General features: G+C 47.6%; 5 protein-coding genes across 8 annotated transcripts; 3 read left to right on the forward strand and 2 right to left on the reverse strand.

The window, feature by feature from the left end:
* The first annotated feature begins 51,601 nt into the window (after window positions 1–51,601).
* On the forward strand, window positions 51,602–61,166 carry PRELID3B (PRELI domain containing 3B). The gene is made up of 6 exons (XM_026503826.4): window positions 51,602–51,734; window positions 55,561–55,729; window positions 56,942–57,031; window positions 57,459–57,529; window positions 57,645–57,747; window positions 59,392–61,166. The coding sequence occupies exons 1-6, from the start codon at window positions 51,703–51,705 to the stop codon at window positions 59,509–59,511; spliced, it is 585 nt and encodes a 194-aa protein (XP_026359611.1). The 5' UTR covers window positions 51,602–51,702; the 3' UTR covers window positions 59,512–61,166.
* A 777-nt stretch (window positions 61,167–61,943) lies between these two features.
* On the forward strand, window positions 61,944–65,458 carry ATP5F1E (ATP synthase F1 subunit epsilon). The gene is made up of 3 exons (XM_026503828.4): window positions 61,944–62,083; window positions 63,705–63,831; window positions 65,309–65,458. The coding sequence occupies exons 1-2, from the start codon at window positions 62,052–62,054 to the stop codon at window positions 63,826–63,828; spliced, it is 156 nt and encodes a 51-aa protein (XP_026359613.1). The 5' UTR covers window positions 61,944–62,051; the 3' UTR covers window positions 63,829–63,831; window positions 65,309–65,458.
* Window positions 65,459–67,637: 2,179 nt separating this feature from the next.
* On the reverse strand, window positions 67,638–75,349 carry TUBB1 (tubulin beta 1 class VI). The gene is given in 6 exon segments (XM_057312454.1): window positions 67,638–69,643; window positions 69,645–70,210; window positions 70,322–70,432; window positions 70,880–70,988; window positions 73,988–74,121; window positions 74,606–75,349. Coding segments are annotated over 5 exon segments (1,374 nt in total). The 5' UTR covers window positions 74,045–74,121; window positions 74,606–75,349; the 3' UTR covers window positions 67,638–69,112.
* Window positions 75,350–84,989: 9,640 nt separating this feature from the next.
* On the forward strand, window positions 84,990–93,711 carry CTSZ (cathepsin Z). The gene is made up of 6 exons (XM_026503824.4): window positions 84,990–85,150; window positions 85,518–85,681; window positions 89,956–90,135; window positions 91,843–91,993; window positions 92,086–92,248; window positions 93,087–93,711. Exons 1-6 carry the CDS (start codon window positions 85,020–85,022, stop codon window positions 93,195–93,197), a joined length of 900 nt encoding a protein of 299 aa, XP_026359609.1. The 5' UTR covers window positions 84,990–85,019; the 3' UTR covers window positions 93,198–93,711.
* Window positions 93,712–93,773: 62 nt separating this feature from the next.
* NELFCD (negative elongation factor complex member C/D) lies at window positions 93,774–105,921 on the reverse strand. 4 transcript variants are annotated; one of them, XM_026503820.4, is made up of 15 exons: window positions 105,779–105,921; window positions 101,720–101,835; window positions 101,379–101,488; window positions 100,459–100,568; window positions 99,306–99,413; window positions 98,397–98,549; window positions 98,044–98,174; window positions 97,234–97,399; window positions 96,850–96,984; window positions 96,288–96,427; window positions 95,408–95,522; window positions 94,945–95,040; window positions 94,726–94,866; window positions 94,239–94,368; window positions 93,774–94,141 (listed from the first exon to the last, which is right to left on the reverse strand). In XM_026503820.4, exons 1-15 carry the CDS (start codon window positions 105,902–105,904, stop codon window positions 94,107–94,109), a joined length of 1,812 nt encoding a protein of 603 aa, XP_026359605.2. In that variant the 5' UTR covers window positions 105,905–105,921; the 3' UTR covers window positions 93,774–94,106. The 4 variants fall into 4 exon arrangements, with proteins under 4 accessions (XP_026359605.2, XP_026359606.1, XP_048078239.2 ...); XM_026503821.4 differs by having other exon boundaries at window positions 101,720–101,832; window positions 105,779–105,895; XM_048222282.2 differs by lacking the exon at window positions 93,774–94,141 and having other exon boundaries at window positions 94,245–94,368; window positions 94,815–94,866; window positions 105,779–105,899.
* Between the last annotated feature and the right edge of the window lie 35,957 nt (window positions 105,922–141,878).

A 141,878-nucleotide genomic window follows, 5' to 3' on the forward strand; every position in this document is an offset into this window, starting at 1 on the left:
CATTCCTGATTTCATCCAAGGACGTCAAACACTGAGAATGTAAATGACGTCTGGATCGAATTCAGAGAGGAGAAGTCACTGGACTGAGGATGACAAACAAGCAAAAACAACAACAAGAGTATAATCTGTCCCCAAGCACAGCATCCAAAATCAGACGGGAAAGGATTACGTTTTACAGTTGACTTACCTGCCCAGAAATTCAGCCCCTAGCGGAATAGAAAGAAGAGCCCAGGCTATTTACTCCTAAATATTTTTTAAAGACCAGATTTTCATCCTATAAAATATGGCAAGAAAAGATAACAAGTTGATTTTCCACTCCGGTAACGGAATTTGGAAGGAGGGAAACATTTATTTTTATCGGGTTCTCATTTGCTCATCACGGCGCCTCCGAAGGCGACGGCGGCAGCTGGGAGGAGCGCACGAGGCCCGGCCGACCCGGCCGCCGTGGAACGCCACGTGAAAGCTGCAGCTTCTCGGCCCGGCAGAATTCACATCACCTTGCCTCTAGAGAGCCCCAGGCAGTACTCAAGTTACATTTAAACACCAAATTAAACTTTTAACTATAAAAAATAAGGGGACAAACAAGAGAGGATCATATTATGATATTATATTGGTAAGAGTATGTCTGGAAGAAGGAAGTGGGTTGTCCACGTTGCCGTGATGCTCAATGCCAGGTCCTTCCCATGAAGCCACGGGAAGCACAGGGCCCGGGCCGTCCATGTTCATCGATGCCCTCGTCTCTCACTAACGCTGATTAAGGACCCACGGATACCGGCCACTGTCCAAGTCAGGTCACTGGAGAGTAAATTCCTGTGCAAGTTTTTCTCATGGTGACTAATGCAGGCCTACAATTTCCTATTTTCCAGAGGACATCTTACATGAGACTAGAAAAAGGCATCTGGCCAAGTTGAGAATAAGCCAGCCGCTGACTTCGCTTTTCAGCCAGATGTTCCGGCTCGTGAGGCCGGTGCCTTGCTGGGCAGTTGTACCGGAGAGGGGTTCCCTCTTCGGTCTCAAGACCTTCCCCATCTCTCCTTCCCAAAAGGAAGAGGCCACAGAGCTATTTCAAGCTATTGAGGCTTTTTAAGCAGCATTGGAAAAGACTAAAGGACACATTTAAAAGAGAATTTAGTCTCTGGACTGATTTATGTAAAATAATAAATGGTGCCACTTGGCTGTTTATAGAGTTAGAGATAAAATTAGATTCTAGATAATTCTTTCTCGTGCACATGGGGTAACTGATGGATTACTGCCTTCATAGGACTTAGAATAACAGTGGCTCATGGAAATGTACAAGGGGCTCCTTGAGAACACACTTCACAGCCACATCCGATAATTCAGAAGGGTATCTTGGGTCCCCAAAGTGACTGAAATTTAACTTGGGAACCGTACTTGAAAAGAGCAAGTTGATGAAAAGTATTAAGTAGTTAACAATTTAAAAAAGTTACTTCACTCTCCACAGCTAAGCAGAAAGCATTTCTATCCAACTTTTCCCCAGTCTCACCCTCACTGACACATTCGTAGCCTGGCCACTCAGAAAAACAAGCAAGAGGCGAGCGAGGAATGATTCGGGGGATTGGACAGATGAACATTCATCAGTTGGTCAAGAAAAAAGGAGTTGGGACTTTAGAGAGTTAGCGCCCTTGCCAGTTTTACTTTTTTTTATGAGAGGCTGGAAATCAGGCGGACCTGAGAGTCAATGTTTACATAGGCCTGAAAGCCCTCTTGACACGGGCATTCGTTGCCCTCTGGCCATAGCCTGCTGGGTTGAATCCATTCAGGTCTGTAACAAATACTCATTCCCAACAAGGCTCCGAACACCAGTAACAAACACTACTATTGCCACGGCACTTTCTTAGTGCTGGAGGTATAAGTGGGGATCAACCCCAGTCCATGCTCAAAATCAGCCCATAAAGGAGGCTGCGATATGTTCTTATGGGGGAAAAGTAGGGGGGAGGGGTAAGTTTATAGCTAAGCTGAGACCTGAAGAGAGAGTAAGCTTGTCAGACAAAAGTCTTGGGGGGGGGGTGCAGAGGCAGTACTAATGGAGGGCGAATTTCAGGCAGAAACGCAGTGAGAGGTAGATGGCTGAGCTGTAAAGTGGGAAAGGGAGACGCATCATCAGTGAGGCTGAAGAGGCAAGGAGCTGCCAGTTGATAGAAGTCCTGCCGGCCAGCCACGTGAGGGAGGCTGAGTCCTGGGGAAAAACGTCAGGTGACTCTCTCAGACGTACACTTTAGAAAGGGCACCGTCTGGAATGCAGAGTTTGGATGCTGTCATGCAGCTCAGACTGAAAACCTGAAGACCTTTCCGGTCTCTTCCAATTATCCAGGTAGCCTGTACCCAGATAGGAGACAAGCGGCGATGCTCCAGAGACGTCTAAAAGGCCCAGTCTACAGTACTGCTGATTGACTAGACAAACAGATGGAAGGGGACGGAGAGCGAAGATGATGCCGGGGGTTTGGCCCCGACGAGGGCAGGAGGGATTTTCTGAGGCCGGCACACAAGAGAGGAGGGTGTCGGGGACAGGTCCTGAGGCCAGTTTTGAAGAGATGGGCTTGGAGGTGTTCACAGGGCAGAGCCAGGAAGATGTTCCAAGAGGAGCCTACTGCAAGTGATGGGAGACCCCTGCCCCCCTCTAGCCCTGGGAGAGGAGCCTGCACTATTAGACAAACAGCTAAGTTCTGATGCAACTTTCCTCTGAAAACTACAAGTCTTCTGGAACCAACGAGGCTTCCAGAAAAATCCACCTAAGGCTGCAGCTGCCCCAGTGTGGTGAGAGTGAGGAGGAGGGGCCTTGCTTAGGGGGCGGGACTTCCGCTGAGACCGGAAGAAGCCTTCCTCTAACGAGAGAAGATGGGCAACATGGCGCTAGCTTGCTGCGTCTCTGTTGGGGGTGGTACAGAGCCATGTATGCTCACCCAGAATTTGGAGCAATTACAGTGAACGTCGAGGGGCTCTACACAGCCTCCTTCCTCTGGGTCCTCACTCTCCAGTGAGAGGAGGCAGCGTGTGAACGTGTTGGCCGTTGTGCAAGTCCCTGGAGTCTCTCACCCCAAAGCCACCCCCAACTCTTCTGCTCACCCCGGAGCTGAGCAGCCTTCAAGGACCTAAGCTCCCGGTTTCATGCTTGCTTTCCAGTCTCTGGGCCAACACTGAACAACAGAAACTCAATGCAACCCACATATGTAGTTTTAGATTTTCTAATAAATACATTTTTAAAGTGAAATTTGAAATGTGGAATTAGCGTTACTAATATATTTTATTTATGCCACTGGATCCAAAAGTTTTTTAACTAACAAGATAGGTAGTTGGTGCTCGTTATTATCTGCCGTCGTAGGCTCCATGTAAAATTTTTGCTATGACTTATCCTGGAGTATTTATTTATGTTTTACTTATTTTGTGTGTGTGTTAAATCTTCAACATCTGACGGGTATATTACACCTTAAACACATCTCAGTCTGCACTAATCACATTTCAAGTGCTGGAAAGCCACGTGGGGCTAGAGGATGCTATGACGGACAGCCCATCCCTAGACCATCCTAGACTTTCGAGTCCAGAGAGCTAGTAATAGCAATGACAGCCGCCACGTACAGGACGGGGGTGAGCACGTCCTGCGCAGTATAACATGGTTGGCAAGTGCTCAGATTCCTAGGCTTCATTCCTGGCACCAGCACCTACTACATGAGGCCAGTTACTTGCCATCTCTTGCCTCGGTTTCTTGCTGTGAAATGGAAATCTTAATGCTACGCTCCAAATGTTTGTGTCCCCCGGAAATTCATACGTTGAAACCTAACCCCCAAGGGAATGGTATTAGGAGGTGGGGCCTTGGAGAGTGACTGGATCTTGAAGGTGGAGTCCTCAGCAGGGGATTTGTGCCCTTACGGACAAGGCTCCAGAGAGTTCCCTTGTCCCTTTCCAGCCTGTGAGGACACAGGGAGAAGCGCAGAAGAGGTCTTTCATCAGAACACAACCATGCTGGCACCTTGAACTTGAACTTCCCAGTCTCTAGAACTGGCAAGTAAATTTCTGTTGTTTACAAGCCATCGGTTGGTGGTGTTACATTATAGCAGCCCAAATGGACTGAGACAGATGCTAACAGCCACGCTAGGGCTGTTGGGAGAAATAGATTAGGAATTACACAGAAAGTGCTTGGAACAGAGTCTACCACGGTATGATCCATGTAAATTTTTGCTAGTACTCTTATCCCAAATCACACAGCTTCCTAAGAGGTTGATGTGTCAAAGTCGGAAAACTGTCCATTGGATTTCCAATGGGAAGTTCCTGGTGACCACCAAGGGCAACTGATTTGAATGGGAATAAAAACCAAAACCAGTCTGCTCAGTGGGAGTGTGGGCACAGGGAGGAAGTGAGGATCCCCAATTTCATTGAACGTGCATGGTTCCTTTAAAACCCAGATCAGAAGAAGCCTCTGGGCTTTATATGCATGGCCATGAATTGAGCACCTGCACCTCACCCAAGCCCCCATCGCAATATTAGTCAACAGGAACTGGTGAATGTCACCAGAGAAGCCACGAGCGGACTCGAGAGCACCAGGAAAGTGTAGAGAAAGAGCAAACAAAGGGGTCTTCAAGCATGTCCACATTTAGATAACAAGAGGAGGAAGTTAGAAGAGGAGGGAAATGAAAGAGAAGGAGGAAGGAGAGGAATGACTGAATAAAGACATATTGCCCCAACTGCTGAGTCCTGGCTCTCGGTTCTCGGAGGCCTAGGCCTTCTGTGCACAGTGCATCTAAGAAAAGATTTAATAAGCTTAGAAATGACTACCTTTGTATCGTACGTAATTTTCACATTTACACGTAAGTGCAAGAATAGTCCAGAGAGTTCCCAAGAGCCTTCACCCAAACCCGCAGGTGGCTGACATTCTGCTGCGTGCATCTCATCGTTCTGCCTCTGTCCAAGCCATTCGCGATTCAAGTGCATACCTCGTATCCCTCGATCCCCGAACACTGCAGTGCACATTTCCCAAGAAAAGGGACATTCTCCAGTATAACGACAATACGGTTATTATATTTAGGAAATTCCACATTGATGAAATGCTCTTATCTAATCCACTGTTAGAAGAAGGAGTGAAAGACTCGGTGGAAATCAGGGGTGAATGAGGAACGCAGTATTACTCCATCTGCCAGTTTCACCAACCATCTCAACAACGTCTTTACGAGCAACTTTTCCCTGGCCTGGTATCCAATCCAATATCACGCCTTGCAGCTAGTTGTCCAGAAATAGCAAACCTTGTCCTGATTAACCTGAACATGGACTTCTGCACGAAATACCCCCTGGCCAGGTTCAAAGATGCTGGGAATGTAATGTAAATTTAGGAATCTTAAGGGGTAGCAGGGATGACAGTGAGCAGCACCTTCCATCTGTGAGAATGGCTAGAATCAACAGCACAAGAAACAACAAATGTGGACGAGGATGTGGAGAAAAAAGGACTGCCCACTGTTGGTGGGAATGCAAACTGGTGCAGCCACTCTGAAAAACAGTACGGAGGTCCTCAAAAAATTAAAACTAAAAATACCATATGATCCAACATTTCAGGTACTGGGTATTTACCCAAAGAAAACAAAAGCACTAATTTGGAAAGATATATGCACCCCTGTGTTTATCACAGCACTATTTACAATAGCCAAATTATGGAAGCAGCCCCACTATCTATCGATAGATGAATGGATAAAGAAGATGTGGTGTATATATACAAGGGAACATTATTCGGCCATAAAAAAAGAATGAAATCTTGCCATTTGCAACAATGTGGATGGATCTAGAGGGTACAATGCTAAGTGAAGTAAGTCAGACAGAAAAAGACAAATACCATATGATTTCACTCATACGTGGAATTTAAGAAACAAAGAAAAAACAGACAAACAACAACAACAAAAACCAGACTCTTAAACAGAGAATGCCACTGGGTGATTGCAGAGGGGAGGGGGCGAACCATTGTAAGCACGGAAGGTGGTGCACCTGAGTCCTGGGGAATGGTCCTTCGGCAACCCCTCTCTTCAGGTAGGTGATACTCCCTGCTGTCGTCAGGGCGACCTCGGTGCAGGTACCACAGAGACATTAGGGAAACAAAGCCGAGGTGCGGTCTAAGGGAGATGACAAACACGCAAACAGACGTTTCAACACCGAGTGGTGAGCGACGTGGACGCCGAGACCTCCGCACTCACCTGCAGAGTGTGGCGTGTCGCTGATTTATTTTGTTCTGGACACTCAGAAACTTGAAAGCTCTTTGCTTGCGTCTCAAGGGAATCAGTTCTATTAGCTGCTTTACCCTACGGAGCACTAACTTCTCGCTGTAGGGTTCCAAGAGCACTCTCTCCGTCATCTACCCAACTGTGCGTCCTGCTACCCTATAAGCAGCCCAAATGTCTTTTCTTCTTCAGGCCTTTTTGGTGAAATCTGTCTCTTTGTATCAATTCTATTTGGATCAGACTCTCTGAGTTCCAAAAATCTAGATCTAGTCCACCTAGCTCCCAGAGAGGGTCAAATAATGGCTGCGGCCCTGTCAGCAGGGGTGGAACGCCAGAGAACATCTCTAGGACGGTTGCAGCATGGAACTGGATAGCTCCAAAGAGGAATATGAAATGGAAGAGTTGAGGGGAGGTGTCCAAATCACAGACAGGCGGCAAGAGCAAGGTCGTACTAGTGTGCAAATTGCAGTTTCATTGTTTAAATAATTTTCCTGTGTCTCTTGAGAAACCAGAAAATCACCAGTACTTCTTTGCTTTTAGAGAGAACATTATCAAAAAACTACATCAGCCCGTGTCCTACATCTTTTTAGACTGCACACAAGTAACTGGATACGTCGGAACGTATCTCATGGTGGACTTTACCTCCGCCTTCCTCCCAGGGTGTGTCTTCTTGGCGAATCATCAGGACAAAGGAACCTGGCTCCTTATACACCTGCTGGCACTCCAGGTCCACTCACCTGAAGCCAGTGTTACCTGCAGCAAGGAGCTGGGGAAGTAGAAATTAAAGATACAAAATGTCAATACTCCGCAAGTTAAATAGTGTCCATACAAATAATATAATCGGACATCATTTACCCCAGCATTATTTGTTCGATGTTTCGTGGTAATTTGTCAGAAAACTGAAGTTTATAGTATAGTTAAAGTTTATAGTTAATGACAAAACTTAACAAATAATTAGCATTAGGAGGGGATTAACCTTGAAAGGGCACGAGAAAATCTTGTTGTGGGAAAGAAAATGTTACATCTTGATTGTGATGCTGGCTATATGACTATATACATTCGTCCAAAGTCATAGCACTAAATACTTTTACAGAGTGAGTCTTATTGTATTAAGTTCAACCTCAATAAACCTGACTCTTAAAAGGGGAAAAAAAATGGGACTGTATGAAATTGTGAAGAAGGTGAAAAGACAAACTACACAATGAAGGGAAATACTTGGAAATCTTGTATCTGATAAGAGTCAAGTATCCAGAATATGTAAAGAATCTTCACAACTCAACAGAAAAAGACAACTAAGTTTAAAAATGGGGGGAAAATAGGTGGTCTCTCAAAAAAATTAAACATAGCATCACCATATGACCCAGAAATTCCACTCCTAGGTATACACACTAAAGAATTGAAAACAGGTGTTTAAACCAAACATTATACACGAAGAGGAGTGGCAGATATGAACTTCTAGTTATGGAATGAGTACGTCACGTGAATAACAGGTACGGGAGGGCGATATGGTCAGTGGTATTGTAATAGCATCGCGTGGTGACACTGGTGAGCGCGGTGAACGTATAGAATTGTCAAATCGCTCTGTCTTACACCTGATGCACGGACATCGTCAACTCTACCCAAATAAGTAAATAAACAAAATACTTTTAAAATAAAGTAGATAATTCTCACATGAATGTTTATATCAGCACTACTCACAGTAGCTAAAAGGTGGAAACAGCCCAAATGCCCATCAGTAGGTGAACAGATAAAGCGTGGTGTAGCCAACAACGGAACAGTGTTCACCCATAAAAAGGAACAACGTCCTGACACAAGTTCCAACATGAATGAACCTCAAAAACACGTTGAGTAAAAAAAATCCAGGCACAAAAGGTCATATATTATTTGATTCCATTTATATAAAATATCCAGAATTTTATTTTTTTTTTAAGATTTATTTATCTATTGTAGACAGAGAGAGACAGAGCGCCAGCAGGAAGGGCAGAGGCAGAGGGAGCGAAAATCTCAAGCAGACTCCACGCTGACCCTGGAGCCCGACGTGGGGCTCAATCTCACGACCCTGAGATCATGACCTGAGCCGAAACCAAGAGTCGGACCGTGAACCAACTCTGCCAGCCAGGTGCGCCTCCAGAATTTTAAACAAGCACAGAGACCGAATGCAATGGTGGCTGCCGAGCCCGGAGGGAATGAGGAGTGAGGAGGGACTCTTTAATGGCTATGGGGTTTCCTCTGGGGGTGATGACAATGTTTGGAACTAGATGGTGTGGCGGTCACACGACACTGTGAATGTACTAAGTGTCACTGAATTATTCACTATAACATGGTTAATTTTGTTATGTGAATTTCACCTCCAAAGTGAAAAAAAAAAATTAAGGGAGATGATTAGCATTACTGATAGAAAGTCTTTCCAAAATGTATTATGCTGTTCCCGGCTCCCTTTCTTGTAGCTGAAAGGCAACATACATTGGGAGGCATAGTGTGGGTATCTATCGAAGACCATTCCAGAATTCTGAGCTGCCAAAGCAAGTCATCAGCCGCTGGTTTGCCTAAGAATCTGCGAGGCCTGTTGGGAGAAATAGTAAAAGGAATCCTGAGCACTCACTGCCGCTGGTTGTGGAGGTAACATCTCTTCAAGAAAGGGGACCAGATGCCCAACAGACACATGAAAAGATGCTCAATTTCCCTGGTCATCAGGGAAATACAAGTCAAAACTACAGTGAGATCCCACTTCACCACTTTCAGAATGGATAAAATCAAAAATACAGGAAACAAGAGGTGTTGGTGAGGACGCGGAGAAAGGGGAACCCTCGTGCACTGTTGGGGGGAATGCACGCTGGTGCAGCCACTCTGGAACACAGTGTGGAGGTGCCTCAGAAAGTTAGAAATAGAGCTACCCTATGATCCAGTAATTGCATTACTGGATATTTGTCCCCCAAAAAATACAAAAATACGAATTCAAAGGGATATATACACCCCTATGTTTATCACAGCATTATTTACAATAGCCAAATTAGGGAATCAGCCCAACCATCCACTGATAGATGAACAGATAAAGAAGATGTGGTATATATACAATGGAATATTACTCAGCCAAAAAAAAGGATGAATTCTTGCCATCTGCAATGACATGGATGGAGCTAGAGGGTATAATGTTAAGTGAAATAAGTCAGAGAAAGACAAATACCATATGGAATTTAATAAACAAAATAAATGAACAAAGACAAAAAGAGACAAAATATATAGACTCTATAAAGCACACGCTCATGGTTCCCAAGGGAGGTGGGGGGTGGGGAACAGGTGATGGGGATGAAGGCACGCACTGGTCGTGATGAGCACCTGGTGATGGATGGAAGTGCTGACTCCCTATATTGTACACCTGAAACTAATATAACTCTGTATGTTAATCTTACTGGAATTAAGATTTAAAACTTAAAAAAGAAAAAAGAAAAGGGACCAGATACCCTAACTCCTTACCATGCCTGCGACACTCACAAGCAAGGGATTCTCCCTGAGCTTGGAAGGCTTTAAATTCCTCGGCACTGACCCAACCTCCAGATTGTGATTTAAACTGCAATGCTTGGGGTGCCTGGGTGGCTCAGTCGGTTAAGCATCTGCCTTCAGCTCAGGTCATGATCTCAGGGTCCTGGGATCGAGCCCCCATCAGGCTCCCTGCTCAGAGGGGAGCCTGCTTCTCCCTCTCCAGCTCCCCCTGCTCGCGCTGTCTCTCTGTATGTATCAAATAACAAAATCTTAACAATAAATAAGTAAACTGCAATGCTTGTAACATAATTGATTTACTTATTTATTTTATTTTTTTAAAGATTTTATTTATTATTTATTCGACAGAGATAGAGACAGCCAGCGAGAGAGGGAACACAAGCAGGGGGAGTGGGAGAGGAAGAAGCAGGCTCATAGCGGAGGAGCCTGATGTGGGGCTCGATCCCACAACGCCAGGATCACGCCCTGAGCTGAAGGCAGGCGCTTAACCGCTGTGCCACCTAGGCACACCTAATTAATTAATTTTAAAGCTGCAGTGGTTGTGGTCCCAGACAACACTCCTCAACTGCCCTCTGAGCTGACCTTGGGATTTGTTGCAAGTAACATGGTAAAAGGAATGAAAGATCTTTAAAAATTAAAACTGCATCCCCTGTCGGGGGGGAGAGGGGAGGGGGTCAACAAAAGTCTAGGAGTGCTCCAAAGCCGACCATCCAAGGAGGATAGAGAGAAATGCATTTACTGCTAGGGACAGAGCCAATCCCCAACGCTGGACGTGGAGCCTCCAGAGAGACAGTGAGACAGAAGGAGACAAGAGGTGAATGACGCTGGTCCCCACTCTGCACTCTCTGAAGCAGGGAGGACACTGCAAGAATGTCCCAGAACCGAGCCACCAAAAGCCTAATAAAGTGAGAAGACAAAAGGGGCCACCGAAAGGCACATGGTCAAACTGACATCCAGCAGGAAAGCAAGAAGACCTGGAAAGGGTGGGCTCCAGCAGTAGGGGCCAAGTGGCAATATCTGTCTTTGCCCATGACCCAAGGCTCTGGGGGATCCAGTGAAGTTAGACTCACTCAAGACAAATTTCTCCCCCAAGTGTCCAACAATAGATTGTCATCAGCCTGGAAAGAGGTCAGAGTGCTGGTATGCTGCAGAGCTAATCTTGGTCCCCAGAACTCCAAACCATACTCTCCCCTTTTTCCACAAACACGTCCTCATGGAGTAAACCTGAACCAAAGCACAATTCGTGTCAGAAAGATTTGGGGCTCCACTTGTCTGTAGGCTTTTAAAGCCTGTGTAGATTGAAGCCTACATCAATTAAAACAGAGGGTCCCAAATTGAGGGGACATAACCATCCCGCTGTATTTCAAGGGTCCATTGGATCATCTGAGGGTCCAGCCTGAGAAGGAACCCAGAGCCTCAGAGTTGATTAATCAGTTTCAGGGTGTCTCTTAAAGTTTCTGAGTTGAATCCTAAATCCTGGGATCTTAACCGACTAGAACAGCCCCTCGGGAAATCTTAGAAACGAGGCGCCCCCTGGTGGTCCTCTTGACCAGGGACAGTGGTCCATTCCAGAGCTTTCTACCCACCTCTTGAGGTGCCCCCAAGCAATTCATTTCCTCTCTTTTTTTGAATTATGTTTTGATCATTGAAATTATTTTCATCTTAACCCTGATGACCAATGTCTTATATTTCAGAGGATTTTGTGATATACTTACTACAATTGCATCCCAAGTTCAGAAACTAAGAGGATGGCGTGTGGAATGAAAATTTCAGCTCTTTACCATGAGTTTCTCATAAGAAAAATTTTTTGAAAGCAAGAGAATGCAAGCCTATCTCCCACACAATACAGGCCTTTTCTAGCTTTATTTCGACCGACATTGTCACGATGCTTTTGACAGGAACATTGACTTCAGAGAGAAGGATATATTCCAAGTGGGGTTAATCACTTCCTGTAGTATCCAGTGTTAGCTTAGCAGTCTTAAGTAGTCCTCAGCTCCAAGTACTGTCTTATTATTTATATTACCCATTGTCCGTCCTATTTATTCTCTGCCTCATTTATTTTTATGAAAATAACTTGCAGGGTATTTAGTTCTGATGAATGATTTTGCTTATTTGCTTTTGAGCATTGATCAGCCACAAGTTCTAAAATAAACATGTAATTTATTTTGAATGTAGAAAAGTAAAGAGAAGCAAAATTAATTAATTTGCAAATTCACTACCATTGCTGAATCTTAAAGTACATATAAATCATTACGATTCTGAATGATTCCATAAGCTAGGTCTTCTATACAAAGGTAGGCAAACCTTTGCATGAAGGGCCGGAGAGGAAATATTTGAGATTTCACAGGCCAGACGATCTCGGCCAAAACTACTAAACTCTGCTGTTGCAGCACAAAAGCTTCCCAAGACAATGTGTAAACAAACGCATATGGCTGTATTCCAATAAAACTTTATTTACAAAACCAAGCGGTGGGCCAGATTTGGCTTGCGGGCCCTAATCTGCTAACCCCTACTATAGTGAACAGTTGGGTTTTTTTTTCTGTTGCTGCCTTCCATTTCAGGAAATACTTGTACAATATACGTACTAAGAATGTCTAGAAATAATATGGAGTTCACAATTCTATTCCTACCACATTAGTATTTACTTGGTGCTTTCTTGATTATTTATTAAAAATATTTATAAAGAAATGAATTAAATCTTAAAACTATGATTGCATCTGAATAAGTCACATTAGTCACATACCTTGTCATATGGTACATAAGTCACCTCTATGATTTATTAGCAAAATTTACCCTTTTTGGGGGGTTATTATCTGGCTAGCCTCTGAGCAGACATTAAAATGATGAAAATATCATTCTCTTTTACTCATGGGGATTCTTGCTCTCCCAGGCATACTCTGGTCATCATTTCAAAGTTTTAGACAGTACATGTTTTTTTATATTTTCATCCTAATGTCTGTTTTGTTCTATATAAAACCTCCTAAAGATTTGTACAAGTTTTATTAGAAGCCTTATAGGCTTTCTGGTTGATAAATGCTTACAATATTCACATTTAATTTAATTAGCGTTTTGAAGGAAGTGCTGTAAAATCAGATTTAGTGTTTTAATGCCATTTGAAATTTGTTTCCTATCCATTTCATGACACCAGGACAAGGGTCTTATTTTTGAAAGCAGTGCATGTGGCCGATTTTGATGTTTTAAAAATTGTCTAGAGGATAAGAGCCCCCAAAAAGTCAAGATTCGTGTCGTTTGATTTCCGTTTTTTACTGTTAGGTTAATGGATTTTTTTTTAAAGATTTTATTTATTTATTTATTTATTTATTTATTTATTTATTTGACAGAGATAGAGACAGCCAGCGAGAGAGGGAACACAAGCAGGGGGAGTGGGAGAGGAAGAAGCAGGCTCCCAGCGGAGGAGCCTGATGTGGGGCTCGATCCCATAACGCCGGGATCACGCCCTGAGCCGAAGGCAGACGCTTAACCGCTGTGCCACCCAGGCGCCCCAGGTTAATGGATTTTTAGCTGAGTCTTCACTTATATGGAAGATTTTCATTTTGAATGACACTTTTCCCTCATAATACAGCGGAATGCCTGTACTTTGGACTTACAAACTACAGAGTGACCCAATTTCTTTATGAATCTTGCAGGTGGAGTAGGGAAGTAATTTGTGTATCTAGCAGATTCATTTCTGACACAACGATGCATTCACTCTGCCCCCGGGAACATTCCATCTCACTACTCTTGGACCAGTGAGCTGTCAACTGTGGTACAATGATCCCACTAGGGATCTAGAAGACACCAGCGCAGAATATCTTGTTCCAAGGGTTCTCTTTTTCAACATCAATGACACTTCACAGGGAGAAATTTGAAAGTGAAGTGAATAGGAGAAAAAGGTAATTCGCCCCATCTGTGGCTAAACCTCATGTTACAAGGCCGGCCCGTACCCCCGCGGTAGGTTAGAACTTTATTTTCATCGTATGTCCGTAACTAAAGGAGTTCTGGAACTTACCGTCTCTGCCTCTCTACATGGCAACCATGCTTTGGTTTTCTAGAGGTAAATGAGGGGGATCAGTGAGCCAACTCAGTATCCCCAGGGAAGCCTACGTGGGAGGTTAAAGTCTAGTAAGAAACTGGCATTTGTCGTAGGTCCCATTAGGTCTCAGTATCCAGCATTAATTTCATAACCAGAGGGTCATGGGTGCCACCAAGAGGCACAATCATGTCCACCATCAGAGACACAGGTGGAGCTCTGCCATGTGGTTTATTCTGCCTCTCGGCCATTAGAGCGAAGACTGTGCCGCTCCCTCTTGCCATGCCTTACAAATGTGGGGTGAGATGAAATGTTCCCTGCAAGGGAACATCACAAAATGTAGTCTTTCATTGGGTTGTTGTTTTTTTTTTTTTAATCGCATGGCACCTGTTGGGCGCACAGCTGCAAACGCACACGTCCAGGGGGGCTGGATGCTTCCGTGGGCTCAGTCCCCACCAGCGCTCATCTGCGAGCCCTGCCAGGGCCTCGGCCTCTCCTTTCAGGGCGGGCACTGGCTTTGGCTGGGACACGGTACCACCTTGCCAGATTCCAGCATTGCAGGTGAAGCAATTCATGACACGTTGTTGTTGGTTTTTTTAAAACACTGAATTTTAAATGATTTTAATGAAGAAATATGCTCCCTGTGCTTCGGTACTGTTCCAGCTCTCCTCATCGAGGCCCCATCTTCACGATGGTGGCCATGGCCCTACGAGATTTTCTCTCCCAGGATTTACTTTACATTCTCCCCACAGCGGACTTATTTATTTTACCTAAATTTATTTTAAAAGGAAACGACCATGAATGGAAACGCCAGGACCACTCACCTGGAACAGAAAGTTGCCGTGTGAGTTGCCTGAGTCACTGTGGGGCGCAAGTGCCCACAGAATCCACTGTGAGCTTTGCCTGCCGTTGCCTCTCCCATCCTGCCCCAGATCCCATTGCCTGAGGTTTGACGAAGATGAAAGCATCCTGCTGTGATGATTACAAGCCCCCGTTTGAGCGCTCTCTGGGGTGGGAACGGTCTGATGGTGAGACCAGTGCCGTCACGGTGGGTCCGGGCCGCCTGCGGCATAAGGGCCCCCAAAGTCCCTGCTTTCCAACCAGCATTCTGGGAAGCCTGATTCGTTTACCCCTATGGGGGAGGTGGGGGAGGGGGGCATGTCCTCCCTTCCCCTCGACTGAGCTCTGCCCTGTTGCCCCAGCTCTCCCTTGGCCTGCAGCCTTTCTCTGTGACTCTGCTCACCCAGCCTCTCTGTCCTGACCTTGTCCCCCCTGAATTCCCCTCCCAGCTTGGAAACAAGCTCATGCATGCCCGGCATCTCAAGCCTCCTGAGCCTGGTCACAGTCTTAGGCCCAGAGGCTCTGCTCAGTCCTCCCCACATGACTGAAGGTGCTCCCAGGAAGACCCCCATTCTTTTTTTTTTTTTTAAGATTTTATTTATTTATTTGACAGAGATAGAGACAGCCAGCGAGAGAGGGAACACAAGCAGGGGGAGTGGGAGAGGAAGAAGCAGGCTCATAGCGGAGGAGCCTGATGTGGGGCTCGATCCCATAACGCCGGGATCATGCCCTGAGCCGAAGGCAGACGCTTAACCGCTGTGCCACCCAGGCGCCCCGGAAGACGCCCATTCTTAAATACCAAGTGCTTCTGGCCCTCCTCTCCACCTCACCCCAAACCTCTTTTATTACTTGACCCCGTGAGCAGTGCCCCCCCGAAGCACTCTATGTTGACTGACTGTTCAGGAAGGAACTTAGGGAGGAAGTCCCTAAGAATCTGCCTTCTTCCTCATAGCTGTCCTCTCCCCTCTCACCCTTGGCAAGCAGATGTAACCGCCAGGTGTCACACCTATGCCCTCAGGCAAGTTATTGAAACCTCTTGGACTTCAACTTTCTCACCTGCAAAGTGGGGACAATAGTGGTCGATAACTCAGTGGGCCATCCCAAGGAGCCCCTTGGTGCATGTACAGAGCTCAGAACAACGCCCGGAATGTGGTCGATGTTCGACGTTAGCTCACATCCATCTGCCATTTCAGAACGGGCAAGTCTGCACGGCCAGCCCTTGACCCTGGGAAAGGCTGTAATGTGCGTTTCCAGATTCCCAGGCCCCTCCTCGGAAAGCGGGTGACGCCCGCTGTATACCATTGCTGTTCCAGGCACTGGACGTCTCACTTGTGACCCGAGGGTGAGACCAACGACTTCCAGTCCACCAGGCGCTGGGCACCTGGCCTGGACTATGGTAGATACTCCCCAAATCCCTGTTAAGGGGGCAGATATAAGCCTCTGCTAATAAAAAAGAAAACCAGATGGGATCAAAGGAGAGCCTTCATGATAACAATTAGTAACATCTACCCAAATAATCACAGACACAAACAGACGCTTGAAGAGTTGTAGTCACTCTGTACAAGTCGAAAAACTGAAATTTTCAAAATGCATTGAAAGAGCTCATTCTGTCATAGAATAATGCAGTCTTTCTCTTAGTAATGCAACTGCTAGTCACGTGATTTCCCTGTTTGATGTTTGCATTTTTATCGAGTTTTCTTAAAGCATGAAAATGTAGATATTTTCATTTGGGTAGCTTTCTTTAAACTGCAATGTGAAACGGAAGTAGAACAATGGTAAATAAAATGTCATATTTTATTCCATCCTGGTTAAATTGATCACATTTTTATATACTTATGAATAAGAGAACAAGCTCTCTTAATGATGCTAAGTAAATTATATTTTTATTAAAGGAATATTTAAATGCAGTATGTGGGTTTATTTTCTTGATGTGATATTTCTTGCAAGGATATTTCTTTTGAGTGCATTCCAAAGTCATGTAACGCAATTGTGTTACTGTAATTGCCTCAATATTATCTCAACTAAAATGTTTCCGTCTTTGAACAGAAGCACAGAGGAGCACTGGGGAGATCGAACTCACTTGTGCAGCACAATCCATCCAGCTCCCCACTGCACTGTGATGTTTCACGGGACGTGATTTGCTCAGGAAGACAAATGAGCTCGAGGAGAAATGGTTCTGGTCATTCCTGGGGTGTATGGTGGTGTGCGTGAATCCAGGACCTAATCCTAATGTTTGACTCCTGTTTTTATTATATTACCTGCACGTTTTCCTCTTTTTTTCTTAAACGTTTGTCTTTTTTTTTTTTTTAAATGAAGTAAGCTCTGAGTCCAATGTGGGGCTTGAATTCATGACCCCGAGACCTAAAGTCACATGTTCTGACTGAGCCAGCCAGGCGCCCCTAAACATTTTTTCCTTAATACAAAGTATTACGTGCTATTTATGAGATATTTGGTAATACAGATAAGAAAAGAGTTAAATCACCCATAATCCCACACATAATCCCCTAAACCCACCACCAAGAACCATCGCTATTAGTGGTTTCATGTATGATCAGAGGCATAACATAGAATATATATAGAGATATACTGTAGCAAGTACAATTAATTGCTATAGCTACTATTTTCTTACCGACTTTTACACCTTTTTCGCCACTAAATATATGATGAACATTTTCCCTTAGCACGAGATCTTTTTCTCCATCACCGTTCTTTTTAGGAAAAACTCCCCTAACATAAGGTTAACAGTTAACCACTTTGAAGTGAGCAGTCCAGTGGCATTTCGTACAATCACAGTGTGGGGTACAGCCATCCCCCCTGGTTCCAAACCATCTCGTTAGCCCAGCGGAAACACTGGACCTCTGACCCATCGCCGCCCATGCCCTCTTTCTGCCAGCCCCCGGTAACCCGCGGTCTGATTTCTGTCTCTATGGATTCACCTATTCCGGATATTTCGTGGAAATAGAATCATTCAATGTGCGACCTTTTGCGTGCAGCTGCTTGTGTCGCGTGTCCTGTTTTGACGTTCATCCACGTTGTGGCGTGTGTCATTCTTCTGACAGGTGAACAGTATCCTATCGTATGGCTAGACCACGCTTGGTGTGTCCATTCTTCTGTTGATGGACATGTGGGTTGTTTCCCCTTTCGGTGATTGGGAGTAATGACGCTATGAACCGGCGTGGAATAGTGTAGAATTATTGGGTTGTGCTGTAATGTTAACTTTTTAAAGAACCACCAAACTGTTTTCTACGGTGGCTGACCCATTTTACACTCCCACCAGCAATTGCTGAGGATTCCAGTCTCTCCAGCCCTTACCAAAACCTGTTATTTTCGGACTTTTTGATGATGGCCAGCCCCGTGGGTGTGAAGTGGTATCTCATGGTGACTCGGATCTCTCCCAGCCTCCCAGCCTCGCTGTGCAGGCCTGCCTGTCATGCCGTCGTGTACGATTCGCCCAGGGCTCTGATGGTGCATACTTAACGATTTTCTGCTTTTATAAACAATGCTGGAGCGGACATCTTTCTCACACACTCTCTACACAAATTCATTATTACGTCTTGAATATATATCCCTCAAAGTGGATTCGCTGGAGCAAGACCAGAGCTAAGGGTTTGGATGTGTATTGACAAATTGCCTTCAAGAAATTTTGACTCAAATTTACACTTCCTGTCATATCTGACCTTTTCTTTTCTAAGTCACTCATTCCTGCCAAAATATGTAACAGGCTGTAAAAAAAACAAAAACAAAAACAACTCCCTACCTTCATTAAAACCTGCCGGAACTGAGCTTACAGAAATCTTCATCATTTATTTGTACGTGTGGATTTTTCTCCACCATTTGGCTTAAAAGGACACCAACATTGTCATTTAAAAGTATTTGAGCAATATTACACCTTCTTAAATGTACATGAAAAGCCCTTGATCGAGGCTGCTCAATTTATAAACAGTCAAAGGTAACCACGGGGTTGTTCAATTTAATTATTTGACTCTTTGCTTTGATTAAATCCTAAAACTAGACATTTCGTTTGTACAGTCCGATGCCACTCCCTGAAAATTTATTGGTCCTCATCTTTGGAGACATCTGTTTTCCCCTCTGCTGTGTGACCAGCAAATGTCAGACTGCTCTAACCTTTTGTTAAGGTGATGACAGTTTATGTGTCTATCACCATCGGGGCCGTAAAAGTGCCTTTTTGGTGACGGTCTAATTTCCCTTCATGAAATGTAAAGTACAATCACTCACGGTATCGATGACTTGTGTCACTATTTACCAAAGAAATACCATCTCGCACACCTTGAAAGTCCCACATATAATTAGAATTTGAAGAAAAATATCCCCTATGAGCAAGATGAATAGCAATTTTAATTTTTTTCAGTATTTGCTTTTGCTGTTCCTGGGACATTAGGGAAAAAATCACACCACGGGAATTTGGATGGACCCACTTCCCAAAAAACTTAACCCTGAATTAGTGGTATTTTTTTACAGCATGTTATTTTATCAGAATAGTGTCCAATCTTTCTGGAACATGACTTAAAACTGATACGGCATAAATAAGGCACGGCCCTATTTTAAAGGAAAGGGTCACTGTAATTCTAGGAGTGTGCAGGGGCACGGAGTCAGGCGAACTCTTTAGAAACATGAAAAGAACTAATTCACAAAGACCGGGAGAAAGTGAAAGGTATGAAGGGGGAGTTTTTAGCCTAGATGCATGGCACAGACAATCGTTATGGTCATAATGAGCAAATCATTTCTGCCCTAGGGAGAGAATTTTTGATTTGGGGTGAGAAAACAAAATGATTTATAACTCATGCTCCCAATATATGAACACGCTTTGGGAGATATCTACTTACAAGTGTCACAGATGGTCTTTATCTCCGGATTGAACCAGGTAGAGACATCAAACACGAGAGTATTTATTACACAGCTCATCAGTTTCAACTACTGGGACCTAATTAATAACTCTCTAGTTAATAACTAATTTTCTGATTTCTATTCTAAAACAGTTCCCTCTTTATTAGTATTGAAATAAGGAACAACTTTTACTCTTTATATTTTGGTTATATTAAATGTTTCACGTTTCTAGTATATTGTATTGTTAATATAGACTTTGTCACTTACATTGAATAGTTATTTTTTAAAAGATTATTTATTTATTTATTTATTTATTTATTTATTTGAGAGACAGAGTACAAGCAGGGAGAGCGGCAGAGGGAGAGGGAGAAGCAGGCTTCCCACTCGGGGAGCCCGACACAGGGCTCCATCCCAGGACCCCGGGATCACAACCTGAGCCAAAGGCAGATGCTTAACCAACTGAGCCACCCAGGTGCCCATATTGAATTGTTACTTAAACTGTTTCTACTCACACAAACCATTTAGACTTTTTTTTTTTAGATAAATGTATTCAGAAAAAGCTCATATGTTTTTAAAGAGTTGGTTTAACTTGCCTTTAAAAAGCATGGCTGACAAAATTAAAATTTCCTCCATAACCTAGTGGACATTTCTGTCTCTTCCTCCCCCTTCTCCTCCTCTTCTTGCTCTTCTTCATTCTCCTCCTTCTTCTCCTTCTCCTCCTCTTTCTCCTCCTCCTCCTACTTCCTCCCTCTCTCCCTCCCTCCACTTCTCCACTCTGATAATACCCTTCATATCCTGGTGAAATTCTTCATCGTGAGGTCCCTGCCTCCCAGAAGGGAACTGAGGCAAGGACGCAGCTGCGCCCCCTCCCGGCAGCCAGGATAGCGGCGCACAGCTCGTCCCAACCGACTGCTCGTTCCTGTCTGTGGCTTTAAACGGCCAGGGAATGACCCTAAGTAACAGGTGAGTAGGCATGATGGAAGCAGTTAGGAGCCAAGGGGTGGCGATGGCAGGTGCGCAGACAGACAGGTGTCAGTGGGGGACGCCCAGCCGGAAGCTCCCTGTGGTGTCATCTCGGTGTTCTTAGCTTCCTGCTCCTGCCCTTCTCGCTCACTTTCCAAGATGATTTTGCCAGCTTTCTCCTTGGTTCTGTGAACTGTTGATGTCCTTCCCATAAATTCCTCTTCTTTTAGGTTAATCAGAACAGATTTCTGTAGTTGGTAATCGGAATTCTTGATTGATATCGTGTACGTCTCCGCTTAAACTTGAGATACAAATCTTGGGCTTATTGCTGATTGAATCTATTAAAAGAGAATAAATTTGAAATTCAAATTCCATAAATATTTGTTGAGGAACCGTTCTGGTTAAGGCATTATTCTGAGGAATGCAGAAAGGCTAAAGATATTGTCAATGTTTTTCTTTGAACCCGAAATCTAGTGAAGACACATACCTCTGTTCACACTACGGTCTCACAGTTGAGGCAGAACCAAAACCGATGGGCCTGTAGGAAAAAGAACATCGTTCTCACTTGACTGACCCAGACTCTGCAGAAGAGTTGAAGCCAGAGTCGGACCCCACCTCCGCAGGTCCACCAGAAGCCATCAGCACGTTTTCCTGTCTCGGACGGTGACACGCTGAGAGCTCACAGGGCATGTTAAAAAGAAATACTTTCTGAAATGCTAGCATGGTAAATCAGGAAACTCTGGAGCTGACTCCCAGTCTCACATGGAAGTCACTAGAAAGAACATAATCCCTGCCTCCTGGTAGACACCGTGGTCCTGTACTTCTCCTTTCTTGTCCCCTTGAGCTAAGACCGGAGGTGCTGAGACCAGCTGCCCAGTGTCCTTGTATGAAGAGTAAAACCTTCTTTTCAAGATAGGTTCTAGGGCTGAAGGTTGAGTAGACCATTCTTGTGCCATCGACTCTTCTTCCCGGTAGCACTGACATGATTTTGAAAGTTTTCAGAATTTCCCAAAACTCAAGTGCTCTTTGCCATGCTTTACTAGCTCTAAAAAATAAAATAAAATAAAGACAGAAATGAAACAATCAGAAAAACAAAACATGGAAGTTTGAGTTTAGTTATGACTGTCCTATACTCTGGGGCCATATACGTCTCATCCCAGCTGACCATATTGTATTTCAGCAATGTAAAAATGAAGCCATTTCTTTACTTAACTTCCTATAGCAAAGGACAGAAATATTCTGGAATAATTTGCAAATCGTTACCATATGTTACGTAGACCAAGAGGATATACTTGATATTCTCTATTCAAAATTTTGATATTCTGTATTTAAAATTTACTAGCTTGGAGAAAGGGATAAAGAAAGGGGGGGTAATCAGAAGGGGGAATGAAACATGAGAGACTATGGACTATGAGAAACAAACTGAGGACTTCAGAGGGGAGGGGGGTGGGGGAATGGGATAGACCGGTGATGGGTAGTAAGGAGGGCACGTATTGCATGGTGCACTGGGTGTTATACACAACTAATGAATCATCGAGCCTTACATCAGAAACCGGGGATGTACTGTATGGTGACTAACATAATATAATAAAAAATCATTAAAAAAAAAAATAAAAAAAAAAAAATAAAATTTACTAGCTTGGAAAAACAGATTCCCTTTGTATGAACAAAAAAGTAAAATTTAAATGTTTGCTTTAAAGAAGTCCCCCCCCCCCGCATGGGCATGCAAATCCAGACCCAGGGTAGAATGACAGAGAGCAAGCACCTGGGAGTCACAAAGACCTGGGTTCTAACCTGGGGGTCTCCACTTCCTAGCATGTGAACTCCCCACTTTTCAGATGGCAAAGCTGAGTCTCGGAAGGTTAAGGGACCTACTAGCTGGCAGGTGGAGAGGCCCAGCAGGGACCAAAGCAGTCTGACCCCAGATCCTGCAGTCTTCCCCCTGTGATAGTCACGACGGTGCTGAAGCTTGCTTCCATCTTGTGTCCCCTTATTGGGTTTTAAAGGATAAAGGGACAAGTTAAGACTGCCCATTGCCCCTGTGACGTTTTACACAGTGTAACTGGAAAAAAAAAATAGCCACATAATGGTTTGGGGGGGGGATATTCTTCCTCTTTTCTTCAACTTTGCCCCCCAGTTCCCCCTAGCCCAGTGATGGCACTGCCAGTAGCACAAGTCAGAGCCCTGCATCAGCCCTGATGCTTCCCTCACCCCCAGGGCAGCTGTGTACAGGTATTCAAGCTGGGCACTGTACCACATCTAAAGGGGTGCCATTCACATTGGGGGCTGAGTTACACGAGAACAAGCAGGGGGCACTGAGACGCCGTGGTACCTCAGAGGACAGTCCCCTCCTGGGAGGGCGCACACCTGCGCACACTAAGGGGCACATGTATGCACATACCCTCTCAGGGCTGCTGTCAGCCCTACTGCACTCGGCACCCCACGCCCTCCCCTGACTTGAGCCTGACTTGGCATCCTCCTGAGGAGCAGGGGGAGATGGGGGGATGAGAGGGAGAAGAAGAGAGAACACTGTTCCTGTTTCCTCTGACCCCCTACGTCCTCATCCAGCCCAGCCCCTTCCAACCTCAGGGCATCCAGCCTCCACTCCCTCTCCTGAACATGCTTCCTCCTGCTGGCAGGGGGCCAAAGCTGCTCTGTCCTTCCGACCTAGGGTAGGTGGCCCCTCCTCAGGGACCCAGGCCGATCCGTCTCAGGGAGCATCCATGTCGCCCTCCGCCCCCTGCTTCCCTCCCATGACCTATCAGTCTCTAGATCAATGAAGTGCTTGCTTGTTCTGAAACTCTCTCTCCTCCGAGAGGGTAAACTCTGCAAGGTCAGGTGCCATTTTGTTTTTTGCTCTACTATCTAGTTGGTACCTAGTCGGTTCTAGGTAATTACTGGCCAAATGCACAGACGATTATACTAGAATGCTAGAAAACTAGAAGAATCAGCTCTTAAGACATGCTTACTGCTCCTCAAAACTCTGTAATTCCTCCCTAGAAGTTTCGTCTGGGGAAAAAATGAATGGGTGCTCTCTCCTCACGGCCAAGGTGTTTGCAATGACAGTGAAGCTGAAAGATATGAATACAGGACTTGAATAAAAGCTAACCTCCTAACCTTCCTCGCATAAGTCCACGAGTCTCTCTCCTCTTCTAGAAATGAAGACAGAATGCGAAGAGTACTCGGTCTGTTTCTGAATTCTCCCCTTTGAAGTTCTGCTGCGAAAGTAACATCTCCATCTTCCATATTGGAAGAGGAAGCTGACACGGAGGAGGCCTGACTTTTCACAAAGGTGTTGTAAATTAGTAAGTAGAACATGGTTGCGAGCTGGTGTGAATCAGTCTCAATTATTTAGGGCTCTATTTTCCTGAGCTGAGACCCTCTCCTTGAAAAGACACCAAAGTGAACAATCTATTGTACGATCTCCTCGGGCTCTGTGGGAGCAGGAAGAGATGAAACAAATAACATCGACATTTCTCACACCTTGTTTTTGAGAAATACAGTATTCTTCAATTATCCAAAATGTCTCGAATGTACTTGGAGAATAAATGAGGCCATTTTCAAAATTATAGGTGAATAAAGAGCGCTCCTTTTTCATCAGAGCTTGACAATAGAGCCTGCATTTTAAAAGATTTTTAAATGTATCCCATAGCGTTCTGTTCGAGTTACAAAAGCCATCCCCATGGAGCTTCTAGATGGGGCTGGGTCATTGAGTGCATTATCCTGGGACAGTATGGCGTGTTCAGATGATTGATAGCTCGATCATTACTGATTTGTTATGGTCAAGATAACTCTCTGCAATGCATAGGTTGGGTCAATTTTTGTTATTGTGGAAACTCTATTTGAAATTCTAGTGTCAGCGTTATGATGAGTCAGCCAGGTTGGAGACTTTGTTTCAACAAGTGCTATGAGTCATTTGAAATTATGTATCATTCATAAGCAGAAAACTTTTTAAATTCTGTTGTATCCCACCTACCTGTGACATTTTGATTCTCTATAGAGTGGGAAAAAACAGTATACATTGTAATTTGGTGTCTATTTTTCAGGTAATTGACTTAATAAGTTGAAATGAAATCGTGCGCCTCCCAGTTTACATAAGAGATGTGGAACGAAGCACTAACTTTCTGAGAGTAGCATCAAAGTTCAGTGGTAATTCTGAAAGTTGTTTTTCTCCCCCTCAGTGTGTAGAAGCTGGGAAGAGATCTGGTAAGTTTTTCTATCTCAGAAGCACTACAGAGTTGGTCAGAATCAAGTACATGTCATAAACGTATACCGCATTTTAAGCATGAAAGTATGTATGTGGAGGACTCACATTCGGTATGGTAATGCTGGGTAGAGTCCTGCATGCGGACCAAAGCACCAGGCATTTCCTGCAGCCCTTCGTTTTAATGCACTTCAAGCTTCCCAACACGGGGCACTGACATACTGCTTCACCAAAACCGGCTTGATTTGTATTCTTATTCTTTAAGAATTCATGGGATCAAATCGCGATGCCTTCCAGGCATAAGAAAAAGAAGTCCACATTTTCAGTAGAGTATTTCTCAGCTGATCTGAGTTGTCCTTTGCTTGTTTCTGGGAGCTAGAAAGATGCATACATCACCTTCATGTAATCGACATTACCAAGTTTGTATTTAGAGTCCGTAGAGTTCATCACTGTTATTACAAACTTGGGAGAGCCTTCGCATGCCTCTTGCTCTTCATAACATAGCTCATTCACTCCTGGACCCTCATCTTTGCTCTTTGCAACCTGTGCTTGCTCCCTGACCAGAGAATTGTATTTTCTAAGCTCATCTTTCCCTGCCCTTACCTCTCCCACTCACCTCGTCAAGAAAGAGATTTATGAACTCCTAATAGCAATTCCACGTATGCAACAATTGCTATGAAATTCCATTTATGCCTTGTTTTTCTTAAAGATAGCCATATCAAGCAATGTAGAAGGTCAGACCCTCTGTGACCAAGTAACAAGAAATTCCTCTGAGCCTGAAATCATCCTGTTTGGAAGAAGCTACTAAGTGAAATCAAAGACAAAAGACATCACTCTACCAGTCTGGGTAACTGGGTAACAGTAGGATTTATTACCTGGCTAAAAACCTAGGGCAGAGTAAAGGGTAACTTTGAAGTTGCACATCTCATTAATTAATGCTCCCCTCCCACCTCACCCCCACCCACGCCCCCCACCGCCATCACCAGATCCCCATCCAGAGGTGCTGTGATATCTGCCATAGACTGTTAACGGCCTTGCAGTTTATTCTGATCCCCCCCCCCCCCCAGTCATTCTCGGTCGTTGGTACCCTTGGCTGCCAGTCCACAAGAGTGGTTCTTTTTCTTACACAATAGAAACGGGGTTGTCGGGAAACTGCACGGGAGACTTCGCAGAGGCATCGGAGCCGACATTTAAGCAGCAGACAAAGGGAGAGAAAATTATGAAGAGGCAGAGAAGCCAGTGTGTGCTTCTCGGGTCTGGGTCTCCGGAGTTAAGCCTGAAAGAAGGGCCAGGGGCATGGGGACTGTTCACCTCCTAGGGCTGCGGGTCACAGAGTAAGTACAGCAAAGGGGGTGGCTGAAAACCACAGAAATGTATTGATGGATTTATGATCTCACAGTTCTGGGGACCCCCGCAGCTCACGGCCTTCCTTGGCTTCGAGATGCATCCTCCAATGTCTGCCTCCAACCTCACTCGGCCTTCTTCTCCCTGCACATCTCGTTCACGTGGAGTCTTCCTCTTCACCCGAATGACCGCATCCTAACTCCATGGCATCTGCAAAGACCCTATTTCCAAATAAGGTCCCATTCCTCGGTATAGGGGGGCTAGACTTTGACATAGCTTTTGAGAAGACACAATTCAACCCATAACAAGTACTTTGGGGGAAAAGGGTGGAACTGAGGGTCTGGACCCCTGAGAAGTGAGAGTGATCTCCCAGGTCGAGCCAGGATTGGAACCAGGTTGAAACGAGCCAGGCACTCACGTGGGCACAACACGTGAAGAGGCCCCAAAGCCTCAGGAAACAAAGTAAAGAATAGTTTAAGTCAATATATTTCAAAATAAAAAATAATGCCAAAAATAATCCAGGATGAACAAAACACCACCCTTTGAAATGCAGGATGGGTGTTATGGGTTTTTCTTGGAGCCACAGGTGCAGGGTGGCTCCGTGTGGTTACCAGCTAGCTGAGGCCCCCCGAGCTGGCAGGATGAAGGCCGGACTTGCCCGGGGCCACTGTTGCCACCACGGGGAGAGCAGAGTTTGAGGAGGGGACTGAGGGAGACGAGAAGAGCCGCAGGTGAGGAGAAACAATGTCACGGCCATGGGGAGTTCCTGAATCCAGCCCTGCCTCCTCTACTCCCTCCTTTGGAGGGATAGATACAGATGCCCCATACAAGACAAGAGTCGGCACACAGCATGGGTGGGCTGTTGCAGGAAGAGACCACCGTTTATCTTATTTCCTGCGAGAAATTAAAAACCCTTAAAAATCACCTTTGGGGATTTAACCCATTTCCATTTGGGGGACTTTTGGCACACCCTCCAGCCACATCACTTATTTTTCCTTTGTCAGACTTCTCAGTAGCAGAAGAATCCTTTCTCCACCGTCTTTACGTGGACTGCCCCTTCGAGGAGCGGCTGGGCTAGCAGCCCCCCCCAGCCCTCCGCATGCTTTCATGACAGCTGCAAGGACCTTGTGTTTGCTCAGAGCATCGGCTGCACATATAAATCTTTCCACCCGTTTAGTCCTTAACTGCATAATTTTCTAATCTTTGCAAGCAGACTAAAAATGAATTCCATAAATTCACTGAGGTCAAAGTTTATGTCCCAGTGTATTTTTCCCCATAGCCCCAGAATGAGAACTGGACGTCTACAGGCTTCTCAGTAAATCTTCTGTTTTATTAGGAATTGGAGCTTTGATTTTTTTTTCTTTTGCCAGAGATGTGCCCTGAAACAACATACAACCAAACATTTATAATCATTTACACAAGAATCCCAAAGCCCTGTTGTTAAAGTGAATAATCAGCCCTTAGCTGATTCTTTATGCATATCTCAATGTTCGTACTGTTTCCTCAGCAGCTCATACGTGTAATGCAGTGACTTCGACAAACGACCTAGCCATTTTTAAAACTGTAAACAACTAATCATAGAACATAGGTCAAGAAAATGTATTGTTTATTCTCACAGTAGTTTACCTTCATCAAATAGCTTAACTGAAAACTTTTTTGAAAGCAGACTTGTTTCCTAAAATGTTTTTAAAAGGAGCCCAAAACACTGACTTCCTCATTTTCTTATCTGGGGTATTAAAATGAAAAGCCGAAAGTTTTTGGGAGTCTGATGGCCACTTCCACCGGTGAATGCTCTTGAAAATATCGGTAGGGAAAAAAAAAAAAATCACATGCAACCATTCTTGTTTTATCTTTTAGAAGAAAGCCTCTTTGGGAAAATTATAATTTTTTAATAGGAGGCTATGAGAAGTTGGTTCAGGTGGGAGTTTGACAGTTTCTGATTCATTTGTTATTTGGGAAAAATAAGCTGCATGTCACACGTGGGAGCTAGAGAGTGCGCAGAGGAGAGAAGCCGTCACCAAGGGGGCCCATTCCCAAGAGAGAGCCCGGGACCCTGCGGGGCCCCTTCCGCAGGCGCGCTGAAGGGAAAGGGCGTTTGCTGAACTCAGATGCTCTTCAGAACCCAAGGATCTGGAAAGGCCACGAGCACCTTTCAGAGGATAGCGTTCACATTACTGTACTTCGCACGGAGACGGGTGTTTCCGTCCCCTAGGACGGCCACCAGAAGGCACACACACGGGGCGGATCAGACGGCAGAAATGTATCGTCCCACGGTCCCGGGGGCTGGAAGGCCACGACAGAGACGTCGGCAGGGCCGCCCTCCCTCTGAAGGCACGAGGGAAGGATCCATGCCAGGCGTCTCCCCAGCTTCCCGAGTTTGGCTGGCACTCTTGGCATCCTTGGATGGTACAGGCATCGCCTGTATTCATTCATTCATTCATTCATCCTGCATTCATTTTCACGAGGCCGCCTCCCTCTGTGGGCGCCTGTGTCTGTACCCAAACTTGCCCCTCGTGGAAGGACAGGTTGGTTTAGGGCTGATCCTAATGACCTCATCTCAACTTGACCATCTACAAAAAAACCCATTTCCCAATCAGGTCATATGCACACAGCGGCGGGGCGGGGGGGGGGGGGGGGGGCAAGGCATAATTTACCCCATATCAGTGGGTAAACTTTTTTCTGTAAAGGGCCAAACAGTCAATGTGTGAGGGGTTGGCGGCTATAGGGTCTCTGCTAGAGTGACCCCACCCTGCAGTTAGAGCAGGAAGGTGGCAATGCGAAGGGGCAAGCAAAGGGGAGGCGCTCTGTGCCGATAATATTTTACTTATGGACCATGAGATTTGCATTTCATATAATTTTCACATGTCACAAAGTATCATTCCTTTGTTGATGTTTCCCAACCACTTAAAAATACAGCCACGCTCCTTAGTGCACGGGCTGCACTAAAAGGCAGCTGGCTGGACTTGGCCTTGGGACCACCGTCTGTCCGTCGGTACTTCGGATCATCGGCATGGCTTCTTCCCACAGGATTTATTCCACGGAGGTATACTGATTCCAAAATATGCCTGTGGCAAATCAGGAAGCAAGACTCTAATCCCTGTGTGTTGTGTGGCAGCCAAACAATTCTCAGAAACAGTGCTGGGCTGGCAGCAGCCTTGACAACCTTTTTAAGGGAGAAATCAGTAGAAGCCTCTGAATGCTCAGAAAATTGAAACGCTGGAGACAGCATTGAAAACCAAGGAAATAAACACCCCGCTCAGGTTAAAAGAATGGTTCATCATGTTTCCCGTCAGGTAGCTGCAAATGTTTGGGGGGAAACGCATGATATCTTCCATTGAAATGCTGTTCCCAGACAGCAGTGTCTGGGATGAACAGGAAATCGAAACAAGTCATTAAATGGCCATCAGAAATCTTTTATGTGAAAAGAATTTTTGCAAGTTTGATATCCGGTGTTTGAGCCTCTAATGAGAGCAATAAATGAACAGCTTCCTTGCTTCTTGGGTTCTAGGGGTGAGAGATGAAGACGCCCCCCTGTCTGGGTTTGAAGGCTTTTCTTTTTCTTTTCTTTTTGCCTCCTCTGGGTTCCAGTCTGGGCTGAGGGAGCATGGAGACTGAGTCAGACTGTCACCGCCTGACACCTGCCCCCCCTTCCTTCCTCCCCTCACTGCCGCCCCCGGCCGGCCCCTGCCCTCATTTCTATTCACCAAGATTACTAAACTCCTTGCTGACGTCTGTAACAGCCCGGACATGCAGGAGAGATTTTAACAAGTCTGTGTTCCTTGATCCACCTGGATAGCTCACTGAATACTTGACTTTTATCATTGTTGGCGTCATGGTGAGACCAGCCATCGACTGCCAAATTTTGAAACGATAACATTTCAATAAAAATATCTTGATCAGAATAATTTTCCGTCAGTCTTGAGGTTTCCAAGCAATTATTTCCCGTTGTATTTACAGCCGATGTCAGTAACCATTTAGGGAGACCATCGGGACCCTAAGGCTGCAGTTCTCAGTAACTGAAAAGAGGTTAGAACGAGCATTTTGCTGTTTTAAGGAAAACATAGAGAGGTTAGACTCTTTTGAAACAGTTTAACACCCAAATAAAAATATCTCCTAAGATAGCTAGCTTTTTTACTGAGATGGAACTTGCAGACAGTACAGTGCCCAGACCTTAAGGGCTTGGCGACAAAAACCCTTTGGCTCATTCCCATCATTGCCCAGGTGAGGGGCAAGATTTGGTGACCACTCCGACCCCTGCTAGTCCACACTCTTGGGACCGTAGCCAGTCCTATCAGCTTTTTGATACATTCTAAATCATTTTTAAATACCTCATCTTCTCACCTATTTGCTCCACAATTGGCTCTTTTCTTTAACATATTAAGGTTAGTTATTTTGAAGTAGTTTTTGCTCCCTCCGATGCCTGGGTCCCCTCCGGCCACTCGTATCGTGTCTTTGATCTCCTTGCTTATCACAGGTCACGTTTCTTGTTTTGTCTATCATCAGGTTATTTTTTCGTATATGCCAGATATTTTGGGCAAGCCATTGCAGAGTCTCTGGATTATGTTATTTTCTTCTAAAACATGGCTCTTAAGATATTTCTTTTTTTTTTTTTAAGATTTTATTTATTTATTCGACAGAGACAGAGACAGCCAGCGAGAGAGGGAACACAAGCAGGGGGAGTGGGAGAGGAAGAAGCAGGCTCATAGCAGAGGAGCCCGATGTAGGGCTCGATCCCACAACGCCAGGATCACACCCTGAGCCGAAGGCAGACGCTTAACCGCTGTGCCACCCAGGCGCCCCTCTTAAGATATTTCTAATTCATATTTTATACTTATGAAAGTAAAACCATTCCTGTCATGGAGATAGAATATGTGACTTGTTATTTATTCTGAGCCAGTTTCTTTGTTGTTTACCCTTTAGCTATATTAAAGGCTGAATTTTTCATTTAATAGATGGAATCAATTGTTCAAAATAGCTTGGAAAGGATGCAAGCCTGCTTTTGTTGTTGTTGTTGCTGCTGTTGTTGTTGTTGTTGTTGTTTGATACTTCCTTTTTAAATCATTCTAACTCATTGCAGACTCCAACTTGTTTCAATATAATAACTGTCTATTTATCATAAATACGTTTTATGCTTCTGAATCCCTTTAGAAGAAAAGGGCAAAGACTCCTCTCTCGGTGGGATGCCGAATGTGGCTTCCCTCTGAGAAGTCATGAGCCTTCATTTGAAGAAACAATTATCTTTTCCGTCCCCCTAGACCATTACAAATCAGCTTGGTGGTAATTAGAGAATTAGAGTCATAACGTCCAGTCAGAGATAGTCAGATTCTTTACCTTCCTAGATATCCAGAGAATGGTCTTTTAAAAATGTAATGCAACCTAAAGTCTTTTTATGTTTCATACTCATCGTTTTGTAATCCCAGCCGAGGTGTCCGATGTAGCTATGCTTCCGGCTGTACAGATGGAGTTGGGTTTTCCTGCAACCATTTGTTTGCAGCCTTTATTGATATAAATTATTCCAACTGTACCCAACAGCACAAATTAATACTTGGAGCTGTCCCTCATTTGCGACTCACGGATAGTACTAAGTGCAGTGGGAGAGAAGAAAAGGTGAAATAAAACGTTCTTATTTTCTGTATCCCTTGCCTGGTGTACTCTTTAATGCTACATTGATGTTTTGTCATATGGATAAAATGTACCTGAAATGAACCCGGAATGGGCCTCATTAAAACAACGTTTCCACCTTCATCTTACAATTTATGGCAACATCTTGATAATATGTAAAGACTAACAACAGAAACTGAAATTAACTTGTTTGTTTTTGTTATCGAGTTGCTTCAGGTTATTTTTTTTTTAATAAGCCCTCTAGCCTTTCCTGCACTATTTATCATTTTAAAAATTAGAGCTAGCTAATTTTATCAAGAGACTAAAATTTAAAACTACGCTTTAAAGCAATACAGTGTTTAATTATTGGCCTTGCTTGCTTTTTATAAATAGAACATTTTTTATTCAGCAGGTAAACCCTATTTTTGCACCTGTTACCACAAGCTTGTGAATCACTAAAAGAAAGCAAGAAACCTCATTCCCACAGGTGATTGTTATTATTAATGTTACAGAATTGATTTTTGAATTTAGAGCTACTGATGTGGTCTGACTAGTTATTTGGGATTTATTAAATGCCAGCTGCGTGTCCAGCTTTGGTGCTGTTTAAAGATTATTTTTGTGCTTATACGCTTGTACAGGGACATCCACTGGAGAACTTAGCCACCTCATCAGGTAGCACTCACAAAGACTTTCCTGGGGGGAGTGGGGTTCTTTGGACTAGTTACCTAATAACATTTCTAGTTTCCATCAAAAGAAGAAAACCAATTAAATTAATTAAAGCTGATACTGCTCAAGGCGGGTTGAATACCTGGCATGCGAGCCGGATACGAATCAACCACTTGGGCGTTCAAGTCTGGGCACGTTATGTAATCACAAAACATGCTTGGCACCTTTTGTCTTTGGGGTTAACTGGGACAGCTTGAGCAATGAAGGCTCTGTCGTCCATAGCCACTGATACCCTGACCCCACATGATTTCCAGTAAGGATCCACCAGCTAGGTTACCTGTCCTAAAGCAGGAACAGGTCACCCCACCTGCTCAGGTTACTGCGATGGGGAAAGGAGCCAGGCGTCGTCGCTATCCGCCCCCCCCCCCCCATCCTTGGGTTGTCACTAGGTTCACTCTGGCTGCTTCTGACGAGTTTCTGGATACCTAAGGCACTCGGGTCTATTTCGATCTGTAACTTCTGCCAGGCTTGAGGTCGAGGATAAATTACTTGTAGGAAGCAGTATGACCTTCCATCGCCCGCTTGTTTTCTCCCCATCGGATCATTTTGATTCACAGAGCATTTCACTATTTTTAAAGACTGGCTCCGGGCCTGACGTCAGGGTCCCTGACCCGCGCCCCTCCCGCGGCGGTGACTCAGCCGCAGCGCCCGCCCCCGCCTGCGGAGGGGGCTCTGCGGAAGCGCTCGCAGAGGCCTGCCCAGAAAGACTCGAGGCCCCCCCGGCCCCCCGCCAATCACCCACCGGAAGCGGGGGGGGGGCGCTGCGGTGCTCAGGGCTGGAAGTTGCGGGGGGGGGGGGGAGCGGGCAGGGAGAGGGGTGCTGCGGGGCCTCCGAGCCTGGGGGAAACCGAGGCAAGGACGGGCAGAGCCCCCACCCCCACCCGTCCCCCTGCCGCTTCCCTGCCATTCCCATCTTTTCCCACCCAGACCGGGGAGGGCGGGGGTGCGGGGAGGAGATGGGGGAGCATTCCAGAGTCCTATTTCCAGTAGGATTTTTCTGTGTCGCTTTGTTTATCCTGCTGCACGAAAAGGGAGGTTATGCCTATTAGCTTGGTGGTGTCAGATTTGCAGTTATGCATATTATATGTAATCATTCTAAAGTGATTTTCTTCCATTTGGGCCTTTTAGTGTAAAAGGGGGAAAAAAGTCTGTTCACATTGTTTGCCTTGGTTTGCCTTGGGAAATCTGTCAACTTCCCGAACCCTCCATCGAAAAATGTGAGCTAGATTCTCTGCTGATTTTACACATTGTAATATTGTATCTTCCCTATTAGTAACACAGTGCTGACTTTCTGCAAGATAATACTGTTAGTTTTCCCTCCACCACTCCCTGTATACACCAAAACTCTTTCCTGTTTAAAATTACCCAGTTTTAATGTTCTACGGGTTGACCTGGGTGGAGGTTAAGCAGATGTACAGGTGTGTAAAGATTCATTGAGAGTACACTCAAGTGCACTTTACTCTTTGTAAGTTATACTTAAGCCAAAAAAAAAAAAAAAGAATAAAATAACTTATTTTTTTTCTGTACAACAACCATTTTCTTTCTCATTGTTATTCTCTTGCATACCTAATATTTCAAATCATTAAAGGAATTTTTAAAATTCACCCAGAAGCCCCCTTCTGTAACAAAAATGTTTGTTTTCAATATCTGCTTTCACTTTGGACATGTAGTTGTAATTGGGAAGTATATGCTGTTTTGTATTCTGCTTTTGTTCCCCGTGTAATATTATATCAAATATTTTTCCGTCTTTCGTGATCCTCATAATTTTCCATTTTAAAGGCTACAGACTCTTCCTCTGAGTGATTACAACACTGTTTGCTCAGCCACTCCTCTCGTATTGGGCATTTAGGGGACTTTAGATTATTCATTAAAACAATTGCCCTCCTCCTGTAAACATGTATGCATGCATTCGGCCATCCATCCAAGGGGTGGAATATTAATTTGAGCCCCTGTTCTATGCAGAGGGCACAGAAGAGGAATGCAAATGTGAAATCCCCTTGGAGGAGCACTGAGAGCAGTCTGCAGCACACCATCAGAACTGCTAAGTAGAGCGTGTTTGTGTTTGTTGAGACCTGCAGCAGGATCACCACAGGACAAGCTCATCCCTGGACACAGGTCCAGCTGGACATGGGATGACTAACTGGGCTTGCCTTATTCACCCTATGACTACTGGACTGGACCCTGGTGGTTGAGTGCAAGAATGCATACGTTATCTGATTTCATTATCCCAAGGAACTTATGAGATAGGTATTATTGTTCCCATGTTACAGATAAGGAAACTGAGGCTCACACACAAAGGTACAAAGTGCCATGAAAATGCAGGACTTTTCAGTTTGCATACACACCATTGCTTTTAACCCTCACCACAACCTTGTGAAGTACATATGATAATCTCATCTTTGCAAATGAAGAAACTGAGGGACAGAAAGTGAACAACATTCCCGGGATCACTCGGCTTGAAAACATTAGAATCCAGATTCAAACCTAGAATTTCCGACTCAACATTCCATATCCTCTTCGTGAACTGTGGTTTTTCTTAGATGTAAGATTTTAAAGAGGCAGAAACATTTTTATTATTCTATTTTTCATATTGCTGGTATATTCCTTTTATTTCTGTTTGAAAGAAAATTACTACATGTAGCATACACAGTTACACTGTAACTACAGCTGTACCAGCAATAGGCATTATCTTTTTTTTAAGATTATATTTTATTTTTATTTTTTAAGATTTTTTTTTTTTTAAAGTAATCCTTACACCCAGTCTGGGGCTCGAACTCATAACTCCAGGATCGAGAATAGCAGGCTCCACCTACCGATCCAGCCAGGCGCCCCAAAGATTTTATTTTTAATTAATCTCTATACCCAACCCGGGGCTGGAACTCACAACCCCAAGATCAAGAGTCACACACTCTACTGACTAAGCCAGCCAGGCACCCCAATCTTCTTAAACATTTTTGCTCATGTGAACTGTTTTAACAGCACCTAAAGCTATCTTACTTAGCATTTCTTTAATTCACATGGAAGCCCAACACTTTTTCCTATGTTTGTTTACTCTCCAGACTTGTGTATATTGTCCACTTATGAACGTTCTCGCTTTATTGGACTCTTCATCTTATTGGTATATTGAACTGGCTTCTTTAAATATTAACCCTTTGTCATATTCGACTCCCACATTTTTCCCCAGATAATTGTTTCCTTTTGGATTTTGTTAATTTGCATTTTATGAAAGTGGTACACAGTCAAATAGTCAAATGTTCAGTTTCCTGTATTGCTTCAGCCCTTAGAAAGTTGTGTCCCTCTTTTAAATATCTGGTTAGAATCAAATACCTTTTGGGTAATGTGCTAATTCATCCAGAGTTCAATATAGTGTAGAATATGGATCTAGGGGCGCCTGGGTGGCTCAGTGGGTTAAGTGTCTGCCTTCAGCTCAGGTCATGATCCGAGTGTCCTGGGATTGAGCCCTGCATCAGGCTCCCTGCTCAGTGGGGAGTCTGCTTGTCCCTTTCTTTCTGCCCCTCCCCCTGCTTGTGCTCTCTCTCTCTCTCTCTCCAAATAAATAAATAAAATCTTTTTAAAAATAGAATATGGATCTAAAATGTATTTCCCAATTTCCTAATTTAAGCCAAAGCTAGATTAAGTTCACACCCACCTGTACAGGCACCTGGTGGGAATGGCCAGCATCTGTTTTCATGCCTGTTTTATACTGTTGCTAATATTTTGGACCTCACCTAGAATGTTACCCAATACCATATATTAAATTATTTATGCGTTCATCACATTTTTGTGACACTTTCTCATATAGCTAAAATTCACATTTCAGTGGGTTTATTTCTTTTTTTTTTTTTAAGATTTTATTTATTTATTCGACAGAGATAGAGACAGCCAGTGAGAGAGGGAACACAAGCAGGGGAGTGGGAGAGGAAGAAGCAGGCTCCCAGCGGAGGAGCCTGATATGGGGCCCGAACCCAGAACGCCGGGATCACGCCCCGAGCCGAAGGCAGATGCTCAACCACTGTGCCACCCAGGTGCCCCTCAGTGGGTTTATTTCTAACTTCTTTTCCCCCTGTTCTATTGATTTATTTTTCTACACCACTCGGATAATATTTTTTTTGTAGATTTATAACATAATTTTATATCTGGCATGGTAGAATAAAATGTTGTGACATCTTATACAATTTGGGGGACAGAGAAATATTTGGGGGAATATGTGTACTTTTGTAAAATTTACAAAAAATATGAGAACTTAACTTTCGTTAGCCTCATGGTAAATCCACCTCTGCCATCTGGGCTAGTTCCCACCTATTTAAGTTGTTTCTATTTTTATGGTCTCTTTATCCTAATGAATTTTATAATTATTTTCTTCAGTTGCTTTCATTTGTTCATTCTATTTAACATTACCTAGGGATTTTAATTCAATTTGGGAAGAACTATCATCCTTGGAAATTTTATTCTCTTCTAGAACATAGTGTAGCTCTGCATTCCGTTGTCTTCTTTTGTACTTCCCAGGAAATTTTGCATTATTTTTCATAGTCTATTTCTTATTAATTCTTAGTAATAAATGTATAATTAATTTTCTTGTTGTAATTTCTTTCTCATTATAATTAATGAGATCTAATGTTGGTACATTAGAATGCTATTGATTGTAGACATTTCTTATATCTGACAACATTTTGCAAGTTTATTTACACTTTCTCTCACCTGAAATTGGATATTTTGTCTCTATGGGCCCAACACGCATTCTTCTTATGTCTTAATTTTGGTTCTCAATTTATTGAACAGACATTCCAAAACAATATTAAATTAAGGCAACACCTAATTTTATTCTGCCGTTAAAGAAATGTCTCTAGGTTTGTCCATTGACTAAAACATTGTCTCTTGATTTTAAAAAAATAACTTCATAATATTTGAAGAAAATATACTTTTAATCCTTTCTTTAAAAAATATGTACTTGGAATATGAGTTGAATTTTTGTAAATTACTTTTTAGCATGTAAGGAAATGACTATATGTATGGATTTTTATTGAATTCATTGATGTCTTATAACACTTTGTAATTGAACCATCCTTGCATTTCAGGGATACATTTAACTTTATAATGCAATGCTCTTTTGATAAGGTTTTATTTAGGATTTTCCCATCTATATTCATGATATTTACTGCTTGTATGGACTGCTTATCCTTATCAGAAGTGTAGTAGGTGTTTCTCTGTCAGGAATACTCTTTATAACATAGTATTATCTATTTCTTAAATTACTTTTTTTTAAGATTTTATTTATTTGACAGAGAGAGAGACAGGCAGCGAGAGAGGGAACACAAGCAGGGGGAGTGGGAGAGGAAGAAGCAGGCTCCCAGCGGAGGAGCCTGATGCGGGGCTCAATCCCAGAATGCCGGGATCATCCCCTGAGCTGGAGGCAGACGCTTAATGACTGAGCCACCCACGTGCCCCTCTTAAATTATTTTTAAAAATTCACTGAGATTCAGAGATTTTTGTCTAGAAATTGTAACTTTTTTATGACATTCTGATTTTTCCCTGCTGTTATCAATCTATAAAGATTTTCTTTGTCTTGCATCAACTTTAGGAATTTTTATTTTGAATGGAATTACCCATTTCTTTGAGAATTACAAGTACAGTAGCATACTTATAGATAGTTATCTCTTACAGTTACTTCAATACAGTTCTATTTCCATTCTAATTTCTATTTTTATGTGTTTTTTTAGTTTTTCTCTATTAGACTTATCAGAATTTGTCTATATTAATAAAGTTTAAAGAATCAACTCTTGCTTTTGTTGACTTTATTTTTTACTTTCCAATTTATGACTTTATATTTTTATTTGTGTTTTTTATTCTCTGAGATACAAAGTTGAATTATTTATTGACTTTCTCTTTTTAATTTTAACAATAAAACATTTAAAATTTTATTAACATTTCTCTAGTCATTGATTTTTATATGTAGTATATTATTATTATTTTCTAAATGTCTATGATTGAGTTCTTGGTTTTCCCATCATCCCAGTTGCTCTTTAAGAGATTATTTCAAAATATCAGAATAATATTTTGTTTGTTGGTTCTTAAGACTTTTATTTTCAATTTTTACTTGTATTTTAGTTATAATAGCCTAAAAAACCTCTGGTGAAGTTTATTCTTTCAATTTTATGTAAACTAGGAAGTGATAAGTTTGGTAAGTGTTCTTCAAGTAATTCTAAAGACATTATACCTCATGTATAAACTACAGAATTCTGTTTACTTTACTTGTCATGATTTGATTATAAGGAACTTAATGCTCCCCTATAACTGAATTTTTGCTAGTTTCTACAGGAAGTTCTTATGGTCTTTGCTTTGTGTGTTTTGTTGCTATGTTATTAGGTGCATATAAATTGACAGTTACTATATCTTAAGTATGTACACTGTTTATCTTTGTATAACCACCCATTTATTTCACTTCATATGTTTTATCTTGAATTATTTGATATCATTACTGCAACCTTTGCTTTCCTGTATTTGTTGTTATTGCTATATCTTTATGGAAACTTTTAATTTTAGGTTGCCTGTGTGACTTTTTATAAGTACGTTATTCATGAGCAACACCATGTTGAAATATCTTGTAATATCCCTTTTGAGCATCTTTGCCTTTCAGAGGAATTTCCACATGGTGTTTTTCTTCTTGTTTAAGTTTCATTCTTTTTCCTTCTATAAAAGTTTTTAAACTTTTGGCTGAATTTGATTCACCTGAGTGATCATTTTCATAGCTGATATTTTCCTTTCTGTTAAGCTGCTTTATAAGCATTTTAAAAGAATTAAAGGGGAGAAGATCCCTGGTCCTCCCTATATCATCATTCCAAAAGAGCACAGCATTATCTAATGAAATTTAAGCATTTCAAGTTTCCAAACTCCACCCCCCCCCCAACACCACCACAAATAGTTCTCTTTTTCTATTTGGGCTGTGTTTTCTTGAGTTTTATAGCTGTTCATTTGTCTTCCATTAAATGCTGACTCCTATTTCTTATGCTTTGGTCTCAAGACTTATTATTCTGGTACAATATTTTTGGCTATAATCATCATAGATTAAATTTACCATTCAAGTTCTTTTTTCCCCCAAAAAAATGCCATGTATAAAATCATCTTACTTTCCCCTCAGTTCTTCTACACAACTCCACAGTTTTCTGTCCTTTTCTTGAAATTTCAATAAACCATAGAATTTTGTTAATTCTGTTTCATGAAGAACTTTGAGAAAAAAATGTTCCAAAGCCAAATCCTTGTTGTTAATGAATCTTCTGTAAAATATCCTTTCTCTAAACGTCACTATTATTCTTGCTCCAATTATAGTATTAGTGTTCACATACTTTATCGAATTATCGCCTTCTTTTTTTCTAGTACTTTCTCACCTATTCTGATGGAAAATTTGTCCTGAGTAAATGATAAGCATAATTTAAACCCTTCTCCATTTAGCACCAATTTCTCAAAAATGTCACACTTACTTTTAACAACTATAATAAATAGCAATATTAGATTAACTCTCTTTTTAAAACAAGTTTTGTGACTGATAGTTTTGAGGCATTACTTATCCACTAGTAGTGTGTGTAGTAGTAAGACATACAAATTGTGGAAGATGGATAGCAAGGAGGGGGCACAGAAGAGAGAAATAGTAACCAGGATGAAGAACCGTAAGAGTAATAAACAAGCATTATTCTTTATTAATACTGGAATTTTCAGCATCGGTGCACCCCCTACTGACTGAAGTCCAAATGAGTCTGTTTTAAAATATCATTTAATGCATGTCATAAATCAAACAAATTACTCAGGAAGAGTCTTTATTTTCTTCCTAAGAAACTTTGCTGAATCTTTGCTGGCTGTAGAGTAACAGCACCACTCAGTAACATGTAAACTCAAAGACACTCTACATCTGAAAGAAATCAATTTATTAAGTAACAGACATTTATTAAGCACCTAATAGAAACTCTGGAAGAGGGGCGCTTGGGTGGCTCAGTCGGTTAAGCGTCTGCTTTCGGCTCAGGTCATGATCTCAGGATCCTGGAATCCAGCCCTGCCTCTTACCTCCCTACTCAGCAGGGAGTCTGCGCCTCCCTCTCCCTCTGCTCCTCCCACTCCCTCTGCTCCTCCTTCTCCTGCTCCTCTCCCTTCTCATGCTCTTTCTCTCAAATAAATAAATAAAATCATTAAAAAAAGAAAAGAAAAAAAAAACTTGGGAAGATATATAAATGACCAATACAGAATCCCTACCTCTTAAATTCTCACAGGGGAGAGAGACAGCTACATAGGAGCTTCTAAGCCTCACCTTCTCCTACTTCCCCTACATGCCCCACCAGACGTAACAAAGCACACTGCAGTCTCCAAATTGGCCATGCAGTGAACTTTCACACACCCCTAACATCACCCGCACTCTTCTTTCTCCCTAGAATTTCCTCTTACCTCTTCCCTCCACTTGAAAGACTACTTTTCTTCCTTCATGATGCAACCAATAAATCATTCTTTGAACATTTGAGTTTTTCCAATTTTACATTATTACAAATAATTCTTTATTTTTAAAGATTTTATTTATTTATTTGACAGAGCTAGAGACAGCCAGCGAGAGAGGGAACACAAGCAGGGCGAGTGGGAGAGGAAGAAGCAGGCTCCCAGCGGAGGAGCCTGACATGGGGATCGATCCCAGAACACCGGGATCACGCCCTGAGCCGAAGGCAGACGCTTCACGACTGAGCCACCCAGGCGCCCCTATTACGAATAGTTCTGAGATCTAGATCTTTGTCCAAATTCCTGGATATTTTGTTACAGTAGCTTCCTTCACTGGGAATCACAAAGACAAGGAGGAATGTTGAAGGTTCTGAGTAGTATTGCTAAAATGCTCTCCAGAAAGATTGTACCAATTTACACTTTCAACAGAGGTGTATGTGAGCGCCTATTTCACTTCCCACTTACCCACTCTAAATGAGAGCTTTATCTTAATTGTTGTTAATTTAATAGGCCGAACACGGTGCACTGTTTTAACTTATGTTTGTTGGACCCCCGGCACAGCTGAGCATTTTTCACATCATTAAGCATTTGCACTTTTTCTACCAACTGTCTGTTCATGATATTTTTATTTTCCAAAGGGTTTTTAGTGACTTTTTAGTAGTTTGTATGAGTTTTTTAAATCTATTAAGAAAACTAACTCTTCACCGTTTTTTGGCAAATATTTTCCTACTTTTTCTTTTTAATTTTGTTCCTGATGTTTCCACTTTTGTGAATCAGTCCTATTTATTCTGTTGAATCTGTATGAATAATTAGATTTTTAACATTTATCTCTTTAGTTAATCTAGAATTGATTTAGGTATACAGCCTGAGATAATACAACTTTCTGAATTTCTTTTCCAAGTATTTAATGGACTGTCCCAGTACCATTTATTTGCTAATCTATCTTCTCCCCTTGGATTTGAAATGCCAATTTAAATCAAATGATAAAGTATCATATATCCTGAGATGAATTTTAAAACTATCCATTTCTTTCTACCCATTTTTGTCCGGTACCTATTTTTTAGACATTTTATTTTATTTTTTTATATTCAATTTGTCCAGTACACTGTTCTAGCTACTGTTAATTGGATAATATGTTGTAATATTTGGTAAATCAAATTTCCCTCTTCGCCCTTTTTCTTTCAGTGTGGGGCCTGATCCTACGACCCTGAGATCATGACCTGAGCCAAAATCAAGAGTCAGAGGCTGAACCAACTGAGCCACCCAGGCATCCCCCTCTTTGCTTTTTCAAAATTTCTTGGCTCTTCTCACTCATCTATTGTTCCAAATGAACATTGGAATCACTCTACCAGATGTGATTGTGACAAAAAAGTATCCCATTGGGATTTTGATTGGAATTTCATTAAACTAATTTGGGGGAAATTGACAACATCAAAACATTCAGTGTTCCTGCCCAGGAGCATGGTACGTCTTCCTTTATTCAAGTTTCCCATTACATTTCTCTGAAATTTTTATGATTCTCCTCCTACAGATCCTACATATCTCGTGTTAAGATTTCTTCCTAGGTACCTCATATTTTGGGTTATTTTGAATGAAAATTTGCCATCATTGCCTATAAATTATCTTTGCTGTTATGAAAGAAAGCTATTAACTTCTTTATTTTTCAATTAATTTTAAATAAAACTTTAAAGCTTCTAGATCAGCTTTTCAAATAAATCACAATCACCCAAAGCAAAATTTTAGTGGATTCACAACCAATGCTCTGTGCTGATAAATTCTGTTAAAAATAGACATATCTGAATGTATCCATGCTGAGACACCAGTTGGCCGATGTAAAATAACTGAAATTATTTGAGGATTTCATCTTATTCAGAGTTAGAGTCAATGCCATTTGAAGAAATGAGAAACCTCGGAAATGACTTCTTACAGAAGGCATTTTCAACACTATTACTCTTAGTGATGCGACAACTCAGAAAAGGGAAAAGCCTGGATATGCAGATACAGTTTTACTTCACCGCATTCTAAAAATTGTCAACACATGGCTCTGGTACCTCTGTTTCCCCATCTGCTAGGTGTCTGAAGTGTTTGGAAGAAAGGCTTACGTGACTGTAAGATTTCATCATGATATATCAGCCTGCAAGTCCTCGTAAACACTTTCCTTGTTGTTCAAAGTAACAGACAGGCCATAAAAGGGGATGTTTTCTGTGGGAGCTAATGCTTCACTTTGCAGTCTTAGCCTCCAAGAAAATTTCTTACTTTCCTCTCTTCCACAATGGTTAGAGTGCATGCGTTTGTCAAATATCTCTCCGATGAAAAATGGGAACGGCAGGAGCAGGGTGGATGGCGGGACATTTCGGCAGTAACAAACTTGCAGCACACGAGTAGAGCGGTACGCAGGGCTGCCTGGTTATTTTCCCATCAGTCACTCAGGCACGTCTTCTATAGGGCCGCGCACTGATTCACTAAGGACAGACGGCTCAGCATTTTCTTCCCGGCCGTAGGCCCAGGCAAACAGCTGTTCTTTCCAATGAAGGCGGCTTGGGCTGTGGGCACATCCCTGCCTCCAGGCCTGCTCTGAGCCACCAGCTGGGCTCCTGCCCCTGCTTCTCTCTGCTCTGGCCTCTCAGACCAGTTCCCGAGACCGACCCGCAGAGCTGCTGGGGGCATGGCACACACTGGGGCACTTGCTGGCGCTCCCCCAGGACCCCTGTGCTCTTTCCAGCTCGTATAGGGACCTTCACGGTGTGCCTTGCGAGTTCCCAGTGCTGAGAATCAACCAGTTTCATAAGTCTACACTCTTGTTGGCCCCATTGATAAGTAAGACATGGCTTCACCTACTGGTGGGGCTTGACTTTCTATCATTCCTTTACTCGCTCAACAATCGCTCAGTTAGCAGCTCCTGGACGTCTGGCACTGTGCTCGGTCATGGCTGAGCACGGGACATACAGCTGTGAAGGAGACAGACCTTCTCTCCAGAGCGCTCCCTCTGTCCGGCGCTCTCCCCAGAACAAAGATCAAACCCCTGGGGCGCCTGGGTAGCGCAGTCGTTAAAGCGTCTGCCTTCGGCTCAGGGCGTGATCCCGGCGTACCGGGATCGAGTCCCACATCAGGCTCCTCCGTTGTGAGCCTGCTTCTTCCTCTCCCACTCCCCCTGCTGTGTTCCCTCTCTCGCTGGCTGTCTCTGTCAAATAAATAAATAAAATCTTTAAAAAAAAAAAAAAAAAAAAAAAAAAAAAGATCAAACCCCTGGGTTTTTGCAGGCCTCTGTACCCCTCCAATCCTAAATGCTGGGGTTCCGTTTGTAGCCTAGAATGGTATGAGTTCAGTTTACACGTCATGGAAAACTCACTTGGCAAATTTCCAACCTGATGCTGGATACGAACAGAACTTCTGTTCTCTCAGTCAGTCAAGGAGCACCCATAAAGATAGGAAGGTCACACTCTTTTGTTTTGTTCGGGAGGAGGTAGGAGAAGATACGATGGGGATGGGAGGGGATATCTCCACAGCAACTCTTCCTACAGAATTCCCAACAGGATGCTCGGGTGCATTAAGGCTGCGCTTCCACACAGCCAGCAAGATCGGCCTCCCAGTGTTCCGGTGTCCATCTTGGATGCCGATAACCCAGCTTAGTCTTCCTGTCATTAACTGCCTGAATCAGCCAGTCTGGGTGTATCATGGCAACACAAAGGCAACGGACTCCCAGGTGAGTAGAGGGGAGCCACCTGCGGGGCTCCCAGGCACCTGCTGTCTGGTATTGCTGACCCCCAGAGCTTTGGAAAAACACCATCCGAATATTCCGTTGGACCCATCTTCAAGAACCTTCTACCCACAGGCTCATAAGCTCCTCAGCGTCCTCCACACCAAGATGCTGTCTGTCTGTACTGGGAACTGAGTCTTGACCATGAACGAATGCATTTTTTTTTTTTGAAAGGGCCAGATCAGCTCTTCCAAGGTGGTTCATGGCAAACAACTGACTTTTCTTCCACCTTTCCATCCTTTTGTGCTCGATTTAATACAATTTTGACGATATACACAGAATGTCACACTCCTGCAGAATGGACCTCTTAAGAAGACGATAATAAAGGGAAAGTTGGTTCTACCCCGAATTCTCTGAATAGAATCCAGCAGGCATTCATCGCACTTCCGGTCAGGTGGCGAACATTCTGGCGCATCCCCCTCTCACAGAAGGAATCGGGGTGGCCTGGCAGGTCAGACTCTGGGGCTGTAAACCTTGGTGCACTCCTGCGGCCTGGCCCCTACCACTGGCAACCAGGAAGGGCATCACACAAGTAATCGAGTGATGAGAGAGTCGGGCTGGGAAGCGGAAGGCACCTGTGACGGGAAAGGCACTGCTGTGTCTCAACCTTCGTTTACGAGCCCGAATAATAGCCCCGACCTCCTTCCTGCACAAGGTGTCACACTGACCAATGAGCGGATCTGTGTGATGTGCTCTAGGCTGCCTCGGAGAAAGACCAGATATTTATTAATCTTGCGGTACTGCCCGGCACTCATTATCGAATGGGACCGACCCCGGGGGTTTGATCTTTTGAAACCGTAGTCAGCTGAACAGCTTTCAGGAAGTGGATTGTGGCTGTAATTGTTCACTCCCTCGGTGTTCACGCTGTCGGCCACTGAAATGTTCTATCTGAAAGGTCATCAAGATAAAGTCAAGCAAGAACAGGCCACACAAAAAGGAGCTGTCTGAATCCGACCCAGGCCAACAAGCAGCTGCTTTTGTAATTCCCTGTTTCCAAGGTCCCCTGTGGATGGGGGTACTTGGGAGGGGAGCCCCCTACAAGGCCTCATCTGTTTCTGAATTGGTCTATTTGCCTCCAGCAAAGATAGAGAACTAATTTGCCTCCAGTGAAATGCAGGAGATTGCCAAACTCCACAGCCAGCCGAAAGCCCGGCTCCGTCTCCTCTCACAAACCTTAATTACGCCTCTCAGAAAGGGGGTGAATCTCGGCGCAGATTATACCCCCTCTCGCTTTTTGAGGCAAGAGGCAAGGAGTTAATTTGCTATTTTGGCCATGGTCACCCAACAACAGGCCACTGTCGGGGTGACTTCAAAGAAGAAATGTCCTTTACGAGGGTTTAAAGAAAAAGGAAAAAGGAAAAAGCTCCTATGTATGTCCACGCAAATGTAGGGCTGAGGCTTCCATAGCCTCCAGACACTGGGCGTGAGGCCAGCGCGCCTCCCCGACCTTCCCGTCTCCCGATGGGGTAACAGCGCCCCAACGAAGTCCATTAGGCGAATGTGAATGGGCTGCAGACGCTGCTTGTCGCAGGGCACGTGTGCAACGATGACATTTCTATTCTCCCGGCAGGACCTCTGGCCAGGCTTTCGAGCTCTGTGCAGAGTCCGTGCACGGCGGTCTCTCCACCGCAAGAGTGCCTGGCAGGGGTCGTGCTCATTTCGAGACGGACCGCCTGGTTATGGGGCGACCGCTAACAGGACACATCGATCCAACTTGATGCGACCTTTACTTTCTCAGGATAAGGAGTTGCTGGAATAGTCGAAGTCCTCCCAGGAGAAGAGATTCATTTCTTATGAGAGGAATTTAGGCATAACTTGGTTAGTTACTTAAGTAAACAAGAGGCGGGGGTGGGGGGATCATATGGATAGGAAGTTCTGTACAATTACCCGAAATCTTCAGTCGCTAATGGGAACGAAATCGAATTTGACTCAAGACACTTGCCTAATTAGAAGTAACGTGAGATCCCTGAATTGCGGCCGGGGTGGGGGGTGGGGGAACAGACCTGGGGTCCCGGAGGCCATGGGCTCCTCCTGCTTTCTCCCCTCTGTTCCCTTCGGGCCAGTGAAACGCCCCCACATGGAAGAGGCCACAGGACATTGGAGTCTCAGGCCTGCATTTCATCGGCCAATTCTCTGTGCCTCCTTCTGTGGCCCTGCAGACTCTGCATTTCTATTGGGCGAGGGCAGCTCAGGTCACCAAGTGGAAGCTGAAAGTGTGCGCAGGCCTCTGTCTGCAGACCTCCCTGGGATGCCTTAGACCCCCCCACCTCACTCCACCTCCGCCCTTCCTGCTCCCCTCTCCGTGGACTTCCCGCATCCTCCTCCTAACTGTACCCCCACGTCAGTGCCAGCCCCGAGGGGTTCAGAAAGCCCTCGTTTTTAGTGTATAATTGGTGCCCCGTAAGCCCACTGAATCCACCTAAACCCAACACCAAAATTTCATAGTAAATAATGAAAAACAAAAAGTGTGGCTGAGGCTTCATCTTGAAAAACGAAATACAAAATGACGAGAGTACGTTTTTATGCACACGCGTGCAAGTATCCACATACGTGTAGTGACACAGGTACACGTGATGACGTATTTATATATGTGATGAGATACACACACACAACTTAGGCTGGCATTGTTAACTCTATGCACATTCTTTTTTTTTTTTTTTTTTTAAGATTTTATTTATTTATTCGACAGAGAGAGAGACAGCCAGCGAGAGAGGGAACACAAGCAGGGGGAGTGGGAGAGGAAGAAGCAGGCTCATAGCGGAAGAGCCTGACGTGGGGCTCGATCCCAGAACTCTGGGATCACGCCCTGAGCCGAAGGCAGACGCTTAACCGCTGTGCCACCGCCCCATGCACATTCTTATTACACAGAATGAATCAAGCGCTGGTTTTTACCACAATCTTTCCCACCGGACCGGGAACAGCACCGCACAATCGATTTGGACTTCCTGGCTCAGTCACAGGAACGGAGGCCCTGAACGTGCTGATGTCCTGGTCTTGGCCCTCCAGCCCCCAAAACTGTGAGAATAAGCTGTCGTGTAGAAGCCACCCAGCCCGAACAGACTAAGTTGTAAACGCGCGTGCACACACGCACGCCCCCTATAAGGTGCATGGTAACCGCCGGCAGGAGCACCAAAGCAGAAACAAAGCGCTGTGCTGAGCTCGGGAAGAGGCCTATCAGCGAGGCATTCGTGGGAGTGGAGTATTTGCACAGTCTCAAGGTGTGAGTAAGACTCTTCAGGGCAAGCAAGGGGAAAGGGCATGCTGGCCAGAGAACACCATGGACGAAGTTCAAGGGTGTGGAAATGTGTGGCCCTGCTAGGAGACAGCAAGTAACAATGCAGCCAAAGGGCTCAGTTGAGTTGGGGGATGGAAGGACAAAAGATTGAGTCCAGACAGAAAGACCGAGGCAGGTTCTAGCAGCCTGGTAGCTACGGCCCAGGGTTTCCACGCGGCCACACTATGGACATTTGCGGTCAGCTACTTCTTCGTTGCAGGGGACTGTCTCCGTGCTGGGCACTGGAGGGTGTTAGCTGCATCCCTGGCCTCTATCTGCTAGATGCCGGTAGCAGCCCTTCCCTATATATGACCACCAAAAAGGTCTCCAGACATTGTCACACGTCTCCCGGAGGAAACCGCCCCTACTTGAGAATAGGGATGGCCTCAAACAGGTGATCTGGAGCTATTTGCTGAATGAATAACGGAACAAAGACAAGAAGATTAGAGAGAGAAAGAATACATTCTCTGTGTGCAGAAGAAACACAGAGGATTAATGAGGATACAAAACATTTTAAAGAGAAGTGGAGGCTATTGGAAGAGGTTCACAGTGAATTCAGAGATCAAGGTCATTGCCAAGAGGTTCAAAGGAAAAGGGGGGTTTGCAATTTGCAGAGGACAGATAAGAGTCAAAAAATATAGAGAGGGTCGCCTTGGTGGCTCAGTCGGTTAAATGTCTACCTTTGGCTCAGGTCATGATCCCAGGGTGCTGTGATGAAGCCCCGGCTCAGCGGGGAGTCTGCTTCTCCCTCTCCCTCTGTGCCCCACCCCCCGCCGCCCATGCTGGCACTCTCTTGCTTTCTCTATCTCAAATAAATAAATAAAATATTATTTTAAAAAAAAAGTATAGAGAAAGCCTGGAGATGGACCCCAAACTAAGGCATCCCCACTCCTGGAGAATATGAAAGACAGTAAGAGCCCACAGGCTTACTGTTTTCTTTTAATAATTAGGAATTTAGTGTATATTAAAAAAATACCAATTTTCTGTTGAGGGTAGCTCTACAAGTGTCTTTGCAAAGAAGCTGATGGAAAAAATTAAGTAATAATGGGACAGGCTAGACAGGGTGAATTGTGAAGATGGCATGTGAATGACTAAAGTTTAGAAGGACATGAAAGGAGCTGGGGCCCAGCTGAAGTTGAGGCACATGACCTCATCCACCTGTCCTACCAGGCCCGTCTCTGGCCCCGCTACAGCAGTTCCAGGTAGCCGCATGCTCTGCCTACCATCTGCCGAGAAGCCTGCCCCAGGGACTGCAGTTCACGACCATGGTCTCTTTTTTCCAAACGCCCAACATTCACTTTACATATCTTCTAGCTATTTCTTTCTTTTTTTTTTTTTTAAAGATTTTATTTATTTATTCGATAGAGATAGAGACAGCCAGCGAGAGAGAGAACACAAGCAGGGGGAGTGGGAGAGGAAGAAGCAGGCTCATAGCGGAAGAGCCTGATGTGGGGCTCGATCCCACAACGCCGGGATCACACCCTGAGCCGAAGGCAGACGCTTAACCACTGTGCCACCCAGGCGCCCCTATTTCTTGACTTGTGTTTTGCATCCTCAGCCAGAAGTTCCTTGATGGTTGGAATCACACGTACATTCTTCCCTCCCTCGCCCCACCCTCCATCCCCAAGCACAGGAAGGGTGTGGAGACCAGGGGATTGGGTGTCATCCCTGCAGCGAGTGCCACCAGGGCCATTCACCTATTTAATATCAAGGTCAGAGTAATGACCTGATAATAATTTTCCTGTTTCTGTGACAGGCACAGTCAGTGACACGATTCTTAGGTATTTAAAACCCAACCATTTGTTTCCTCTGCATTAGTTCTAAGTGAGTCTCTGGGAGATAATCTATGTCAGGGTCTTGCTCTCCAAATCCAAGTACAAGGTGGTATTATTTTGACCTTCGGGAAACACGTAGAAAAAATACTTGGGTCCTAAATCTCCATCCTTCCTGAACTAGAAGGAAGAATAGCATTCTCTAAAATAAACAGAATAGGAATCCTGGATGGTGAACAGTTTCGCGGAGCTCCAGGAATAGCAGGGACAGGCTGTACTGTGCTGTCGGGACCTGAACCAGTGTTTTAAACACCCAGCAACATTAACTTCGCATCTTAATCAAGGCTGAGCCACTCTCGGCCGCCTATAAAGCATTACCTCCCCAAGAATTCACTCCAAGTACCCAGGGCATTTTTTTTTTTCTTTTTTAAGTCCTAGGTACCACAAATTGCACTTAGCAACTACCCAACCATATTATTTCCTTCCTGCCTAATGTAATTTTTCTGTTTTTCTATATAAAGGACTTCAGCTATTTTTAAAAAATTATCCTCCCTCCTAAATTAACCTGGCTTTTATTTGTTTTTAACAATCAAACGAGCTAGGAACAAGCATGAGGCAATGCCTCTAACTGGCTTCCAAGTAACCAGATGTAAAGATTTTGTTCCACAGCCATCATTTAAAATGGCAAAATGTTCTGTTAGGAACAGGGGCAGGAGGGGCAGGAGGGGAGGGAGAGCTTAACCTGAAAGCTTGGCCCTGCACTTTGTCCACTGGACAAGGCTCACCTGAATATGATGTCATATGTCATTCCTGCCTGCCCCTCACTTCTTAGTCATTTGCTCACTTATGCAATAATTATTATGTAGGGACAGGGGAATCATTGAACAAGTCTGGCAAGAGCCTCACCCTTGAGGGCTTGCAGCCTAGTGGAAGTTAGATAAACTAGATGATTTCAGTAATTCATTCGTTCCACAAATAATTATTATTTTATTTTTCAGTAAATAATCATTGGACCTTTACTATATACCAGGTACTGAAAATCATTTATTGAGCAAAAGCTGCCTTGCCTTCAAGGGCTTAATTCAAGTGGAAGTTAAACAAATAAACAAGATAATCCTAGAGAGTGGTGCATGCTCAGAAAAATGCAACGGAATGTTTTGATGGAGGAACTAGGGGTTGGAGGATCTCTAAGGAAAGGTGATGAGGGGAGCTCTCTCTCAGGGATGACATCTGAGATAAGACTCGTCTACAAACTCAGGGCCATGTTTCCCCATCTATTCCAACTAGCACCCATGCTTCCTAAAATACCCCTTCATTTGGGCATCCAGCACACTGTCAGGTGTTAGTTTCTCTGTGTCTATGTCTTCTCCCCGTCAGGGTCATAATTGCTGGGAGGGCAAGAGGAATGAGCACAGCGCTGATTGGCTGGTTTGTTGGTTGCATGACTTTGGGGCCCCCACAGCCCCGGCTGAGATAGGAGGTGGCTAGTTGGTTGGTTGGTTGGTTGGTTGGATGGATGGATGACTTTGGGATGCCCACAATTTCAACAGAGACAGACGGTGGCTGGTTGGTTGGCTGGATAACTTTGGGGATCCACAGTCCATATTAAGACAAGAGTTGGTAGGAATGTTCTAATGAGGCGATATGAACATTTTTGCTCAACTACACAGCACAGTACTGCCTGTGTAGGCGGGTTTACTGGACCGTCTACTAAGCCCGTCCACAGGCCTGCCAACGCAATGCAACCAGCACGCGAGGAAGGTATGGCTGGTGCACCCAGGAACCTCTTGGGCCTGGCCCAACTCTGTGCAGAAGTCAGCGCTCCCGGCGACGCCCGCGAGGGGGCGGGCAGCCGGCCGCGTGTCGCGCCTGCGCAGCACAGCGCCTACGCCGTCGGCCCCAGTCGCTGCCCCGGCACTGCGCCGGCGCGTTGCGCCCGGCGCTAAGGGGCGGGGTTTCGTTGCGCCGCGCGCTAGGCTGGGGCAAAACCCAGGCCGGGATAGGGCGTGGGGCAGCGCGTCGGGACGTCCTTCACGTCGGGCCCGACGGCGCGTGCGCGCTGCGCGGCCGGCGGGGCGTCTGGGGGGGGGCGGGGCGGGGGCAAGTGTGGCTTTTTTGCCTCATTGTCCCTTAGCGCCGCCCGGACACCGAGCAGGCTGCCGGCACTATGAAGATCTGGACTTCAGAGCACGTCTTTGAGTAAGTTTGAGGCGTGGGACGGGTCGGCGGGGCGTACGGGGTAAGTGCAGAGTGGGCGGGCAGTTCGGGCCGGAGTCGTGGCGAGGCCGGGGCGCCCCTCAGGAAGCTTCCAGGCGTCGGGCCTGGTGGTGGGGGGAGCTGGCCCTGAGTCCCACGGGGCCCGGGGCGGGGAGGAGGAGGGGGCGGGGACTCGGGGTCTGCGGCCCCCGGGGTGGAGAGAGCCCGGTACTTTGAGGCCTCGCTGCTGCCCCGGCTGGAAGAGGGTCCAGAGACGGGCACTAGTGGCCTGGCCCCCGGGGAGGTCCCCCGGGCTGATGGGGGCCTCGCCTGGCACGAGGTCCTCGACTGCACTCGGGGTGGGAGAGGCCCCTGCGTGCCACTTCCGGCCGTGCCAAACCCGGTGGGACGGGGGCCCGCGGATTCCAACGGGAAGCGTGGGCGTTGTCGGGAGTCCGGTCGCCCCGCCACCTTTGGGTGGAGTGTCTCCCCGGGTGAGCTCAGGCGACCAGGAGGCGAAACTTTTCTGGCAGCTCGTGACCTGAGGAACGGAGCCTTACTACAATTGGAGTCCAAGGTCCAGCTCTGGCTGCGGCACGCTGTGTGACCTTGGGTTGCCCATTTTTATGGGAGACACGGAAGACGATGGTGCAGTCCGGGCCTGCCACCGGAACATGACTTGGAGGCCACGCTCAGTGACATTTTTTGGTTAGAAGAATTTCGTAGCAACACAGTAGGCCTTAAACCAGTTGGATCTTGGGAATTGAATCCCCTTCCGGGTCCATGATTCCATATACAAACGAGCCACGGATATAAGCAGTTACATCTTTTTTTTTTTTTTTTTTTTTTTTTTTTCCATAAAGAAGCAGTTAATCCAAATAGTTAATCGAGGGAAGGGCTCTTCATTGACCCGTCATCCCTCCTGTCAGCGATTTGCAGTGCCATCTTCGGCCTGAAGCCTGTTGTGATTTGACATTTGAATCCATTTCTGAGCCATCTGCTTTGTTCTGCTGATCTTGCTGTTGTTACCACACTGTTTTAATTTTTATAGCTTTCCGGTATGTTTTAGTTTAACCGTCTGATTTTTTTAAACCATGTTTCCGAGAGCAGTTTTAAAAGAAGTTGTAAACTCTTTACATACTCAGTGAATTAGACCATATCCAAGAGTCCGCGGGGTCCTGGGAAGTTTAGAGCATTAAAATCAGGGGGAAAATTCCTTTTTCCGTAATGCTTAGTCTTTCTGTAAATTGGTGATCTTTCTGATGTTCTTTACCTGGTAACAGTCTTTACTATATTTCAGCCCTTGGGGTCATGGATGGTTTCTTGCTGACAATCCTCTTCTGGATTTCAGTGCTTCAGAGGTTCTTTGAGCTTTGCGTCTCCTTAGAACGTTCTTCTGTCTTCCCTAACACTCTTCTCCCTGCTACCCCTCCACTCCTGTTCTTTTCTTCAGTGTTTCCCTCCCTTCCCCTTCAGTGTCATTGTTCAAGGAGATTCTGTTAGTGGCCTTCTTGTCTTGGATTTCATCAGTGATTCTTAATTTTTTATCCACAGACCTCTCTGAGATTTGTTGAAAGCTCTGGGATCCCCCTCCCAGAAGATAGACCTATTCAGACAAATGCTGCACGTGTCCTGGGAGAAGCAGCCCTGATCCCGATTCTCCCCAAATAATCTGGGCGTTTCAGTCAGGGTCCCAGCTGATACATACACACTTAGGACACCCAAATCTGTACCTTGGGCTCCAGCCTCTCTCGAACTTCAAATCCTTATTTTCAGGTCTTACCAGTCATCTCTGCGCACGTGTCCTGTAGGCTTCCCAAACTCAGTCCTGAAATGGAAGTTACCATCTCCCCTCACAAATCTTACCATTGCCAAGTGTTTCATATCTTAAGGATGCTTCTGTCTACAATATCAAAGTCCTCATTCTGTGTCTTACCCATATAATACGTTCAGTACTTCCTTCTGGGGCTTCACGTACAGTTGGCATCCAGGTGAAGTCATTCATTGGTTCCTTCAACAAACAGGAATGCCCCGTGTGCCGGCACCTTTCTTTGAATTGGTTACATATCGGTAGATTAATCAAGACCTTGTTGCTGCCTGGCTGGAGCTAAGTATACCTAAATGTCCACCTACCTCGTTTTATAGGTGAAGATATTGGGCAGGTGGATAAGGTTCTGCTTGCCCCTTGGTGCCATTCTGAGTGTCTTCCGGTGTGAGGTCTTTCCACATGATTACATTAGTAGGGTTCAGATTAATTGCTGGAAGACTGTTAACATGCATCCTTTGTAATGTTTGACCTAATTATGTTTCATAAAGCAGTCTTAGTTCAAGTTAAGTCAACACCAATGTTTTCAAGTTGGCTCAGAGTAGAGAAGGACTATATTACAAATAATACATAACTACCCTGAAGCCATGTGCAATTATTAATTTTTTTAGAAGGGATGGGGGAAGAGATAAGTGCAAGGAAGCCAGCTAACTGTGGTATATGACTAGTTGGAGACAGGGACAGGGTTCATCTGATCTTCATTTTAGATAGTTGCCTTGGTAACAGTCTGAGTGCTCGGCCTGTATCCCTTCTATTTATGGGGACTGTTTAGATTTATGAAGTAGCTCCCCTTATGTACCTGCATTGGTTGCTGAATAAGGCTTGAGATTCAAAACAGAATGAGGTTCATTTATATAATAGCAAAAATGAAAACATTAAAAATAATGTCACTGGTTGTCCAGGGTTCTGGGAAATGAATGGTGTTGAGATTTTCCTTCTTTTGGCAAGAAGTAGTTGTCAGGCTTAGTTCTCTGAAAACTTGAACTGGATTAATGGCCTACCTATTTTGCTTTTAGAAAAATAAAAAGTAATGCTGTGTGGTTTATCAGTATGTGTGATTTGAAACATTATCTCCAGATCTCTTTTTTCCTTTCAATGAAGACAAGAGCGCAGATAGGGTAGCATCAGACTGCAGGTGGGCTCAGTCACCTCTAATACTCACTGGCGTTAATAAGGGGCTCTTTTGGAAAAAAATGGCTTTTGTACCAGCATCTTATTCACACAAGTTGTGAAGTGAATAGATGTACATCAGATTTTGAATCATGCAAGCACACGGGCTTTTTCAAGAAGATAATATTAAGAGAGAACATTAGAAAAGAGTATATTAGAAGCGCCTTAAAAACACTTTGTGGTATTGAGTGACCTTTTCAAAACAAATCAGAATCACTCCTTCGGGGAAAGCAATGGGTAAAGATTGACTGGAGGGGCCACTGTTACTTATTACCTTAATATAGAGAAAACTATATTTTTAAATTATAGTATTTAAATCAATAATACTTTGGATCTTTTTGTAATCCCTTAAAGAATTTATGGTGTCTATAAGTTCTTTTACTTTTGTTACATCTTTATACCTTTATGGAATTGGGGCCAGACAAAAGAAAAAATGGTATAATACTAACAATTTTTCCTGATTGTTTTCGTAGAACATATTTTTTAAAATACATTTTTGTGAATCAGTGATTCTTAGAAACAATTTATGTGTGAAAGTGAACATGGATAAATAGGAAAGATTGTTTAAGACACTAATGTGTTAAAGGCTATTTATATCTTTATAGACCTCAGTTGTACCATATAGCCTGTGTGCTGGGAAGGTACTGAAATCTATACATATTCAAAATGTAGATTGAGCTCCCCAAATTATCTTTTAGTCAGTGTTTCAGAAAGTTATTTTCCCTAGTTAAATTAATTAAACTTCAACTGTAAAGAAAGATTTGATGGATTATAAAAACAGTTTAATTTATATGCATATTTTTCAAATGTTTGGTTTTTGGTTCATGTTGGCAGCCACCCATGGGAAACCGTTACGACAGCTGCAATGCAGAAATACCCAAACCCTATGAACCCAAGCGTGGTTGGAGTTGATGTGTTGGACAGACATATAGATCCCTCTGGAAAGTTGCACAGCCATAGACTTCTCAGCACAGAGTGGGGACTGCCTTCCATTGTGAAATCTGTAAGTGTGTCTTTATTCCTGTGGAAATGTGACTGCTGTGGAGAAGTTTTCTAAACCACATTATAATTTCAAATAGGTTGTGGGAGCTGATTCTGAATGTCATTTTTGCATCAGTTCAAATTGTATTATAATAAACTTGAGTTATGAGTGTATAATGAATTGGAAATATTATTACAGTCTTCATGAAGGCGCCTGATAAAACCTTCTGAAGGAAGCCAGCTAATGCTCTGTAATCTAAAAGGAGTTCTGTTCTGCTTTTCCTGCTTTTGCCAGCCACTTCAGACCAGTAGTAAGATCTGGAAGCCGTGGGCTGGTGGCGATGGTTAGGTGGCAGTGGCTGTGGTCAGTGGTGGGTGGTGACACTAAGTGAGGAGTGTGTTCTTGGACTCTCGTATGCCACAGTTGTTCCAAGGCTTGAGACTCCTCCCCATACATTTAAAAAGAGAATTCTATTCAGTTACATGTGAGCAGGCTTTAATGAGCCAATTTAACCAGCAAGAAACTGGAGTGCCAGATGATTACAATGTGAGAGAACTCTGGTATGATAAGCAGACTCAGTTTTCTTTCTCCTTGGGGAAGCTAGGTCCACTCAGAAAACTAAGGGACACATTTTTTAGCAGGAATGTCCTGATTACTTCCTTTGCACAAACCACTGCATTAGATAGTGGGGGACACAGAAATGAGCAAGGTCAGGGGGTTGGCTTGGGGTCTGAGCCCAAGAATGATGCCGGATGGGATGCATTATCCTCCATCATGAGATGGCCGTTTTTCTGTCTGGAGAAAGAGGCCGCAGCACCCTCTCGCTCAGACTGCTCTAGGAAAATATTGACAGATATTCTCGAGCTCTCCTTTCTCCAGATGCCATGTTTACCCAAATATTCTGATTTCCATATTTCAGGCTCAGTGCTCTGTTGTCACACCTTGGCGATTTCAGTGTCTGCTTTATACTGCACGTGTTCTCCCTGGGCTAGTCGCTAATTGCCTCTGGGAAGGGTTTTTGTATCTGGCGGTCTCATCTCATTCATGGTGTGTGAATTCCTGTTACCCTCAAATGGGCCTCCTTTCCGACCTTTGTCTGATTCCTCCTGTTTTTTTATGAAACAGATTTTTTGGTTCGAGATATTAACACATTTTTACCTTCTAATAAAATATCGATACACTTGTTAAGAAATCCCTCTTCCTCTGATTACTAATTGTTAATATTTTATTTAGCTTATTGGTGCTGCAAGAACTAAAACATATGTGCAAGAACATTCTGTAGTTGATCCTGTAGAGAAGACGATGGAACTTAAATCTACTAATGTAAGTTTTGGCTCCCTTTTGTTTTGATTTTAAATTAATAGCTTAATTTTTTGGGGGGGTCTCTTGTATAGTTGATGTACAGGTGAATATAGGCTCTTCAGCATAGCTTAGGAACTAGTTGATTATGTGCTGTATTGTCCTTTCCTGCTCCTCATTGGAGCAGTGAGGCTACTTGTTTCCAGGGGACGGCACCCAATAAAATGAATTTGGGATCATGTGCATATTATTACTGTAATCCTTTTGTCACATTTATTATTTTTATAATAGAAAGCAGTGAATAGTGAAATTTAAGTTCTGTTTTTGCAGTAATATCAGAGTGGTTTATTTGTTATTTGTATATTTACCTAGCAAGATTTTGGTTTGTGAATTAGTTTTGCAAATGTTTTTCATCTTAGTTTCCAAAATGATTTTTTTTTTCATTCTATAGATTTCATTTACAAATATGGTTTCAGTAGATGAGAGACTTATATACAAACCACATCCTCAGGACCCAGAAAAGTGAGTAAAAATGTTTCAACAAACTGTTTTACAGGGTGTTTTAGGTTTTTTTATCACGTATTTCTTTAAAAAATAAAAAGTCATTCTGAAGCTGTGTGAATGTGTTCTGTTCCAGAACTGTTTTGACTCAAGAAGCCATAATCACTGTGAAAGGAGTCAGTCTCAGCAGTTACCTGGAAGGACTAATGGCGAGTACGATATCTTCAAATGCTAATAAAGTAAGTCAGGCTGCTCCCTAATCATTTGTCCTGGGTTTCCTGTCTTAAAAGAGCTTTGTACTGAATGTGTGTTTGTCCTGGCAAATGGACTCTCAGCCACAGTGCAGGGAGAGTCCATATACGCAGTTCCCGCACAAGCTCTGGGGTCTAGCACCCCGGGATTTATGTGCAAGCCGTAATTCTTACCAGCCTTTCAGCCTTGGACAATTAAGTTAACCTTTCTGTGCCTCAGTTTCCCATCTGTGAAGTGGAGATCAGTTAGCCATCTTACCAGTTGGTCATGAAGAGTAAATGAGATAACATATGGGAAGCGTGTGGCCCAGGGCCCAGCATGTGGGAAGTGCTTGGTGACACGTCACTGTGTGCCATTGTTTAAAATACCAATTCTTAACCTGTTTCATTATTTTCTCTGCCCCACGACCCCCAGGTCCGTTTTAGACATTTTTTTTCTCTAAGAACCACCACCACGTCAAAGTATTTAAGACCATGGATAGTTGGATGAAAGGATGAGTGGGCTATGTACATACAAAGAGTGAGATATTTCCACCTCTCCCCACCCCCAACTAATTTTTGCCCTTTGGAGAATGCATGATTTAAAACAATTTAAGTTTAGAGAAAGAGATACTTAATGCACTCTGTTATAACACATGTTTAATATAATCATTCAACAATCGAGAGATACTTATAGGTGCTTTTTCTGTACCAGGGGAAGTGCTAGGCTAGATTAGGGATACAGCAGGGAACAAAACAAGCATGGTCCCTGCCCTCATGGAACTAAGAGGAAGGCAGCATTAATCACGCCGTTAGGAGAGGAAAAGTACAGAGATACAAGTCTTTCATGAGTGTTCTGTTTCTGTTGAGTGCCAAATGAGGAGTGCATTGGTTGTGAGGGGTGTGCCAGGAAGCCTCTCCAGCAGAGGGGCTGCATGTGCAAAGACCCTGAGAGAGGAAGCAGGAAATGCTTCTCATTTCCTCAAGGACTGTCATAAAGCACCAGGAGAGAATGGATGAAGAGCAAGTCGGGGACCAGATCTTCCAGGGCCTTGTACAGGATTTTAGTTTAAAATAATGGACCCGGGGCGCCTGGGTGGCTCAGTCGTTAAGCATCTGCCTTCGGCTCAGGTCACGATCCCAGAGTCCTGGGATAGAGTCCTGGGATGGAGCCCCGCGTCGGGCTCCCTGCTCAGCAGGAACCCTGTGTCTCCCTCTCCCGCTCCCCCTGCTTGTGTTCCCTCTCTCGCTGTATCTCTCTCTGTCAAACAAATAAAATCTTTAAAAAAATTTTTTTTAAATAAAATAAAATAATGGACCCCCCAAAAAAATGGATTTGACCTTTTGATCCCCCAAAAAGGGACCACCCCAATCAGAAATAAGGAAACGATCACAATCATTGAATTGTAGAATCTTTTGAGAACATCTTTTGCATGCAAAATAAAAAGGAGTTTATAGATCAGTCCAGCTGTCCAGGGCATTCGCTATTTGGTAAGTAATATTAAAGAAAAAAAAAGCAAGGACAAAAAGAATCCATTCTGGTGAGGTTTAGTTATACTTGTAAATGCTCCTTGTTTCTTCCTGATGTGCCACTTATTTGATAGGTGCCTTTGCTCTCACTTGGTAACAGTGGATGTGTTGGATTTTTTTAAGGGCCGAGAAGCAATGGAATGGGTAATACATAAATTAAATGCTGAAATTGAAGAATTGACGGCTTCGGCGAGAGGAAGCATAAGGACACCGATGGCGGCAGCGGCGTTTGTAGAGAAATGAGGATGAAAGTCAGTACCTGACATCCGCCCCCCAGGTCTCTGCAAACTGGCAATATATTTATTTGTTATTTAAAAAATAAAACTATATTTTAGGTAGAGTTTTTTTTTTATTAATAAGCTGAAGAAAAGCTATGGGACTTCTGATCAAAACAAAGAGGTGCAGGGTTTCTGAATAAAAGGGATCATCCCAAAGAGTATTGTTTCAAATGGCCATCTGATTTTGAGGATTCCAGTATTTATGTGAAGATGTAACAATTTTTGAAAAGTACTTGGAAAATCATATTCGCATATTAAATTTCCTTTAAGGTAGAATTGTAAAGCTTTTCATGCATTGGAACTCTACCTGGCTTTGGACCAACCCAGCACAAAGCGGAGCCACCTAGACACATACAATTACCCTGCTATGGTAACCTGCAAGAGCTTGCTCTTTAAAAGGAGAACTTAAAGTTTGAAAAGACATCTTAATTTGTATAAAATAACTTGCTCTGCTATAAACCACCATTAGAAAACAGAGTGTTTTGTTTTGGTACTTAAATGACATTTTTGGAATGAAAATTATCACTAATACATGACTCCAACAAACAAAACAAAAAAATTTTAATGTATTGAAGAGTACTGTGTTAATTTGCCAAAGTTTTGTAACTTAGGAAAGGTATTACCTTCCTTGGATTTGTACTTTATGACTTAGTATGCTATACCGTGGGCTGGTGATGTTCACTGAAAAAATAAAGTCATTACCGGAATTTTGCAGCACTCTAAACTTAAACAGAAGAACAGCTGTTCACATCTTTTAGCTTAGCATTTCACATTTGCCTAACTTATAAATTGCCATGTGTCAAAATCATGGCTCTGTAATTGCTAAAGCATGATATGTCAGGTTATTTGAATATAATTACTTTTTGAAGTAATTGTGACCGCAAGACATCTTTTTTACATGAAGAGCTGTAGTCATTTGAAATTACTCAAACGGTGTCTTTCTGAAGCATAAATCCCAGGTACTTAGTGTTTTTTAATAATACGGTGCAACTGCGGGGGGGTGGGGGCGGTGGGGAAGAAAAAAAGAATGATAATGAGAAAAGAAGCATTGACCTAAACGAACCACTGTGTGAATTGCTTGCAGCTTCTATTTGTGGGAAGTCAATTATTTTGGATGCTAAGGGCCAGCTGCAATCTGGAAAACAATCCAGTAAATGTATTTCCTATTTTGTAGCAGGCAGTTACCGACCAGTAAATAATCTCTCTGATACTTGCAGTTGTTGCATACAGAGTATTTTTGTTAAAAGGTGATTAGCTCTTGCCTTTATCTTACAGTGCTAATGTAATAAACTCATCAGGTTTCCTGTAAAAGAAACCAGTTATTATGTGTACATAAACCACAGAAATAGTATACTAAACTATTTAAAAATTAGTGTTTTTCTACTTCTGTTGTTTAGCTTAAGACTTCTTAGGACATTTGTAAAAGCAACTTAAATCCAATAAGGTTTTTGATTATTTTTTGTAACCAGAGATGGTTTTTACAAATGTGAAATAACATTTCCATTAAAACGTAGCAAAATATTGATCTTTTGATAAAAAGTTGCCTTGTATAATTTCTGTAAATTATACTTGTTCTGAAAAAGGTGTAATGCCCTAATGATAAAAAGATTTCTAAACAAATTTTTAACCTGTTTTTTTTTTATTCTGATCTAATGATAAATTCTAGAAACTTTGGTTTTCCACTGTAGTGAAGTAGCTGGTAGTTGTGGCTTTTACCTACGCAAATCTCGTAGACACGGCAAGCAGCTGTGTTGGGGGGACTGAACTGAGACAGTGTTCACAGGTTACACATGGACCGTGGGGCGTCTTACCCTAGCTAGCATTACAGATGGAAGTTAGGTTTCTAGTTTGTGAAAACTTCCTCGTAACGCCGTGTTTCCTGCTCACGGTTTCTGTGTAGTTACCGCTCCGTGTGCACACGCGCTCCTGCGCCCCGGGCCTTCGCCCCCGCCCCTGCCCGTAGCGCCCAGGCCCGGCCGTCTAGCCCAGGCCGTCGCCGGTCGCGGGTGGCCCGGAGGCCTGCGCGCTGTACGGGCCGGGTTCCCTTTTGCCCACCGCCCCCCGGGGGAGGGGGCGAAGTGCTCCACGCCGACGCCGGGGTGCGGCGCCGTGACCCCAGGCTGAAGGTGGGCCTCTGCCCGGCGCGGACCCCGGCGGCCCCCGCGGCCCCGCCGCCCCACCGGGGTACTACGGAAGCCCGCGGGGCACACGCTCGGGGCGCCCGCGGAGCCAATCGGTGGGCGCGGCCCGCCGGCCCGCCCGGGGATTGGCACCCGAGGCCCCGGCCGCCCGCCCCCATTGGCTCCCGGCGTCGGGGGGGATTCCGCGGCGGGGCAGCAGGGGCTGCTCGGGAGGCCGGGCGGGGCAAGAGGCGGTGAGATTGGCAGGTCCGGAGTCCCGCCTCTTCCGGTTCCCAGGGCTGACCTTCCTGCCGCTGGGCCGTGCGCCGAGCCGACATTGAGGCGTCCTCGCGATTCGACTCGACGCGCCAACCCTCGCGACATCATGGTGGCGTATTGGCGACAGGCTGGACTCAGGTAGACCCGCGCCTCGGGGGTGCGGGGAGCCAGCGGCGCGGCCCGGGGTCGGAGGTCACACCGCGCGCGGCGGGGGTCGGGGCCGGGGGAGCGCGGCCCCAAGATGGCGGCTCACGGCCGGGGGGGAGGGAGGAGGCGCCTCGAGTGCGCGGCGCGTGGGCGGCGGGCCGAGCACCTGCGGTGCCCCCGCCTTCGGGATGTAGCCGGGCCCCCGCCGCGCGGTCCGCAGCGGCTGAGTGCAGGGTCCTCGCCCCGCTCCCCCGTCGGGGCTCGGGACAGGGCCCTCGGAGTGTGACCCCAGCCCGCACCGCGGGCGTTCGTGTCCAGCACACACGTGTTTTTATTGCACACTGACTCCCGTCGCTGTAGGGCTGCCTTCCCGGTAAAAGGGGAGCAGGCCCTCGGTGCACGGCACAGAGGGCAGTGGGGGCCCTCGGGAAGCTCACGTGTGGAACCCGTCGGAAGACACGACCTCCAGTGACGGAGGAGCCGTGGGCGCCGCCCTCACGCCTGGTGGCTTCGTGTACCCACTGGGCCATGCACCTTGGTGCGGGGCGGGGCACCCCTTGTGACTTGACTACAAGTAGCCCCCTCTGGGGGGGCACCTGACTGGGACGGCTGAGCAGCCCCAGGGTTCCCGCCTTGTGAGGTCAAGCACAGTTTTGTCCAGTTGGCAGGTCTGCGGCCCCAGTAACAGGGACCATTTCCTAAGCACCTGCTCAGTGACAGGAGTGGCAGCCCCTGCTTTTTCTCTCCTCCCAGCCATCAGTGGGCAGGCATCATTATCCTTCTGTTTTATTCTCTTGTGTCTACAGGTGGATAAAGTAGCGGAAAAGCTTGAGCAGCCTTGAAGGTCAACCCAATTAGTCAGCACCCTAGGAGGCATGGAACGCCTGCCTCTGGCCCAAAAAAACAAATCTGAAACATGAGAAAATAGACAGCAGCACTCCCCCCCCTTCCTGTTTTCAAAAAGTGTAAAAAGTGAGCTGACATTTTTTGGAAAATAAGATGTTGATGGGAGTCCATCTACCAAACAGGAAGCAGGCTGTTAGATATTTTGTTAGAACTAAGGATGTTCTGCAAGGTTTCATTTAGAAACCTTGATTGGGAAGTGTCTTCAGTGGCAGACTTGGGAAACAAAATCCAATATTCTCAAGAAAACCTTTAAATAATCAGGAAGAATTGTTGAATTCAAAATAGTTTTTTCTCTTAATTGTATGTATTTACTTTGTAAGAATAGTGTAAGGAAAAAATTTTTAGAGAAATGAGGGAAAACATCACTTATAGTCTCTCGTAAGAACACTTTGGTCTATTTCTTGTGCTGTGGGATTTTTAAAAATCACTATGAATCTTTTATTTTAAATTAGCATGTATTAGGATGGTACAAAAGAGGAAAAAGCAAAGATTACCCATCCTAATACCAGTTAAGATTCTGGTACATTTCTTTCTGGACTTTTTCTCCGTGTGGATTGCTTTTGGCACTAGTCATTTTAAATCCAGTTCCACAATAATGTACAATCAAACCAAAATTAAAAGCATAGGAAGAAAAAAACAATAGTAGCACGACCAGTCTGGCTGGATCATTGATAATTAACTTTGTATCATCTTTCATTTCCTCCAGCTACATCCGATACTCCCAGATCTGTGCAAAGGCAGTGAGAGAGGCACTGAAGGCAGAGTTCAAAGCAAATGCTGAGAAGACTTCCGGCAGCACCGTAAAAATTGTGAAAGTGAAAAAGGAATAATCTGTAAGTTACTGATTGGTTAGAAGACTTGCATCTTAAGTTCTTAGAGCACTTTCAAAACAAAGTAATTTTAGTTTTGAATTCTGTCCATTTTTTGGTCAATCAGTACATTCATATGTTGGTTAGTGGGTAGTAATTTGAAGCATACAGGTGATAGGAGTCCTGTGGCATCATAAAAGAATCTCGTTTCGGGCCCTGACAAGTAGAAGTAATTGGCACATTGATTTTTAGCTCATTTAGCAGTGCTTAGGTAGAGAGCCGTCTTATTTTAATTAAACCTGTTTCATTTGTCTGCACAACATCAAATAATTTGAAGGATAAACTCCCCACTTTGTGTAATTGCTGTCGGAGTTACGTAACAGCTCAGGGGCATGACAAATTGCAGTTCTTTACGTCTTCATTTCCCCCACATCTGCTACTGTTCTCACAAATGACTGCTTCCTGAACACGAGGGCTGCAAGCGCAGGCAAGGGTCCTGCGATTTTATCAAGCAGTAACATCTGCAAGACCCTGCAGGGACAACTGCTTTTTGCTAAATTTATGATCTTTCGGAGGATCTGGTTCATTTTACTTATCCAGAGATGTGAGCCATGTAGAGTTACATCCTGTGCAATAAAAGACCGTTTTGTACAGTTGATAAGTTCTGACTCTTGGCTCCCAACTACTAAAGTGATCTGATCTCTAAGCCTCTTTCTTGACATTGTTATTTCAAAGATAAGCAAGGCAAATAACCAGAGAGATGTTTTCAGATTTAATTTTCTTGTTTTGCTTTAAAAAAAGGCGTCAGACCTGCAGTGGCAAGGAAGTGTGATCAGTATGAATCCTTTGGCAGCTCGTGGTTATGAGCAATTTTACTTACTGGAGCTGTCTCCCCTAAGCACTTTTCATTTCCATTTTGAATTAGTAAATATTTTATTATGAGTCTGGAGATGCGATGTTTTGAATGTAGCCCTTTTTCTAGGGGCTCTCTGTCTCATCTCATAATTCTAAGTAATGAGACCTGGTTTTATGTTGGGTTGTTTTGTTTTAACAATGGGCTAGCTGAGAAAATCACTGAGCCTCTGCAGCAGAGCCGAGCCAAACTCAGCATCGAACTCCCTTGACCTTGTGATGTCCTTGGGGTCAGGAAGTATAGTGTCCAGCCCCAGTAAACAAAACACAGCTGCTCTCTATATGTCCTGCAGGGGATGCTCCCAGCCCTTGAGCCCAGGGGGCTTTTAGTATCTTTTTAAAGGGAGAGTAGTTTTTTTGTTGCCCAGGGAGTACTTGGTTCTACTTAGAAGGGAAGTTCCTGTTCAGCTAAGGCCATGCACCTGAACCAGCAGTTTTTACAGCCAAGAGCCAAGGGTCAGCATCAGCCATGTGAAGTGACGCCAAAGTTATACAGTTCGTGACAAGGAAGTCATTGCCCGTGTTCATGCTGGATTTTTAAGAAAACACAAAGGACTAGCAACTGTTGCATTTTCTTCTCTCCTCCTAGACCCTGACTAAAGCTTCAAATGCTGCATTTTCTGCGGTGAAGATGTGGGTACATGTTACGGCAGTTTGCAAACGATCTCCGTGCATGGAAAAATATCCCTGTCTTGTTCTAGATTGACAATGCCAATAAATCGAAGTATGGTTCACTCTTGCTGTTGGTTTTTGTTTTCCTTTGGACTGTTTCTCATAGGAACTGTCCACACCTGCAGGATTAGGACCTTAGGGACTACGGTGTCTTAAGGTGGGGGAAGCAGGTTTAACATCTAGTGAGCAGAGGGAGACAAAAGATGTTTTAAATGTTGCAGGATAGAAAGTTCTCTTTTTCATATCAATTGACAAAATTAGCCTCTTGTTGAGGCTCTCACTGTCCCTTATCTTTGAATTGCAGAAGTCACGGCCGAGTGGCGGATGGCTTATTACCTGCTGTCCTGGTTCTCCCGCGCAGCCGGCTTAGCCATTTGCCTAAATGACAATAATTACTAAAAGCATAGATTAGAAGGAAAAAAATACTAGATTGTGGTCTTCATTTTTTTGTACACGTAAAACCTGTGGAGACAACCACTAATGTCGGAATTTCAGCAAGAAATGTGCTTCACGTTGTTTTGTAAATGAATCTCTGTCCTGGGAGCACTCCCCATGGGCGATGGGGCCGCGCCGTTCAGTACCTTGCTCATGGAGTCGAGGGCCGACTGAAGTTCAGTCTTTAGGACTCTTGCCTGTAGGCCCCGGGCACGAGCATGGCAGCTGCTCCACGGGGTTTGCAGTGACTCACTGCTTCATTAAATGCTCAGGCGTGAAGACACGTTGCAAGTGTTTTGTTTTTATCTTCCTTTGAAACTTGGAAGCACTGGGCTGAGTAAAACACCCACTGCAGAGTTAAACTGCTTGATCTGAACGGTTTTGGAGAACAGAGAAAGAAATTTGAACAGGAAATTTTGAAACACGGTTCAGCCTCTATGCCTGGACCAGTTCTCCCCGTGGTACTTAAGCTAACAATAAGTTCTGGGGGCCACTGAGCAGTGCCGAGGAGGCGCCCAAGAGAATGCCTTTGTTCTCGGCCTTCTGCAGGCGATTTCCTGCCCCGGGACACTTGACCTGTATGTAGGTTTTATTTAATTCTTGGCCCAGGACAGGCAAGGAGGTGCTCCTGGATGGAGTGTGAGAGCCGGGCCACTGGGCAGTAGCCACGTGAGGGCCGCTGAGAGCTCTTTGCCTGGGCCGGTCTGCTGTTCTAAAGTCAGAGCATCAAGGTTGTCAGGACCTCGGTCCCCAAAATCAAGGTACTAGGAAGCATCTTTCATTACAGGGATAGGAATCTATGAATCTCGAGGCTGTCCGGCCTCTTTCATAGAGGAACAAAGCCAATGGGCAAAGGGCTGAATTCTTTGCAGCCAGGTAACTAGAGAGAAGTCACCAGTGAGGATGGCAGATGGGGTATTTAAGGTGAGACTTAGGGTCAGCGCTGGTGATAGGGAAAGGGGTAAAGCAACTGAATAAAAGACAGGTTTACTGCCCAGCAAGGATTCTTTGAGCCTCTTTCTCTGTGATTAAAAATCCTGAACTGCTAGGAAATAAAGTAAACTTCCGGTGTCCAGGCCTGCTGGGCAGTCTGCTGTATCCAGACGGCCGGGGGACCCTGATCAGACCTGGCTGTGGGTATTTTACTAACTAGTTGAGTGATTTCTGAGGGAGTCGTTAATCTCTGCTCACGCGGGGTTCTTGGGTGTGAAGTGAAGGAACCGGACAAGCTCTGAAATTCTGATCCCATGTCTCTGTCTCTGAGACCAGTGTCGCCATGGCAACCATACTGCTAAAGGAATAGGCTCCTCAAAATCTGAGGGGACAGATTTCTTTTGGTTTCTAGTGGGTTTGTGTGTGTGTGTGTGTGTGTGTGTGTGTGTTTAATCTATTTCTACCATACAAAAGAGGATGGTGAGATACATTTTGAAATATTTTTAACTACTCAAATTAATCAGTCTGGGCGGTTAGGCTCCAAGAAAAGGAATTTATTTAGTCTGAAATAAAGCAATTTAGCCATTTAAAATTGAATTTCCTTGTACTTTAATGATTACTATTGAGCAAACAAAAATCTTGACAGTAATAGAAATCAGCAGGTTTTTTTTTTTAATTTAGATCTGTATCCTTCCTTGTATCTATTTGATTTTGCCTTTTTAGATTTGAGAAGGAAAGTGCTAGTGGAATCGTGTATAAATTCTTGTAACATCAAAGGTCGTAAGTCTTTTTAGCCTCTGAGAAGTTAGGAACCTCAAACTGAGAGTATATATATATATATACATATATATATATGTACATTTTCTTAATAAATCTGCTTTTGTTTTTAGTGCTTGAGCCACAAGTAGAAAGTGTTTAAAAGTTTTTTCAGTGTTGTAAATAGAAGGCTTGTCACGATGCCGACAGCAGGACCTCATTTTCTTTCCCTACATACTTCGTTACTGGTCACAATGCCTACGTGAAGGAGGGACATTTCTCAGACTGAGCCGCCGCGGCATCCATCCGCCTGCTACCTGACCGCCGATTACAAACACTAGTCGGAGAGAACCTAGTTGCCTGCAAGTAAATATTTCCTGCAGGGAGTGTCGGAGGCTCTTCCCACTGCGGCTACCCATGGATCAAATAGAAGAGCTCAGTGGTAATTCTAGAAGGCCGTTAAGACCCTTATGGCCCTGGAAGGGATTACCGTGCGGTATGTCAGAAATAGGTAAACTGTAATTAAAAAGTTATGGATGATTTGATGACACTCCTGTGTATTTGGTCCTGTTGTAATGTGAGCAGATTAAACTCAGGTAATGGTCAAAGCTGTGTCATCATGCAAACATTTATGGCAACTTCTGCAAATTAATTTGAACTATAAAAGTTCCCTAATAAGACAACGTCCTCCTTGAGGAGGAAGGACACGGCGGTGGCCGAATTCCTGCATTTGAATGGTTGCCCAGCGCGCCCAGCGCACCGGGTGCCCTTTCTGAAAGAGCAGAGGCTACCGAGGCTTTCAGAAGGTGTTTACTGAATGAAAGTGAAAAGGGCATTTTGAAACAGCCTTTACAAGGAAGACCGAAGATGGTGATTAATGAATTCCCAGAATGCAACACCCCTAAGAATCTAAACATCTATGTTAAAATGAAGATCAGAGGATTGGGGTTGGTGACTTTTGCCCGGCGTTGGGGGGGGGGGGGGGCGGTTGGCCAGGTATTTTGGTGAAAAGCACTGCCACTTTTTTTTCTCCCTTTTTCCCTTTCCAGTTAGTACGCTGACGTGCACACAAGGTCCACACGATTCACTAGTGGACGCTGACTCACACTTGCCTCGGCTGCACAGCACCCCACGTACCAATTAGTCACCTGGCTTTTCGGGAGGCCGGCGAGCACCAGGAGGTAGGATGCTGGGCAGCGCACACGACACAACCCGGGGCATGACTCTTAGCAAGGGTGCCAAGCTAGGCTCCAGGGCGCTCGTCGCTGCCACGAAAGGGTGGGGAGGGGAGTCAGCCGCGGTGGCTGTGCACACTGCGCACGCGTGGTCCTGATGCCCGGCCCAGCGCTGTGCGTGCAGTAACTACCCGATCAACATTGTCAAACAAAGGAGGTGTGCTTCAAGACAAATTCGCTTTGCTGTTAAAAACCAGTTAATAGAGTGCAGTGAATATCGACGTCTGGAGTTAGCGAGTGCCAGCGGAAGGCCCCCGCATTCGCGCGTGTGTGTGTGCGTGCGTGCGTGCGGACCCCGGTGGCTGCGGTGCGCCGGGTGGGAAGCCGGCGGGACGGCTGCGGGGTGTGGGCTGCGGCCAACCTCACACGGCCCCGCGGGGTTCGAGCGGCCCGTCTTCCGGCTCCATTTCGGCCTCCCCCACGCCCACTCCATCCTCCTCCTGAACCGCCCTGGCGTCCTGCAGTTGCTGGTACTCGGACACCAGGTCGTGGATGTTGCTCTCGGCCTCGGCAAACTCGCCCACGTCCATGCCCTCGCTGGTGTACCAGTGCACGAACGCCCTCCTCCGGAACATGGCCGAGAAGTGCTCCGCCACGCGGCCGAACAGCTCCTGCACCGCCGTGCTGTTGCCGATGAAGGTGGCGGCCATGCTCAGCCCCGGCGGCGGGATGTCACACACGGCCACCTTGACGTTGTTGGGGATCCACTCCACGAAGCAGCCGCTGTGCCGGCTCTGCACGCCGAGCATCTGCTCGTCCACCTCCTTGGTGGACATGCGGCCCCGGAAGATGCAGGCCACGGTCAGGTAGCGGCCGCGGCGCGGGTCGCAGGCGGCCATGGCGTTGCGCGCGTCGAACACCTGCTGCGTGAGCTCGGCCACCGTGAGCGCGCGGGTACTGGCGGCCGTCGCGGCTGGTGAGCGGCGCGAAGCCGGGCGTGAAGAAGTGCAGGCGCGGGAAGGGCACCATGTTCACGGCCAGCTTGCGCAGGTCGGCGTTGAGCTGGCCCGGGAAGCGCAGGGACGTGGTGATGCCGCTCATGGTCAGCGACACCAGGTGGTTGAGGTCGCCGTAGCTGGGCGCGGCCAGCTTGAGCGTGCGGAAGCAGATGTCGTAGAGCGCCTCGTTGTCGATGCAGAAGCAGGCGTCGGCGTGCTGCGCCAGGTGCTGCAGGGACAGCACGGCGTTGTAGGGCTCCACCACCGTGTCGGACACCTTGGGCGAGGGCAGGACGCTGAAGGCGTTCAGGATGCGGTCGGGGAAGTCCTCGCGGATCCTGCTCAGCAGCAGCGTGCCCATGCCCGCGCCCGTGCCGCCGCCCAGCGAGTGCACCAGCTGGAAGCCCTGCAGGCAGTCGCACGCCTCGCTGGCGCTGCGCACGGCGTCCAGCACGCTCTCGGCCAGCTCGGCGCCCTCCGTGTAGTGGCCCTTGGCCCAGTTGTTGCCAGCGCCGGAGTTCCCTGTGCAGAGGGAGGCCGCTTACCGGGCTGCCCGGGTGGGGGCGGGGCAGACGGGGCACCACTAGGAGGCGCCCTCACCTCGTCCCGGGACCCCCTTGCAGGAGAACCTACCGTAGATGAAGCTGTCCGGATGAAAGAGAGCTCCCAATTTGCCGGATCGGATGCTATCCATCGTCCCGGGCTCCAGGTCCACCAGCAGCGCCCGGGGCACATATTTCTTACCTGTGTAGAAAAATAGGAAGAAGTCAGCAAACTGCTGTTTTTCTAAAAGTTAATGTTTCATCAAAATGGAACCTTGTGATACCCGTCAGGAGAAAGGTATTTCTAGAAGAAAGATATTTGAAATGATATCCTTGACCCCAACAAGTGCACAAATCTATAAAATACCTTCCAAATACGTTATCCATCATTTTCTGTGTTTTGTCGTCTGGCCCATGACAGAGATCCCGCCCCCTACAGGAAGTTCATTTAAGAACTAAGCTAGAAAGCTGGTGCTCGAGCAGCTGGGGGTTAAGACACGTGACCCCACTCAGCGCCTTCTTCTGGAGCCGTTGCCCTAGAGGGGACTTGGGGACCCGCCAGTCTCGGGATCCCGCTGCGCTGCCTGGACATCACCCTGACCGTGCTCCCGGGGCGGGTGGGCATCGCCACCGGAGCACAGCGTCCTACCGTGGGCCTCGTTGTAGTACACGCTGATCCTTTCCAGCTGCAACGCACAGTCCCCGCAGTAGCCCCCGGCCGAGTCGATCCCGTGCTCCTCGCCAATCACCTCCCAGAACTGAAAGCAGCAAGAGAGGAGGCCAGTGTACAGAGGGACCCCAGAAAAGGGCAGGGGGTAGGTACCGTGAGCCAGCAGACTGGCCAGAGGGACAGGAGGGGAGTGCTGCGGGGCCTGCCCGGAGGGGTCTGTCTGGCCGCCCCCTTTCCTAGACGTGCCTTTAGGCCCTTTCTGTCAGTGCCCGCTCCGCAGCGAAATTTGCTCTTGCTTCCATTAAACATGAATATGAAGACTGTGTTTTATACCCACCTGAATGCCTTAAATAAAATGCCAACACATAAAATATTAAATTGGATTTTGCTCCTATTAAATAGAGGCCGTGGTATACATTAAAGCTGTCCTTTTACAATTCGCATCAGACCGGGTAGCTCGAATTTCACCTTCTGGTGCTTCGAGCTAGTAAAGTATAGATCCCATTAAATGAAAATAGACTGAATTCTTATCTGATTTCACAATAATATCTCCCTCACTTGGGGATTTATTTTCATGCAGTTTTCCAAAAAGCCCCTAACTAGGACATCCAGGCCCAGCTCTTAGCCGTGTGCATTTTTCATGGTCAGGTATGCACACGATTCAAGATTGTGCACAGCTCTTGTAACTATTTGAAACATATGACACTTTCAATCACACATACAGTATTTATTAATATAGCTGTGTGCAGAGCTCTTAATATGGAAACAGTTAGTGAGATGGCCCCTTTCATTGCCCTAGAGAAGGACATATTCAAGTGCAATGAAAATATATTCATTTATGTTAAAATCCCCAAGGGTGTTTTCCCAGCCATATCTTATAAGTGATGGCTCTGCTCTGGCCGTGGTCTCATTAACCAGACTCTGTTTTATAGTAAATTACCAGCACTGTTCAGAGTCTGAAAGAATAAATAAATTTAAGTTCTATATCACCACAAACTAAACGTCTCTTACAGTTCTTATGGCCCCAAATAATAAGCGGTCGCCGGGGCTTTAAGCGCCAGACAGCACAACGCTGGAGGAAGAGCTGAGACCCTATCTGAACCTGCACTTCCTCTCCCGCGCCTCCCTCCAGATTATCTTCCCGCTTCAGAGCGCGGAGCTGGTGCCTCCCGCTTCTCCCTGTGTTCTGCTTCGGAGCTCTCATCACCGTGGCATGGAGAGTCGGCGACTTCTCTTCAAGCAGTAATATTCTTTGCCCCAGGTTTTAAACACCTGCATTAAAAGACTAGTTTTTTATAGCTGCGTTATTCACAACAGCTCCAAGTTGGAAACAACCTATGCTCAGTCATGAAAAGGAAGGAGCTTCGGACACGGGCCGCAACGTGGTTGAGCCTTTGAGGACATAATGCTCAGGGACACAAGCCAGACGCACAAGGGCAGATACCATGTGATGTCACGTCTATGTGGTCCCTAGAAGAGGTCAAATTCAGGGGTCCCTGGGTGGCTGAGTCGGTTGGGCATTTGACTCTCGATTTCTGTTCAGGGTCATGATCTCAGGGTCGTGGGATCAAGCCCTTAGTTGAACGCTGTGCTGGGCGTGGAGCCTGCTAGAGAGTCTCTCTCCCTCTCCCGCTGCCTCTCCCCCCCACCACCTCCCATTCACACTCTCTAAATAAATAAATAAATAAATAAATAAATATGTTTTTTAATAATTTTTTTATTTTTATTTTTTTTAAAGATTTTATTTATTTATTTGACAGAGAGAGACAGCCAGCCAGAGAGGGAACACAAGTAGGGGGAGTGGGAGAGGAAGAAGCAGGCTCCTAGCAGAGGAGCCCGATGTAGGACTCGATCCCAGAACTCTGGGATCACGCCCTGAGCCGAAGGCAGACGCTTCACGACTGCACCACCCAGGTGCCCCTAAAAATGTTTTTTTAAAAAGAGTTCAAATTCTTAGATAGTAGAAGGGTGGGTGCCAGGGTCTGGGGGAGGGGAAATGCAGAGTTAGTATTTAATGGGGACAGGGTTTTTAGTTTTGCAAAAGGAAAATTATTTTGAGATTGGGTACACAGTACTGTGAATATACTTAACACTATTGAACTGTACACTTAAAAATGATGGCGATGGTAAATTTTACAGTGTGTGTTTTACCACAATTTTAAAAAATTTAACTTTTAATGCAATTTAAAAAATTTTAAAGCTTTATTTATTCATTTATTTATTCATTTGTATTTATTTTAGAGAGAGAGTGGGGGTAGGGGCAGAGGGAGAGGATCTTTCAAGAGGATTCCCTGCTGAGTGCAGAGCCCACCCCGGGCTCCATCCCACGAGATCCTGACCTGAGCCCAAACCAAGCCTCGGATGCTTAACCAACTGAGCCACCCAGGCGCCCCAATGCGATTACATTTTTAATACAATTCATCCTAGTGGAAGTAATTTCAAAATGGCAAAGGGAGCGATCAGAATCTGGCTGTTAACACAGTACAAGTGTGTAAAGCCAGGGATGAAATCCGGGCTGGAGACCTGTTGGGCTGTGTCATCTCTGAGTGTAAGCCACTGAACCAGGCACTTTGTACAAAAATTTAGGTGGGAAGGAAACACACTCGTGTATATATTCCAGAGAGTGTATTTTAATTATTTCTGCTACTGCACCCAAAAATGTTTAGGTTCACCCCCTTAGTCTCCTGTTCTTACTAAATGGAACAGACGTGGATCTTTTTAAACTTTGTAGCATAAACAAGGGAGGGGATGGAAAGACGTCTTAGTTATATGGTGTAAAAAGTTGCCCAGCAAACTTTGGGACACTTTTGAGACAAATTACTGTCTTTAGATATGAAAGTTCATTGTTAGGGTCGTGAAAGTAAATAGGGTTCCCCCATAAGCGGCGGTGAAATTAGCATGAATTGACCCTTTCAGCCTCTACTACCTCCCTTGTCTCTTTCCCTATGGGCGTCGGTTAATGAAGCCAGGTATTCGGCAAGTGCATGCGATCTGCTGACCTTGTTGCCTTCCCTGCTGACTTAGGGTATTTTCTGAGTTGGCTACACCCAGGGACCATAGGAAAGCTAGTCCTCGAACTTTCCTTACCTTGGCTCCGATCTGGTTCCCGCACTGGCCAATCTGAATATGCACGATTTCACGCATCCTTAAGGTCTTCACGGAATCCTCGGTCTCTGAGAGAGCTGCCCTTGGCTGCTGGGAGCCCAACACGACTCTGGTCACTGCAATGATGGGACCAGCTGACCAAGCTGGTCCCAGTGTGACTGACCCAAGGGTGTGTCCACTGCCCAGAGGCCCAGCCTCTACTCTCTTCTGCTCTCTGCCTGTCATCCTGGTGAAGGGGGTGTTTCTTCCTCTCCAAACACATAATATTGCCCAGTCACTTCCTAGAGTTCAAGACCAAACGCTGCCTTTGTGCACAGTGCCTAGAGGTCTCATGCCAGGTGTGGGCCTGGCCATGGCGGACTCTGGGTGTCGGCACTGGCTCTGGACTCCGGGTGATGGGGATGGGGCTCCTGACATGACAACCCAGCCACAGCTCCCAGTTCATGGGGTGACCGGACCACCTCCAGAGAGCTCTCCCCAACCAAGCCAGTTGTACTATCAGGAACCCTTTGCCTAAACCCATCGCTTGACAGATGAGGCCACGCTATCCCAGAGCATGAAGTGACCTCACCATAGTCACAGCCAGTGAGACGTCCCTACCTTGCTTTAGAAGTGGCCATGGCTCCCGTGTCTTCAGCTATGTTTCCTACGGAGTACTCTGACAGCACCTGGTGGCACCAAGGGGTCCTTTGGGGGAACTTGGGTGGACAGTTTTTATTTTTACATGGTCTACTTTAATATTAATAGGAAAAAAATAATTAGTATTTATAATAGTAAAATGATAATAAGAGAAAGCTTCCTTCGAACTTGGTCAAAGTTGTAAAGGCAACTTGTGATTCTTCAGTGTTTGGGAAAGCGCTACCAAGAGACACATCTCGACTCCATGGCTCTCCATCAAGGCCTTTCCCAACATGGCCCCGCGCTTCCTTTCCAGCCCCTTTGCCAGACTTTGGTCCCCAGAGAGCCGGTGCTGTCCGGGCTCCCGATCCCTCCATGCTGGGCCGTCCACAGGTGTGTGGCCACCTGCCCTCTGCTGCCACCCTACGTGCCAGTCTCTGCTCTTCCAGAAACTGTAGAGCTTCTGCCCAGGCCAGTACCTCTCTCCTGAAGGCCCAGGCCAGCAGGCAGCCGCACCCGGTGGGCACCTGCGTCTCCAGGCCTCTCCCCCGTGTCTGCCAAGCTCCCAAGGCCCCCGTTCTCAGAACAGCTGCAGATCCGGAGCTGCCGTGCACTGGGCAGTCATTCGGAGCCAGGGATAAGGAGATGAAGGAGACAGATGCAGGCAGCCACTGAGCTGGTGGAGAAGCTCCCCGTGGCAGACTCTGGCCCCCAGGACGTGGACTCAAAGGCAGGACCAAAGGCACTCAGACCCGGAGTCCCCTGGTGCTCCCTCCCCCGCCTCTGACCGGACAGGTGACCTTGGCTGAGGGGCTGGCCCTGCCTGTCATCACACTGACCAGCAGGCAGCCCTAAACCCGGTGCACTTTCCACAGGCCTGGTGAGGCCCGAGACGGGAGGTCAGTGATCCGGACAGGAAAGTCACTGACTGCTCTGTAGTGTCCTTTTTGCTGGAAAATACTTAACAAAGTAAAAGGAGCTGGAGTGTTACCTGCAGGAAGAAGGACTTTGTCTCGTGGGTGCCAGCCCAGGGCTGCTCCTGTCCTCCACTGTCCAGTGACCTCATGGGCCATGTGTCGACCGAGAGCGCCGCATGACCCTGGGTCGGGGACCCGACCAGAGCAGATGTTGCCGTAAGGGAACTACCGGGACAGCTATGAAATTTGAATACACGCTGTGTGGATTGAATAATCACATTGTATCCATGTTGTATTTCCTGAATTTGATCATGGACGGGTTACACACATGGAAATTCTTGTTTTCAAGAGATAGTATGAAATACTCAGGGACAAGAGTCACCTTGCCCCCAGCTCACTCGCAAACAGTTGGGCAAGAACAGTAACAATGTGATAAATGTCGAGAGTCTGGTTAAGCAAATGTGGCAAAATGTTAACAATTGGTGAATCTTTGCAAACGGAGCACAAGATTAATACTCTTGCAACATCTCTGAGTTTGGAATGTTTTTCTACTCCAATCTGAATGACCACATGATGACAGATGGATCTGGTCCAAACCCTGCCACCCCCAACGGTAAAGAGAAGAAAGTATAAATTCAAGAGGAAGAAATTTGCATGTACCGAGCAGTATTTTTTTCACAAGTTAAAAACATATATACACAGAATAAACCTTTCTGCTTGCATGACAGTCACCCCCCACCCCGCGCCTTTGCTCTTCCCTCTGACCCCTCACCCGCCCTCCCCACCCTCCCTCTGCTCATGTGACCGCAAAACTCCAAGGCAGAGCCCAGGATCCCCGGCAGCAGCATCCTAGGTGGGAGCCCCCCGCAGGTGCAGGACCATAGTTCACAGCCATCTGTGCAGCTGTTTGCTAATTACCCAGCCTCATGCCTTGTCTCTCCCCGCTGGCCTGGGAGCAGCCCGTGTCATTTCACCTTTGAGTCCCCAGAGTGCCTGATACAGGAGAGGGCCTCAGCAAATGTTTGTTGAGTGCACACCAACAGCTGGGCAAGTCTGAGCAGTCATGCTCGGAATGGCAATTTTTCTTAAAGCCAATAATGTATTTATTCACGAGTATGTCCTGATGGGTGAGGTGGGGGCATGGTGCCCGAGGACTTTTTCTCTGGCCCCTAAGAGGTGGTCTAGGCTGAAAGTGTAGACTGTTCCAAGAAAGCTGGATGTCAGGACCGGATTGTAGAAGGAGCGACCGCACGAGCTATTACGGGAAGCAGTGGCTGGCAAGGCTGCTGAAAGGGGCCCGTGTTGGCCGCCGCGGGGACCACTGGGCTGGGCCAAAGGGGCATTTTTAATCTTTCTGTGTTCATTCTTTGCTGTATGAGCAGGATCCAGTGTGTTGGGGTCCCCCCGCCAAACCTCCACCCTGGAGCACATTCCTCTTGGTCATCTCAGTTTGCTCAGGGAGGGAAAAGGCCAGGTTTCCAGATGGGCGCTTAAAAGGTTTTTCTGTTAATGGGGCAGTTGGCAAAAAAAAAAAAAAAAAGTTGGGGTGGAGAGGAGAGGAACCCTGTTTGCTTTGATTCCTGGCTCCCTGGCAGTGTTGACTCAGTCTGGGCGGCTGTGCTGAGCTTTGGCCGCTGTGAGGGGCGGGGCAGATCGGGGCAGGGAGGCTTGGCGGCCCCAGCAGCTCAGGGAGGCCCACCTCCTCCCAAAACTTGCATTTTCCCAGCTGTAGAATGGGATGATGGTCCTGAGTCCCAGGTTTGCGGGAAAGACAGAGCACGCCGGGGTTAACCCCCAACATCCCCTCGCAGGCGGTGCTTTTCACGTGGGCTTTGCAGGATGGAAACGAAAGATGTGTGGACAGCGCCATTCATTCAATACCTAGGAACCAAGTGCCCACGGTGGGTGAGGGCCCAGAGGGCTGTGCTCTGGGATCGAAACTGTGTGGACAGAGCAGGGGGGCAAGTAGTAGGTCCACACCATTTCATTTACCCAGGGACCTGCTCTCCTGCAGAAGGAGCTCTCCTCTGACCGCCAACACAAGCCAGAGAAGGGGTGGAGGTACGGGCTTTCCCAGAGCAAGAGAAACGGTCCTTTCCCCCAACGCAGGTAAACTGTCCCTTGAGAGGCTGGCCTTCCCCAGGGTCTGTTCTCCAGCCAAGCTGAAGGTGACCCCCAGCCCTGAACGGCAGCAAAGGATTAGAGGGGGCCGTCTGTGATGAGTGAAAAACACCTTTTCTCCCCACGAGGAAGGGCCGTGGCGAAGGCAGGTTGGGAATGAGGGCTCGGGGCAGGGCTTTAGCGAGCTTTGCCCAAGAAGGCAGAGGGCAGGAGCAAGAGCTTCCCTGAGCGGGCGTGATGCCGCACGACGAGGACACCAGGAGGACGAAGAAGGACAACCAGGCCCACCCTTCGCTGAAACACCCTCTCTCCCCTGGCAGGCCGTGGCCGACCGTCCATGAGAAGACGCGGTGGTAGCGAGCCTTTTCCTGCATGACACTTGGCTCTATTATGGGAACAGAACTAAGATGATAAGAAAAACCAAGTGTCACCCAGAAACCCCAAATCGGCTGTTTCCAGACTTCCCCCAGGAGATGGCCCTCCGGGGTCAGATGGAGCTCCCCCCCACCTCCGCTGGGCAAATGAAATATAATTAGGAGAAAAACAGAGTACTCAGAGATTTCATTGATTCCATCCGCCCCTGATCCTTCCACCTCTGAGTGCATTGAAGTTCCTTGAATAACTCAGAGAAGGTTGTTGAATTATAGTGTTTGCTTGTGATTCAGAAGCAGAAATTTTTCCAAATGTCTTAGCAAGAAAGTGACATCTGAGGGGCCATTATGAGTGAGTCAGCGCGTGTGGGTAGGTCATCAGATGAACTGAGCTCTACTTTCTTGTACTCTGCCGTCGCTGTTCTCTTACTGTACAGGAAAGTTCTGGGGGGGGTGAAGAAGTAAGTACAGGAGAAGAGAACGAGGAAGATGTCGCTGGTTTTCACTGAGCAGGGCTGCCCGGCGACACAGAGGAGGTCAGACCTCCGCCCGCACCGCTGCAATGCGCTGTCCCCTGCAATGCTACGTGGACCCGCTGGGCTGCCCTCGTCTCCTTCCCAGCCGCTGGGCCCGGAGAGCGCGAGCGCCGTGCCACCTCTGCGGGGACGCTGCGAGTCCCATCCCGGGCTGTGGCGTCTCTGATCTGCAGGAGGAAGCGCGCGGCGCGCACCACTGCCCCTGAGCGGCTGTGAGTGTCGAGCCGCGCGGACACATTAACCTTCTCAGCCGCATCTCTCCCATCTCCCAAGGTGTGCGGGTCCTGATAAGCCATGTGCAGTGGCAGGAACAGAGATAAGCAGGGTATGGTTCGGTACCTGGAGCCGAAATCAAACAAAAATATGTACTTTTTGAAGCCCAGTGTTTGTCCAAGAAACCTCTGTTTTAAGTCTCAGGAATCCATTCGTTTACCCAACAAATATTGGCTGAGTACAATTTGGGGGCTCGAGGGACCTCGGAGAAGTGGGGCGTTTGGGCCCTACAGCCCTTGGATGCAGAGACAGGACAGCACCACCCCCTTCTCGTTGGCCTTTGCCAAGGTCTCCGCCACCTCTCACACGCCACCCCCTCGGGCCCGCTCTTGAGCAAGGTGATGATTCTCTCCATCGTGCGGTGGAGTCTGAGGCTTGGGGAGGGAAAGGACAAGCTCAGATCCTGGGATGATATGGCAGAACCAGAGAGAGTCACAGGGCTTCGGACCCTGACGTTGAGGGGTACGCTCCGAGGAGTCAAGAAGCAGGCTGGCCAGACCGCCTCCAGCTGGGCATCCGAGGCGTCCGCACGGCTCAGCTCACCTTCCTCCTCATCTCTGGTCTGTAAGTGGGTCGGTCCACCAGCACCCCCTCCTAGGTACGTGGCCCCACAGGTCCACTCTCACTGCGTCTCCAGGAGCATCCCTGCCCCGTCACCATCAGCTCTCCCATCTGTGACTGTGGGAGCCCCCACTGCACACACACCTCCCCCCGCCCCAGCCTCCTTCCATTTCACCCTCCCGGCATCAGCAAAGGGATCTCATGAAACAACAATCAGACCTCGTCCACTGCTTTCTGGGGAACTAGCTGCAGCTAGGGTAAAACCAAGCCTCTCAGCCCTCTCGCCACGGCAGATGTGGTGTTGTTCAGACCTCCGATGGGGCGAAGGAGAGCCAGGTGCAGGCCTAACCTGGGGAGGGAAGGAAGGAGAGGTGGGCGGAATGGAGCAGTATCGGAAGTATGGCCTGGACTGCAGAGCTCCAAGCTGTGGTCCCTGTAGCTGGGAAGCTGGGAGGGATGTTTAGGGCCCTGTTGGCTCTCCGGTGACTTCACCCCTGCCTACCTCCTGGCCAGCCGTCTCTGCTGCCCTACCGGCTTCTTCCAGCTGGTCATGCCTACCAATGTGTGTGCGTTTCAAGGCCTTTGCATACATTCTTCCTTCTGTTTTAAAAGTCCAGCACTTTCCATGGCTATGTCCTCATCATTCCATCCCAACCCTGTGGAAGGCTGTAAGAACCGTCCCAGACCAGACTCCCCAGAGGGCGCCCTGTCTCTAGCATTGCCCTGTGGGACTTATCACTGCTGTATCCCCAGGGCTGGGACAGTGGTCTGGCACAAACTAGGGGCTCAACAAATATTTGCCAACCGCCTGACTAGAGAGAGTGAACTGATGTGATCCGGTGAATGACTAAGAGCCCTCTGGTCGTGGGCCGCTCCTGAGCCGGCTGTATGTTACATGCCCGACTGTGCCCGACGGGTTCTGGAGGTGTTGCGGTGGGGCAGCCCCACAAATGGAACCCCACGTTTCCTCCCAAGCAGACGTGTGCAGCCGGGAGAGGGTCTACACCCTCCTCTGATGGCATTTGGGGACAGTGGCAGGATAGCCTGTGCGTGCACCTCCCTACTCCTCTGAAAGGCCTTGGCTGCAAAGGTGTCTGGGAAGTGACAGGAGCGTGGACGGAGAGGGGCTGCGGCCGGCAAGGAAGCCACGGTGCCCCGCAAAGCCCGACTCGTCAGCACCCACCAAAACAAAGGCCCGTATCCAGGATGTGGCGAAACTCAGGAATGTGGAGTAATAGGAAACGTCTGCCGCTTGCCGGGTGGGAGCCGAACGACATGGCACAGAAGTCGAGGGAGAGGAAGGATTTCCAATAAATGGAAAGTCAGCCCGTGTTCTTCCTTGGGTGGCGAGAGTGCGCCAGCCCTGGCCTGTCGAGTCTGCGCGCTCCTCAACACAACGAGGGGGAAAATCACCCTTATTTTAGAAACGAATAGGCTTTTGTGCTGGGGCATTGGGTCACATGTTCGCCAGGAGACTTTATGGGGTGAAAAAACAGGATTGACACCTGCCACCCACAGGCCTCCTGTCTGTTGACCACAGGTCTCTAGAGCCCTCTGGAGCCTGTCTTCCCCCTGTAAAATGGGGGGTGAGCCTCTGACTCCACCTCAGCGGGGTTGTGCCAACAATCAAAGGAGGACAGACATTTCTCAGAGTGGTGGGTGTCCTAGAGTGTCATCATCTCTGCCTTGAAGCCCCACCAGGGAGCAGGTATGGCCCGGTTACAACCGGGAAGACAGGCCTCGGGCACCGAGTCAGTTCGCGGGGAGAGAACTTGCTTCCAGGAGAGCCTCCGAGCTCTCAGACGTACGCTCGGTGCCGCTCCAGGCTCACCACTGCCGGCGTCGAGGAGCCGAGACAGCAGGGCCAGGAGCCAGGCACAGGCGTGTGGGCCTCGGAGGCAGCTGGGCGTGGGGCCCTGCCCTGAGCCTCCCCAGCCCGGGCCAGGGGAGAAGGTGAGTCAGGATCCTTGAAGTGCCCTCGGGCAAGCGGAGTGGCGTCAGGAAGGGACTGGGCTGTCAGGTTTCGGAGTCCCAGAAGCTGGTGCTCGGTGCTTCTGCTCTGAAGAGAGCAGGCCCGAGGGTGGATTCCACGGGGCGGGGCGGGCGCTGGGGGCGGCCGGTTCCAGCAGGTTGCCTGGCACGTCCTTCCTCGTGGTCCAGGAGCCTTCCAAGTTTGCCCGTGTGCCCTCACGTGGGCTCCGCTTGGCTGATAGCAGTGTGCCGCCGGCGCTGAACACGTTTGGGGACCTCTACTGAAAGGAACCCCCCACCCCATGCCCGTAACCCCCGGAGGGACGCAGCCAGCCTGCTCCGAGAGCTGTCGGCCAGGCCGACAGGCACCCACTGACCACAGCCAAGTTCAGAGGGAGAAGGAGCCCGAGGTCCTCGGGTTTGAGCCATCACAGGGGCTCAGGAGACAGGGTGATCCCATCAGACCTCACTTCCTTCTTCTTGCCTTGAAAGTTGTGATTTTAAATGTCCGGACTCCCCCCACCCCCACCCGCCCCCGCCGGCCCTGTTTTCCCTCATTTTCTGAGTGTGAGTTGCTTCTGTGTGGGGAAAATCCTGGTTAGCCGCCGCTGGTCGGCTCCGGAGGCCCTACCTGTTAGCAGTCTGAGGACACCCCGCCCCTCCTTGCCACCTGCGTGCCCCGGGGTTCCATGCTCCTGACCTTCTTACCTGCAATGTGGTGATTTAGAAGAAATACGTATTTGGTCATTCAGATGACCACAATATAGTTCTCATACGTGTTTGATTTTTGTCCACAGTTCCTGGCTCACAAGTCCCCAAACCCTTGGCATTTTGAAAGCAGTTAAGGGCGATAAAGGTGGGGGTTTTTGTTGTTGCTGTTTTGTGTCTTTTTTAAATAGGCTCCACGCCCAACATGAAGCCCAATGTGGGGCTCGAACTCATGACCCTGAGATTAAGTCCTGAGCTCAGATCAAGAGTCTGATGCTCAACCTCAACCGACTGAGTCACCCGGGCGCCCCAACATGTCTCTTATTAGGTTAATAGAGGCTACTTTGGACCCCACCCAAGGTGGGCGCTGGTAAACCAAAGGGCCCACCTTGTGGTTAGTGGGTTACAATTTCTAGTCCCTTCCCCCCCAGACCTCCTCCTCCGAGGGCTGGGGGGCACCTGGAGAGGGCCTGGAAGCTCCACACCCTTTCCCCATTCTTCGCCTTGTCTATCTCTAGATCTGGCTGCTGATTCTTATCCTTTAATACCCTGGGAAATGTAGCCCCCTGAGTTCTGTGAGCCGCTCTGGCAAATGAATCGAACGTAAGGAAGGGGTGTTTGGAACCTCCAATCTGTAATGGATTGGAGGGGCTCTCAACTGGTCTCTGATGTGGGGGGCAGTCTTGTAGGACCGAGCCCCGAACCTGTGGTATCCGGCGCCAGACAGGCTCAGGACCGCGCTGAGATCTCAGCCGCCCAGCTGGTATCTGAGAATTGCTGGGTATTTGGGGGGCAAGGGGAGGGGACCCACGTCTCATGCTGGAATCGGGTCAGGGAACTTTTAAAGACCACCCCTCTGTCTGACCCCAGCCCAGAGAGGCCTACGGATCAGTCAAGCCCAGCAAAGAATTTGCAGGGCCTGGAGCAAAATGAGCATGTGGGCCTGGTGCAGGCCAGCGTCCAGGCTGAGCGCGGGGCCCTCTGAGCACAAGGCGCCTACACCCAGGGCGTCTTCAGTTCTCCCAAGGGCTGTATGACTGGGGTCCCGAGCAAGAATTCCTATCCCCATTCAAAGGCAAATGTGACCTCCGGAATGCAGGGGATGGGGACCAGGATTGCAGCTCACAGGGCGCTAAGAAGACCAGGTGTTTGGTAACTAGATGTCTGTCCTACCACACAGATGGGTCGCTCAGATAAAAGTTATCTCTGCTCATAACGCTCATTCTGGGAAAGACTCCCAATCTAGCTTCTTCTTGGGAGTCAGGGGAGGGGCAAAAGCCTCTCTTGAGCCCGCAGAGTGTCCCTTGCCTTCGGCTCAGAGTCATCTTCATGCCAAAGTGGCCATCTGGGGTGACCTGCCCTCGGCCCCTGCAGTGGAAAAACTTGTAAGTCAGCACATTTTCACCCAATATTAGGGACGTGGCCCCAGACCTCACAGCCCAGCCATCAGAGGGGAAGTGCTGAGTGAGTTCTCCCCACCCCGGGGCCTTCTGTTTGCCTTGCTGTAAATCACGTGACTGGCCTTTGTGCCGTCTGGACCCTGACAGTCTGTGGGTACAGGAGGCCCCCAACAATAGTTTTCACCCACGGGATCGTCACCACTCTGGCTGTTCCCAAGCAATGATGAGCTTTTAGCTTTTTCTTTAGCGGGGACCAGAAGTCCACCTTCCAGGAAGGCCCCACCCGGGGGACATGAGAGGGTCAGCCACTGGCTTTTTTCCCCGTGTGGATGTCCTGCCTCCCCTTAGTTGACATGAGGTGGAAGCGGAAGCGGGTCCCACATAGCTCACACCCAGAGCGGAGGAAAGGGCTCTGAGACCAGGCCCAGGGCACCTGTTGGGGCAAGCCCACTTCCACAGGCCTGGTTTTAGTGCCCACCTCATGCCACCCCCCAACCCCCTCCCCCACCCCAGCTCAGACCTGAGTGCTTTCTTGCGGGATCAGGTGGCGGCCCCATCCCACCCCCCTCGCACCTCCCAGTGATGAGCTGACTGGGACTAAGGGTTACCAGGAGCCAACTTTCCAGGAAGGTCACAGACACATTAGTGGATAAAGCCCAGGTCTGCACTTCGGGGCCTCAGCAATGGCCTTTTAGGAGCAGGGACGAAACTTCTGGACTGGTAAAGCGGGCCGGGTCTTTGCCCCTGTGGCCCGCTTGGCCCTCCCAGGAACTGCCACACAGGCTCGTCAGCACTGCCGGGATCCCGGGCCCACTTCGGCACTTCTGAGGGTGGTCATGGAAACTGCAGGAAGCCCATGGGCATTTTCATTCCAGATGGCCAGCTTGGCGCGGGCAGAGGGAGGGGCCGCAGGAAGGCGGCGAATGCCCATTTACTCATAGGAGAGCCGCCGGAGCCCATCTGAGGAGCGCGTGGCCCGAGAGGCCCCTAGAACACAAGGCCTGGAGCTTGTCTTCCGAGAGGAAGGAGGCCATGTTGTGGCCCTGCTCAGGTGACTGCCGCTCACGAGGACCAGGAGGAAGGGAGACACTGTTAAATCATAAAACCAAGGCCTGGGGGACCCACTTCTGCTTTTGGTTCCCCTTTTGCCCATGACGTATTTCGTTAGCAGGAAAGCTTTTCAAGCATCTTTGGAAGCTGGAATGTGGAAATCATGATTTATGAGCCAAGTGAAATTGTCCTGGAGGGACGTTTTCTAGACGGGTCCCTCCTTCCTGCTCTGCGGAGGGTGAGCCCCTCTGCAGGAAAGGCCTGGGCCTTGGGGCACCGGGCCCGACGAAGCCAGGCGGGGGGTGGGGGGGCTCCGGGTGGGCGGCGGGGAGCAGGCGGCCCGGCAGGTGCACGGCGCGGGGCGAAGGGCGGGGCCGGGGTCAGGGCCAGCGGCGCGCCCCGCCCCGGGGGTGGGTCACCGGGCGCGGCCACCTTAAGGCCAGGGCGGGGCGGGGCGGGCGCAGCGCGAGGCCGGCGGGCGGGGAGCCATGGCGCCGTCTGGGCCGCTGCTGCTGCTGCTCGTGCTGCTGGCCCGCGCGCGGGCCGGGCCCTCCTTCCGCCTGGGCCGGGGCTGCCGCCTGCCCCTGCGGGGGGACCAGCTGTCGGGGCTGGGGCGCAGGTGGGCCACGCGCGGCCGGCCCCTCCCGGGGCTCCTGGGGGCCCTGCCGCCTCCCCGGGGCTCCCCGAACCTGGCGCCCTGCCTCCCTTGACCTTTGAGGGTCAGATCCAGCCCCTGTGTTTTGGGGGGCGCTCCTTCTCTTTACATTTGCTGGGCTGGACCAGCCTGGCCTGGAGTCTTCCGGGTGTTGCTGGGGGAGCAGCGTGGTGCCTGCAGTTGGGGGTGCCCAGTCTCCTTCACATCCTGGGGGGGGGTGGGGTCTCCCATGGAGCTGGGCTCCCCTGGTGATTGGGACGGGCACTCTCCCCCCGTCTTATTTTGGGGAAGGGAGTGGGCACTGATGGTGTTGGTGTCGATCTCTTCCCAGGACCTACCCCCGGCCTCATGAGTACCTGTCCCCATCGGACCTGCCCAAGAGCTGGGACTGGCGCAACGTGAACGGGGTCAACTACGCCAGTGCCACCAGGAACCAGCACATCCCCCAGTACTGTGGGTCCTGCTGGGCCCACGGCAGCACCAGTGCCATGGCGGGTAGGCGGGCTTCCCCAGCCCTTCCTGATGGTGGGCCACCGAGGCCCAGCCCGACTGCCTCCTGGGCAGCACAGGTGGCCACGGCGGCTGTGATTCTGAGCCTGGACTCGGCTCGGGGTGGGAGGTGTCTGAGCCGCTCAGGCCTCGGGGAGCTGCCCTGTGCCCTCTGCGGCTCCTCACCAGCCCGGAAGGCCGGAGTGATTGATACAAGCGGATTGTTTCCATCGCACAGGATTGGGCTGCCTGGGGCCTGGAGCTCAGTGATAACGTGGGTTGTGGGGGGCCTTTTCTGTTCCCAAAGCTTGTGACCCCGGCCATTTGGGATCAAATCAGAAATGCAGACTCACTCAACCCCCTGCCCGTGATGCGGACAAGGAAGTGAAAGCACTTTTCAGCAGCAGTTAATATTTGAGCTGCAGGCCCATCCTGGGCTTGGAATATTGAGCAAGGCTGGCTGGTTTTCTCATCTGGCCCTGAGCCGGCTGGCCACCGTGAGGGGAGGCCTTGGGAGAGGAGGGAGGAGAGACGTCACCCAGCCCTGGGCCTCCGTTCAGCCCCAAGCCGGCCTGCTAGCATGTGGGAGGGGCTCTGCCATCTCCAGGGGCCGCCCAGGGGTCCAGAAGCCTGCACTGGCACCGGAAACCCATGGCAGAAGGGACTCTCCGACTGGGAGCTCATGGGCAGGCCTGGTGTTGTCTGTGGCCTCATGTTAAATGGGTTAAGGACAGGGTGGCTCTTTTGAAGCCTCTGAGCTGCCTTGTGACTGTTCCCATTTTGCAGACCAGGGAGCTGAGGTCCCTGGCTAGAAGGTCAGGAGGCTTGGCTGTGGTGTGAGCGGCAGCTGGGAGGATAACCCAGCAGTCTGGACTTTGGGCCAGGACCTCTGCTGGGCTGTCTTTAGGTTGAGGAGTGTGGGGTGGGGTCTGGACTCCAGCTGCAGCTGGGGCATTTGGGGGGTCTCCCTGGTGGCCCTGCCCTGTCTCTCTTTGGGGACTGGTGAGGAGACCCGGGGGGGCTGGAACATACTTCTGACCCTTCAGGAAGGAGGAGGAAGGGGGCAGATAGGCTGAGGCCCCATTTTAAGGTGCGAGAGCCCTTGAGGGAGGCTGGGGAGGCCCCCTGCCTGAGATGGAGATGGACAGGGTCCCTGGAGGATGTGGAGCCCGAGGCTTAACCACCAGAGCCCCTGGGAGACCTGGGCCAGCCAGGCTGACAGGGTGTGGGCAGGCCTTGAGGCAGAGGGTCAGGGCAAAGGCTGGGGCAGGCATGGCGCTCACAGGGAGGAACTGAAAGAGGGCCTTTGTGGCATCCCTAAGGGTGGGGGTTGGACCGAAGGGCCAAGAAGGTCACGGGGCAGGCCCTTGACATGGTTCCCTTTTTGGATGGTCAGCCCTGCCACATTTCTGGAATGGACTGTCTCCTGGGCAGACAACTGCTTCTCTCCTCCTTCTCCTTGAACCTCTAACCTTCTCCCCCAGCAGCGGGGCCCTGCTTCCTCTTTCACTGAGAAAACAGAAGCCCCTAAGAGGGGACTTCCACGGGTACCGGCCCAGCTGCCACCTAACACAGCCTCTCCTGGTCCGCCTTTCCTCCTGTCCCTGGGCATCTGGCGTCCAAGCCCCTGGCTCCCCACCTTGTGCTGGGCCCTGGCCGTCACTGTGCACATGTGAGCAGGGGGCTTCGAGCCTGTGCCCCCTCCAGCCACTGTCCCGATTCTGGGCTCCCAGGAGAGGTGTCTGCAGCCCCTTCTTCCCTCCCCAAGCCTACTCCAGCCTTGCTTCCCCTCCCACTCTGTGGGCACCAAGGCTGCCCACGCGGGGCTGCCACGCGGCAGGTGCAGCGGTCCCCCGCCAGGCCTTGGCCTCTGTGCTTGTGCCCCATCATCTGTCCTCGGGACACTTTCCTTGCCTTTCACACCACCCGCGGTCTCCTGCTGCCTCCAGGCCGTCTTCCCTCTGCTCTGCCAGCTCCTCATCCTCCCAGCGTAGCTTCCGTACATCGGAGTCCCCTGGACTGGCCTCCATGGGCACTGCACCTTTACACCAGCCGCCCGCTCTCCCTCTGCTCGGACACCTGACATCTCAAACCTCAGCCTTCCCACCGTCGCTGGGCTCACCCAGTCGGGACCTTAGCCTTCCCGATACTCACACGGAAGCCTCATGTTGCCCCTCATGCCGTCCTGGGCCAGATCTTGTCGGTTTTACCTTCGAAGTATGTTCTGGACCCCTTTGCTTTTTGCAGCCCCCATCTGTGCACCCCCAGTCTGAAGCCCTGGCTCGTGCACCTGCCCTCGCACCGCCTGGCCTCTCTGCTTGCCCCCTTGCCCTACTGGCCCATCTTGGCCAGACCGAGCCTGCTGAACCCCAGGGCAGATTGCACTTCTGTTCTGCTTGAAACCCTCTGAGATTTTGGGCAGATAAAACACAAAATCCTTACTTGACCTACAAGAGCCCCTGTCAGCTGGCCTCTATCCTGTGTTGGGACCCTGTGCGTCGAGGCTCTGACTCGTTTGGTGCTGGATGCCCAGCGGGAAGAGGGCCTGGCGTGCAGTGGGGGTGAGCAAGCACCTGCGGATTAGTGAGACAGGCCGGGACAGCGGGAGAGGGGATCTTCCCTGTGTTTGGGCCACGGAAGAAGCGTCTTAGACCCTCGGTGGTTGGGTCAGGTAGGGATCGGATGCGTGATTCAGGGGTGGACGGGGAGGCCCGCACTGGGCGGTAGGGAGTGAGCTCCCCGGAGGCATGGGGCACCCGAGGGCAGACTCGCCCCGGGAGCCCAGCAGGAGGTGCTTTCCCGGGGATGGAGCGGCCACCTGCCCACCTCTGCGGGGAGAAGCCAGGGTCAGCAGCAGCAGCTTCACTGGAGGGGAGGGGACACCAGCGAGGTTGTCCTGGGCCGCAGGGAGAATGGGACTGGGAATGGGGACGCAGAGGGCTGTCGGGAGACTCACTACACAGCAGACACCTGCCGCATCCATGGGGGTGTGTGTGGGGCCACAGGGGCTCTTTGTGAGGTTTCAAGAAAGGCAGGTCCGCGCATGTGTGCAGGTGCTGATGTGGGAGAGAGGCCCGGGTCCTCGTGGGCCTTGGGTAGGGGGCAGGGCCATGCCACTGTTGTCACAGGCGGTGGTTTGGGGACACAGAAAGCCCGTATGCTGGGTGGCGGAGAGACGAGGGGCCTGCCTTTGAATTTTCCAGTGAAGTTTGGGAATGAGGGGCGGGGCGGGGTGAGAGGGGTCACTGTGGGCCCTGTGAGAGGGCCATGCGGCAGGGGCCCCCGGTCAGCGCAGCAGCAAGCATCTCCCAGAAATGGGGACACCCCTGCATAGCCACGGCGCGTAAGGAGACACAGAACAACGGAGGCGAAGCGTTTTGGAAATGGCAGTGGGGCCAAGGGGCCGGCACCCCAGCTGCAGGCTTGCACGGTGCGGGGTGTGAGGGTGGAGAACCTCCCTCGGGGAAGCTGCGGGGGGATGTGACCTCCTGGGGGCGGCAGCCGGGGCCAGGCTGCAGTTAGTGAAAGAAACTTCGTGCACTCGAGTAGTCGTGCAGCTGATGCGTCGTACTGAGCCACTGCCGCATGTCAGACACCGTGTCGCGCAGGCGCTGCCGCTGGGGACACGCGCTGCGGGAGAGAGAGCCAGGGAGCTCCGTGCAGTAGTTAGCAGGTGCCATGGGTCAGCACACAAGCTGGGGGGCTGAGAGGTGCAGGGCGGTGCGGAGGCCAGCGACCTGCAGCCAGCAGGTGTGTCTGCACGAAGGGCTCTCTGGGCCAAGGAGTGGCCCGGGCACATGTAGGAAGAGGCAGCGGGCGGCAGGGGCCTTACTGGTGATCGCCGGTGGGTTCCAGAAGGCCAGGCTGGGCGAGAGGGGGACGGGCTGGTCCGAGGAGAAGTGGAGCGGCAGGAGCCCCACGGTCTGGGTGGTGACACCAGCGATGTGCATGAGCTGGGTCGGGGGGGGGGGGCGCTGCTGGTGGGGGGTGCGCCCCAGGGAGCAGGACTGTCCTGTTTCGGGCTCAGTCTTTGGGGCTGGGCTGCAGCTCTCGACCGGCCAGCAGGCGCTTCCGGGGCCCCCCGCAGCCAGCCAGACAGACCCAGCGCTGCCCTGGTGGCGGCCAGGCAGGCAGTATGGGCAGACATACCCGGGCCCAGAAGGGCCAGGAAGGCCCCGGGAGAGCAGAGACTCCTAAGCCTGGGTCGGAGCCCAGATGGGTGGGTGGGCGTGTGCTGGCCAGGTGTGGGTGCTGACCAGGTGTGGGTGCTGCCCTTGCAGACAGGATCAACATCAAGAGGAAGGGGGCGTGGCCCTCCACCCTGCTGTCTGTGCAGCACGTCCTCGACTGTGCCAACGCCGGCTCCTGCGAGGGAGGCAACGACCTGCCGGTGTGGGGGTATGCCCACGAGCACGGCATCCCTGACGAGACCTGCAACAACTACCAGGCTAAGGACCAGGGTAGGTCCCTGCCCGCCCCCACCGCCCTCCTCCCAGGGAAAGTGTGGCCGGGGTACGGGGGTGGGGGGAGGGCCGGATAGAGGTGGGAGCTTGAAACTGGTGGGGCTGGGGGAGCAGACAGCTGGAGCCTGCAGTCCTTGTTGAGAAGTCCATCCAAAAAGACTTGGGGAGGATGTCTCCAGCCTTGTGCCCCGTGTGGCCAGGACTGGCCGTGGCATTGGGGTTCTGCCATGTTGACATTTTGGTGGTTTCCCCGGCCTCTGGAAGGTGAGCCCTTGTCAAGGCAAGAGTACATTTTCCAGGAGTGGGTTCGGGCAGGCCAGCAGGTAGGTAGACTGAAGCACGCAGGTGCAGCTGGAACCCACGTCGGCCTGCTGCCCTGGCCGGGGCTGTGCACATGTGGGTAGACTTGGAGTGGAGGGTCCTGTGTGGACAAGCAGAGCCAGCTGGCCTGGTCTTGGGAGTTGCACAGTCCTTCTGGGCTGCTCCTCTTGGAAGCCAAAGGAAAGAAAGTCCAAACCCCAAACCCATAGTTGGCAGTTTTAAGTCACCTGTCTCTGTCCGAGTTGCCTCTTGGCCAGAGCAGAGAACTGGGGTGAACCCGGTGGGCCGTCCAAGGCAGCAGTGTTGGAGGAATGGGGAGCTCGGGGAGCTTTTCTGCTCCCACTCTCTCCCTCTATAAAAGAGTGAGCTCCAGCAGCCCCCTGTGCCCTCTCAGTGCCTGAGCAGACTCTGGGCACTATCCCACACCCATGGGGTGCCCCCGCCTTGCCTCCGGAGCCATATTGCCCAGCCAGAAAGAATTCCCCCATACTGGTTGGGTGAGTCTTGTTGAAGTAAACACAACAGGGGTCAGAGATCCAAGGAGAGGGCAGATGAAGGGGAGAAGGCTCTGCAGAATTAGGGATCCAGTGGTCCCCAGGAGCCGTGCCTTGCCCTGCACTGGTCTCGTCCAGCCTAGGCTGGGCCCCTGTAACCCACCCGTACAACTGAGCAGACCCGACTGTTGGCAATACATAGTCTTGTCTCCATATTCGCAAATGTGGCCACAGATCCATCCCTCTCCAGTTGTATTGGGCACGGGGCATTTGGTGTCCCAGGGACAAATGAAACCAACAACTTAGTCCTCAAGGAGCCTGATGTCCCAGGGGAGGAATGGACAGATGGGAAGTTATAACAGGTGGGTAACACGAGAGCGGTAAAAAGGCAGGATGGGGGATGTCAAGGGCCTGGGAAGGATGCAGGGGACGGTGTGGTCTTACAGAACTAAAAGCCTCCTTCTTTTTTTTTTAAGCCTAATTCTTGATACCTCCCTACATCAAAAAAATAAGAAAATGCTTATTTTTTTCCAAATGTATTGACCTGTTCACTAGCCAGCAATACAATTATCTTCTTTAAAGCTAATAATTTAATTACTCTTTTTGGCGATGGAGTCTTGTGAAAAGACCGTTCATGGCCTTTAAAGAAAAGAAAGGAGGCTAACTTCTGAGTGGCCTACTCCGCGCATGACCTCGTGTCTTGCTTTGTCGCTGAGGTGGGGGAAGGGCGCTTCGTTACTTGCGCCGCTGGAGGAAGAGCGTCATCGGTGCCCCGGTGGCGGGCTGATTGCCCTCTCGGCTAAGCTGGCCAAGTGGAGAGCACGGGAGGGTGTGCTTGTGAGCAGGTCACGGGGCGGCGGCCTCACGCCGACTTCGCCTGTGCCCCCAGAGTGCAACAAGTTCAACCAGTGCGGGACGTGCACGGAATTCAAGGAGTGCCACGCCATCCAGAACTACACCCTCTGGAAGGTTGGCGACTACGGCTCCCTCTCCGGCAGGGAGAAGATGATGGCAGAGATCTACGCCAACGGCCCCATCAGGTGAGGAGCCCCGGGCTGGTCTGTGGGCTCGGGACGGGAACAGGGCTCGGTCCTTCCCGCGGGGCGCTAACTCCCCCGTGGCTTGCGCTCAGCTGCGGTATCATGGCCACGGAGAAGATGGTGGACTACACGGGAGGCATCTACGCGGAGTACCATGACCAGGCCGACATAAACCACGTCATTTCCGTGGTCGGTTGGGGTGTCAGCGACGGCACGGAGTACTGGATTGTCCGCAATTCGTGGGGGGAGCCGTGGGTAAGATGCTTGCAGATGCCCCCCCCAACTCCCCTGCTTCTGCCGGCTTCACGGCCGAGAACCGCGGCCCCGAGTCTGGGGTCGGACCCTCCTGGCGGGGAGGGCGGGCTGTCACTGTCCTGTAGGTCATGGCACGTGTAGCGGCATCCCTGGCCCCCTACCCGTCAGACGCCAGTGGCTCCTCCCCATCCCCCCAAGCGGCCAACAGTGTCTGGAGATATTGCCACGTGTCTCCTGGGGGCCCCGCCCTGGTTGTGAAGCACTGTTCTGGAACTTTCAGTTCAGCTCGACGGTTCCTTTACAACCATCTTGTCCTTTCTGCTGCCACAGTCTCAGCTCTCTTAAGTAATAGTGTGGAATATTTTCAAAAATACTTCTGAGTTGGGTCAGAAATCCAGAGGAGATAAATTAACTGCCAGAATTTTCATTTCTAAGACCCAGTATTAACCATTAGGAGCTTAAGACGCAGAAATTCATTACTCTGAAGTGGGGGAGAGTGATTAATGTTGAAGTGATGAAATGTCAGTATTTTTGATGAAAGGACTAGAAACCAGGGATATTAATAGGTAGTTAAGTCATCTGGCCCGAAGAGTCAACATCCTAGTTACTTTCATTTGCTTTCGGCTTACAGGGCCGTGCACCGTGCTTGTTAAACATTAACCAAGTAAAAATATTTCACAGAAGGTATTTGAGTCGGGGTCCCGCGCAAGGGCGGGAGCAGCCGAGCAGGCATCACGCCTGAGGCTGGGGGGGCGGGGGGAGGGTCAGTGTGTGCATGGAGAGCAGAAGCCATGGAAGACGGGGGTGGGGAGCTAATGCGTGACCCCTCTTCCCCCAGGGCGAGCACGGCTGGATGAGGATAGTGACCAGCACCTATAAAGATGGGAAGGGTGCCAGTTACAACCTTGCTGTCGAAGAGTCCTGTACGTTTGGAGACCCCATTGTTTAAGGCACAGGCCTCCAGAAAAGCGGTGTTTCAAGAAATGGTATCGTGAACCACAATCAGAGGGGGTCCTATCACTGTGGGCACTGGGTTGGTACCACCACGGTCTGAAGGGACGAGGGGCTGGCATTCAATGTATCTGATGGCTGGTCGCAGCACTGGGCGCCTAGAAGGGGCGCTGTCAACACGCAGACTGCTCTGACACTGGCCGGAAGCGCACTCCTGGGGGAAGAGTCTGAAGTGGGATGGCTGAGACCCCCGTGCCGGCGGCTCCCCTGCCACCATGACGGCCGCAGACGGTCTGCCTGGCCAAGGTGTGATCCGCAGACCGTAAGGGACCTCTAGTCTCTTCAGTACATGGTTTGATGTTTTCACGTGGCAGCTGTGGTCTGTGATGTGGTGAAAAGGGCAGCGTTATCACCAGTTCTGTATCACCTTGGATCAGTGGTGGGGTGGAGGGAGACGAGGGCCATGTGAGATTGCCCAAGTGATGAATAAAACACGGGACTCCCCACAGGCATAGAGGCTGAGCGTGCCTTATTTACACACGAGAGTGAGAACAGCAGGATCTCCACCTCCCAATCCAGCAGAAAGGCTTTTTAATTTATTCTTGGAAAATTAAAACAATGACACACTAAAAGATCAACTAAGCAGGTTTTGTGAGAAAAGTCACCTTGGAAGGTCTCAGGGCCCCAGTTCCTATGCTGGGGAAAGGAACGCGGTCAGCGGTGTGCGGGGGCAGCCCGGGCTCAGACGAGAGGGGCCATCTGCACTAGCGGCTGTACGGTCACCCACCTCCTCCCACCAGAGCCCGGTCCCAGGATGCTGACTGGACCTCAGCAAGAGCAGCTGGAAGGGCTTTCCCAGCGCTGGGCTCCCGGAACGTTCTGGGTCAGCTCTGGAGGATGCTTTAAATCAGTTCACCAGGATGAAGTTAGACTTGCAGTGAGCTTTCACAGACAGAAGGAAAAGAGGCACTGGGTTAGAAACAGGAGGTGAACAATGACCTTTAAAGTTGTAGCGAAGGGACATGCATGTCAACCCTACCTATAAATTCCGTCACGGGGTCATGTTCACCTTCTGTTTTAATGGTGCCGGCGATGCTGTCATTTTCCAAGATGGGGAGGAACAGCTGCACAAAGTCAGAGGTGTACGGAGGAGCGATGACATCCAGTACCTAGGAGCGGAGAACACCGGGTCACTCCCCGCACAGCCTCCGAGTGGCATCCCACCAACACCTGACAAAGTGGCAATCAGTTTGGAGAAAGCCACCCTCCCCTCCCCACCCTTTCCGCTTCCCAGGGGTGACAACAGTTTCCAGCACTAAGACACCCGGGTGGTTACGTAGGTAAAACAGAGAATACGGCTCCTGCAGGTGGGAGGGGCTTGGTCAATTGGTATCTAATCATTGCCGTCACCACGATTATCGGAAAGCACAGTTCTCAGAGTTAGGTACAAACTGAACTAAATTTAAGCCGAAAGGCACTGCTAGTGTTAACAGTATGAAACATGAAACAAATGGTGTATTGCTGACCTCAGTTACAAAATAGCGAATGAGTGAAATGTCAGTGTCCAGCTTCTCCAGACACTTTCGGATGTAACTGACAACAGGAAGTACATAACCTCGACTCAGCAGGTGAACCATCCTGTCCAACAGGGTCTTCTTCAGCTCGAGCTGCGAGAGCGGGGCAGACAGAAGTGTCAGAACGGCTCCTCTCCTTGCGCCGCCACGACGCCCGGGGCCCCTGCTCACCTGCTCCATGACATCCAGCTGCGAGTGCTCCGTCTCAAACAGCTTAACGAGCAGCTGCAGGACCTGGGGGTGCAGGAGCTGGTGGCAGGTGCTGATCTATGAACACGCCAAAGGGAGCCGTGCTGAGCCCTGAGGCCAGGGCTCCGGGCTCCCCGGCAGTGCAGAGAGCCGCCAGCAAGGTCACAGCCGGCACACGGCAGGGCGCCGACGACTGCGGTCCTCAGAACCCAGCCCGGGCCCATAAGCTTCTGTGCCATTCCTCATCCTTTCAAAACACATGCTGAAAACTGGAAATCTTTGGAGCCAATGAAACTAGTTCCTTAAAAGGAAAACCCTCTTTGAGAATAGAAAGTAGCCAGCCCCGTACGGAGCAGCTCCTGGCATTCAGTGACCAGATGTCCCGGCAGCACGGCCCCAGAAGGGTACGGTACAGAGTGCCATCCCTGGCCCTGCGGCCCCCTACCTCATCCAGCAAGGCCAGGTGCACCGGGGTGTGGTCCGTCTGCAGCTGGAAGTACCTGGGCTCAGACACCGTCCAGTCCACCCACTTCAGCACACCCATTGCTACCACTGGAAACCTGCAGGGACAAATGAGGCCCGATGCTTCCTTTATGTGAAGTTTAAAACAACAACAAAACCACCACCAAAACTAAATGGTTGGGAAGGTTTAAAAAACCACCGCCACTCCGCCTATCCCAGCGAGTCACTCCCAGCATGCTGTGCCAGGGAGATGCTCGTCCGCGAGGCGGTCTGGGAGGTCAGCATCCTCTCAACACGCGGTACGAGAGCCCGAACTCCCGTATGGGCTTACTTTGAACCACTTGATTGGTTTAGAAGGACAAGATCATTACTGCAGAACACTCAGGGAGCTTGGACTGGGTTGAGGTTCTATTTAGCAAACGCTTTCCTTGTCCAGAACACAAATTACCAGGGGAAAGACTCGAATGCCCAAGGGAGCGCCCTATTCGTAAGCTTTTCTAATCAACCTGTGTGTTCCTACCATTGCTATGGTCACAAGTCCTTTCCATCTAAGCAATACCTTGTCAGCCTAACATGGACTGTAAACAGACCCTTTTCTTCCAAGCAGCTTTTGTAATTCTGGTGGGTCTCCCTTTTTCTGAGGCTAATTTATGAACAGACTTCTGGCAGGTAAGCACCTGAGAATTACTCATGCTGCTAGAACAGTTCAAAGTTCTCTACATACAGTTTACAAAGAAAACATAAAATCAATTAAGTATCTCTGAAGGTTTCGTTATGTATTTTTTTGAGCTTTTAATAAAATGAAAACCCAGACCACCCCCTCCAGAAGGATCCCGTTTAGAACGAGGTTTTATTTTGCTCACCTGATACACTGATAAAGCGTGCTCAGCTCTGCCACCAGTTCGGAGGCCCCTTTGTTCTCGTTACAGCACAAATTGTGAACGGTCTCCACGGCTTTCGACGTTGACTTCAGCTCGTCCTTGTTGATGCCCACGCGCTTGTTCTGAGAACACAATGCGAGTCCGTGAATCCCGATGGCGTGCGTGGCCCTGCAGGTGGGGTGATCTGCTACCGGCCACCTCCCCCTGCGGACCCCTCCCCATCCCTAGAGTCAAGAGCCAACTCAGCTGCCGCACTCCACGGTCACCTGCTTACAGAAACGCCAGGGAGGCTGGGCCTGGGCCGAGGGAGACCCGGCCGGTTTCCTTAGCTGCACCTTCATTCAGTTTGAAAAAGTACTATAGACGCCCACACGTACCTCCTGGAGACTCAGCACTTTGACTATTTCATGCATGAACACTAGAAAAGATATTTCTGACACGAGTTGGGTTCATGACTTCTTACAGCCAAAACTCCCAAATAATACCAAAGAGAGGAGGTTCCTTGTCTCTCCAAAAGCCCAGGAATTCTCAGAACTGACAGTACCTTTTTCCAGGTCTCAACCACGCTTGCTGCGTAGGCCAAGATATGGATGTATTTGTGCTTGTGGTCCTGGTTGATTCTGGCCCCTGGCTTAAAGAGCGACTGCATGAACAGGTCCAGGAAGGCCGGCACCCGGATCTGAGGGGACACACGGCATCATTGGAAAGGAATGCACGAAACAGGTTATCAGGTAAGTCCACATACACTTACAGCAGGAGTGAGGGCATGCCCGCTCACATCCAGCCTCGCGTGCTCAACCCGGCAGGTGTCCCAGTGTGTGCGAGGGCTGAGGATGTAATGGGGAAGGATGAGGAAGAGGACAGAAACATTTCAACATGGGTTTATACTCAGGTGTCCCACCTTACTATTAAAATGAAAGCAACTTACGAGTTCAACGGGAGGCGGGTCCATGCTTGTAAACATCTTGAACAGGACTGTAATGTCAGCCGGATTCAGGGCTCCTTTGGACAACATAGCCCCAAGGGCCTGACAGGCCCTGGGGTAGGAGGCAGCTGTGCCCAGTGCTAGTGTGATCTGACTGGCATCATGACCTCTTGATGGAAAAAAGCATATAGCCCATTGTTAAGAAGGCGGCGCCCTGCTCTGCCCTCTCCTTCCTCCTCTGCCTCTTTCCTTCCTTTTTTCACACCTAACACTTGGGACTGTTTGGGTCCCTTTGTTTTTCATATTTCTGTCATTCACTGGGAACCTGACTGACCCACAAAAACAGCATTTAGAGCTAACTGGGAAAGAATGACTGGACGGAGCTTGCAGACTTTCCAAAAGGAGCCACGCACTGTTAATGTGTTATGAAGACTCCATTAGTGGAGAATAAAGCCCCCAAGGGCTCGCTTTGTTCTGTAAGACACGGACTACAACATAACAAGTAGACTGCTGACCGACTACTTCAGGACTGCTATTATTCGCTATTGATGAATCCTAATATAGGAGAATACAGGTTCACAAATCCAGGGAATTGAACAATAATCAATTACTTTACAAAATACTCATCAAAGCCAAACTTCAGAAAGCAAGCTCTCCACATGTATGTAAAAGGACCCCGACTTTTCCAGCTGTACTAGGTAAAAGGAAGTTTATCCATCTGTCGAAACAGGAGGACCCAGAGTCTCCGGCTATGGAGAAAGGGCAGGGGGAGCACCTAGTTAGGACCAGGGAGGCGAAAACACGGCCGCTCACTTCTCCTGGGCGAAGCGCTGCACTTCCTGAGCGATCCTGCGCACGGCGGAGCCGCCCTGCTCCTCCTGGGCCAGCACCGACATCATGGCCTGGGCGAACAGGTACGTGTGCTCCCCGTGGCACACCATTTTCTGGAAAATGGCAGGGGAGAGAGTTTGGGGTTTCACGACTGCAGCAATGACAAATGTTGACAAAAGAGCCAGACCCCCACCCTGTCTGCACGCAAGTTATTTACGCTGGAACGGGCCTTCTGACCTGGACACTGCCTACGGGGAAGAAGCCGTTCACGTGTGAACGCGCATGACCCAAAGCAGCCTCCTCCCAATCTGAGCTACGCAACACAGAGAACTTACGGCAAACTCGGGGAGATTTTTTTCAAGGTTTTCCTCTCCTCCATCCAAAATTGTGGCTAGAGAGGTACGGAGTACTCTAGAAAACACTTCCAACTGCTGGCAGGCTGTGGATACGCTCGTTATCTCCCCTTGGTACCCTGCATCAGAAATAAGCTGCAATACAAAAAGAAGAAACCAAACAAAGTGTGACAGACCACGGCGACGCGCTGCAAGGAAGCTGGCTCGTCGTGCTTGTGGTAAGGTGGGCCGAGCAGACGCTGCTCTCAGGTCTCAGACCTTTACTCTGCTCCCGGCCTTGCCACTCACGAGGCCTGTGGCCCAGGCCAACCATCCCATCTTGGTTTCTTCATGTGCCACATGAAGGAGACAAACCAGGCATTCTTTTTTTTTGAAGTAATCTCTGAGCCCAACGTGGGGCTGAAACTCACGACCCCGAGATCAAGAGTCACATGCTCTAAACGAGCCAGCCAGGCGCCCCAAACCAGGCAGACTTAGAGACTCCTCTCAGCACACAACAGACTCTACAAATATGCTCTGGCCAAATTCTAAAACACAGTTCACGTCGATCCAAACACACAGATACGGGGGCGCCTGGCCGGCTGCGACAGTGGAGCATGTGACTCTTGATCTCAGGGTTATAAGTTCGAGCCCCACACTGGGTGTGGACATTACTTAAAAACAAAATCTTTAAAAAACAAAACAAAACAAAAAAACCAACCCCCCCCCCCCAGATACATGTTCCGTGCTTTTCTTTCTCACTGTTCAGACTTACGGAAGTGAAGTGATGGAGACCTTTACCCAAAAGCAAATACGATCTTGCAGGAGAAACGGACCACCTCCCAACCAAACCAAAACAGCCCTTGCTCATCAACGCTTTGATCTTTGCTGTGACTCTAGTGCTCTTCCTACCTTAACAGTGAAGTTAAGCATCAAACAGTCTGGATGGGCTTCGGCCAGTTTGTAAAAAAGATCTCTCCACGTGGTATGTGCAATCATTTGTTCAAGCCAAGCTGGGGTCTGCCAACGAACAGACGGCAAGATAAAAGGCCTAGCCTGAGCTTAAGTGAAGCCGATATTGTATAAACAGTCGCTGGCTATTCCAGCTGGGAGCGCCCCCGAGAGCATCCAGCTCCAGGCCCGCAGGCCCAGCAGCGGAGGCAGACCCAGAGCTGGCGCTGCCACGCGGGACGCTGCGTGGCAGCGCTAGAGCCCTGAAGGCCCACTCACAGCTTCTGGAAGCCTCAACTGCACACGAGAGCATACGGAAGGCGCGTCTGGGAGACACGCGGGCCAGGGAAGCACAGGGAGAACGGCGCTGCAGCAGACGCACACGTCACACACGTCCATCAGCTGCGTGCCCTCGGTACGAGAAAAGGCCATTGAGTAGAGAGGTGGTTCTGTCCATCACCCCGTGTGGTGGCCACAGCTCCCCTCCTGGGTGACTGACAGACCCTGGGGCTGACTCTGAGTCCACCTCCCATTTGCGCCAAGGCCAGGCTGCTCACAGGACACTGCCAGCCACCAACTGTGTGGCACGGCTCCTCAGGCAGGCCTGTTCCCAGGAGACCTGGGGCTCAGTGACAGGCGACGGTGGCTTGAAGACGCCCCATGGACACCGCAGAAACTTTCTGAAAGCTGCGCTGTCGCCTAGGGCTCTTCGTCCCCCACCTTCCTTCCCTCCCTCCTGCCTTCGGGGGGCCACACCCACAGCCCCACTCATCTTCTCTCACACACACAACCCCGTCCCGGCATCTGCCTCTGGGGCGCCAGGAAGGTGACAGCACTCCGCTCAGCGCCTGTGCTCAAGAGTCAGCAGGACACGGGAGCTGCGAGTCCGCTCTTCCTTCCCAGCTCATGACCTGTGCGCCCCTCGGCCCGCCGGAGCTCACCACGCTGCGCGGGGCACTCAGAGGGCAGCTCCGACTCAGCGCGACTCGCCTCACACCCTGACGTTAGGGCCCGACTCCTTATGTTACTCACACAACGCAGCACGCTCCACTATGTGTGGGATAAGCAAAAGACCCAAAAAACCCGTATGAGAAAAAGAAGACAGACTCCTCACCTCTCCTTCTTCAGTAAAAATAGAATCTGCTTTGCGGGGGTCAAAATGTTTGATCAATAAACTCTTCAAGTGATTTTCCACAGTTTCCTGAACCTGCACGGGTTCAACACCTGCAAGAAAATAGAAACGACCAGATGGAAAACGGCGATCCCTCAATCTGTTGTACTACTTTAGAAAAAGCAGCCAGGGCAAAAGTCTACATGCGAATCAAAGACCACAGGATTGCTTCCGACCACTTGGAATTCGGGACCTCTCATAAAAATTACTATTTGTTAACCGTAATCAATGATAAGACTCAAACAAGAGCACAGGGCGGAACATCAAGGATGTCTACCTACATGGAAAGGGAGGCGGTGTCTTGGAGGCCTCGGTAAGGACAAGGACAAATGGCTAACACAGGCAGGAGGACGGAAAGACATACCTGCCACCGCGGAAGAGAGCGGATGCCAGCCACGAGAGGCGCACTCTCTCAGAGCGCCGTGGCAGGAAGGAGCCGCCTGCCTTCCGGGCAGCGCCTACCCCATGATGTCATCGCCCCCAGCTCAGTGGACTTACAGGGGCTACTTTGATCGTATTAGCTAAAAGCCATAATCATAGCCAGTCTTACATTACCCATCACTTACTGCTTGCTCTAACAGAGCTCTTAAAAATGACACACTGAACATATACTATAATTCTACAACGTGGTAGGGCAAACAGCTCAATGAGAATCACATTTGCAGGCTATCTGTAAACCTCAATTATTTAATCAAAGATAAGAATCAAGCCGACGAAGCTGGGTAAGAAGTTCAGTTCCGACTTACAGAAGTCTTAAAAACCAGGAAAACAAACAAAGCCATCAGCATTATAGTGATCCAAAGGTCTATAGAAACAGTGGTGGGGGAAGTGACTAGACAGGATGGGGGCCAACCATGACACACCTGTCTGAATGAGCCACTCAGCCAGCAGGTTCACCGTCTGGGCCACGGCCGTGTAGTTCTCAGATAAGAGCTGGATAACATTCTCTGGAGACCCTCCTGCCTGAAAATACCTAGAAAAAGTAACAGAAAAGCTACGGCATTCAAATGAATGAAGACGGGCCTGGGGATCAATGACAAGATAGCTAGGATATTAAGGGTTTTAAAGCGGAGGGAGGGACTAGAAGCCTCTCATTCCAAAACCACATCATTCTCACTTTTGCACATCATCCTCTGGATCTCTGACAAACTGACTCTAAGTTACCCCCAGCCTCCTCCCAACACAAATGACTTTTCTCACACACCTCTTCAGAGTGTTAAAGATGGAGGGCTCCATTATATAATCCCGGGTAGAAAATTTGTGGAGGCATTCTTGCTGGACCTCTGCGTCATCTTCTCCCTCTCCGTAATCATCCTCCTGCTGGTGATAAAAAGAGCCATGTGATTTTTTCATTAATACAAGTATCCCATAATCTCACCTTAAATCTGCATCACCCTGTCTCTCTCAAAAGTGTTCCACATACAAGATTTCATTGACTTTCTTGACAGTCTCAAGAAGCGGGCTGGACAAGTGATGGGCGGCTATGAAAATGGAATCAAGAATCACAGCAAGGGGCGCCTGGGTGGCACAGCGGTTAAGCGTCTGCCTTCGGCTCAGGGAGTGATCCCGGCGTTATGGGATCGAGCCCCACATCAGGCTCCTCCGCTATGAGCCTGCTTCTTCCTCTCCCACTCCCCCTGCTTGTGTTCCCTCTCTCGCTGGCTGTCTCTATCTCTGTCAAATAAATAAAATCTTTAAAAAAAAAAAAAGAATCACAGCAAGCGGGCACGTGTGCACAGTGGCGACACAAGTCACCTAAGCTCGCGGGGTGGCCGTTTCGTCTCTTAAAGATAATAATAGTGACTGCTCCCATCTGTTTTAAGGACTCCATAATCTAATTTCTGGGAGAACCAAGCAGAGTACCTGACATTTAGTAAGAACTCAATAGATACTAGTTATTGTTTTCACAACTACTATTTCATATGTGCCCTTTAATGCTTCCCTCCAACAAAGACTGATGAAGCGATTCCTGAAGGCATAAGCCATCAATACGCTGTTAGAAAGTGAAGGTCACAGACTTGCCTCGCATCAGCAGGCCTGGCTGGAGACTAGTCCCTGTGCTGGGTGGAAGCAACCTTGGGCAAGTCACTGAACCTAAGAACAAAGCAGGATGATGACGTGATGACATCAAGGTCCGTCCAGCGTGAACGCTATCATCCCAACTAATAAGCAGATGCTTGTTAAACGCTTCCTCTGTACTGAGCACTGTACTCGTCATCAGGAAGCCTAGGACATATAATATAAGGTACCGCTTTTTCCGCCAAAGGACTTCACAAACTAGGAGAGACCAACCTCCAGGCGACTAATGTAATGGGGTAAGACCTGGACCAGGAATCAGCAAACTATGGCTCAGGGCCAAATCCAGTCCTTCTGTTTTTGTAAATAAAGTTTTATTGGAACCCAGCCCACCCACTAAAAAATTTTTTAAAATTTTACATATTGTCTATGGCTGCTTTCCCCCTGTAATGGAAGAGTTAAGTAGTTGTGACAGGGACCTGCAGAGCCTAAAATATTTACTATCTGGCCCTTTACAGAAAAGTCTGCCCACCCCTGGTATAGACTAACATTCTGCAAGCAGCGCTTTGGAAACAAGAGTCCTTCTTTGGAGACTGGGGAGTCTTCTCTCAGACCTTCCTTGTCTGGGGAGCCTTGAGCAAGGCTGTGAAGGAGGGCTGGCCTTTACCCTGCGACTCATCCTTGTGTGTCTGTATTCTTGGGCTTCTGCCCTGGGCCCTATTCCCTTCTACATCTTCTCTTGGGTAATGCCACCTCCCTGTTCATAAATCCAGAATTTAGCCGGGATCTCTCTCTCGAGCTCCAGACTCGAGTGTCAGCAGTCTATTCTCATTTCCATCCTGATGCCCCCTAGTTCTCCAACTCATGAGGTCCAAAACTGACCTCTGAACAGATCTTCCTACAATCTATATTTTAGTAAAGGATTCCATCATCCACCGGTTACCCCAAATCCAGAAAGCTGGGAGTCATCCTGTTTCTGCTCCCTCAGCTCCGCCCCCACACACCATCACAAAGACCCACCAATTCTGTCTCCCACACATTTACCCCATCTGGCCCTTCTTTCCATCTTTCCCATTCCTTATTCTGTGCATTGCCTGCAGTAGCAATATGCCCCTAATGGCTCAGTCTCATTTCTCCCTTTCAATCGTCTTCCACATGGACGCCACAATGGTCTTCATAAACCACAAATCTGACATCTCTCTTGCTTAAAGTTCCCAGTCTCCCTCGGAAAAGATATCCAACCTCTAGCGCGACTTTAACCTTTCACTTGTTCACCTAGCCAGTCTCATCTCTTGCCAGTCCCCATTGGCAAGCTGAAGCCAGACTAAACTATTTGCATTTCAGTAGCTCTTAGCTTCTGTCATCTGGATTTAATAACACTGTAGCTTCTTTACACATCTTCCTGCCTCTCAAGTCCAATAATCTGGCATCAAGTGAACAGAATTTGTGGCACAAACACTGACCTACCACTCATTCAAAATCCAGCTCATGTCACCCCTTTAGTCACCTTTCTTGACTTCCTCCTCTAAGCAGTGAGAATGAACATGAAGTGAACATGAGGTCCACCCCTCTCATCACTGAGAGCCTATTAGGGTCAGTCGGCTGAATTTCAATCGTGATTAAAGTTCTCCATGCATGAGACTCCCCAGCCTCCTGCCATTCCTACCTGCATAAGGCGGGGCATTACACTGGACTATCAGGTTATAAAATGAGGGCACTGGTCTAGATGGCCCTTCGATATGCCTCAGTTGTAACACTCTGTGACTCGAAGGCTCAACGTGACAAGGAGTATGACATTTTGAACAGGATGCTAGAAGCACGAAGCCACCACGAAGCTCATTTATATCACGTTGGTGGTCCAGCAGTTTGATAAAGTGGCAGTGGAGCCAAAAGGACCTGGGTTGGATCCCCATTCTTTCATTTACTAGTTTTGCAACCTTGAGCAGGTCACTCGCTCTTTCTGCCTCACTTCCCTCATTTACAAAATGAGCAGATTAGCATCTAACTCCAAAGCTCGCAAGCGGAAGTAGATAATGTGGGGAAGCACCTAGCCAGCACAGGCTCTCAGCTAGCTCTGCCTCCACCTACCTACTCTGAGCCTCCAAACACACAGATCCTGCGGTATCACTCCCTGCCCCAAACTCTTGAACAAGTCACACTTGTCAGCAGCCATCGAAGGCCCTTCAGACCGTGTTCCCTCCCAGAACCTCAGGCCACTGCGTCCAGCTCACCACACAGGACTCCTTTCAGCTCCAGGAACACAGCACCTATCTTTGCATCTCTGTACCTCAGCTCCAAGGCCCTCCGCGCGCCGCTGCCCTTTCAATGGCGCACGCCCCACTCCATCCTCTCTTCCTTCAAAATGTGAGTTGGGCACTTCCCGCACCTGATGTTGGTTCTTGTGAACAGGCAAATCCCCACGCTCCCCTCCAGGCCAGCTGTATGGGTCTCCAGGGCAGGGACCTGAGAAGCTGCATTTTGAACGCACACTTCAGGTGGGTTTTCAGATTAGACTAAGCTTGGACCACGTTGGCAGAGCTAGAGGCCCCAGTTCTGATTTTCCAACCCCGCTTGGGGGGGGGGGGAGGTGGGGACGCCCCCTCCTCAGCCTCCATACCCACCCACCCCCAGGTCAACGACGGAAGATGCTCTGGGTGTCACCTAGCCCAAGGATTGACTGAATCAACCCAAAGCACTGAAAAGTATGGTTTACAAACAGTAAAACACATGTTAGAAAGACCAGAGTTCCACTTTTCCTCTCATGATGCTGACTTGGACTTTTTCAAAGATTTAAGTTGTTCAAACTTGGGGCTCTGAGCCCAATCCTTCGAGCTTGCGCCCTACCCGCCGCTGGGGGCCAGGAAGCAATGATGCCTAGCACTGAGCTGGCCCCAGGGGAATGGTCAGCGGGTCCCTCGGGTGAAGACCGGGTGGCCAGCACCGCTGCGGCCCAGACCCCGGGGAGAAGCCCCCCCGCCCCGGCACCCGCCCCAACTCGTTTGCAGCGGAGGGAACCGAGGCCCAGAGAGGCCGCAGCGCTCTGGGCGGGCCCCGCTGGCCCGGGGGCTAAGGCGGGCGGCGGGCGCTCCGGGGGCGCGGGGGCCGCGCTCCGGGGCGGGGAGGGGGCGGGGCACGCTGTGCTTGAACGACACGGCGACCGCGGGGCCGGGCGCGGCGGGGGCGGGGCCGGCCCGCCGGCGACGGAGACCAACAGTCCTCGTCGGGGGCGCCCGGCGCCCCCCCTCACCTGGCCACCGTCCGCCTCGTCGCCCCACTCGGCCGCGCTCCCGAAGTAGTCCTCGTCCATGATGGCGCCCGGCGCGGCCCCCGCCATCCTCTCCCGTGAGCGCGCGCAAGCAAGGCGCATGCGCATGACGCGGGGGCGGGCGAGCGCACGCGCGGTCCCGCGGCCCCGCCCCCCGCGGCCGCGCGCCTGGGGGCGGGGCACAGAGAGCGGCTCCTTAGTCGTGGCTGGAGGCGCCCAGGGCCGGGCGGGAGCCGCGGAAGCGGGGCGTGGATTAGGGGGCGGGGCTCAGAGGGCGGTCTCACGCTCGCGGCGCCAGGCTCACGGGGAGGACCGACCGCCCCCGAAAAGATCCGGGAACACCTCCTGGGTGGGTCCCAGGAGTTTTAGCTCGGGATAGAAGTTTAAAACCAGGCTCACTCTTGACCTGGGTTCGGGTCCCCGCTCCACTCCTTCTTCCCCATGACTTTCGGTCCTGAGAGCATCAGTTTTCTCATCTCACAACTGGGCACAAGAGCAGGGCTGACTTATGGGGCACAGTGTCTAGGGCCCAAGAAAGTGTTTTCATTTCTTTTAAAATTAGAATATCAGTAAGTATTATAATGATGAATCCAGCTTGGATTGTATTTGTATAATTGGTATAAAGAACAGACACAGTGTACTATATAATTTTAGATATTTCTTTATGGAAGAAGGGCCCACGAAGGCAAAAGTGCTCTCAAATGTCATAATGCAGCCCTGGAAGTGAGGGCCTACTTCATGGGAGCAGTTGTTAAGGATAACGGAGATGATGCTTCTGTAACCCCACAGCATGGTTCCCTGCACATAGTAGGACATACAAAAGTGGTAGACTGTGGATCATCATGGGAAGATTTGAGCCGCGGCGTTAACACCATCAGATCTGGATGCTTTGAGAGATAAAGCCCATGCATCCGTATGGAAGAGCACTAGAGGCGACAGCTCTAGAACACTGGTAGTGGTGACTGTTTCCACAACCTATGATTTCATTCATTCCTTCTCTCATTCATTCGACTCCTGGTTATTGAGTGCCCCCATCATCTGGCCCTGTGCTACTGCTGCAGCTCATTGGTGAACAAATTGGACATGATCTTTGTCCTGGAGGAGCCTACATTCTAGTGAGGGAGCTAAACAGGGAACAAAAATAATGACAGAAGGTGACAAGTGCTAGTGTTCTGTGATACTAGGAGAGAGGCCAGCTTTGGACCATCAGACAAGGCTTCTTTGTGAAACTTATATTTGAGCTGAGAGTCATGTGACAAAAGGAGTCAAGCAAGCTTGGACCAAGGAAAGAGCACTGTAGGAGCCAAGGCTTGCCATGTGTTCTGGGAAAGCAAAGGCCACTGGCACTGGTACCCGACCAGCCAGGGAGAAGCCTGGATGAAGTGGGCGAGGATGTGGCAACTTGACACTTTTGGGGGGGCCGAAGAATGGGCCCAGGAAGATGTTGCAGAGACCTTTAGCCTGTGGGTATGGGGTGGTATGCCGTGGACACAGGGAGCCCAGGAAGAGGCCCCTGATGCATTTCACTTGAGTTCAGATTGTGACGTGCCGAATTGGAGGTGCCGTCAGAACCCCCAAGTGGAAATGTCTTGCAGGTGGTTGGAGGTGGAAGTCTGCAGCTCTGGATTCCATGAATCAAGCTCTAGCTTCTATTCACAAGATTAAAGTATATTAAGTTAATGAGTGCCCCTGCTGCTGGCTTGTTTCAGGGTTCATTTTCATTTGCTTTCTGAAAATGTTGCAAAGAATGGATGGCTATTAAACTCCTACTACCTCTCCTCTTGGATTTTTTTATTAAATGGTGCCTGACTTGAAAGCAGGCAAATTAATATATGTATAACTAATTACTCCTACAGAATCAGGGATTATTTAACTCACCTCTCTTTCAGCCTCAATAGGTTACTCATTATTAAATGGATTAACAAACAACCTTTAATGAAAGCATCACATTCAGTCTGTAAGTCGCAATGATTTAGAATAATTGAGTCTGTAGGTCTTGCCTCCCGAGATATTGTTGGCCTGTTGTATTTTGAAAAGCCTTATCTAAAATGTCCAAATTAGCTTGCATTACTTAAAGTAAATAAAGTCATTGAAGATATTTTCCAGTTTAAGAGAAACTCTGGTGGAGAATTTCCATGGAAAGGAGAAGTTGGTTTCGCTTAATCCATTCAAGAGGCATTTACCGAGGGCCTACACAAAGTTCTGCACTGCCACGGGATTAAAAACCACAGACACAGCCTATCTAGTGCTAATGGCAGAGAAAAGAAAAGAAAAGCCGTCTCAGGTGATCGTGTAGAGAGGAGGGAGCTCAAGGAAGGTCTTTCTAAGGAAATTATGTTTAAGGCAAGACTTCAGTCTGGAATAGAGTACAGAGACAATGGGGCACAGCAGGAAACATGGCTGGAGGTCAGACACAAAAAGGGGGATGGGGGTGGATTAAGGGAGGGAGGCAGGAGAGGACCTGGAAACTTGCAGACAGTTTAGACTTTATCCCCAGGGTAATGGGTGACCATGGAAAGCTTTGAAATACAGGAGTGGCGGGGTCAGATGAAGGGTTTTCCGAAGATCATTCTGGCTGTGCGGAAGGATGTGAAGAAGCAAAGTAGAGGTTCGGAGACAAGCTAGGACACTGTTGGCCCGCGTGTCCAGGTGGGACCGGATGGTAGCTGAGAACTCGAGGCAGGCATGAGGACAAAGCAAACACGTGTGGGAGAGAGTTAGCAGGCCAGATGGTGGGGCTTGCAGGGTCGTACCGGTGAGTATATAACAAACACCCAAATGTTTAGATCCTTCATTTTGCTTTCTGTCTTCAGCCCACCTCCTCTCTGTCTTCTGTCTTCTTCATGCCACTGAACCACACCTGCCGATGCCAATGGCTTTCCCTCTCCGGAAACACGGCCCGTCTTCATCTGGTTGATGGTGCAAGAGTAACTGGCACAGATAGCTCCAACCTTCTCGAAATACTATCCTTTCTGTGTGTCCGAGGCAACACCCTTTCTGGGTTCTCCTCCTACCTCCTCAGCTCTTCCTTCTCAGACTTCTCCCCCTGAGCTGTCCCTCTACTTGTTCTCTAGATCCTGCAGGTTCTCGGGACCTAGGCTTGGACCCTCCTCTGCTCCTACCCTCTTGCTGGGGGAATCTCACCCTTCCCACATCTTAAAACCATCTAGATGCGGAGATCTCTCACATTTGTGTCTCCAGCCCTGTGTCGTCTGTGATCTAACTGACCTACCTGTCCCTTGTCCTTACCATTAGGCGTCCCTAGGGCATCCCCACATATGCATGAGCACCCCAAATGTGGTGCTTGTATACTCTTGTTCCCACAGGAAATGGGGCCACCAGCTCCACAGTGAGCAGCAGCAAACACCTGGAAGTCATCCTTACTTCTGTGGTGCCCCACCCCCACCCAAACGCTAAGGCAAACTCTGTATCAGGTCCACTCTAAAAGCACACGTCAGATCTACCCACTTGTGTTTCCGCTAGCCCTCACTCGGACATCTGCAACAGCCTCGAACGAACCTGACTACATGCATCCTTGCTCCATCACAGTCCATTCTCCAAACAGCCACAAAGCTTTTTCTTTCTTAATTTTGCAAAATCACTTTATCATAAAGAAAAAAATCCAAAGATTGCAAAGCTCCCCCTATTTTTTTGCTATAATTTGTGTCCTTATGATGCAAATAAAATGGACAAATACTTACTGAACTTCTAGATGCAAGGTTAGGTGTCAAGGCAGGGTGGGGTGGACAGGGTGACCAAGGGGAGTATGCCATCAAGGAGCCAAGAACCTGTGGAGGAGATATGACAGGCATATAGATGGCTTTAACATGAGGGAGAAGGTGGCGTGCTGGGAGACTAGTGTCGATGAGCTCTCTCGGAATTCAGAAGAGGAAGCTCTTACGATTTCTGGCTGAGATGGGACTCTTTCACGGAAGAAATGGTTTGGGCAGGTACTTGAAGGATTTGAACGTGTTGAAATTGGAGGAAAGAGCATTTTCTGGAGAAAGAGCAAGAAGGAAAGGCATGGGGAAGAAGAACTGCTCCGTTCGGTTGATCCACGGGAAAAGGAAAGAGGCAGTTGGGAGACAAGGCTGGAACAGAGCGTGAGATCCTGGAACGCCTGGAATTGCACACTGCAGATTGTAGCCTTCATCCTGTAGGGTATAGGCAGTGCAAAACTATGAAGGCGTCTGAGCAGGAAAATTACATGGACAAACCTTAATATGAGAATAACCTGGCAGCTGTGCCTGTAATGACTTACAGAGTGCAGTTCCCACCCCTTAATTTCCTTCTGCTTCTCCAAAGTGACTCATTTGCCATCACAAAGTTTCCTAGTACTCCTCTTTGCAGGAAGTGGTGCTTCATTTTCCCTCTCCCGGCGTGCGGGCTGAACTTGGCTATTCCCTTCTAATGAATGCGGTGGAGCAGGGGCGCCGTGAGGCTTCTCAGACTAGGTCCATCGTGGTCACTCTGTCTCTTGCATTACTTGCTTTGAAGGAAGACAGATACCAGGTCACGGGCAACCCTCTGGAGAGATCCAGATGGTGAGGAACAAAGGCCTCCTACAATAGCCAAGGAAGTGAACTTGGAAGAGGATCTTGACCCCCAGTCCAGTCCCTGGTGACAGCTTGACTGCAACCTCACGAGAGAACTTGAATCCGAAGTATGAAGCTAAATCCCTTCTAAATTTCTGCCCTACAGAAACTGAGATAATAAATACGTATTGTGTTAAGGCAATAAATTTGAGGCAGTTTCTTATGAGCAATACTTAACTAATACAGGTATCCAGAGTGTTTTTTAAAAACATAAATCAGGGGCACCTGGGTGACTCAGTCAGTTAAGCATCTGCCTTCAGCTCAGGTCATGATCCCAGGGTTCTGGGATCGAGTCCCACATCAGGCTCCCTGCTCAGCTGGGAGCCTGCCTTTCCCTCCCCCTTTGCCCCCTCCCTCAGCTCATGCTTGCTCTCTCACTCTATCTCAAATAAATAAATAAAATCTTAAAAGAAAAAAGCTGGACAAAATTGTCAAAAATGCCATTATAACCCACTGGAAATTGGTCAAAGGCATACAACAAACTGAGAAGGTTTACTAATGAAAATTACTAAACTTCAGTTAAGAACGTATAAAATTGGTGACATTTTTGCCTGTGGATCTGTGGATGCTCTTCTTTTTTTTGTTTTTCAAGATTTTATTTTTGAGTCATCTCTGCTCCAACATGGGTCTTGAACTCACAACCCGGAGCTCAAGAGTCACATGCTCCACCGGCTGGGCACCCCAGGATGCTCTTATTCTGGAAGGCAACAAGGGAAAGACCAAAAATGACAAAGACAAGAAAGGAACAGAGAAAATCTCCAGAAACAATGACAAAAGAAGTAATAAAACGGCACTAAATACATATCTATCAATAATTATTCTGAACATAAATGGACTAAACGTTCCCATCAAAAGACCTAGGGTGTCAGAATGGATAAAAAAACAAGACCCATCCGTATGCTGCCTCCAAGAGATTTATTTTATTTTATTTTATTTATTTTTTTAAAAAAGATTTTATTTATTTATTTGACAGAGAGAGAGACAGCCAGCGAGAGAGGGAACACAAGCAGGGGGAGCAGGAGAGGAAGAAGCAGGCTCATAGCAGAGGAGCCTGATGTGGAGCTCGATCCCGGACCGCCGGGATCACGCCCTGAGCCGAAGGCAGACGCCCAACCGCTGTGCCACCCAGGCGCCCCCAAGAGATTTATTTTAGACCTAAAGACACCTGCAGATTGAAAGCAAGGGGATGGAGCAACATTTACCAGGCAAAAGGACATCAAAAGGAAGCAACAAGGGAAATACAATTAATGACTGACCTCTCATCAGAAGTAATAGAGACCAAAAGCTGTGGGGTGACATACTCAAAATGCTGACATTAAACAAACTATCAAGCAAGAATTCTATAGCTAGCAAATATAAAAACTGAAGGTGAAATAAATACATTTGCAGATAAAGACTCAAAGAATTTGTTACTAGCAGACCTGCCTTCCAAGAAATACTAAAGGAAGTTCTTCAAGTCAAAATTTACACTAGACAGTAACTTAAACTCATGAGACGATATGGAGAATAACAGAAATGGTAAATATAAAAGATTCTATAAGTATATTTCATCTCTCCTCTTGCCTTTTAAAAATATATAAGATTGGGGGGGGGGGGCGCCTGGGTGGCTCAGTCGTTAAGCCTCTGCCTTCGGCTAAGGGCGTGATCCTGGCATTATGGGATCGAGCCCCACGTCAGGGTCCTCTGCTGGAAGCCTGCTTCTTCCTCTCCCACTCCCCCTGACTGTGTTCCCTCTCTCTCTGGCTGTCTCTCTCTCTGTCAAATAAATAAATAAAATCTTAAAAAAAATACATATATATATAAGATTGGGCAAAGCAATAATTCTAACACTGTTGGGTTTATAATGGCACAAAGGATGGGGAGAAAAATGAGACAGGCTTGGAGAAAGTTCCCGTATGTTCCTGAAATTTAGTATTCTGAAGCAGATTGTGCTAAATTAAAATGCATGTTGTAATCTTTAGAGCAACCACTAATAAAATAACTCAAAAAATAGTAAAAAAAAATTAACCGACAAATCGAAGTGATTCGTGAAAACATATTTAACATAAAATAAGACAGCAAAGGAGAACAAAAGAGAGACATATGACAAATAGAAAACAAATAGTAAAGTGATAGGCATAAATCTAATCATATCAGCAATGTCCTTAAATGTGAACAGAGTAAATACTTCAAAAGACAGAGATCATCAGAATGGGTGAAAAAGCAAGACCCAACTACATGCTATCTATAAACAGAAACACCATATATTCAAAGACACAAATGAATTGAAAGCAGAGGGATAGAAAAAATATAGACCATACAAACAGCAACCATGAAAGCTGGAGTTTCGATATCAATATCGGACAAATAGGGTCACCTGGGTGGCTCAGTCAGTTAAGCGTCTGCCTTCAGCTCAGGTCATGATCCCAGGGTCCTGGTATCGAGCCCTGCATCAGGCTCTCTGCTCGGTGGGGGGTCTGCTTCTCCCTCTCCCTCTGCCCCTTCCCCCTGCTTGTGCTCTCTCTCTCTGTCTCTCAAATAAATAAAATCTTTAAAAAAATATCGGACAAATAGACTTTAAGACATATCGTAATGATGAACGGTCAATATATGAGCTAGATATAACAATTATAAGTGTACGTCTATGTTATCAACCTCTCTTGATTAACCCAAAGAAGTGAAGGAAAGGTTGACTTGGTGAAAGGAAAAATAGACAATCCAATAATAATAGTTGCAGACTTCAATACCTCACTCTCAATAATTAATAAACAACAGGACAAAAAAGTCAGCAAGAGTAGGATTGTAAAATGGTACAACATCTATGGAAAACAATATAGCAGTCCCTCAAAAACTTAAAAAGAGTATTACCATGTAATCCAGCAATTCCATTTCTGAGTATATATCCAAGAGAATGGAAAGCAAGGTCTCAAAGAGACCTTGTTCATAGCAGCATTATTCACAACAGGCAAAAGGTGGAAGTAACCCAAATGTCCACTGATGGGTGACTGAGTAAACAGAATGTGGTGTGCACGAACAGCGGAAGAATATTCAGTCTTTAAAGTCCTACGACATGGATAACCTGTGGACATCATGGTAAGTGAAATAAGCCAGTCACAAGTAGGTAAATACTGTATGAGTCCACTCACAGGGAAGATCTAAAATAATCAAATTCGTAGAAACAGAAAGCAGTTACGAGGAATGAGGGGAGTTGTTTTAAGTGGGTATAGAGTTTTAGTTTTGCAAGAGGATAAAGTTCTGGAGATCTGTAGCTCAACAATATTGAACGAACGAATATATTTAACATTACTAAACTGTACACTCAAAAATTTTGTTATGTGTTTTTATCACAGTTTTAAAAAATCAATAGAAATATGGAAGACTTGACCTGACGTTTGTAGAAAACACCCAAAGGGTGAAGAACACATACTTTGGGGGCGCCTGGGTGGCTCAGTTGCTTGAGCGTCCAGCTCTTGGTTTCGGCTCAGGTCGTGATCTCATGCGTCATGGGATCAAGCCCCGAATGGGCCTCCACACTCAGTGGGGAGTCTGCTTGGGATGCTCTCTCTCCCTCTTCCTCTGCCCTTCCCCCCCATGTGCTCTCTCTTGCTTAAATAAATAAATAAATATATTTTTTAAAAAGAATACATATTCTTTTCAAGAGCACATGGAATGTTCTCCAGGACAGACCATCAGCTGGACCACAGAACAAGACTCAAATTTTTCAAGATTAAAATCATACGAAGTACATTCTCTGGTCACAACAGAATTAAAATGGAGACCCACAACTGAAAGATACATAGAAAAACCTAAAATTTTTCAAAATTAAACAACATTTCTAAATAGCTTACAGATCAAAGAAGAAATCACAGGAGAAGTTAAAAAACAAAACCTCCGAGGAGAATTAAAAACACAACGTAAGAAAAGGGATGGGATGTAACTGAGGCAGCCCTTCCGGTGAGATTCATAGCTGTAAGTGCCTATCTTGGAAGAGAGGAAAGGTCTCAAATCCATCACTTAATCTCCCCTTTCAAGAAGTTAGAAAAAGAACAAACTCAACCAAATCCGGCAACACGTAGAAAGGACCATAGCCTATGAGCAGCTGGGATTTATTCCAGGAATCAAGGTTGCGTGAGTGTCTCAAGATGAATTAATTCATCTACCTTGGCGAATGGTACCACCCCTTCTGGTCAAGTGAGAACCCTAAAGCTCATGCCCGAAACTTGTCCCTTTCACCGCATTTTCAACTCATCACCTAATGCCCCTGACCTTGAATCCTTTTACTTTTCACCATCCTCAATGCCACCAATGGGTTGGTCCCCTCTCACACTCCTACAGACCACAGCCTCCTCCTCTTCGCCCCCTCCGTCTTCCATTCGCTGCCACGGGGCCTTTGTTCTCGTGGTTGCTACGTTTTGTTTATTTCAGTTCTCTTACGGTCCCTGGTCTGCTAAGGTATCTCAATGGCTTCACACACACACACACACACACACACACACACACACACCAACTGCACGTCGTTTCCAGCCTTGTGATCCCCTTCTTGGTTCCTCAGCATGTCACTCTCTCCAGCCACGAAGGCTTTGTGTTTGCTGTGCTCTCTCTGCTTTGGGTTGTGATTCCCTGGTTTCCTTGGTCCAGGTAACTGTTCGCCCATCCTTCAGACCTCGACTCACCCATCGTTTCCCTGGGATAGCCGTCCTGACTCCCCAGAAGAGGGCAGGTTCCCCTGCTGTATTTTGTAGTCCTAGGCCAGTGGTTCTCTACCAGGGGCACCCCCCCCCAGGGGACATTTGGCAGTGTCTGGAGATATTTTTAGTTGTCACGACTGAGGGGTAGGGTGCGGTTGGATAGTGGCATCTAGTGGATCAAGTCCGAGTGTGTTACTAGACATCCCACAAGGCACAGGACAGCCCCCACAACAAAGAATTATCCGGCCCTGAATGTCCATAGTGCTGAGATTGAAACACGCTGGAGTGGACCTACGTGTCTCTCTGTGTCCGTTCTCTCCACGTGTCCGTGTGACTGTGCACTCGTGTGTGTTTCTTTGCCGTCAAGCTGACGAGAGCTACAGTCATGGTGGTTTCTGTCCATACGGGGTCCTCCAAGCCTGGCACGGCCCCGCATTCGTTCCCTGGTCTAGATACTAGGATTCTGGCAGTACCTTTCCCTCTCTGTTTTGTAAGAGCATCTTGATTTTCCTGTGGGCAACACATTCTCCAGCATTTCGCTTGTCTTTGGTGGGCGCATCGACTGCCGTGCCTCACCTCCACCCTAACCCCCAGCCATGAGGGGGGCAGGTGACCCCAGTACGCTGGTTGGACCCCCTCCCATTTTTGAAAGGAGAGCTGGAAAATTTCATAAATAAATAGGGAATCAATATTGGAAGTGAGCCACGCTCATTCCTTTCCATCCGCCTGAGGCTGCGTTGATGGGGGACAGCAGAGCCGGGCTGCTGCAGCAGAGACAGTGCGTCCTGCAGAGCGGGAAACATCGACAATCTGGTCATTTACAGAAAATACTGCCAACCCCTGATCTAACGCAATAATTCACGACTTCTCGCTGCTGAGGCTGCCCTGGACCTTTGTAAGGCCAGCTGGTTCACTTTTCCTTCCATGTTGTCACCTTCCCAGTAATATCCAGTAACCCCCATTTGTCTCCTCCCCCCACCTTTTTGGCTTGGTTTAGCCAGAGTAGGTTTCACCTCAAGAGGCTTGACTAATGCAACACCCCAGTGGATGTGCGTTAAGTAGCTTAGCATTGGAGCAGGTCGAACGGGGGTCCTTCAAAAGGTATGTCCATGTCCTAATCCCCGCAATCTGTGACTGTGACCTTATTTGGGAAAAGGGTCTTTGCAATTATAACTAAGTTAAGGATCTCAAAATGAGATCATCCTGGATTATCTGGGTGAGCCTTAAATCCAATGATAAGTGTCTTTATAAGAGACACAGAGGAGAAGGCCATATGAAGACCGAGGCAGATATTCGAGCAATTCTTTGGTGGACACAGACAAGGAATATCGGAGCCAGGTGAACACGGGGGAGGCAAAAATAGGAGCAAAAAGAAACAAACAAACAAAAAATAAGAAGAAAAAAGGATTTCTTTAAAGTCTTCAAGAGAAGGATGGGACCACCGGCACCCTGATTTTGACTTTTGGCCTCCAGAACCACGAGAGGATACATTTCTCTTGTTTTAAATCCCCAATTTGTGACAGTTTGCTGCAGAAGCCACCGGAAACAACAGCCATGCCATTTCCTAAAGCTCTTGGCATAAGATCCAGTCTCCTTAACTGTTTACAAGGCTTTTCTTGGCCTGGCCACTATCTTTTTATTTCTTTGTCTTTTCTTTCTTTCTTTTAACCACTTTTTTTTGTTTTTATTTTTAAATTTTTAAAGGTATTTATTTATTTATTTATTTATTTATTTATTTAAGAGAGAGAGCAAGAGAGAATGCGCATGAGCACGAGCAGGGAGAGCAGCAGGCAGAGCGAGAGGGAGAAGCAGACTCCCCTCTGAGCAGGGAGCCTGACGCGGGGCTCCATCCCAGGACCCTGAGATCATGACCTGAGCCGAAGGCAGACGCTTAACTGGCTGACCACCCAGGTGCCCCGAAAAGTTATATTTTCATTTAGTTCAAAATATTTAAAAATTTCTCTTGTGATTTCTTCTTTAACCCACATGTTATTTTTAAGTGTGTTATTTAATCTCCATACATTCTGAGTTTTCCAGCTATCTTTCTGTCAATGATTTCTGCTTCTGACAGAAGACATTGTATGATTTTTTTTCTTTTATATTCTGCTTTATGGTCCAGAATGTGGTCTATTTTGGAAAATGTTCCATATGAGCTGGAGAAGAATCTGCCCTGTTGGGTGAAGTATTCTACAGATGTCAGTTGTCCAGTTGATCGATGGTATTGTTAATTTCACCATCGCCTCACTGATTTTCTGAATCTACCCATTTGCGAGAAAGAGGTTTTGAAGCCTCCAACTTTGACAGCGGGTTCATCTGTTTCTTCTTGCTGTTCTATCAGTGTTCGTCTCAAGCACTTTGACTCTCTGTTGTTAGGTGCATACATATTAAGGATTGTTATGTCTTCGTGGAGAACTGACCCCTTTCTCATTATGTGATGGCGATCTTTATCCCTGATAATTTTCTTTGCTTTGAAGTCTGCTCTGTCTGAGATCAATATAGCTATTCCCCCCCGCCGTTTTTTTAATTTAGTGTTAGTATTATCTTTCTCTATCCATTTACTTTTAATCTATCTGTGTCTTTAAGTTTAAAATGGATTTCTTGTAGACAACGTATGGATGAGTCTTTTTTTTATCCACAGTGACAATTTCTATCTTAATTGGTGTGCTTAGACCATTTCCATTTAAAGTGATCTTTGATATTACTGGATTAATGTCATATTTGTTCCAGTTTTCTGTTTGTTGCCTTTATTCTTAGTTCCTATTCTTCATCTTCCATTCTTTCTGCCCTTTTGTCAATTGAATTGAACTTTTTATATGATTCCATCTTCTCTCCTGTCTTAGCATATACATTGTATTTTTTTTTTTTTACTTTTTTTAGTGGTTGCCCTAGAATTTGTCATACGTTGACAACTAATCCAAGTCTACTTTCAAATAACACTATACTGCTTTGTGGGTATAATTATGGTTCTTATAATAAGAAGCTATTCCTTATCCCTCCCTCCAGTCCCTTGTATCATTGCTGTCATTCATTCTACTATACACAAGCACACATAGGATATATACACGTATCAATGCATAATTGAATATATTGCTGATATTATTTTGAACAAACTCCTATCTGTTAGATCAATTAAGAATAAGGAAAAGAAGTTTGGATTTTATCTTCACTTATTTATTCTCCAGTGCTTGTCATTTCTATATGCAGATCCCTGTTTCTGACCTATATTATTTTCCTTCTCTCTGAAGAACATTTTTTTAAAGATTTTTTTTTTTAATTTTTAAGTAATCTCTGTACCCTGCATGGGGCTCAAACTCACAACCCTGAGATCAAGAGGCACATGCTCCCCCGACTGACCCAGCCAGGTGTCCCCTCTCTAAGAACTTCTTTAAACATTTCTTGTAAGGCAGGTCTCCTGGCAACAAATCCCCTCAATGTTTGTTTTTTTGAGAAAGTCTTCATTTCTCTGTCACTTTTAAAGGACAATTGCACAGGATAAAGAATTCTAGATTGGTGGGGTATTTTCTTTAAACATTTTAAACATTTCATCCCACTCTCTTCTTGCTTGCAAGGTTTTTGAGAAGCTGGATAGAAATCTTAACTTTGCTCTTCTGTGGGTAAGGTGGTTCATTCCTCTGGTTTCTTTCAACACTTATTCTTTATCTTTGATTTTCTTAAGTTTGAGTATGATATAGCTAGGTGTATTTTGGTTTGGTTTTGGTTTTGGTTTTTGGCATTTATCTTGTGTGGTGTTCTATGAGCTTCCTGGACCTGTGGTTTGGTGTGTCTATCATTTTAATGGGGGGAAATTCTCCATCATTATTTTTCAGAAATTTCTTCTCCTTTTTCCCTTGTCCTTCTGCACTTCCCATTATGGATAGGTTACACTTTTTGGTTGTCCCACGGTTCGTGAATATTCTGTTCCATTTTCTTCCCAGAGTTTTTTTCTCTTTGCTTTTTTATTTTTTTTTAATTTTATTTATTTTTTTAAGATTTTATTTATTTATTTGACTGAGAGAGACACAGCCAGTGAGAGAGGGAACACAGGCAGGGGGAGTGGGAGAGGGAGAAGCAGGCTCCCAGCAGAGGAGCCTGACGTGGGGCTCGATCCCAGGAATCTGGGATCACGCCCTGAGCCGAAGGCAGACGCTTAACGACTGAACCACCCAGGTGCCCCACTGAGCCACCCAGGCGCCCCTCTCTTTACTTTTTTAGTTTCGGAAGTTTCTACCCTCAAGCTCAGAGAATCTTTTTTCAGCTGTGCCCAAAGTACTAATAAGCCCATCAAAGGCATTCTTCTTTTCTGTTATAGTTTTTGATATCCAACATTTCTCTTGTAGTTTTTCCTAGAATTTTCATCTCTCTGCTTACATTATCCTGTGTTCTTGCATGCTGTCTACTTTCCCCATTAAAACCCTTAGCACATGGGGGCACCTGGCTGGCTCAGTCGGTAGAGCATTCGAATCTTGATCTCAGGGCTCTGAGTCCCAGTTGGGTGTGGGGCCTACTTAAAAACAAAACAAAACAACACTTAGCATATCAATCTTAATTTTTAAGATCTCCGGGTCTCATCCCTCTAGCCTCCCTGCCATCTCTGAGTCTCGTTCTGATGTTTGTTCTGTCTCTTTAAATAGTATTTTCAGCCTTTTATTAGGCCTCTTGATTTTTTGTGGAGAGGTGGGCATGATGTGCGGGGTAAAAAGCACTGCAGTGAGCAGGCCTTTCGCAATGCTGCGGACAGGTGTGGGAAAGGGAACGCTCTGGAGCCCGGCGGTGGGCTCAGTCGTCAGGTGAGGCTGCGCGCATGGGGCTGCGCTTCCCCTCCCTCTGGGCTGGGAAGGCTAGAGTGGCTGCAGGTGGGTCTTTCCCTGCCCCCACGTGGGTTCTGCCCCATAACAGCCTGCTGCCACCCCTCCCCCGCCGGAAGCAGCACGGAACTTCCTCGGATTCTCACCGCCAAGGCCCTGGTAGGCTCCCGGAGGTAAAACCCCCAAAGGAGGGGTTCTCCTATCTCTGCCCCCCCACCGGTTGTTACCCCTCAGAACTGTCAGAGCCCCCCCAACAATTGCTCAGCCGCGGTTCGGGTCCCGCTGCCCAGCGCTGTCCCGGTGAGTGGCGGCTCGCTCTCCGTCTGTGGGCGCCGGTGATGGGGACGGAGGTTGGGGGGGCGGGGGGCGGCGGTCTGCTCGAGGCGTGGTTCCCTTCTGAGGTCGTGGGGCGCTCCGAGCGGTGGAAAGCAACAAGGGAGACAGCACAAAAGGAAGGGTCCTTCAGGCTGGCTCGGGGACAAAGGCCTGGGGAGGTTTCCCCAGAGGCTGTGGCGGGACGGGAGCCCGGTAGGGGGGCGCGCCGGTGTAGAGGACGCGCGGAGCCTCCTCGTGCATCGTGGGGCTCCCTAGCCTGCTAGGTCTCCACCCCTGGGCGCTCTAGTGTCACAAGGAGGGAAAGAGTCCGCGCAGGGTCAGCGCCGGGGCCTCCTTGGCGCACACGGGGTGGATCCGGTCTTGCCGGTCTTCCTGGTGGAGCCCCCCTTCGCTAAGCCTCCTGTCCCCGCGTCCCTGCAAGACACTTTCTCAAGGGCATAAGGTGCCCTGTCTGGGGACCTGCTCCGTCTCCGTCTCACTGCTCTGAAGGATCTGAGAGCGTTGTCGATTTCTCAGTTTGTTCAGGTTTCGGTGCAGTCTTTTGCCTTAGTTACTTGTCAGGATGGAGTGTGACTTTTTTTTTTTTTTTTTTAAGATTTTATTTATTTATTTGACAGGATAGAGACAGCCAGCGAGAGAGGGAATACAAGCAGGGGGAGTCGGAGAGGAAGAAGCAGGCTCCCAGCGGAGGAGCCTGATGTGGGGCTCGATCCCAGCACGCCAGGATCACGCCCTGAGCTGAAGGCAGACGCTTAACGACTACGCCACCCAGGCGCCCCTGGAGTATGACTTCTAACGTCCTCACTGAGCAGGCCACGAAGCAAGAGTCCCATTTTTTTCTTGTAAAAATTACTTCGGCACTTCTTCTTCTTTTGCCTTTGCCTATACGTTTTACTGTCAGCTTGTCTATTTCTACAAAAATCTTCCTAGGATTTTGATTGGAGTGGTACTGAACTTCTAGATCGATTTTTGGTGTAATTTACATCTTAATAATACTGATATAATACTTAATAATACTGAGTCTTCCAACCCGTGAATTCAAAATATCTCTGCGTTTCCCTGGGCCTTATTTGATTTCTCTCATCAGTTTTTGATCTTTTCCAGCGTGCAGATTTTGCACGTATTGTGTTAGATTTGGGCCGACACATTTCATGATTTTCAGTGCTCTTGTAAGTGGCACGTCAGAACCTTTCATTTTCTAGTTGTTCATTGCTAGTGTATAGAAATGTAATTGATTGACATTGCATACCGCGACCTTGCTGAATGCGTTTATTAGTTCTAGAAGCTTGCTCTTCCTTCCTTCCTTCCTTCCTTCCTTCCTTCCTTCCTTCCTTCCTTCCTTCCTTCCTTCCTTGTTTTTAAGGAGGCTGCAGGCTCAGTGTGGAGCCCAAGGCCGGGCTTGAACTCCCCACCTTAAGTTGATCAACATCTGAGCTGAGATCAAGAGTCCCACCCTTAACAAACTGAGCCACCCAGCGCCCCCTAGTTCTAGAAGGTTTTAAAAAAATAGACTCTTGTATATTCTACATAGATAATCATGTCATCCGTGAATTGTTTTATTCCTGATCACCAATCGATGTGAATTTTTTTTCTTATTCCCTTATTCCACTGGCTTGTGCCTCGGGTATGAGGAGGAGGAGTGCTGAGAGTGGACATTCTTGCATCGCTCCTGATGTTAGGAGAAAGCCTTCAGGTTTTCACAGTTCGGTACTATATTAGCTGTGGGTTTTTTGTAATTGCCCTTAATCAGGGTGAGGAAGTTCCTTCTTTTCCTGGTTTGTGAAGCTTTTATCATGAATTGTTGTTGGGGTTTGTCAAATGCTTTTTTAGGTTGTTTTTTTTTTTTTTCTCTCTCTTTCTTTCTTGTATTGAGATATTCATGTGGCTTTTCTCCTTTGGTCTATTGATTCCATTAATTGATTTTTGAATACTGAACCAATTTTGCATTTCCAGGATCACCTCCTCCATTTTGTTATGATATATTTTTCCTTTTACGTATTGCTAGATTCACCTTCCTGATATTTTGTTCACAATTTTTGTATCTATGTTCATGAGGGACAATGACCTGAAGGTTATTTTTTCTTGTAATATTTACTTCAAGTATGGATATTGGATAGTGGCCTAAAAAATGAGTTAGGAAGCAATTTCTTTTCTTCGATTTTCTGGAAGATTCTGTGAGAAATTGCATTATTTCTTCCTTAAAACTTTGGTGGAATCCACCTCTGAAGCCTGGAGTTTTCTTTTGAAGATTTTAAACTACAAATCCCATTTCCCTATTATCTATAGGAATATCAGGGTCATCTAGTTCCTCTTTGGTGAGCTTAGGAAGTTTGTCTTTCAAATTTGTCCACTTCACCAAATTAATCCAATTTATAGGTGTCATGTTGTTAAAGTGTTACCTGATGCTTTTAATGTCTAAGATCCATAGTGTAAGATCTTTCTTTCTTTCTTGGTATTGGTAATCTGTAGTTTCTCTTTCTCTCTTTTTCCCCTTTAATCAGGCTAGAGGTTTATCAATTTTATTGATCTTTCTGAGGAATCAGTTTTTGGTTTGACTGACTTTTCTCTATAATTTTTCTATTTTCATTCATTGATTTCTGCTTTTATCTTTATTTTTTTAAAGATTATTTGTCAGAGAAAGAGAGAGTACAAACAGGGGAGCAGCAGGCAGAGGGAGAAGCAGGCTCCCCGCTGAGCAAGGAGCCCAATGTGGGGCTCGATCCCCAGACCCTGGGACCATGACCTGCACTGAAGGCAGATGCTTAACCAGCTGAGCCACCCAGGCGGCCCTCTGCTTTTATCTTTTTTACTTGCTTCTTTCTGCTTTGGGTTTAAGTTACTCTTCCAATTTCTTATAGTAGCTTAGATCACTTATTTGATACCTTCTTCTTCTTCTTTTTTGTTTTTTTTTAGATTTTATTTGAGAGGGGGAGAGAGAGAGAGAGCGTGAACAGAGGGGAGGGGTGGAAGGGAGAGGGAGAAGCAGACTCCCCGCTAAGAAGGGAGCCCGAAGTGGGCGGATCCCTGATTCCAGAACCAGGACCTGAGCTGAAGGCAGACACTTAACCGACTGAGCCACCCAGGCGCCCCGATACCTTCTTTTCTAATACAAGTATTTAACGCCGTAATTTTTTTGTCTAAGCACTGATTTAGCTTCATCCTACAGTTTTTGTGTTCATTTCATTTAATTCAAAATATTTTTAATTGCCCTTGTGACTTTTCCTTGACCTGTGGGTTATTTAGAAGTGTTTTAATTTCCAAATAGTTGAGAATACTTCAGATGTCTTTTGTTTTTGGTTTCCAGTTTAATTGCTTTGTGGTCAGAAAATACACTTTGTCTGATTCTAATTCTCTTAAATTTGTTGAGGTTTGCTTTATTTCCCAGAATATGGTCTAGCTTGGTCAATGTCCCATGTGTTCTTAAAAAAAAAAAAAAAAAGAAGTGCATTCCTGTGTGTTGTATCAATGCACTTGGGTGTTCTTCATTCAAAAGCCATTTTAATTGAGTTTTCTGTGTCTTGCCACTTGAAATGTTCCTACCAGTAAGGAATTATGATTGGCATGAGTCGTTTGCCCAATCATGTGACCACAGGAGCAAGGTTCTCTGTTTGGCACCCCCTTCAGTACCATATGATTGAAGTCAGGGGTCCTTGTTCCCCAAAGGCATTGGGGGTGCTGGCCTGGCAAAAGCAATCAATGTTCACTGCCACCTCCCCCCCGTGGCTTTCACATGTGCGGGCACAGTCACGTGCTCATAGTGCCGATATGTACGATGTTAAATAGCCCCCACCATGCATCTCCTGCGTAACTCAAACATCGACCTGTTTTTCCCAAATGGAGAGAATGTGAAGTCACGTCCAATGAAAACACAGCTCCCAGCCCAGTTCTCTGGTGAGCTCCATATGCCTTTTGATAATCTGAAAATCACTCCTGCTTCAGGAACCATGTGCTAGATGATGAATGGACACACGTCTAGTCCTCCAAGGATCTTTTGGTGCAGAAAAGCCATAAAAAAGAAATCCGCAGCACGGCTGTTACGTCTTGCCTTCCTGGTTTACCAACATGATGTGTTCAGCGAGCGGTTGTGTGGGGTGTCCGATGGGACCAATTTATGTGAGACAACTTTGAGGAAGAACTGGAAAGGAATAAAGGAGCACATCCGATAGGCGTGCTGGGTCAGAAGCGCACACCAGCTTCCAGGCGCCATGTTGGTTTTCTCCCGTAGGGAGAAATGGGAGTTGCTCTGCCGTCGGAGAAACCACCTGATGAGCTCTGTGCTCACTCACTGATGTTTTGTGCAGTGGCTGGACTGTGGGCTCCATGGGGATGCCCTAGGAATCAGTCACCAAGCACACCCCTCCCAAGTAGTCAGAGGTGACAACAATCTGTGTTTTCCTCAGAGAGACAATACTGTCTTGATGGTGCTTTGGATGCAAGGGGAAGTTTCATGGTTTCCCTCTTGGCCTGCCGACCATGGTGGGACTTAGTCCGTGCCTGCCTTAGCAGACCGGCGAGGGGCTTCTGATGCTTCTGATGCTTACAAGGGAATAGAAAAGAGCCTTAGGATGGGCCAGATCACAACCGCATTGATATCTGGAGCACATGACCGTCACTGCAAGTGTCACATACTGGTGATGTTCAGGGTCCTTCGGATCCCAATAATGAGCACTAACTTGGAATAAATATCCGGTAGACCAAAGGTTTGGGTATGTCTATTCTCCTAGGGCGCATTTCTCTTTGGGGAACGTGAGGCAGACGACTTACAATTTGCCTTCGTGCTGACATAGGTCTCAAGGCGACCTGACGTCTACTTCATTCGGGACTAGAGACTCAGGATGGATGAAGCGACCCGGCGTTCGGAACTAGGTGAAAGGCCTTGACTTTCTCGTGTCTTGAGTGTGTTGATGTTCTGAAGTTAGGCCTGTTGTCTTCAGACCTGGGTTTATTTTATTTTATGACGAAAAAAAGGGTTCTCCGTCACTTTAATTCCTGAGAAACCTGTAATTAATTAAGCACAGCAAAAGATCTCTAGACATCACACCGCTTTGTAAAATTGCACAACCATGCCTGCCTTGTTGCTTGTTAGGATAACTAGAACCCATAACTAGAACCCATGTGCTGCTGGCGGGTAACAGGGGTCACCTGGGCCAAGCCGCCTTTGGCTCTCCCCATCTCCTCTACAATTGATCAAGAACCAACCGCAGTCCGTACCGCCAGCATTTCCAGGCTCCGAGAACAGTCGGTAAGACTGTTTAAAAGGCTGACACCTTCCTCGCCAATCCATCCCTCAAGGCAGAGGTAAATGTATTCTTCCTGGGCCTCTTGGGAGACAAGACCGTGGGGTGGGGGAGGGGGGTCCTGGTGAGTGGGAAGCATTGGCTAGTTTCAATTCAGCATTCCTGTCTCCTGAAGTCTTTGAATTCTTTCCTCTATCTTATGCCAAAGTGTTTCTGGCCTTTCCATTTCATTCTGCACAGAGCAGCGTTCAGAACATGAGTCAAAACAGCAAACTGGTAAAGCAGCTGTGTGTGCCTCCTAAAAGAATGCCCTCGAATCAATAACTTCATCCCAATGGAAGACTGAGCCGCCCCCCTTCCATGCCCATGTCCCCGTCAGTCCATTCTCCCAAATACACCCAAGGTGTGTGCCTGTCCGTATCAGCGAATTCTTGCTGTTCTTTCGAGCTGTAATTCTTTTCCCACCCTGGTTCTGCATTTCACTCCCCGAGCACGCCGAGTTCAGATTCTGGTTCCAAGCAAGCCTTGGAGGTAGAAGGGCAGGAGAGAAATGGTTCTCTTTCCCGGCAGGAACAGGGTCTTTCCTGAGGGAGGGGAGGCACCCCAGGAGCATTTCAGGATGGTGGGGGCCAGGGAATCTTGGGGTGTCTCTGGGTATCTTTATTCCATGTCCAACCTGTCCACTCTCTTTTTTCTCCCCATTCCTGTAACTTTCAGTCAAAAGTACTATAGGTGGTAGGAGCGGTTTCAGATGGGCTTGGCTTTCAGCGGTCTTGGACCTCCTGATAACCAGTTACAGAGTCTTTGAACACAGCTGGAGAAAGGCTCCCCGATTTTATTCCCTTCCTTGAGGAAAGCGTTTTGAGATTTAACCAGCTGGGAGGATAATTTTAAGTGCGCTAACACTGACAAAAGCAGCCACTTGATTTCAGTGTTTCTGCATTCCTCACCTCCTTGGAATTGGCTCCCGTATAAAGTTAAGGGGAGAAGGTGAGATGTGCGCATAGTGTGGTACCTTTTCTTCTTGAGACACGCTTCTCACACCATATAATTTGCCCTTTGAAAGCATACAATTCACTGGTTTTTCGTATATTCTCAAGATTGTACCATCATTCACCACAATTTAGTTTCAGAGCATTTTCATCACCTCAAAAAGGGACACCGTTCCCATTAGCAGTCACCCCCATTCCCTTCCGCCAGCCCCTGACAACCGCTAATTTACTTTCTGTCTCGATGCATTTACCTATCCTGGGCTTTTAGTCTAAATGCAATCACACAATATGTTGCCTTTTGTGACTGATTTTTTTTCACTTAGCCTTCACTGTGAAAATGTGTTCGAGGTTCAGCCTTGTTGTGGCATAGATCAGTACTTCGTTCCTTTTTCTGGGTAAATAACGTCCCGATATGTGGGTAGAACACATGGAGGATGGACATTGGAATGGTTTCCGCTGTTTGGCTGTGGTGAGTAGTGCTGCTGTGAACAATTACGTACAAATCTTTGTATGAACGTCTTTTTATTTCTCTCTGGTATATACTAGGAGTACCATTATTGGGTTGTAGAGTAACTCTACGTTTAACTTTTCGAGAAACTTCCCAACTGTTCTCTTAAGTTGGCCGCACCATTTTACTTTCCCATTAGCGATGTGTGAAGGTCCCGGGTCCCCCACATCCTTGTGCATCCTTGTTCTTGCCCATTTTTTATTATAGCCATATTAGTGGGTATGGGGTGGGGTATGTTACTTTTTGTGTAAACACGAAGAGAGAATATATCTGTATGTAGTTGCTTATTATTGTTACAGAACAGCTCTGGGACTTTATGCGCGAAACTAGCTGTGGGGGTGCCTCGCGGGAGTTCCGGCAATTAGCAGCCGGTGGCTGAGGTGGGAGGCAGATTTCATACTATCCACCCTTGTCTAAGTCATTCCATTTTAGATATGTGGAAGTGTTATCTATATAACTAACTGCATTCATTTGAATTTATTTAATTTTCAAAAAGATTTTATTTATTTATTAGAGAGAGAGAGCATGAGCAGGTGAAAGGGCAGAGGAAGAAGGAGGGAGCCCAACGCGGGGCTTGATCCCAGGACCCCGACATCATGACCTGAGCCAAAGGCAGATGCTTACCCTACTGAGCCACCCCAGCGCCCCTAATTTGAACCCTAAAGGTATTAAAACATTTCTTGACTTACAGCAGGGCTTGACATCTCTGACCTGTGGACCAGATCTGACCGGCCCCCTCTTTTTATGTGCCTATGAGCTCATTCGTTTTTACATTTTTAAAATGGTCGAAAACAATAAAAGGAGTCTCTTTTGTAGCACATGAAAATTATTTGAAATTCAAATGTCAATGTCCCTAAATAAGCTCTTATTGGAACACAGCCGTTCTCGTTTGTGTACATATTTTCTGTGGGTGTTTTCCTGCTTTCCTGGGGTGGGGGGGCCGCGTGCGGTGCTGTCACCGCCCTCCCCTGCTGCTCAGAACACGCCCACCGCAGTGACACAGCTGTAACCCAGCGGCTCTCGGAGTCTGCATCTGGGGACTTCTTTATGTTTTCTTGCTTTATTTTTATTAGTAAGCTCTCCTTCCAACATGGGGCTCGAACTCACAACCCCCAGATCAAGAGTTGCCTGCTCCACCGACCGAGCCAGCCGGGTGCCCCTACTGTGACATCTTCCAAAAAAAAAAAAAAATTACCACTGCATATCTTTTATGTCAAGAGAAAAGAGGACACAGTAAACTGTGAACGTCGTGCCTGTAAGTCCTGACGGAGTGTGGGTTATGTTGCTGTCCAATTACAGAGCAAGGCGCTGTGCGCGGGGCAAGATGGCATCACAGCCGCGCCATGGGGCACGACACGCATCGCCGTCACCAGGCCAAGCATTCTGCAAAGTCTTCCCAACGCACAGGAAAGGGATGGGCAGAAAAACTGGAAAATGTAAAACCCTGTCTTGTCATGGCAGAATTTTTTCATGCACATAAAAAATAAAAAGGGATTTGCTACCAAAATAAGTTATAAAGTGGCTCATTTGTTAGCCGAGAAACAGAGCTGTTTATCGCCGGTAGGTCCATTAAATGCTATTTGATTGCAACAGCTGAAAAGTGCTTCAGAAAAAAAAAGAAAAAAGAACAAACAGGCTTGTTGGAGAAAACTAGCCCTGCACGGAGAATAGTTGCTTGAAGAATTAGGACATTGGGAGCAATGGTGGCTTAAGAACGGGGCAGAGGTTCCTACATGGTTATGGATGATTCGAAGAATCGATGCAAAGTTAGGAAGTGACCAAAGAATGAGCCTCTATGAAGAGCCTGTGCGGAACAGCTACAGGTGAGAATACCTTGAAGATGATAAAAAGAGGGGCGCCTGGGTGGCTCAGACGGTTTAGCATCCAGCTCTTGATCTCAACTCAAGTCTTGATCGCAGGGTCGTAAGTTCAAGCCCCGCATTGGGCTCCGCGCCCAGCGTGGAGCTTACTTTAAAAAAAAAATAAAGATGATAAAAAGAAAGGTGTTGGAACCTGTGGTCATGCACAGATGTATTTATCAGCAGGGACTTGGAGGAAAACCTTGGAATCTGTCACGTTTTACTGAACCAGGAGTGTCCATTGTGACTTTGCTCTTGTGGCCTCAATCGTCAGGCCAATGACATTCTGTCCGAACTATAGCAGGACATCCTGACTTGTCCTCACACAGAAATTTGAAGGCCTATCAGTAGGGACGTTTTATCGAGATGTTTCGAGCTGAGGACCAAGACTGGAGTTTTGGCCGAAGAACATCCTTCAACCACTACTGTAAGGCACCGACCGAATGACCGGAAATTGCATTCTGCTGCGGCCTTGAAAATGTTTATTAATAAGTTCTGAGTAACGTTAGCAGGCAACGCACGGCTCATGTGCGACCCTTCTATTGTGGGGAAAGTCATTTCAACTTTGCTAATACTGTTTGAGTCTCAGGTAATGTCAAGCAGCTTTATATGCTTCCCCCGCTGTCAAAAGTTGAAGAAGGAAGATCCCACTCCCCTACAAGCCACAGTGCCTTTATGGTGTGAGCTCACACTGCCTTTCAAGCCTTGGTTTTTAGAACCTGATGCAAGCTCGGAGGAAATCTGTATATTTCAAAACCCATTTACCTGTGCAACAGACCAGCTTCCACATGGTTCCCAAGTGAAGTCATTAATCTGGAAGGGAACGACACGCTACAAGGCAAATGTCAAGAGAAGAGCCTGAGAGAACTCTGTGATTGCCTCGTATGCGATGAATTTGTTTAATTAAAATCACAGGCCTGTGCACTGACACCGGTCTTGGCAGTACCTCTCTGTGAAGAGGCATTTTCAAAGATGAAGCACATAAAGTCTCATTGCAGATCGGCATGGGGAGATGCACTTTATGACTGGTGTTGAAGAGAGGGGACACTCGCTTCAGTCACCGAGTAAACAAATGTTAGTCCAAGTGTCTTGCTAACCAATGTGAGTGAAGAGTATTCTGTTCTTCTCAGGAGTAGACCTATATAACAACAAAAACGTATTATGGTATTTTTAACTTCATCAATTAAAAATTTGCAAAGTTTGTTTCCTCTCTTGTTACAGAAGTGCCTGCATTATTGAGTTTCCCCTGCCTTCACAGAGCCTACAATATTTCCTATCAGATGTTTTCTTAGAAAGCTTCCACGTCAGGGGAGCCTGGGTGGCTCAGGCGGTTGAGCGTCTAACTCTTGATTTTGGTGCAGGTCGTGATCTCAGGGTTGTGGGATCGAGCCCTGTGTCAGGCTCCTCACTGGGTGTGGAGTCTGCTTAGGAGTCTTTCCCTCCCTCTGCCTGCCCCCCTCCAAAAGCTTACATGTTAGACTAGATGGACTTGAGAGCGATGCAAAGACACTGTAAACAACACCGGCTGTACACACGTTCTTCTCACGGGCACACGGGGCATTGTCCATGATAGACCATGTGTTAGGCCACAAATAAAGTCTCAAAAGATTTAAAAAGATAGATACCATACAAAATATCTTCTCCAGCCACAATGGGATGAAGTTAGAACTCAGTAACAGAAGGAAGACTGGAAAATACACAAATTTGTGCAAATTAAACAGCACTCTTCACCAGTGGTTGAAAGAAGAAAAGCTATAGGAAATTAAAAATATTTAGAGATAAACGAAAACAAAAACACAACAGACCCAAACTTATGGGGTGCAGTTGAAAGCAGTACTAAGGAGGAAATTTATAGCTATAAACACATTAAAAAAACAAGAAAGATCTCACATCAGCAACCTGAATTTCCAACTTGAGGAACTAAAAAGGAGAGAACACTAAACCCAAAGCTGGCAGAAAGAAGGAAATAAAGATTAGAGCAGGGGTGCCTGGGTGGCCCAGGTCCTAGGATCAAGCCGCATACTGGGCTCCCTGCTCAGTCTGGAGTCTGTTTCTCCCTCTCCCTCTGCCCCTCCTCCCCTCTTGTTCTCTCTCTCTCTCTCTCAAATAAATAAATACAATCTTTTAAAAAAAATAAATAAAAATTTAAAGCCTAGAGCAGAGATAAAATGGAGAAGAGAAAAACAATAGAGAAAATTAACGAAACCAAAAGTTGATTCTTTGGAAAGATCACCAAAACTGACAAACCTTTGGCTACATGGACTAAGAAGAGAGAAGACTCAAATTACTAAAATCAGAAATGAAAGTGGGGCCCTTACTACCAATTCTACAGATATAAAAGGATTATAAGAGATTACTGTGAAAAACTGTATGCCGACAAATTGGATAACCTAGATGAAATGGACAAATTCCTAGAAAGCTCAAACCTAACGAGACTAAATCATGAAGTAGAAAATCTGAATAGACTTAGAACTAGTAAAGGGACTAAATCAGTAATCACAAATCTCCCAAGAAAGAAAAGCCTTGGACCCAATGGCGTCATTGCTGAATTCTCCCAAATATTAAAAGGAGAACCAATACCAATCCTTTTCAGAGGTTTCCAAAAGATTGAAGAGGAGTAAACACTTCCTAACTCATTTTCTTTCCTTTATTTTTTCCACGCAAAAAGCTGCTTTTTATTATTTTTTTAAGATTTATTTATTTTAGAGAGAGAAAGAGCACAAGCAGAGAGAGAGAGAGAGAGAAGCCAACTTCCCGCTGAGTGCAGAGCCCAATGCGGGGCCTGAAACCATGACGCTGGGATCATGACTTAGCCAAAATCAAGAGTTGGACGTTCAACCGACTAAGCCCCCCAGGTGCCCCCAAAAGGTGTTTTTTTATTATCTTCGATGAACGATGCTAGGACACTTGGGTAGCCACATGGGAAAGAATGAAGTTAGAGCATTCCCTAACACCATATACAAAAATTAACTCAAAATGGATGAAAGAGCTATCTGTAAATCTTAAATCTTTGCTTAGAAGCAAACAGGGCAAAAGCTTCACAACATTGAATTTGGCAGTGATTTTTTGCATATGACCCCAAAGGCACAGGCCACAAAAGAAAAAAAACCCAGAAAAATTAGATTCCCTGAAAATTTGATAATTTTGTTAATCAAGACAGTATCAAGAGAGTAAAAAGGTAACCCCCAGAATGGGAGAAAATATTCGAAAATCAGTAAGGGATGAATATCTAGAATATTTAGAGAACTAAAAATGACAAAAATCAAACAACCTGATTTTAAAAATGGATAAAAGACATTTCTCCAAAAAAGACATACAAACGGCCAATAAGCATACGAAGACCAGCGTCACTAATCATCAGGGATGCAGATCAAAGCCGCAATGAGACGCCGACTCACACCCATTAGGATGAACAAACACTATGAAAAAAAGAGTAAGAAGTAGTGTTGGTGAGGACGCGGAGAACTCGGAACCCTCGAGCACTGTTGGTGGGGATGCGCGCTGGGGCAGCCACTCTGGAAGACGGTAGGGCGGTTCCTCCAAAAGTTAAAAATAAAACTACGATCTGATCCATCATTCCACTCCTGGGTATAAACCCACAGAATCGAGAGCAGGATCTTGAGGAGATATTGTACGCCCCATTCGTAGCGACACTCTTCACAGCAGCTAACACCTGGAGGCAACCCAAGTGTCCCTCAGTGGGAACAGACAAAATGTAATATATACACATCCGTACAAGGGAACACGAGTCAGCTTTAAAAAGGAAACTCTGACACATGCTACAACATGGGTAAGCCTGGAGGAGATTATGCTAAGCGAAATAAGCCAGTTGCAAAAAGACACATACTCTACGTATTCCACTCACATGAGTTAGTGTAGACAAAACCGCAGAGCTGGACAGAAGAATGGTGGATGCCAGGGGCTAGGGAGAAAGGCAAATGGAGAGTCATTGTTTAAAGGGCATAGAGGGTTTTGGGGTTTTTTGGTAAGATTTTATATATTTATTTGAAAGAGGAGAGAACATGAGTGGGGGGAGGGGCCAAGGGTGATGAAGAGGGGCAAGTGGACTGCCTGCTGAGCAGGGACCCTGACACAGGGCTCCATCCCAGGAGCCCCCGATCGATCGTAACCTGAGCCAAAGGCAGACGCTTCCCAGGCGCCGCTTGTTTTGTTTAAGTAAGCTCCATGCCCAGTGGGGCTTGAACTCATGACCCTGAGATCAAGACCCTGAGATCAAGACCTAAGCCAAGATCAGGAGTGGGTTGCTTAACTGACTGAGCCCCCCGGGCGCCCTTGGAGTTTGGGTTTTAAAAGATAAAAAGAGTTACGGGGGTGGATGGCAGTGAAGGTCGCACAGCAGTATGAGTGTAGTTAATACTCCCTAACGGCACACTTAAAACCAGTGGAGATAGTAGGGTGGGGGAGAGGGAGGACGAGGGGGGAAAGATCTTGCTCGGTAGACCTGGAAGCTGCTTGCTGTGCCTTCGACCCACGAGCGCCTCCGCTCTCAGGACCCCGCAGAGCTCTGCTCTTCCTTCCCTGGGCTGGTCCATCTGACGCTTGGAAACGCAGTCGACCCTAGAACAGCATGGCTTTGAGCTGCGTAGATCCACTTATATGGGGATTTTTTTTCAAAACATGCAATAAATGTCTTTTCTCATTCTTATGGTTTTCTTAATAACATTCTCTTTTCTCGAGCTTACTCCGTGGGGAGGGTATCGTGTACGATACAAATCGCACACAGAACATGTGTTGACTGTTATTAGTAAGGCTTCCAGGCAGCAGGGGGCTCTTAGTAGTTAAGCTCTGGGGGGGGGGGGTCCGAAGTTACAGGCAGATTTCTGACTGTGTGGTTTGAGGGTCAGCTCTAATCACCCTGAGTCGTCTTTCAGAATAGAGTCTTTAACTCCTTTGAAAAAGATGTTAATATGATACTAAGTGGATTAGAATTAATGCTGATAATAATAATAACAGAAACCTAATTGGCCACAGATGGGAGATGTTGGAGGATGAATAAATTATTTTGAACACTAGTAAATAAAGACATTTGCTAGACTTTATTTACCGGCCTATCCTATAGACACTGTATATTTGGGTAACCAAATAGTCGGTGAGAGGAAGTTTCTTTGTAATTTTTAAAAAAGATTTTATTTATTTATTTGAGAGAGAGCGAGAGCGAGCGAGCGAGAGAGAGCTTGAGTGGGGTGAGGGGCAAAGGGAGAAGCAGGCTCCCTGCTCAGGACTCGTGGGACTCGATCCCAGGACCCTGAGATCATGACCTGAGCTGAAGGCAGACGCTTAATGGACTGAGCCTCCCAGGCACCCAGAAGTTGCTTTTTAAAGCAGCATTCCAGCTAATACATGGGGAAGGAATGCCACTATTCGTTTACAGCCATACAGCCACTGATGAATTGGAATTGGACAAATGGATAATGACATGTATCCATAATTATGGTGTCAGAGTAGTTTCACTGACCTAAAAATCCTGTGTTCTACTTATTGACCCCTCCCCCAACGATGCCTGGCAACCACGGATTTTTTTTTTTTTATGGATCTTTTACTGTCTCCATAGTTTTGCCTTTTCCATAATGCCATAGAGTCGGAATCATACAATGTGTAGCCTTTTGATTTAGTCATATGCATTTATGTTTCCTCCTTGTCTTTTCATGGCTCGCTAGCTCATTTCTTTTTAGCACCGAATAATATTCCATTGTCTGGATGGACCGCAGTTAATTTACACATTCACCTGCGGAAGGACCGCTTGGTTGCTTCTAACACGTGTCAATTATGTGTAAAGCTGCTATCAATATTTGTGTACAGATTTTTGTGTGGACACAAGTTTTCAGCTCCTTTGGGTAAATACCAAGGAGTGTGACTGGTGGGTTGTCTAGCAAGATTATGTTTCACTTTGGGGGCGCCTGGGTGGTACAGCGGTTAAGTGTCTGCCTTCGGCTCAGGGCGTGATCCCGGCGTTCTGGGATCAAGCCCCACATCAGGCTCCTCCACTGGGAGCCTGCTTCTTCCTCTCCCACTCCCCCTGCTTGTGTTCCCTCTCTCGCTGGCTGTCTCTATCTCTGTCGAATAAATAAATAAAATCTTAAAAAAAAAAAAAGAGTATGTTTCACTTTGGAAGAAACAGCCACACTGTCTCGCAGCGGCACCATTGTGCATTCCCGCCTAGGGATGTGGTGTACTCCGCTGTTGTTTCAGTTTGCATTTCCCTGATGATACATGACGTGGAACATCTTTTTGCGTGCTAATTTGCCATTTGTAAAACTTCTTTGCTGAGTTGTACATGAAGGTCTTAGGCCCATTTTTTAGTTGGGTTTTTTTTCTTATTGTTGAGTTTTAAGGGTTCTTTGTATATTCTGGGTAACAGTCGTTATCAGATGCGTCTTTTGGTGTTTTGTTTTTTAAAGATTTTATTTATTTATTCATGAGAGGCAGAGGGAGAGGGGCAGAGGCGGAGGGAGAAGCAGGCTCCCTACAGAGCAGGGAGCCTGATGTGGGACTCCATCCCAAGACCCCGGGATCTTGACCCGAAGGCAGACGCGTAACCGACTGAGCTCCCCAGGTCCCCCAGATGTGTCTTTTGAAGATATTTTCTCCTGCTTTGTGTCTTGTCTTCTCATTCTATTGCCACTGCCATTTGCAGAGCAGAAACTTTTAATTTTAATCAAGTCCAGCTTACCAGTTATTTCGTTCGTGGATTGTGTCTTTGATGTTTTATCTAAAAATGCATCCCCATCCCCAAGGTCATCTTGGTTTTCTCCTCTGTCATCTCTGAGGCGTTTTACAGTTTTGTGTTTTACATTGAGATCTGTGACCCACTTTGAGTTCGTTTTTTTTTTTTTTTAAAGATTTTATTTATTTATTCGACAGAGATAGAGATAGCCAGTGAGAGAGGGAACACAAGCAGGGGGAGTGGGAGAGGAAGAAGCAGGCTCATAGCGGAGGAGCCTGATGTGGGGCTCCATCCCATAACGCTGGGATCACGCCCTGAGCCGAAGGCAGACGCTTAACCGCTGTGCCACCCAGGCGCCCCTTTGAGTTCGTTTTTGTGAGTGGTATAAGGTCTGTGTCTAGATTCATTTTTCTGCATGTGGATGTCCAGTCGTTCTAGAACCATTTGTGGAATAAACTGTCTTTACTCCTTTGTATTGCCTTTGCTCTTTTGTCAAAAAGTAGTTGACTCTATTTATGTGGGCCTGTTTCTGAGCTTTCCATTCATCTATATTTTTGCCACTACGCCATCTTGACTACCGTAGCTTTACTCTAAGTCTTAAAGTCATGCAGCACCAACCCTCCCACTTTGTTCTTCTTGGCTTTTCTGGGTCTTTCACCTCTCCACATAAATTTTGGAATTCGTTTGTTGATACCCACAAAATAATTGCTGAGGCTTTGATCAGGACCGCAATGAATCTATAGACCAAATGGGGAGAAACTGACCATCTGACAATACTGAGTCTTTCTATTCAGGAACGTGGAGATGTCTCCATTTATTTAGTTCTTCTTTGATTCCGATCATCAGAGTTTTGTGGTTTTCGTCATGTAGATCTTGTACACATTTTGTTAGATTTATACCGGAGTATTTGATTTGGGAGTGCTAATGTAAATAGTATTGCGTGCGTGCATATGCGTGCGTGCGTGCATATGCGTGCGTGCGTGCATATGCGTGCGTGCGTGCATATGCGTGCGTGCGTGCATATGCGTGCGTGCGTGCATATGCGTGCGTGCGTGTGTGTCGTATTCTACTTACTCATTGCTGCTTCGTAGAAAAAGCAATTTACTTTTGTAGTTTAAAATTGTATCCTGCAGGGGTGCCTGAGTGGTTCAGTCGATTAAGCATTTGCCTTCAGCTCAGGTCATGATCGCAGGGTCCTGGGATTGAGCCCCGTGTCGGACTCCTTGCTCAGCAGGGAATCTACTTCTCCCTCTCCCTCTGCCTGCTGGTCCGCCTGCTTTTGCTCTCTCTCTGTCAAATAAATAAAATCTTAAAGAACATAAAACAAAATAAAATAGTATCCTGCAAACTTGCTATGATTGCTTATTACCTCTTGGAGTTTTTCCCCCCTATTCTTTTGGATTTCCTACACGCATGATCATGTCATCTGCAAACAAAGAATTTTAGGTCTTCCTTCCCAATATATATACCTTTTATTTCCTTTTCTCATCTTACTGCATTAACTAGAAATTCCAGTACAGTGTGGAAAAGCACTGGTGAGAAGGGACATCCCTCCCTTGTACCTGATCTTAGTGGAAAAGTTTTTTTTTAAGGTCAGCTGTGGGAGGGGAGGGTTGCAGCTATTCTTTATAAAGTTGAGGAAGTTCTCACTTAAGAGCGTTTATCATGGATAGGTGCTGGATTTTGACAAATGCCTATTCGGCATCTGTTAATCATGTGATTTTTCTTTTTTAGCCTATTGATGTGATGCAACGCATTAATTGATTTTCGAGTGATGAGCCAACCTTTCTTGCACCCCTGGGATAAATCCCCCAGGGTCATAGTGTATAATTCTTTTTGTACATCTTTGGATTCATATGCTATTTTTAATAGTTGACCTGGAGTTTGTAACATGCAATTTCAACAAATCCAAATCTACTTTCAAATAACACTATTCCGCTATAGCGTGTCGCAGACGGTGCAAGAACCTTATAATAAGAAAAGATCCCTTACTCTTTCCTCCCATACTTGCATTGCTGATGGCATTCATCTCACTTATACATAATCCTATGTAAGTACATGCACGTACATTAGCATACGTAATGGAATACATTACTGCCATTACTATTTTAAACCAAGTATTACCAGTGAGATCTATTAAGAGTATAAAGAAAAATAAAAGTTTTTATTTCATCTTCTTTATTCCTACTCTGATGCTCTGACTTACTTGAGGTAGATCTGAGTTTTTGACTACATTATTTTTCCTCTCTCTAAAGAACTTTTTTTTTTTAAGAGGAAGATTTTCTTTCTCAGCAGTCTTTTTTTTTTTTTTTTAAGATTTTATTTATTTATTTGACAGAGACAGCCAGCGAGAGAGGGAACACAAGCAAGAGGAGTGGGAGAGGAAGAAGCAGGCTCCTAGCGGAGAAGCCTGATGTGGGGCTCGATCCCAGAACGCCGGGATCATGCCCTGAGCCGAAGGCAGACGCTTAACGACTGCACCACCCAAGCGCCCCTCTCTAAAGAACTTTTAACCTTTCTTGCAAGGCAGGTCTACTGGCAACACATTCTCTCAATATTTGTTTGTCCGAGGAGATCTTGATTTCCTTCACAAGGTACAGAATTGTAGATTGGTGTGGATTTCTTCCTCTCAACACTTTGTAAAATTTCATTTTAGTGTCTTCTTGCTTGCATGGTTTCTGAGGAGGAGTCAAATATAATTCTTACCTTTATCCTCTGTAGGTAAGGTGGGTTTTTCCCCTCTAGCTCTTTTAAGGAATTTTTCGATTCATCTTTGATTTTCTGTAGTTTGAAAATGATATGCCTACGTGTAGTTTTGTTTTGCTTTGTTTGCTCGGCATTTATCCTGCTCGGTGTTCTCAGAGCTTCCCGAATGTGTGGTTTTCCGTCTGACGTTCATTTGACAAACTTCTCAGTCATTGTTGTTTCAAGTATTTTTTTCTGATTCCTTCTTTCTTCTCTGTCTGGAATTCCCATCACACATATGTTACCCTTTGAGTTCTCTTTCCTTTTCCATTTCCAAGGATTCTGTTGAGATGTCCTCCAGCGCAGAGATTCTGTTCTCAGTCACGCCCAGTCACCTGGTATGCCCATCAAAGGCATTCTTCGTTTCTGTTAACTGTGTTTGTTTGAGCTCTTTTTGATGCTTTGAGCATTGGGTTGGTTGAGCATTTCTTTCGATTCTGGCTTAGGATTTTCATCTCTCTGTCACACTGCCCGTCCGTTCTCGCGCGCCGCCTGCTTGATGCGTTAGCGCCCCAACACAGACGTATGTCGGAGGCATTTTGGGTCGGGGTCCAGACCACCACAATAAAGCGAATATTGCAGGAATGCGAGTGAAATGAATTCTTTGGTTTCCCAGCACATAAAAAAGTTATGTTTATACTATACTCTATTAAGTGTACAATAGCATTATGTCTAAAAAAACAACGTACGTACCTTAATTTAAAATACTTCATGCTGAAAAATGCTAACCATAATTTGAGCTTTCAGAGAGTTGTGACCACGGATCATCAATTATCATAACAAATATAATAGTAATGAAAAAGCTCAAAATATTGCAAGAGTTACCAACACGTGACACAGAAACATAAAGTGAGCCAATGCTGTTGGAACAATGGTGCTGACAGACTTGCTCGATGAAGGATTGCCATAAACCTTAATTTGTAAAAAAAAAAAAAAATAGATTATCTGCAAAGTGCAAGAAAATGAGGTATGCCTGCATATTTTCATAGGTGTTTTAAATTTCCAGTCTGATAATTCCAACATCCCTGCGTGTCGGGCTCCGATGCTCTGTCTCTCCCGATGGTTTGGTTTTGTTGCCTTTTTTCTCCTTATAGCCACGCATGACGTGCTGGGTACAGGAAGCGTTGGTAACAGGCCTTTGGCAACATGGTGGTGAGGGTTAGAGTTGGTGGGGGGAGCCTTCTGCAGCCCATCATTGCCTTTCCTTGGCCTTTTAATGAGCTCGTGTCTCTGGACTGTGCCCTTCTGGGGGTTTCTCCCCCCACAGGTGGGGCAGACTGGTTGTAATGGGCTCCCTTGGGGTATCCCTCCCCCAGGTCGGCCGGCTCTGGGGAACTACTTTCCTCTGAGGGCAGGCCTCGTCCAGAGCAGGTTGCTCTGGGGTGTTTAGAAACGAGGGGATTTTTCTCAGATGTTTATTGCGGGAACCTGGCCGAGCTCCCGCCGTTAAATCTCCCCATCCTGGGGGGACCCCTCCAGGACCGGGATTTTACCTGGGGGACGTTGTCAGCTTCAGCTCGGGATCTCCTTCCCGAGCCGGCTCCCCCCCGGTGGTCCTCCCGCGCCAGGCGGCCCCGTGAGGAGTGGCTGCCTGCCTTGGTTTGCTGGTCCCCAGCCTCGAGGCCGCGCTAGGCCCTTGTCCTCCCTCTCAGGGATCCAAGAAGCGTTCCCGAGTGTTCAGTCTGGTCAGCTTTCTACTGGGTGTTAGGACGGAGTGGCAATTTCCGAGCTCCTCCTGTATGGACCAGGAAACTGGACGTGGTCCACGTAATGCTCTTTTTCAGATAAATTCCTAGACGTGGGAATGCTGGCTGAACACTTGTGCAACCCTTGATAATCTCCGCCCTTCTCCGGCTGAGCCTTCCAGCTCCATCATGGAAGCATTCCCTTGCCCCGTCATCCTTTTACCCCATCTGGTCCCAACCCTGGGAGACCCCTCGGTTGGGTGTCATGCCTCCACCTGGACGGCTAAGGCTTGCAGAGGAAAAAAAAAAAAAAAAGCACGTAACCGGGTAACCTGTTTCCTAGAAATTCCTAATCACCAACGTCAACCAAACAGCTTCTCCTTCCATCCTGTTTCTTCCTTCCGGTCCACACGTTCTCCTCTCTGCAAAGACGTTCCAGACTTTCTGTGTCTCTCCCCAAACCTCTGACTTCCCCCCACTCCAGCCAGTACCCTCTCCTGCGGAGAAATCAGGAGGCCCTCACACGCCGGCCTCTGGTCCCTTCACCGCGGCGACCGGCCTACATGTCCTACCGGAGGAAGGACGCGCCCACCGGCGCTTAGGCCCCTCTGCCCTCTGCCTCCTGGGAGCTTCATGTGATGGATCGATTCTCTTTCGTCTGCAGATTCAGCGCCTCCTTCTCAAAATAATATTTTCCCCCTTCATCATTTTAACACACTCAGGTAGCTTCCAGCTTAAAAAAAAAAAAAGCAAAACGAAGACCCTCTTTCCTCCACCTCGCCCCCTTTGGTCAGCACCCCAGTTTTCTTCTCTGCTGGCCAGACCAGCAGTCCCCCTCACTATGGCTGCATACGAATTACCCCCCCAACCTGAGTGACATCGATTATTCGAGGGGCTTCTTTGGGTCGGGAATTCCGACAGAGCCCACTGGGGATGCTTGCTTCTGCTCTGTGGCCCCCGAGCTTCGGCGGGTGGTCCCCGAACTTGGGCTGGCACTTCCCGAAGTCTTGTTTCCTCACACGGAGGCGGACGGTGGCCGTCAGCCGGGGACCTCGGGGCCTCTCCACGCGGCCTCTTTCCGGACCACCTGGGCTTCTTCGTGGCCTGGCGGCTGGGTTCCAAGGAGGCAAGTAGCCAGCGAAGAGGCAGAGTCGGTCCGCGTCCCGGAGTCGGGAAGGAGATGGTGCCGCGGCTGGAGGGACGGGGCGGGACGCCGAGTCCGTGTTCCTGGGGACACAGCTTCGGTTTTGGGGGTCGACAGGAGCTCTGGAGAGGGGCTGCACGAGCGTGAACGTACTTGACATGGTACTTGGACCACCTGGAAAGTGGTCGAAACGGCGAGTTTTATATTCCGTGTTTTTTACCACAGCCGGAGAGAGAACACGGGCTGCAGCCTTCTCACGGCCCAGCCTCACACACCCCACGGCGCCACGTCCTCTGTTCCCGTTCATCAGACAAGTCACAGGTGCGCCAGACTCAGGGTTCGGGGCTGGGCTCCCCCTCCTGATGAGGAGAGGAAGGTTCTGGAAGAGCGCGTGGAATGAGAGTGCTGTGGCGTTTATGGCAACACAGGCCGCCACGCTCTGCCTGCCCTCGGCCCCCACAGATCCCTTTTCCCTCCAGCCTGGCTTTTGCTGTGCAGCTGCTCCTGGGAACGTCACGGATCATTCCATGCTGACGAATCTACATTGTGTTATTTTGTTGTGATGTATGGAAACGTTCAACCGTCTTCCAGAGTAGAAGCACAGAGCCGCCCGGCGTCGTCCAGCTTCTGCAGGTGCCGGGCTCCGCAAACCCCGTTTCGTTGACTCCCGCCGCCCTCCGTTCCCTAATTTTGTAGAAAAGCTCATCTCTCCTGACCCCCCAGCAGCACTGGACAGAGTGGCGTCTCCCTCTGCCTTGAAATGTTGGCTTCCCGTGGCTTCCAGGGCCCAGATAACCTCCAGGTCCCCTGTCCTTTTACGCCTT

Source organism: Ursus arctos, unplaced genomic scaffold (assembly GCF_023065955.2).
Source record: "Ursus arctos isolate Adak ecotype North America unplaced genomic scaffold, UrsArc2.0 scaffold_16, whole genome shotgun sequence".
Taxonomy (NCBI): domain Eukaryota; kingdom Metazoa; phylum Chordata; class Mammalia; order Carnivora; family Ursidae; genus Ursus; species Ursus arctos.

What these genes read in the sequence shown, in the direction of transcription:
- NELFCD (XM_026503820.4), bottom strand. Translation starts at nt 105,904, where the DNA reads ATGCGCATGCGCCTTGCTTGCGCGCGCTCACGGGAGAGGATGGCGGGG. An exon ending in CAGCGCTTCGCCCAGGAGAA is followed by an intron (nt 97,400 to 98,043) that starts GTGAGCGGCCGT and finishes TTTTCCATCAAG; the next exon opens with AGGTCATGATGCCAGTCAGA. An exon ending in ACCCGCCTCCCGTTGAACTC is followed by an intron (nt 96,985 to 97,233) that starts GTAAGTTGCTTT and finishes GTGTCCCCTCAG; the next exon opens with ATCCGGGTGCCGGCCTTCCT.
- PRELID3B (XM_026503826.4), top strand. Translation starts at nt 51,703, where the DNA reads ATGAAGATCTGGACTTCAGAGCACGTCTTTGA. An exon ending in CATCCTCAGGACCCAGAAAA is followed by an intron (nt 57,530 to 57,644) that starts GTGAGTAAAAAT and finishes GTTCTGTTCCAG; the next exon opens with AACTGTTTTGACTCAAGAAG. An exon ending in TATCTTCAAATGCTAATAAA is followed by an intron (nt 57,748 to 59,391) that starts GTAAGTCAGGCT and finishes GATTTTTTTAAG; the next exon opens with GGCCGAGAAGCAATGGAATG.
- ATP5F1E (XM_026503828.4), top strand. Translation starts at nt 62,052, where the DNA reads ATGGTGGCGTATTGGCGACAGGCTGGACTCAG. An exon ending in TGGCGACAGGCTGGACTCAG is followed by an intron (nt 62,084 to 63,704) that starts GTAGACCCGCGC and finishes CATTTCCTCCAG; the next exon opens with CTACATCCGATACTCCCAGA.
- CTSZ (XM_026503824.4), top strand. Translation starts at nt 85,020, where the DNA reads ATGGCGCCGTCTGGGCCGCTGCTGCTGCTGCTCGTGCTGCTGGCCCGC. An exon ending in CTGTCGGGGCTGGGGCGCAG is followed by an intron (nt 85,151 to 85,517) that starts GTGGGCCACGCG and finishes ATCTCTTCCCAG; the next exon opens with GACCTACCCCCGGCCTCATG. An exon ending in ATTCGTGGGGGGAGCCGTGG is followed by an intron (nt 92,249 to 93,086) that starts GTAAGATGCTTG and finishes CTCTTCCCCCAG; the next exon opens with GGCGAGCACGGCTGGATGAG.